This window comes from Netta rufina, assembly GCF_964035555.1.
Source record: "Netta rufina genome assembly, chromosome: 8".
NCBI lineage: Eukaryota > Metazoa > Chordata > Aves > Anseriformes > Anatidae > Netta > Netta rufina.
This window is the reverse complement of record NC_140131.1, coordinates 16476092-16620270: the sequence shown is the minus strand read 5'-3', so window position 1 is coordinate 16620270 and position 144179 is coordinate 16476092. Positions and strand designations below refer to the sequence as shown.

At 43.8% G+C, this 144179-nt stretch overlaps 3 protein-coding genes across 4 annotated transcripts in view; 1 reads left to right on the top strand and 2 right to left on the bottom strand.

Annotated features, from left to right (window-relative positions):
• TSEN15 (tRNA splicing endonuclease subunit 15) overlaps positions 1-2413 on the bottom strand; it is a 15522-nt gene extending 13109 nt beyond the window's left edge. For both annotated transcript variants that reach the window (XM_084290926.1, XM_084290927.1), the window contains exons 1-2: positions 2256-2413; positions 784-865 (exon numbers count right to left, since the gene is read on the bottom strand). In XM_084290926.1, coding sequence (XP_084147052.1) covers positions 784-865; positions 2256-2408 — 235 coding nt within the window. In that variant the 5' untranslated portion in view covers positions 2409-2413. The remainder of the gene's footprint in view (positions 1-783; positions 866-2255) is intronic.
• Positions 2414-7660: 5247 nt separating this feature from the next.
• COLGALT2 (collagen beta(1-O)galactosyltransferase 2) lies at positions 7661-59806 on the top strand (the record flags this gene model as incomplete). Its single annotated transcript, XM_084290742.1, has 12 exons — positions 7661-7911; positions 40832-40942; positions 42440-42557; positions 43335-43469; positions 47199-47403; positions 53371-53490; positions 53962-54038; positions 55641-55747; positions 56564-56696; positions 58013-58140; positions 58787-58993; positions 59446-59806. The coding sequence occupies 12 exons, from the start codon at positions 7661-7663 to the stop codon at positions 59720-59722; spliced, it is 1869 nt and encodes a 622-aa protein (XP_084146868.1). The 3' UTR covers positions 59723-59806.
• Positions 59807-65106: 5300 nt separating this feature from the next.
• RGL1 (ral guanine nucleotide dissociation stimulator like 1) lies at positions 65107-141433 on the bottom strand. Its single transcript, XM_084291607.1, has 18 exons — positions 141305-141433; positions 140393-140503; positions 113802-114010; positions 102021-102098; positions 91824-92008; positions 88690-88814; positions 87826-88041; positions 83426-83529; positions 82186-82270; positions 79669-79758; positions 76496-76582; positions 75371-75403; positions 73759-73880; positions 72732-72821; positions 70556-70742; positions 69068-69322; positions 67822-67936; positions 65107-67215 (listed from the first exon to the last, which is right to left on the bottom strand). Exons 1-18 carry the CDS (start codon positions 141329-141331, stop codon positions 67028-67030), a joined length of 2307 nt encoding a protein of 768 aa, XP_084147733.1. The 5' UTR covers positions 141332-141433; the 3' UTR covers positions 65107-67027.
• Positions 141434-144179: the final 2746 nt, after the last annotated feature.

Here is a 144179-nt window from a genome sequence, read left to right as displayed (position 1 = left end):
TTAAGACATTTTCTTTAAGGGGTTTAACAATAATTACAACAGATGTGGTGCTTTCTGGCCTGTAATATTCCTCCATACCCTGACATTGAGAATCACCAGCCTCCAAGAGAAACTCATTATTGTTACTGGGCTGGCTGCCTGCCTATGTGCAGTCCCTTCTCAATGGAGCCCATCTAGGAGAATTGCAAGCAGAGGTTTATCATCACATAACACTATTCCAATCTTGTAAGGCATCAGAAGACTATGCTAAGTTTGGCGTAATTACTGCCACCAGATTTCTAAGCGGTCTTCTTTCCTACAGGAATCCTTGCCCCTTCCAGAAACCAGCATCCTAATCAGACTGGCACACTTCAGGCATTTTCTAAACTGTAATCTTAGGAAGATGCTATGATTTAGTAGCTTTGACATTAACCTACAAAAGAGGATTCTATTACCAGTACAACCACGGAACTTGTAACTTTGCCCTTCCATATCCCCTTTTCTTCCCCTACTCCTCTTCTTCTTTTTTCCATGCCAAGTGTCTTTGCTCTGGAAGGTCTGCACCTGTAACTGTGACTGCTGGCCGAAATGGGCCTTAATCTTTGTAAAGGCTCTGGGTAGGCACACGATAGAAATCTTTGGTTCTAAAATACCATGTTTCTTAGGTAACCATCACTGCATGAAGTTTCAAAGCAAATGGCAAGGATTTCTGCAGGAAAGGCTCTGATAGTGCACAAACCTTAGTTAATGCCTAACATGTTAATACATTTTTGGTACATCTGTCCAGTCACTTAATTGAATTACCTTCTAAGAGGTCCAGGTATACCAGAAACGCAGCATAGATTTGACTACTGTCAGATATATCAAGGGACATCATTTCTGTGAACTGAAACCAAAAAGACAACATTGGTCAAAGGAAGATGAAGTTGCATTAAAAACATAAAGACCAGACCCAGAATCTATACAGCTGTCTAACCTGTTGAGTCTGAAACCAGTTTTAAGGACTAACAGGGAATTAAAAGACAGGAACAGTTTTCTGACAATATCTTCAGAGTTTTTTTCCACATCCCCACTATTTCAGCCATTAAGAAAGCAAGCCAAATAAATAAGCAACAGAGGAAATGCAACTATATCTGGAACAGAACTGGCTTTGTGGACATCTATGAATTTTACCTATTTTTGCTGCAGTACATCAACACAAGATGGCGGCCAAATTAAATACCTCTGTGTTTTCAGCATACTAAAAATTCAGATGGATTTAAAAGTTTACATTTGCATTTTCCAGCTACAGTTTCAGCATCTAAAACTTCACCCTCTGCTAAAGCCAGCATTCCCCCACAACCCCACTGGCTTTCATCACAGGCCAGGAGATAAGCTCCCCCTACAGACCCAAACTCCACAAAACATGTTAGACTAAAACCCCCTCCCTGAACACCAATTCTTGGTGAGGGAAGGGTGACCTGGCACCTTCACTGGCCCCGGAGCCATGAAGATGTACCCAAGGTGCTCCTCAGAGCAACAGTGGCCCAAGGTAGCAGAAAATGCCATCAAGAGGAACCTGGACAAGCTTGAGAAGTGGGCCCATGTGAATCTAATGAGGTTCAACAAATCCAAGTGCAAGGTGCTGCATCTGGGTTGGGACAATCCCAGACACGAGCTGGACATGAGCCAGCAGTGTGCGCTTCCAGCCCAGAAGGGCAACTGCATCCTGGGCTGCACCAACAGAGCTGTGACCAGCAGGCCGAGGGAGGTGACTGTGCCCCTCTGCTCTGCCTGTGCGAGGCCCCACCTGGAGTCCTGCATCAAGGTCTGGGGCCCCCAGCACCAGAAGGACGTGGGGCTGTTAGAGTGGGTACAGAGGAGGCCACAAGGATGCTCAGAGGCTGGAGCAGCTCTCTTGGGGAAAAAAGGTTGAGAGAGCTGGGCATGTTTGGCCTGGAGAAAAGGCTCCAGGGTGATCTCATTGTAGCTTTTCAATACTTAAAGGGGGCTTATCAAAAGATGGAGCGACTTTTTGCTTGGGCAGATGACAGTAGGACAAGGGGTAGCGGCTTTAAACTATACGAGGGGAGATTTAGATGAGGCGTTAGGAGGAAATCCTTCACTCAGCGGGAGGTGAGGGGCAGGAACCCGCTGCCCGGAGAAGCCGTGGCTGCCCCATCCCGGGGGGGCTCCAGCCGGGCTGGATGGGGCTGGGAGCGGCCCGGCACGGCCGCAGGGCAGGGGCTGGAGCCCACCCCCACCCCGCCCCGGGCCCCCCCGGCCGCGGGCCCTACCACGGGGTGCGCCGCCATCCAGTTGCCGCCGGCCCCTCCCGCCCAGCGCCGGCCGTCGGCAGAAGAGCCCCCCGGCGGGCCGCGGCCCCCCTCCGCCCGGCCGGGCTCGGGCTCGGGCTCGAGCTGCAGCTCGGGCTCCGGCTCCGGCTCCATGCTTCCCCCGGTGCAACGCCACTCGGCTCCGGGCGGCGCCGCAGCTCCGCCCTCTCCCCGGCAGCCGCCGCAGTTCCGCCGCCGCCGCGTTCCGCCGGGGCCGGGGGAGGCCGCGGGGATGTGGTGCCCGGGGAGGTGTGAGGGGAGCGAGACAGGGAGCAAGACAGAAACAAAAGCAAATATGTTATTATTAATGTATGGCGTCCGAAGTTTTTATGGGCTGGTTAAGACGTTTAGATTCAAGGTATTGTTATTGAAAGCATCTCAGACCACTTTATTAAGGAATGTCTCAGACTGCTGGTGCAAGTATACCTGCATGTATACAGCTACTGGTCTGGCTTATCAGCTCTATCTGTCTTGGTGCCTCTTTTGATAAATTCAGACACTGGTTTAAATGAAGTCAGGTCTGTGTCTTACAGCATTGTGAATAGCTTCGAGCTGGTGTCCATGCACAAAAAAAGCTATGCACTATTTAACAGATACCTAGAGCATATTGTTGTAACAGCAGATGAGCGACTGCAAAATCCTTCCTAGTGCACTGTGATTGTTCTTAATCGGGCTACACCAAGGAAAATCTGGCTGACATTGAAAACAGGCTGACAACTACACTGATGAGAGGAAACTTTGAGTATAATCTTGAGATGATCAAATCGATACAGGGCCTAGCAAAAAATCAACAGTCTTCAACCCATCTTCACAGAATCACAGAATTGTCTAGGTTGGAAGAGACCTCAAGATCATTGAGTCCAACCCTGACCTAACAGTAACAAGTCCTCCACTAAACTATATTGTTAAGTTCAACATCTAAACGTCTTTTAAAGACCTCCAGGGATGGTGACTCCACCACTTCCCTGGGCAGCCCATTCCAATGCCTCACAACCCTCTCAGTAAAGAAGTTCTTCCTCATATCCAACCTAAAACACCCCTGGCGCAACTTTACCCTGTTCCCCCTCATCCTGTCACCAGGCACATGGGAGAATAGACCAACCCCCAACTCTCTACAGCCTCCTTTAATGTATTTATAAAGAGCGATAAGGTTGTCACTGAGCCTTCTTTTCTCCAGGCTGAACAATCCCAGCTCCCTCAGCTGCTCCTCGTAGGACTTGTTCTCCAGACCCCTCACCAGCTTTGTCACCCTTCTCTGGACTCTTTTGAGCACCTCGATGTCCTTCTTGTAGTGAGGGGCCCAAAACTGAACACAGTACTCGAGGTGTGGCCTCACCAGAGCTGAGTACAGGGGGACAATCTAGACCTGCTGGCCACACTGCTTCTTATGCAAGCCAGGATGCCATTGGCCTTCTTGGCCACCTGAGCACACTGCTGGCTCATATTCAGCCAACTATCCACCAATACTCCCAGGTCCTTCTCTGCCTGGCAGCTTTCCAACCACTCTTCTCCCAGCCTGTAGCTCTGCTTGGGGTTGTTGTGCCCCAGGTGCAGGACCCGGCACTTGGCCTTGTTGAACTTCATGCAGTTGACCTCAGCCCATCGGTGCAGCCTATCCAGATCCTCCTGCAGAGCCTTCCTACCCTCGAGCAGATCGACACACGCACCTAACTTGGTGTCATCTGCGAACTTACTGAGGGTACACTTGATCCCCTCATCCAGATCATCGATAAAGATATTAAAGAGGACTGTCCCCAGTACCAAGCCCTGGGGGACGCCACTAGTGACCGGCCTCCAGCTGGATTTGACTCCGGTCACCACAACTCTTTCGGCCTGGCTATCCAGCCAGTTTCTAACCCAACAAAGCGTGCGCCAGTCCAAGCCACGAGCAGACAGTTTCTTGAGGAGAATGCTGTGGGAAATGGTGTCAAAAGCCTTGCTGAAGTCAAGGTAGACCACATCCACAGCCTTTCCCTTGTCCACCAAGCGTGTCACTTTGTCATAGAAGGAGATCAGGTTCGTCAAGCAGGACCTGCCTTTCATAAACCCATGCTGACTGGGCCTGATCGCCTGGTTGCCCTGTAAGTGCCGCGTGATGACACTCACAATAATCTGCTTCATGAGTTTCTCTGGCACTGAGGTCAAACTGACAGGCCCATAGTTTCCCAGATCTACCCTCCAGCCCTTCTTGTAGATGAGTGTCACGTTTGCTAGCCACCAGTCGACTGGAACCTCCCCCGATAGCCAGGACTGTTGATAAATGAAGGTATGCAGCTTGGCCAGCTCCTCCGCCAGTTCTCTCAGTATCCTCAGGTGGATCCCATCTGGCCCCATCGACTTGCGTACATCCAAGTGCCGTAGCAGGTCACCAACCATTTCTTCATGGATAGTGAGGGCCATATTCTGCTCCCTATCCCCTTCCACCAGTTCAGGGTGCTAGGTATCCAGAGAGCAACTGGTCTTGCTGCTAAAGACTGAGGTGAAGAAGGCATTAAGCACCTCTGCCTTTTCCTCATCTTTTGTAACTAAGTTCCCCCCTGCATCCAGTAAAGGCCGGAAATTCTCCTTAGTCCTCCATTTTGCATTAATGTATTTGTAAAAACATTTTTGGTGTCTTTGATGGCAGCAGCCAGATGGAGCTCCAGATGAGCTTTGGCCTTTCTAATTATGTCCCAGCACTGCCTCACAACATCCTTATAGTCCTCCTGAGTGGCCTGCCCTCTTTTCCAAAGATTGTAAACCCTCTTTTTCCTCCTAAGCTCAAGCCACAACTCTCTGTTCAGCCAGGCCAGTTTTCTTCCCTGCCAGCTTGTCTTTGGGCACGTGGGGACAGACCGCTCCTTCGCCATTAAGATTTCCCTCTTGAAGAGCGCCCAGCCTTCCTGGACTCCTCTGCCCTTCAGAACCGCCTCCCAAGGGACTCTACCAACCAGTGTCCTGAACAGTTCAAAGCCGGCCCTCCAGAAGTCCAATACAGTGGACTGGTCCCCTTCCTGGTCCCCTTCCTGGTCCCCTGGACCCCTTACTGGTCCCCTTCCTGGCTTCTCCGAGAACGGAGAACTCTACCATTTCATTTTCACTCTGCCCAAGACAGTTTCCAACCACCACATCTCCCACCAGTCCTTCTGTGTTCGTGAAGAGAGCGCACTGTGCCTGGTGGAGACCATTGCAGCTTAGCTAGCCGTAGACCACCGTTAGAGGAGGTGTTCGTATGGGCGGGGGGGAATGCGCTGCCCTGCCTGCACGAACTGCCACGCCCTCCTTTCTGCCGCGCCACGCCCTGTTTGCCCGTCCTGGTCGCTCGCGCTCCCTAGGGGCAGCTTTTGAACGGCCGGGGCGGGGGCGCTGCCGGTTACGCCTCGCCTCGTTCTCGCCCCGTTCACCTCCCTCGCGAGGGCTGCCGGGTCCTGGCGGCTCCCTCGACTGGACTCGGTGCCGGGAAAATTAGCCGTGCCTGTCCGATACCCTGCTCCGCTGCAGAACGCGTCTGCCCTGGAGCCGATCGCCTCGGCAAGTTATCTTAGTACATTTTAATCATTAATTCTAGAAGCAAAGCATCAATGAAAAGAAATCAGTATGTATCAAGAACATGAATTGGTTTGTGGCTCGTAGCCACACAAAGACATATTGGAACCAATCTTACTCAAGAAGTTTGGAGGAGGTTGGCCTCTCCAAAAAGCATAGGTTTACCCAACATTCAGTTCCCTGGGCACAAAATTCAAAGTAGAAATTCCAGACTCTGAGGCTTTCATGGAAGAGTTGGCAATGGTGGGCTTAGTTGTCTGCTTGGAAAAGAATTGGATGGGTTTGAGACCTCTGAGGTGACAACGCAAGTGAAAGAAAAACTTGTCTGTAGATTCTTCTAGGCGTGTATACATGCTGTGCTTTGTTAGAAATATCTTTTTAGTGCTGGGTTGGAAAAAAAGTCTGAATCAGAAGAAAGTTGCCTCAGAGAATTTGTTACCTGCCTCGCTGAGGGAGTATGCTGCTGCTGGAGACAGTTCCCACTGCTGGACTGTTCTTGTTTGGTCTGGATATTTAGAGGAGACTGAGACAAATGTCCTAAAAAGTATTTATGTGAGGCTTCTAGAAAAAGCTGTTTCTTCTCCAGAAGCTAGAATAGTTCACCACAGGGCGGTAATTGTTCTGTCACAGCAAGACTGGGTCTTGGTTTATAAAAAAAAACCACAGGATACAACTTTGGCTACTAATAACTTAAAAGTGTATACATATGTATACAGTGTGGAATCGCCTGGCTCCTGAAAAGCCCTAATCACTTTGTGCAGACTACAGCACTGACTCTTCTATTTGATTAATGAATCTGAGCATAAAAGCAACATGTGGCAAATGAGCCATGAAAGCCTCATTAATGTATTGCTCTAGAAGGACAATTATAAAGGTGTTGTGAAGGGCAAGCAGGTAGAATAGATTCTCCTTAATTGTTCAGGAGGACACTTACAAATTGCAGAAGCTTCCTGAATTTTAGTGCTGCTGTTGTGACCTCTGGAGATTCTTGATTAAAGTTCAGCTTTCCTAGAGTGATCCTTTCTGCGTGTGGGTGATGAAAAACGTTCTATAAACCAAGAGCAGTGCAGACATGAGTTAGCCGTATGCTACCTGGGCAGCAGACCTTTCACAACGAGGCAATGGATAATTAATGGACAGTTATTTGTTTGCTGGATGTTTCCTGCCGTTTGAGTCTTGTGGGCACACTTGCAGCAGCGCTGCCCGCCCGGGTTGGCTCTGTTCGGCTCAGGAGCACTGGCTGCGCACAGCAGGGCCCAGAGCCACCGCGCTGGGGCCCTTAGAGTTAACGAAGGATTTCATCTCAAAAAGGGTTTAACATGCCCAAATCCTATTAACTTCTAAGAGCGCTGTGATTATTATGCCTCTTTTAAGACGACGGCGAAATGATTTTAATTACCGTAACGTGTTTTATATATGTTGAAGCGTCACCTGCCCCTTAGCAGCAACGCTCTCCCCGTGCGCGGGAGCGGCTGCGTGGCGGGCGTCCATGCGCTCCGGGGCGCACCTTCACCCTCCCCACTGCAGCCCGGGCGGCCGCGCTCCTGCCCCTCCTGCAGCTGGTGGGCGCCGGCCAGAGCCCCGGGCACCTCAGGGACGGCGGGGAGAGACCCGGCCGGGCGCTGCTTTCGCGTTTCTTTCAGCTCCAGCCCAGGCTCCCCGCCGAGCCCCCGCTGCCCGATACCGGCGCCTTTCGCCGCTCCGCCCGGCGGCCGGCCGGGGGCGTGCCGAGCCGTGCCGAGCCGCTCGGAGCCGTGCCGAGCCGTGCTGCCCACAAAGGCCGGCTTTGGGGGCGCCGGGCCGGCAGCGCTCCTCCCCGCGGCTCTGCTCTGGCACCCATCATGGCTCCGTGCGCCCCCCGTCCTCTCCTCCTCGTCCTCCTGCTGCTGCCGGGCGGCTGCGGGGCCGGCCTGCCCCCGGAGCCGCCGCCGCCGCCGAGCCCGCAGCTGCAGCCCCAGCCCCTGCCCGAGTCGGCTCCGCAGAAGCCCACCGTGCTGCTGGCCATCATCGCCCGCAACGCGGCGCACGCGCTGCCCCACTTCCTCGGCTGCATCGAGAGGCTGCGCTACCCCAAGAGCAGGATCGCCCTCTGGTAAGGGGCTGCGAGCGGCCCCCCCGCTGGGATGCGGGGCGAGAGGGGCTCGAGGGGCTGGCGGCGAGGCCGTGCCTGGGAAAGGGCAGGGGACTCGGCTCAGCCCCCACCGGCCGCCCTGCCGAGCCCCCGGGGCTTGGGGACGAAGGTGGCCTGAAGCCGGGGAGCTTTCAGGTTGCCTCAAGTTATGCCAGGGGAGGTTTAGGTTGGAAATGAGGAGAAGTTTCTTCTCAGAAAGAGTGGAACGGGTTGCCCGGGGAAGTAGTGGAGTCACTGTCCCTGAGGGTGTTCAAGGAAAGGTTTGACCTGGCACTTAGGGATACGGTTTAGCGGGTGACATTGGTGGTAGGGTGCTGGTTGGACCGGATGATCTTGGAGGTCTTTTCCAACTGTAATGATCCTGTGTTTCTTTCCGTGCTTAGCTTTTGTCCAAACCTGCAGACACCAAGTACTCGCGGCTTAGTACGGAGAGCTGGGCTGCTGTTCTGCTTGCTGGCTGCTAAATGCCAGGCTATCTGGGAAGGCTGCTGGGGTCTGCCAGGGCTGCGGGGTGGATGTGTGGAGTAGGTGCTGGGGGGCATTGAAAAGAAGCATTGTTGCGAGGCTGTCCTCTGAAAGACGCATTCAAAGATGTATTCAGAAATCACAGCATGGGGGCAGCTGTGGCAATGAAGCGTGTGTTGAGATGGAGGAATTGGACCAATTTAGAAATTGGTCAGTCAGTCATTATCTGTAGGGATTAAAAAAAAAATCTTTCCCTCTTGACTTGGCATAAATGAAGGGAGCAACAGGACCTGCCTGGATGGGTCCAAAATAGTCTCATTATTTTAGGCATGGAAAGCGTGGAAATTGTGTAAAAATAAGAAATGCTGATGTAGGGCTTGATCACAAATCACCAAAATCAGTGGGGAGACTCCTGTTAACTTAGAGTAGATAAAGTGTACCTTTGCATAAAGAGATATAGGGAGCATACATACCCTCCATACACCCCCTGGTCATTCACTGACTCTGAAGTAGCATTAAGTCCGCCATTAAGTCTGCAGGACTAGATGTTTCTGCCTGTATTCCAGGAACATGCTTGTTACTTGTCCTCAGGTCCTCTATGGGTCTTTACAGAGAATTAGCGGCAGCTTTATTTATTTATTTTAAGTTTAGTGTGCACAAAAAAATGTCATGATAGTGGCACAAACATGGTGTGCTGCACAGACAAGATGGCTGTGAGTTATGAGTGGATGATTAGTAGTGGGTGAATGCAAGACTCACCTGTGTGTAGGTATGTGACCTGCTTTCATTTCTATCAGTAGGAGTTTTGCTGGTTTGGATTTCATCATATCAGATGAGGGGCAATGGAGCTGGTGAAGGGTCTAGAGGACAAGTCTTATGGGGAACTTGGGTTGTTTATCCCAGAGAAAAGGAGGCTTGGGGAGGTCTCATCACGCTTCAAAACTACCTTAAAGGAGGTGATGGTGAGATGTGGGTCGGTTTCTTCTCCCAAGCACTAAGTGCTAAGAAAAGAGGAGATGGCCTTAAGTTGCGCCAGGGGAGGTTTAGGTTGAATATTAGGAAAAATTTCTTCACTGAAAGGGTTGTGAGGCATTGATGCAGGCTGCCCAGGGAAGTGGCTGAGTCACCATTCCTGGAGGTCTTCAAAAAATGTGTAGATGTGGTGCTTAGGGATATGGTCTAGTGGTGAACATGAAAATCTTGAACTAAAGGTTGGACTGGATGATCTTGGAAGTCTTTTCCAACCTAAATGATTTCTGTGCTTCTGTAAAATATGTATGAGTAGGTATTTTCAGACCCTACATATATAGCCTGTGATTGAGCAAAGTATGCTTGCCTGATGTCTGTAAGCGTAGACCTGTTCACTAAAGCAAGGCAGATCCTGGAATGCTTCTCACTGTAGAAGTGCAGAAGTGTTTGTTTTCTTGTTTTCTTTGATTTCTTATTGACGTCTGGAAAAACATTAGCTGCCTCTACAGCTTTTAAAAGGGAGTCGTATGCCTAGGAGGACTGTGTGCAAACACAAGGAGTGGATAAACTAGAAAAACTGCTGTTGAACATGGCAGGCTTTTGAAGATCAGAATGGCTAAAATGTCATGGCACCTGAAAAGGGACTTCTGTAGGCCCTGTGAGTTGCATCAGAGGGAGAGGGAGCAGCACATGCCAGGCAGCACCAGTTCCTGGGTGAACTTTAGTCATGGTCACTTCAGCTCCCCAGTGACAGGCTTTTTCAGACCTGCTGACATTTGGGACCCACCAAGAGATAAGGCTTACAGATAATATCTGTCAAATCTCTTGAGAACAAAGGAAACAATGAAATCAACTTCTGGAAGCATATTGTGTTTCAGCCTCCGTACCTGACAGTGCTTTCAATAGCTGAATTCCAGATTTACCTGTGTCCACATGCCACAGCTTGTGGGGCTACTTAAGTTGGAGTGGCAGTGAAGTGGTGGCTGTCAAAGAGCTGCATTCCTTCACCACCACTTGTATTCCACTTAACAGTTTCTTGAGTAAGTCAGCATTTAAAAATGCCCAAATGCAGGTCTTGAGAATGAAAATTAAAAACATATATAATCTCTTTAAATTCCATATGGTCTCCGTATTGCTTGAGGGCTTAAATTCTACAGTGGATTTCTCAGACAGATCTCTTGGAGGAAGTTTTATTACTGACAGCAAAGATGGGTCAAGAGACAGTGAATGAGTTTGAAGCAGACACTGAATTTTCTGTAAGCATCCTGTGTCAGTAAGTCTCAATCCTTGTTAGCCTGATACCAAATGAGGGGCGCATGCTGAACAGTCCTGTACTCCCTTCTTCCCTTCGGTCTTAATTCTGACTTGTTCAGTGTCTGCAGTTGTGAGGAAGAACTTGCTGGCCACATGCATCCTAATGCATTGAGCAGGCCATTTGGTCTGGGGCCAACTGGCATGTTGTGTCACTGGTCCGCTCAGTTAAATGCTTCCTTCCTTCCCCCTCTCAGAGTCAGAAGGTCTGTTGGGAATGGTCCCTAGTCTGCCTTAACCCCAGCAGACCCTGTCTTGTGGAGACTGGTTGACACCAGCCAGGGCTGTCTTAGTGCCTCAGTGGTGGGGACCTCTGTGAAGTGCTCAGGTCTTTGATCAGGCCTCGCTTAGTCTGCACTGCCCACAGCCTGTCTGGAGTCCTGGTGCTGACCACCCGGGCTGGGACCTGCCCAGTCCCCGCCTTGGCAGCAGCAGCCCGCTCCCCAGACAGGCCAAATCCCGGAGGCTGCCTCAGGCTCACCCTGGGGGTGGCAGCGGGGGCCTCCTGCAGCCCTCCCGTCAGGTGCCTGCCAAAAGCCCAGGCAGTGCTGGGCTCCCCAGTGCGTGGCACCACAAGAAGCAGGCCAGAGACCTGTGGCACTGGAGAGTGCTCAGGAAAACAAGGCTCTTGGATCCAAATCAGTCTGTTTTTTTTGGCTGGGGGGTGTTCTAATATGCTCCCGGTGTGCGTGCAGTTGGCATGTTTACTGGGGTGGGCCAAGTCAGCGACGTTGTGCTCAATCCAGCCTAGCCGCGTAGGAGACTGGGGCATGTTCTGGAGACTTGCTGCAATCTTGCACTGGGGTCAGAGGAGAGCTGCAGAGGGAGGGAAGAGTGTTTCTCTGTCTTGGACAAGAATGACCAAGAAGCTACACAGTGGGCATGCCACAACCCCTCTTTTAGGTGGTTTGGGGTGTTTTTCCTGTTTTGAACAGTAGCAGTGCAGAGATTTGTTTAATTATTGAGCTCCACTTAGTTAAGGAGCACCCTGGCTGTAGTAAGCAAATTAAAAGTGTGTGTATTCAGCAGTTTATCATGTCAGTTTACACTTTTCCTTACCCCCAGATTAGGTGACAGTGTAGCAAAGAAAATTGTCTGTAATTCCATCTTTAAATACTTGTTCATTTTGGGCCTTCTGCCGTCTCATCTTTCACTAACCTGGGGATTAAGTACCTACCTAAATGAGTTAGTTCTTAGAAGCAATAATTAGGTTCTTTTGTGCTTGAAAATCTGTGCCTGCCTTGCTGATTAGAACATGCTTATACTTCAGAAATGAAAACAAGAGCCATAGTTCAGATGGTGGGAGCTGGGAGAGAGCCTGGATGATAGAGTGATGGATGTTCTGTAACTGTTCCCAGTGAGCGAATGGTTTAGACTTAAAGGAGCTAGTTGTAGCCAAATATAGAAACTGATGAGATCACTACAGTAATGATAACTTTCATAATTATACATCATTAGTCTACAACTAGCTCATGATACTATAGCTAAGTATTTTCTTGTTCTTCAACAAGTTACTTTTAACTGTGAGGAGTTCTATGTGAAGCCACTTTCTGGTGAGAGGCAGAGATCATTGGAGACCTTAATGGTGTTATTACTCACTGGAAAGCATTGGCTTTCAAATGTGCTGTGTTTTCTGTGCTTGTGTCTGTTTGTGCAACAAGGCCACACTTACCTTTACGGCCAGTATCAATCCCTCAGGAATGCTGAAGTTTTGGTCCCTGGCTCTGTGTGCATTTCTTCTGTCCACCCGTCTGGTACCTAGTTACAAATAGCTCACCTGTGCTGTGCCTTGCACATCACAATATTAAAACTGAAGTTTTAGAAATCAAATTGACTTTTCACTTGGTTTGCAATTTAAACCTACTGGATTTAGTTTCCCATTCATGTTTGTAGATTTTTTTTTTTTTTAATAGATAGCTTTAATAGCATAGTCATAGGGGGTGATTATTGTGTTGTGCAGGATGTCATGTCGAGTTTTTCCCCCAAAAAGCTTGCACTTAAGTTGCAACATCAAAAGAAAAACTGGGAGTAAAATGCTTTTAATTCCTAGCTGGGGAAATGAGGGAAGAAAGGTTAGGTAACCTGTACAAGATTCTTGGATCTGTGAGGACCAGAGACAGTATTCAAAGTTGACATTTCTTGAAACTTCTTTCTTAGTGAGGTCATTTTTATACTTCAGTCCTGTAAATTTATGTAAGAAATGGAAAATCAGGGAAGACTGAAGAAATGATCCTATCCCAATATCCACAGAAACTTTTTTTGTCCTTTGGGTCTGCCTCCCTCGTATAAGTCTTGGCAAGCTTACACAAATGACATCATAAAATCCTTCAATGGAAGCATGTGAAGGGAAGCTGAAAATGACTGCTGTGCCTAACCGAGGTCTGCACAGCAAGACTTTGCTACTCTTCAGCAAAATACTTTGCAGTGCTGCAGAGAAATGTTACAATAAGCATCAGCTGTGTGATGGCAAACATTTGCTGGATAGCAGCAGTTTCTGTATTATTTTTTTCCCACTGTGCTCTTAAATTGCCAGATCATGATGCCTCTGATTGTGTTAAAGAACATTGTGAACCACATCTTTTATTGGGGTCTACTAGACGTGAATTTGAATACTGGGATCTTACATAAAATTAATAACGAGCCCTCTTGGGAAAGAGGGAGGGAATTGTAACACAAAAATGACATCTTGAAATGCATAAACATTCTGTGAAACTAGTTAATACAGTGTGTTTGTGTTTATTTTTGGTTTTGGTCTAAATTCTGCATACTTTGTGTCTTTGAAAATGAGAGTTTGTTATCAGCTGTTGCTTTTTATTATAAGCTTTTCCGTGCTTTCAAAGGTCAGGGATTTATTTATTTATTTATTTTAAATGTACAAAGTAGGAATGAAAAGACCTCAAAGAGTCATCTAGTTGATTGCTGCCCAGGGCAGGATCTCACATTATGCCTTGTCTGTCAAGCTGGCTCTGAAGTTCCCTGTAATGGGGATTTTTTGTCTAGGAAGGCTGCAGACTGTCAGGGTTTTGTACTGTCATGTCTTCTGAAGTCTGTGCAGTGTGGGAGAAGTGGGAGGCAGCTGTGGGAGTGTTGGTGAACCAGCTGCAACCAATGTTGGCTGTAAAGTGCTGGAGTTAATTCTTTCTTTAGAAAAAAAGAAAAATTTCATTTGTGCACTTCCGCCATACAAGCTATTTCACCTCCTTAACTTCTGGTGAATCTGAAAGTATGGATCAGTTAGGAACGATCTGGATGAAGTCTGCCCAGTTCCTGCTGTCCTCCTCCAACTATGAGGACAAACACCTCTTCCCTTTTGCATTGCTCCACCAGCTGGAGCCGGGTCCCTAGGCTGATGTGCAGTTAAGGTTGGAAGGTGCCTGTGGAGGTAGGTCATCTAGTCCCAACTCCTGCTCAAAGCAGGCTCACCTGGAGCAGGCTGCCTAGTAGCATTTCATTTCAAGTGCTGAGTATCTCCAGGGATGGAGACTCCACAATCTCTGGGCAACCTGTTCCAGAGAGCTAAGCACTAGCAAGAAGCGTCTTGGAAATTTTTATCAGGTGAGAGTGGGTCTAGGAGGGTAGCAGACCTTGGGAGGAAAGACAAACTTGCATGTAGACTGTTGCTCCAGTAGATTTTTTTTCCCCCTTTTGCTTGTTCTTTCTGCTCCATTAAGCATGGCTACTTTTCAGAATGGTGCCAGATCTCTTCTTCAGAAGTCTGAAAGAGGGCAGCAGGGCAGCTACCCTGTTCCTCATCAGGATGAATCCCTGAGGCATATCTAAGGCATTTTTTAACTTTTATGTAAAGTACCACAGCACCTGCAGTTATTTATCTGAATCCCCTGAGACTGAAAGCCTTCATGTACTGGGTCAGGATTTTCTAAAAATAGATCAGAGATACACATGGTGTGCAGAGCACTGGGAGCTGCACTCGCTGTCATTCCTCAGTTGCTTGGGACACCCAGAAAGGCCATCTGGGCTATGGGAGCAAGGCAGGACCAAGATGGGTGAGTGCAGGGTACTGTGTCTGTCAGAACCTGGTATTTCCTTCCTGTGGGACGATGGCTCAGACTTAGTGTTATTTCAACCTATTTGCGTGCATTTCATTTCCTTTATTTTAATGATGCATAGCTCATGCTGCTTATGTTTTTAGCTTCATCTTCAAAGGTGGATTAGGGCTAATGGGGCCCACATGCATCAAAATTTCAGGCTGAAGAAAAGAGAAAAAAATTGTTAGTATTTTCCACATCTGCCAAAATGCCCAGCTTCTCCAGACAATCATGTGGCACTGCTAACAGGCCCATCAGTAAAGAAAAAGGACATTTTTAAAAATGGAAATGCACTGTTTGCTTCATATAGCACAATAATCCAGTTTCTAAACACTGAAATAATTGCTTTTGGAGTTTGTGTGTTCGTTTATGTATATAAATAAAATAAAAGTTCCCAAGCTTGAAGTAATGGGACCAGAGTACCACTGTTACTGTAGAATGACTCTAGTTTTCTTCTTGGGAAGTTAGCAGGGGCCCTAGCATGTAAGTGGCAATTTGAACTTCTGCTGGCTGACTAGAATTGATACGTGCTTTCATATGGGGTTTAGTTGCCCCTGTTTTCTGAGTACCACTTTGGTTGTGATAATGTTTGATAATGTAATGTAACATGTTGATCTCCATCTAGGCAGATGTGGCACTGCTAAGTAAGTGGCTTAATGAGACTGCAGTAGGAGTTTCACTGCAGAGGGCCTGAGTTGTGCTCAGGCACTTTCTTTGAGAGGGGATTCAGGAATGAAAGCTGGTATGTCACCAGTTATTTACATGATCAGTATGTCTTCCCCACTTAACTAATACGTTACTCTGCCATCAGGTAAAATGGCATAAAAAATGAGAATGTTATTTTGGGATTGGAATATGTTTTTGCCAAAATCTGTCCATGCTCTTTTGCAGGGACTTTTCAAATGCTAGAAGTGCTGAAGGTGTCTGCTTCAGTGTTGTTCCTATTGCCCATGTGGATGTGGTACATGAAATCGAACAGGTTTCTAACTTCATTTTTTGTTTTGCCTATATGTGCTGGTAGGAATAATATATCTCGTCATAAGCATAAGCAGATCCTGAACTGGACCAGAAAATACATTAAACTTGGAACTGTCCTACATGGTCGCTAGGACTTACAAGGATCTAAACTCATGCTTAAGCAGAAGACAGGGAGTCCATGGAAACCGAAATGCCCTGGCAGGGCTCACAAGAACTCTTTCACGTTGAAAGACTTTAGTTCCAAAAGAAATTGATTTTCCAATCTCCCTTCTTTCTTAAAGGATTGTTTACTTATTTTTGCTCTTTGATCCCTCTGCAGGGAGAAAGTTATGCATGGCTGCAGAACGGTTTGAATTTTTCCCACTGGCAAACTAGGTTGCATTAACTGTGATGTGTTGGTTTGCCTTGAAGCTGATAGCAGGTGGCTCTCTTTTGTTAGCAGATCAGAATCTTCTTGTGGCCGCTGGCTCAACAGCTGCTCCTGAGAGAGAGAACTGCACTGAGCCTTTGGGAGTAGCCTAGGAATTTAGAGCTGTCGTTTGCGTTATTTCCTCAGTGTTTTCAATCGTTCCTGTCCTTAAAAGGTACTTAACAAAATTGGAGGAAAAGGCTGGTTTCCAGCACTTATACTTTGAACTGCTAATAATGACATGGATGTTAAACTCTGCCAAATGCAAGCACTGATTTTTTTTTTCCCGTTTATTAGTTTGAAGCCATGAATTATTCCCCACCAGACTTCAGCCAAACAAACTTAAGTTCCTGTAGTCAGACAAGTAAGTGTTGTTAGTCAAAACAAAAACAAAATTGTGTTGTTAGTCAAAAGCCACCTTGTAGCAGTCCTAGAAAGAGATTAACTCGGAAGCTTGAGTTTTAGGCAACCAGAAGGGGTAGTGAGAAATTTTTTGTTCCTCTAGTTGCTCTGAGAAACATGAAATAGGAAGTCTTGCTAAGGTTAACGATAGCAGCAGGGCTCTTCTCTCTCCTTTAATTATCGGCACTTAAACAGTTTATGGAAGGATGTAGGGATATTAAGTCAGCCTTGCATCTAAAATAAATCAATGTGTTTAAGTGAGATTAAAAACTCTTTGGAGAGGAGCCAATGTGGGTTTTTTGGTTCTTTTTCTTTTTTTTTAATGTTTGCTGCAAAGAAGAGCACAGGTGCAGAGTGTTGACCTCAGCTGCACTGAGTTGGGCTGCTGTAGCTAGTTAGCTGTTTTCCCTGATGAGTGCTGGAGTGTGGTCCTTGGCTGCCTCATCTCGCGTCCTGCCAGCAGGGAAGTGACTGTTTGGGGGAGTTATGCCTCCCAGCTGCAGCTCTGTGTGAGAAGATAAATAAATTCTTCAGCAACAACACAGCCCCTGGAGAGGCATGGTGGAGGCACAGGCAGGTGTACTGATACAGTAATACACTGGGGTGCCTGCTTTCAGAGCTGTTTCAGGTGTGAAATCCCACCATCCTGTCATTTAGCTGCAGATTAGCTACTCAGGGGAGTTTCAGCATTGGGATGCATATTAATGCTTTTAACTCCCCAAGAGGTTTAATGAGGAATGTGTGTTTGCTCTCAAAAATTCGTCTGAAATTATTAGTGTCCATTCCTGTAGTCTAACAAGAATTTGTAACTGATGCCATAATCCGTAAAGGCAGTGACAAAAAATGATCTGAAGAGAAGTGAGAAGCACAGCAGTTATGTGTACAAGTCACTGCAGGGATCCTAAAAAAAAAAGGGGAATAGTGAAGGATGAAGAGTCAGGGTAGGAACTATGTGTCTAGGGCAAAGGCTTACGTTTGTGGTTTGGAAAACAACAGAAGTCGTACTATTGCTCTTTTCTGCACACTGTGAGGTTAAAAAGAGTACTGGTGTCTTCAGGAACTGATGGCCCATGTTTTATTTTCCATTAATTCTTGTCTAGGATTGTCTGGAAAGATGACATGAAAGGCTGTGGTTGTTCCATCATTTTAGATCAACCACAGTGATCAGAAGGGGTTAGAGCTGAGGCTGCAGTTAGCACTTGGGAGAAAAAGTTCCAAGCACTCACTGTTTTAGAAAACTGCTGCTGTTAAGGACCAAAGTATTTGCCTTATGTTAATATAGTATTGATTCCCTATGCAGAACTGGAAAAGTCACAAAAACAGAGGGGGGTAAAGTTGAGATTTTATGCAGAAATCTCTGCTGCTAATGAGCAGTGGGGTGAGGAGCTTGAATTCTCTTACTGTGAGATGGAATGGGACCTGTGTTTAGACTTTTTTTTTTTTTTTTTTTTTTTTTTTTTTTTACTTCAGAAGCATGTTTATTGCTAATTGTGCCAGGCCCACAGTTTTCAGGAGGAGGCAGTTGCCTTGTGGGCATGGTACCTTACTCTCTATTTTACTTGAGAGATTGGTCTCCTCTGTACGAGTAGGATTGGGAGTAGGTCTGGGGATTAGATTTATGACTGAGGAGTGTAGAGTTTTAAGGTTGTTCCAGGCCTTGTCTATGGTCAGCAAGAGGGTACCTTATTCTCTTTTGTGATGTAGTTCATAGTATGGCTGAGAAATTTGGAAGTTCAGACACTCAGGTCACTGCTGGATTCTCCTGCTTCTGCAAAATTGAGAGCTTTGTTGTCTGGGAAAACCAAAGCTGTATGCTGTTCTTTTATAGTTTGGTGGGGTTTTCTATTTCTAGAATATTTCTATTACAAGCTCCAAACATATCCTAGTTGAAAAGCCTTGTCTTGCTGCTGGATTTCTACTTATTTTAGCTCCTTCTTTGTCAGTCCCATGTGTTCTTTTTGTTTCGAATGGATCTACTAATTATAATTGAGGCTAGTCTTTGATATGAGCACAGATCCTGCAAAACCCGGCAGGAAGAGATGGGAAGAGAGTTGGTGTCAGTGGGCAGCAGTGTTTTATGGTTTGATATATACAAGGGACCTCTGTGTGCCACAGCTGGAATAGACTGGAGGTTAGCTTTCAGGTTTTGAAATCTGAATATTCAAGGGCCTGCTTTATTGATCGGTTGCACAGGCTTAATAAGTCAAGGAGTTGTCAGTGAGGGGCCAATGTCTGATAGATAATCTTTTTCGTTGTTGTTGTGGATATCATCCCTTACTTGGTTAGGGTTAGAGCTGAGTTTGTCTTGGGACTTTGAACTCCAGTTACTTCTGACCTGTGCAGAACCTACAGATGTAGAGAAGGAGCTTGTATTGGTGGATTACTTGCATTATGATCTTACGTTCCTGAGTGAACTGAGATTTGGGGAGGGGCAGTATGGTTAGGGGTAAGACTTGGAAATTGTAATTTACTGCTGGATTTTTGTGTGGCCAGTAGAGTTAGGGAGAAGGTTGGCATTGGCTGTGTACGTGCCTGGAACTCTTTAGCTTCTATGATTTGTCTCAGTTGCGTTACTTAGTGCTGTCAGGTGGGATGTTGAAAGAGGTGAGTTCCTTCTATTTTCATTTGCTACATGGAACAGCTTGGGTCAGGATTGGGTTCTGGGAGTTCCAGGCTGCTGCAGGCTGAGGTACCTGCAGATATTCACATCCCAAAGGTTCAGAAAGAGGCCTGTTGCTCATAGCACAGACAAGCATGATGCACTCAGCTCCTGATGTGTACGTACCCTGTTTGTGATCTGCTTTCAGAGCAAGGCTGGGGAGCCCAGAGCTTCCAGGCCCCAGAAAGTTGTAGAGCTGACAAAATTAGGAAGAGGCTGGTGTGGGCTGAGGGCTGATGTTCTCTTGACAAAACAAGAGAAATTTTTTTGGACCTGAAATGAAACAGGCAGTTCTAGTGACTGCTGGGAAGAGGCACCAGCATAGCCAGTTCTTGTAACTAAGCAAGGAACAGCAGGGTGGTAGACCAGAACCATGCTTCTTTTTCCCAGTAATGTGCCATTAGATTTACTTGACTCGCTAACATAAATCAGTTTCTGGATACTGCTGGTGTGCTCTAAATGATGCATGAGTCGTCAGTAGGAAGTTCTGGATGAAGTTTCCACTTAGTTGTCATCTATGACTGGCCTCAGGGCTCTGGAGGAGCCTACCCAGACTCTTCTAAATAGGTTAGCAGAGAATAATAATTGCTTTTGGGTCTTTTGCCTCTTCAAATATTTTTTTCCTCCAGCTCTGGCTGTTGGAGGCATTGGTTACACTATTTTTCAAAACACTAATCTGAAATGAGTTCAGTGTGTGTAAATGGAATTTGAAAATGTCACTGCTGCTAAATATCTTATTTTATTATTTTCTGAATGTAAAGCAGGATTTAAATACAAATTATCATCGTCAAACCATGGAGTGGGCTTATGTTACACATTTAATCCCTCCTAGCACTGATGCACTCACCCCTTCGCCTCCCTCCATCCTTATTTCTCTCACAAACAAGTGAGTTGTGTCCACAAAAAGTCTTGTCAATGAGTTATTTCAGACTAGTGAGCTCATAGCTGTCTGCTGGCAGAATGCTGCTCTGACTTCTTCATACAAGCTACAGCTGTTGCCAGGATTTTTTGTTGAATACCTGGGCCTTGAAGGAAGCTCTGTTTTACAGAACAAGAATCAAACTGCTATTGGTGGGATTTCCTCATGTTGTGACTACAAACATCACACCTGTCTTTTTGGACCAGACAGTCTTCATAAATATAGATACAGGTTTAAAGGATAAAGAAGGTGTGTTCAGAGCTAGGCTAGAGCTAAGTAAAGCAGCCACTTCTTTTCTACACTCAGCCAGTTGCAAACCTGGTGCAACCACACTGGTAGCAAAGATCACATACTCAATGTGCGGATAGCTTCACTCACCTTCGGGTTTGCTGTATTGTCTGTTGCAAGGTGGGTGCTGCGTGGACTGTCATCTGTTGCTGCACTCACTCGGGCTGCAGACTGCATCTTTGCTTGAATGCAGACTGCCCAGCCCCTGCAGAGCAGGCGGATCTAAATCTCAAATGCTAGCAAGCATAAATTCAGTGTACCGTGGAGGAGAATTGCAGAGGGGAAACCTGGTTCAAGTCTTTCTCAGTTATTTTTTTTATGTCTCCAGTTGACTGAGAACTCTGAGGGAAAGCAATTACATATTACAGCAGTTATCGCCCGCCTGACAAATCTGACCAGCTCCTGTTGCTGCTGCGGAGTGCGTGGCCAAGTTGGTTACTACACATATGCTTTGGGACAGCCTGCACATAAAGAAAAACATCTGGTTATAACAGCTTGGGCACATAGCTGTTCAACCACACAGCACAGGGACCAAAACTCCAGCATTTTCTGCTCTTGTAGGCGTATTCCTTCCAGATCTACTCGACCAACAAAGATATGTTTCCTGCAGATCTTCTGAAGGGACAGCACAGATGGAGCAATAAAGCAGCGCTAACTCTGGCATGGAAGTTATGAATACACTTGGAAGAAACCAACTAAGGAGCCAAAGAAACTGAGTTTTCAGCTTGTTAGATCTTATATCAGGTTACTCAATCTGAATGGGCTAATGAAACACTTTAGCACAAACGGTCTACTTAATCGTGACAGGGCAGAAACAGTTTATGCTGAAATGGTCTTGCAAGGTTTGAAGCATGAGGAAAAAAAGGCTACAGACTGGAGACATCCTCAGCAGACTGATAGCTCGGAAACCTGTTATCTGTTCTTTGGGTTCCCCCAGACAGAGACTGAGTGAGAAACTTGGCAGATGTTTAGGAGAGACCAAATGATTTTTCAACTGAGACAGAACTTGTCTCAGTTTTTCCATGAAGAAATTAACTGATTACTTCTATTTCATTTATTGAAGAAATCCCTCTAGTGGCCACTTACTTACATGACATAGGCCGTTTGCAGATCATGGGATATACATGTATCAGTTGCTGCTGTTGCATGGATTTCAAGTGAAACTCTTGATGGCTTATATGCAAGCCTTCAGAAAAAGAGCCTGAAGTGGTTTCAGATGCAAACCTTTTTTTTTTTCGAGTGGCAAGCAGGTGGTGCTAAAACTTTTGAATTACTTAGGTGACACTAAGTGATGCTTTGCCAGTGGTATATAGCAGGTTAAATGTTCTGTGGGAACAGAACACTTAAGAATTTTTAAGAAACTTGGTAAAGAAAAGCTAAATAAGGAATTAGATTTCAATTTGTGTGTCTCCTTATATATCACATTGCTATTTTAAATCCAAAGCCTTCAAAAGCACCCTGTGTTATTTTAAGTGGATACTTGATTTATTTGTTTTTACTGTTCTATTGTTTTATGCTATCTGCCATTCTGATTGTACTACTGGAATCACTGTGTGGATGGTACTTTTCACTAAAAGGGCAAGCTTGGGATTGGCTTCCTACACACTCAGCTGACGCTTCTCCTTGTTTTCATCCCAACCGTAGCAGTGCCTTGTGATCAACTTGTCAGATGTTCCAAAAATTTAGATTTCTAGCCTTTGAAATTGCCTCAGAGCCCTAGGGAACTCAAATGTCCAGGCATAAGGATGCTGCTGAACAAGTACTGTGATACAAGCAAGGGCTATTTGGGTCAGTGGATGTCCCTGTTGGATTTAATGCCTGCAGATGTGCGTGGGAATCTCTCCACTGATGGTAGAAAGCTCTGTCTTTGACCTTATCTTGTACAGTTCATTCCCTGGCTACAGCTATTTTAATGCTGTGAATGTCTCACACTGGTGGCAGCACAGATGGAAAGCACACTCGGCAAAATAAAGGTAAATTTGTATTTTATGGAGCTTCCAATTATCCAATAAATCCAGTAATAAGTGGCTGCTGAGATTAAGTGCTCATTTCCTTTCTTTATTTACAACCCCACAATGAAGGGAAAAAAAAATTATTCTCAGACTGTGTCTTTGTGGTCCGGATTAAGCCGTAAGTCAAACTAAATGGGGCATGCATATTATTCTACTCTCAAACCTGCACAGAGAGGGCAGACCAGCAGAGTGAGAATGGCCGCATGGCGTAAGGTCCTGTAGTATAATGGGAACAATCCCATGTTTTGTTTAAATGCCACTTAATTTAAACAATCCCATTTCCGTATTGGGAATGAGAAATACACAGCTTTTCTCATATTAGTCTGCATTCCTTTTTATGTATGAGACTAGAGAAATGCCATGAACTTGTTTGTGTTTCTTTCACTCTTTAGAGTTAAGTTAGCCATCAGTGTAGCATCACTTCCCATCAGTTTGAGTGCAGAATTGGACCTTTCATATGAGATGACAAATAAAAGAGATTCAGACTCAGTTTTAGCTACCCTGAAGTATTTGGTATTTAAAAGTAGAAATGCTTTTCTTGCACACTGTTCTGTTTCATGATGAGGTTGTGGATTATATAGCTGTAGTTCGGAGGACCTGCTCTTGGAGCATTCTCTATGCTGCGGTGTATGTCTAAGGTGACGAACATTCCTGCCCAGCTGGGCACTCAAATGCCAAAACTAAAAACAGGTTTCGCTGCCCACTTGGACAGCTTGCTTAGAGACGAGACCTTCAAAGTACAAAAAGATGTGAGGCACTTAATGAACCACACTGCACCTTTTCAGCCTGTGGGGATGGAATCAGGGCCAGATCACAAGGTCGGCAAAGGGAGCGGTCTTGTGACCAAGGAACTCAGCAGATATGAGTGTCCTGCTGAGATGCTAAAGGAGCGGTAAGTCATGTGGAGTAATGCCACTGTGGAGGCTGGACTCTAAGTGCAAGTGCTTCACTGCTTTAAAAAATAAATCTAGAAGTACATCTTCAAAAACCTAGAGCTCTTTTCAGTGATGAAGGCAAAATACTTGAGCAGGAAGGGAGGCTTTGCCTTAGAGCTTTTGTGAGATTCTTGAAAGCTACATGGAGGAAAATTTGCTCTTGAGATTGCCATGGCTGCAAATTTACCACTAGAATGACAAATACTCTGTGAATGTGTTAAGTAAACAGCCCTACAAAAGCTGAATGTTTGTAATTTATTTGTGTATGTACCAGAATGGAGGGTAGGCTCGGTTTACCATTCCCAGCCCTGACACCCACTCATCTTTTGTGACTTATAAAAATCCATTAATCTCTTTGCTTTTGTTTCCCTCTCTGCAAAATGGAGCTCTAATGCTGCCTCAGTGCAGTGCGCATGGAGGCTGTGACCTTTGCTGGAGGTTTCAGGGGCCTCTGGGCATGCCCTCTAACCCACCTGATTCATGTTGCCTAATTCCCAGAGGCACCTAGAAGATGAGTATACCCAACTATCAAAGTGAGAAACTGTAAAAATCTGTCTCTGGTAGAAATTCAGAAAATTTTGAATTAATACATTGGCTATTTCTTGCTCACAGTGTGCTGTGCCTTTTTTTATATTCATAACCCTCTCAGTATAGAAGGTGCCACCTTTCCAGCTGTTTCTTCATCTAAAATGTGATGGACAAAATTACAGATGACATCCACCAAAACTCTTTCATATACAAGCGTTGAATATTTTTTTCCAGCTTGGCAGAAGTGGTTATTTTTCTAATCTCTTAAGTATATATATAAATAATTTTCAGCCACTTGCCAGCAAATATGACATCATTCATTCATTTTGTAGCCCTGTACCATTCCATGTAGTTCAGAAAAGTTCTGTTTTCCAGTCTAACTGGCTACTTAAAGGTTAGGCCAAAATTAAGAAGTCCCAAGTTCCATGCTGGCTTCTGCAAAGTGCAACTCTAAAATAATTTAGTCATGACTGGTTAATGTTGGTGAAACCAAAATTTGTAGTAAAGTACTTTTTACCAAATGAAACCTGTGCCAGTGAGAGGATAACAAAGCCCACTATGATCCAGGAAGAGACAGAGACCTGCTCCTCCATCTGGAATGTCACAAGTCCATTGGACCAGACAAGCTCCACCCTAGACTGCTGAGGGAGCTGGCAGAGGTAATTACCAGGCCACTTTCCACCAACTATCAGCATTCATGATTGCCTGGAGAGGTCCCAGAGGATTAGAGGCTTGCTGATGTGATTCCCATCTACAAGAAAGGCCGTAAGGAGGACCAGGGGAACTACAGGCCTGCCAGCCTGACCTTGGTTCCAGGGAAAGTTATGGAGCAAATCATCTTGGGTGAGATCACACGGCACTTGCGTGGCATCCAGGGGATCAGGCGTAACCAGCATGGGTTCACGAAAGGCAGGTCATGCTTGTCCAGCCTCATCTCCTTCTATGATCAGAATGGTAGATGAGGGAAGGGCTGTTGATGTAGTCTACTTAGACTTCAGCAAAGCCTTTGACACGGTCTCCCACAGTATTCTCCTGGGGAAACTGGACAGGTACACTCTTCTTTGGGTAAAGAACTGGCTGGAGGGCCGTGCCCAGTGGTTATTGGTTAATGGAGTTAAGTCCAGCTGGTGTGCCGTTACAAGTGGTGTCCCCCAGGGACCGAGTCAGGCCCAGATTGGCGGTCTTACTGTGTTGATAGCACACGAAGCTGTTGTACGGCAGAGACTGAGCTTCCTGGAGCCAGTGGAGTGCCTCAAAGCAGAGTAAAGCCCATGAAGGGGAGTGTGAATGGGGAGTGCAATATAACATAAGGTGCAGGCTTATCCACGGGTGGGTACTGAGAAATAGCTAAAGAGCAAACCTGCCCTTCTGGGGCTGCTCTGCTGACCGGGAAAACCTCTTCCCTGTTGCAGAGAGGGCAGCCCTGTAGCCATTCTCTGTCTTACCCTTTGGAGACAGTAACTAATGAGTTGGAGTTCTGCTGAATGCTTGCATTATTTTTAATTTTCTTGTACTACCTTCACTGTATGGCCCTTTATAATGTTCATGCAAGCAGTAAAGGCAGTGCACATGCCTTGCTTTAAAGACAGATTGCCTTGGCCTGCACATGTTGGGCCCTTTTCATTTCCTCACCACGTGGCAGGCAGTGACATCTTAGGAGTAGCAGCCTAGGAGCAGCCTCGTGCTATGGCTGACCTCCTGGTTGTGTTTTCTGCCTTCTCCAGCAGCAGCAGCTGTCATGGACACCTTGGATGTCTTTGGAAGTAGCTGGAGATGGTGGTGGGTGGATTTCATGCTTCAGTCTTCCCTTCCTACTGTGAAGGGGCATCCAGTATGCCGCTAATAGTTTTCTATTTTGTTTTGAAGCTCATTTTTGATGTTGTAAGTCAGATTCAGACCTGTTGTAAAAAGCAGAAACTCTTTTTCCTTTGGTGGAGGGAGGTGTTAGCTCTGTGATTTTACAGCTGGCTGTTGTGTTTCCCACTAGCCAGGTACCTGAATGGCTAAGAATGCACCTCAGCACTCAGCAATGCCCGATGTTCCCACGTAATGGATAAACAACACGAATCCTATATCAGCTCTGATGCATGGGGCCTACAAAGCTCTTGGCTGAGCTGTGAAGCAGTGCTTTGTCCAGTATTAAGCTGGCACCAGGAGCTTCTAGACCCGTGTGGCAAGTTCCCTGGCAGTTCTGCTCTGTGGGAGGGCGATAAGGCCAGCTGCTGATGGTTCTGCTTCTGGTTCTCTGTGGATGGGGCACTGTGCAGGTGAGAGCCTTCAACGGCTGTGTCTGGGCCTCATGTGAAGGGAAGACAAAGCTGTGGCAATTTTCCTTCCTGCCAGGAGTTTGTTAGAGCCCTCTGCTTGACTTTTACTTGCTGTACCTCCATTTTAAAAGCATCTTCTCTGACAACACTTACCATCCCACAGGATGCTGACTTGTTAGTACAGGGGAAACAGCCAAGAAATTTATTTCTGTCTTTATTCCTGTGTACTAAATGTTATAAGCACCTGAGGTTTTATCTTCCTTCTGCTTGCCTAGATTGCCTGTAGGCAGACAGTAATTCCCTGACCTCCCAGGAAAGCAGGAGTGTTTACTACGTGCCCATGCCAGCATTAATCCAGTTATCTGGCACTGTAAGAATAAACTTGCATTTCTGGTAGTGACAGAAGTTATATGAGTTTCTAGGTACACTGATTCATTTTGCTGCCTGTTTAGGTTACACTGTGGATCACAAAATGAAGATTAAATAAAGGCATTGATTCTGATGGGGGTCTTGATCCTGATTCTTCTAGAGCAAGTGAAAGAGGAATGGTAGTTTGTGGGCTGAGTGCAAACCCAATGCATTTTTCCTGTGGGATTGCAGACCCCAGCAGAGCAAGCTTTGACTTATGTACACTAGACATGCTTTTCTCTTATGTTACCTTTCACAAACACATAAGAAATAATTTCCAGGTGTCTGCTGATCACAGTCTGAAAACTGCTGCTCTGGAGCAATAGTGAAGATGTATTCCTTTGAAAAAAATCTTCCTGACTTTGGCTGTTTCTGTAAGTCTAATGCCTGGTATAGTACAGCCAGGTACCTCCTACTGATCTGCTCCAAGAATCAGGAAGGAATTACCCTTCCTGACTGGGTTCAAGTTTGTATTTTTATTCCACTCCTGGTCCATTGCAGATCATCGGAGTGGAAAGAGACTCCTGTGCATAAATAATGAGAGGAAATTTATGTTAATTTAATTGTTGGGTGTGCTTTTGCCTGTGCAAAGCAATCTGGAGCTCTACATCAAGGTCTAAACTTGTAAACTTGGCAAAATTATCCGTGGGAGAGCACGGCAAAAAGAGAGCTTTGCCTTTGACAACAATACTTTGCACTCTGACAGCAGGGCTAAGATTTCTCTGTGACTCTAGCGATCGGTTCAACTGGTGCATGCTCCTACCACAAGCGGCTCCCTCCCCAAACAGTGCGTCCTTTCACGAAGGAGAAATGCAGAGTCATATTTCTGAGCGTAAATTGGCCAGGGGGTGTATTTGTAGTGCAGGCTCTGCCAAGCTCCTTCCTTTCAACAGCTACAGAGTGAGAGAGCTGTGTGGAGCTGGAAGGGGGAGAGCCGGTGAGCAGCTGTGTGTGCATGGCTGGTGGGCAGAGCAGCCCAGGGCTGCTCCTCACCTCCTGGAGCCTGTCCTCCTGGAGCCTGTCCTTCTTCAGCCAAACGCTGTCTTCTGCTTTGTCTCGGCATCTGTCTTGATCAGATGCTACACAGTACGGTGCAACTGAATTCAAATACTTTTCTTCATCAGCCTGCATGCCCCAGGAACAGGATGTTCCGTAAGGAACATCCCACTCCTCAGGAGCTAGAAGGGATACTTCTCTGGTGTATTCATTGCTGCTGGGCGACTGCTCGCTCAGGGTGCTGCTCTTGGCCAGTCCTGAACTTGGTGTGGTGACCAAGTCCAGACTTCCTGCCTGCCTGTCTCTGCCCTATTCCAAGCCTCTGTAGGCAAAGCTGGATGGCTGTGCCTGGCGGAATGTGTGTGCCCCCATGGGGCATGTGTCTCTCAGCTTCTTCCAGCTCTGTGTGGCTGCCGACCAAGGAAGCCTCAGCATGTGGGGCTGCTTGCAGAACAGGTCCTCTAGTCAGCTGTGCAGGTTTAGTACAGAGCAACATGACTGCTGTCCAAAGACTAAAGAGGTGATATTTTGCAGGCTGTAGCACAGCGAGTGTGTACGTGAATCCACGAAGTTCTCCAAACCTGCTGTACTGGAACATTTCTCTTAGTACTTGTGCCACGTTTTCCAGAAATCACTGTGCAGACACAAAAGGCTTACTGTTGAGATTTTCTTTGTCATGTCTCTGCACCTGAGTATGTAGGCAGGTAGCAGCTTGCTGGAGATAAGGCCCGGAGGGCTTGGTGCTGTTTTCCTATTGACAGTACTATTCTGTCTGCAGCAACAGCGAAGGATTTCCTGGGTCTGCCAGAGAGGTGCAGGGTCTGGCTGGTGTTCTAGCTTCAGGCACATATGTTGGGGTGATGGTTACTGTTGCTTCATCTGCATTAGGATTGTTGAAAGACAGCTAAGACCAAGTAGCTGCTTTGCTGCAAAGCAGGCCTTGTTTATTTAAACAAGGCTAGAAGGTGACCAAGTGGCATGTCCCTCCAATTCAAGAGCATCAGGGATTCTCATCATCCTGTTTGCCTGGTGTCTCTTTCAGTTGTTACTGCTGGGATATGTTCCTTGCCCTCCAACTGACTGTAGCCTGTGTGGAAGGAAGCCTGCATGTTGCTCACAGAGTCTGCAGGGTGCTGAGCATGCCAAGAGCATGTTATGCGCAGCACAGATCAGCTTTGTCCCAGCAGCTGGGTTGCACTGTGTTTATGCTTGTGCTTTCAATAGGAAGAAGTCTGATATGGAAATGAATGTAGGCAGACTTTCTGACGTGTAGAAGTGGCTTGCCTTTATTACTTTTGCACCACGCTTGGAGGGAAAGATGACAGCTTTGGAAAGACAAATGAAAAACGTAAACTACTGAATGACCTCCCTGAAGCATCAGAAGGCCAAGCAAGCTGTAATCTGAAGCTCACTGGAGGTGAAAGAAATCTCCTGTGTATTTCAGCAATGCTTGCATCAGGCTGTGCGTAAAGGTTGGAAGTTGCAGGGAGTCTCCTACTGATGTGAAAATATGAAATGCCATTGATCTTCAGTGACTGAGTAACTCTGAGCATCTCCTCAGCTTTTTTTTTTCCTCCTTCCAGGGCAAAATCTTTCTTGATAGTCAAGCCTTCTTTGCTACTTTGCTTGTAGAAAGAACAGTTTATGGCCTGTTCTTACATTTCTCTTACAGTTCTTTCATACTTTGAAGCAGATTTCCCCTCCAAATGCTAAATCTGTGTTTCATCTTGGAGACCATTCTTACTAGCACTCATCAAATTCTTTCACTATCTTGGTCTGGCTTGAGATGCAAATCATTGTATTCCTATTTTATGTTTCCCACGGCCTAGAAGAAAATTTCACTGAAAACCTTTGAGAGCCATGTCTTTATTGATGTGTATCTAAAAAGTTGTCACATAAAAGGGTCAATTATTGCGTAAGACACTTCTAGTGTCCCAAAACATCCTGCCAGTTTCCAGATCACAGAGCAGATTCTCAATCAGTAAAAACTGGATTTGCCTCTGCTCCAGAATTAGCTTGGTGTGTTTCTTTTTTACTGTTATAATTCCTCCTAATTAGTAGCCTGATACAGAATATTTAGTTTGTTTCCCATTGTTTTACATTGTTTAGTGCAGGCTGACTGGAATGAATGACTAAAATAATTTTTATTTGCAGCCACATAATTTTCCAGTATTTGGATTGTGAGAAAAACTATTTCTGTGTGTGTTAAAATGACCCTACTGGATGATTACGTCTTGTAGGATATAAATAGAATGAAAATCAATTCATAATGGAAAGAAATGCATACCAAATGTTTTAAGTCAAGAGTTCCTTAATGTCTTGTCTAAAAAGGTATATTCTTGAAAACACTTCAGTGGAAGAATGGAGCACACCTGTCTCAACCACATAACAGTTTTGTTCAGCTAACCCTCTTCTCTTCAGACTGCCTATACAATAAATATTGTATTATCCTTTGCCTGTTTCAAAGGAAGGTAAGTCAGTCGAGGCATGCCATTACAGCATGGACAATGGCTTCATCCTCAAGTGAGCAAAAGAAAAGATACTGGTTTGCAGTAGTAACAGCACGCTTGTGATCTTTGATGTAAAGCTCTCTTGCATGGGAGGTGAGGTTCAGAGAAAGGCAGGAAGGTAAAGGAAGATCATAGAATCAAGGAATCATAGAATGGTTTGGGTTGGAAGGGACCTTAAAGACCAACTCCAACCTTGAGGTTCGCACAGGCCCACCTCTCAAGCCTGCCCAGGTCCCTCTGGATGGCATCCATTCCCTCCAGCGTCGACCACACCACACACCTTGGTGGAGAGGGATGCTTGTTTTTTTTTCCTGGCACACTGCAAAACCCACTTTTACATTTTTTAAGTCTGAATATTGTATATGTAGGATTATAAAGAGTGTAAGACGTACCTCCAGATGAAAGCTCTAATGGGTTTATACAGGAGCTGGGGGCAGGCACTGCATAATTTATCCTATATGTAGGACCAGCTTATAACTTGTGGATGGTAAGGGGGAAAAATATGAAAGTAAATTGCTGAGTGCAATGACTTGGGTCTGCCTCTCCCTCCTGTTCTAGGCACCTGGTGGTGCCTGATCTGAGGCTTTTTGCTGGAGTCAGGGCAGGCAGTGGGAGCCTAGCAGCCGTTCTTAAGCAAGCTTGGTACAGGGACTGAGGACTTTTCAGATATTCCTGTTTTGGGGAACCCTTGATAATGGGGTATGGGCTCAACGTGCTTATTGAAAAATCAGTACTGGGCATCTAAATTTGAGCAGATTCTGGCCTTCAAAATCTATCTTGTTGTTGTTACCAGAACCAAAATATTTCTAAATATCAGCGTTCCTTCCCAGGTGTTCACACACTTTCATTAATCTTGGGTTACCTGGGGCCTCAACTAGCATTGGTGGGAACAAGCAATCCCTTCAGAAGTTACAGAACTGTTGCAGTTAGTTCCTTATTTGAGCAAATTGATTTCAGAGGCCAGTTACAGCCCTGATCCTGTGCATATGGGATTTCCTGGGCTTTCTTCATGGGAATTGTTCCTTTGAAGCCAGGTCTCCTTGGTTTAAATGCTTGCAAGGCCGGATGCAGATATTCTTTTTTGTATGCTTGAAAGATCTGTCCATGCTGGAGCTATCATGGGGAGAAGTAAAGCAAGACAAAGAAGGGACTTGGGAATGAAGTGGCAGGAACTTCTGTTGCACTGCAGAAGAATCCCTTGCGTATGGATTTCAGAGAAGCCATCACACATGGATTTCTGACTATGTTTGAGGCAGCTGTGAGCAGCCCTAGTCTGATGTCTTTTCTATGGAGATGTTGATTCCCCTCATGTGCTTTCTAGAGGCTCTTGTCTGTGTCCTCTGGGCTTAAGCATGTATCTGTCATAGCACTGTGCTATTAGCAGCAACCCCAGAATCTGGGGGAGTGAGACACTACTTCTATCTCCTACAGTGTGACTACATTAGTGTGACTGGGAAACTGCACTTCAGAGGTCAGTCTCCACGTACTTAATCTCTTCTTTATATGCTAAATCCAGCCATAGAGCTGTGTCGTGCCTCTCCGCGGTTGTATTGCCCTGGGTTGAGAGCCGAGAATGTCTGGGAGATTTATTGAGGTAGTGTGAAAAGAGCAAAGACCCTGGTGCGTTTTCATATGCATACATTTATACACATCTGCGAATCATTCTCTCACTTAGGCTTGGAACATCACTGAAGGAATCACTGCTGCTGCCAGCAAAATCTGTTATCCACAAGCTGCTGAGGGGCAAGGAGAATGAGTTAGAGGGGAGACACATTTGTTGCATTCTTGCACTGTGAGGTCCTGTTCTTGTACAGCTGCCCAGCCTGGAGAGCCTCACTGCTCTTGTGACTGGCTTTACTCTCCCACCGTTCCCTGCCACTGCTCCAGGCCCCAGCTGCCTCTCCACTGGGAACTCACATCTGAGGACCCAGTTTGAATGAGAGAAAAAAAACAAAAAAAAAACCAAACACAAAACACAAGGCAAACAAGAAGAATATAAACCATAAACAAAACAACAAAAAATCCAAGATCAAAAAACAAGGTATGCCAAAAAGCCTGCCTTTAATTAAGGAAAACCCTAGAACGTATGGTGATTCCCTGTAGAGCCAAAAAGTCTTATGGACACAGTTGAATTTTTAGCAACCTGATTAAATGCTTAAACAGTTCTTTGAATGTGAGCCTGAATGCTGAGTCCTTATTAATGAAGTTTTGTGAGCATAATTGTTCAAAATTAAGCAGTGGCAAGAAAAGTTTACATCTGTTCAGTCTCTGAACTGCATTGTTGTGAGCTGGCTTGGCTGGGTCCCAGGCTGTGTTATTATCTGATCCCATTGGTGTCAGAGGGACTTGAGGTATCTGTTGCAGATTAATGGCTACAAGGTAGAGCTGGCAGTCGACCGAGCAGCGCCAATGTCTACAAAGCAATGGAACATTTCTAATGAAACAAAAATTAGCCGAGTCCCCTCGATGCTGAGTGAATGAGAGCCACACTTTTCTGTTAATGGGGCAGTATCTGAAAGGTGTAGTGAGTCCTGTTTGGCTTGCTGTGCTGTTGGGAAGATCCTGCACAGGAGGCCATCGAAGTAGTTGATAATAACAACTCCACTTTCTTCTCTTTGGTAGATAAAGATGTTTTCACAGCTGAAATGAAGCATTAGAGTTGCCTAACTGGATGTTGAACAGCTCTTTCCCTACACATGAAGTTTTACAAGAGGCAGTGGAAGTCACCTGCACTGGGGTGGGAGGGAGACTGCTTTTTCACTGGGTTTCCAAAGTGTTTTGCCTCAGTCTTGTTTTGAACGTTTTTTTCCTCCCCTTTAGGATCCATACCTTCTCTTCTGGTCTCTCTCAGCTGCACTGCCTCCTAGTCAAGGTAATTCTGGTTCACAGTGGAAATTGCCAGTTCAGTGGTTTTTGTGTTTTTGAATTAATTTTCTAAGTCTGGCAGTGTTCAAAAAGACAGGGAGAAATGACTCTTCTGTTACTTTATTTACCATTTGTTTTGGGAAATCTGTGTTCGTATTTGACTCACATTAGGACTCTACTGCTGGATTTTATTTCTTCAGTTACTTTTGGCAGGGCTGAATTCCCACCCAAAATAAGCTCCGTTGTCAGTCAGGGTAGCCTCTTTGACGCTGAGCTCCATTCTCTGCTCAGACCAGGGAGCTCTTTCTGAGCTGCCAAAGGTGACTGGAAGCTGCAGTGGGCTTTTGCTGCAAGATCCAAACAAGTCAGAGACTTAACAAGTCTTACAAACTCAAGGACCTTGCTGTCTTCCCTAGCTCTGCTTTGCTTTTAGTTCAGCTTAAGCTGTTAAATTCATGCCCCCTGCTCCGTTCTTCTTGTGTGAACCATTGTAGCACGTCATTAGCAATGGCTAGGGCTGGGTGAAGTTGCCTTTCTAATTCTGCAGGGTTTGAATTACAGGGTATTTCCCTGGGCAGAAACTGTCATGAGCACGCAGAACCCTGCTGCAAGGGCTGTGCATTAAGGCCCTCTCAGAGCATCTCCTAGGCAGCTTTGGCCACAGCCTTTGGGCCTGTTGGCACATGGCTCTGCTGGCTTGGAGCAAGCCATTCACCAATGGCACTTCGGTCTCTCAGGCTTCTTCAGAGACTAGCCAGATTACTGATGAGGGTTTGTGGTGGTGGGAGGTGGCTTCATTATGGATGACCATAGAATTCCACATTTCTTAATATGCTGGAAGGTGGCAGGCTAAGTGGCCATGCCAGTCTTTAATCTAAGCAGAAAGAGAGTCATGCCTGAGTTGCCACATTCCTCGTGGGTGTGTAATTGCCTGCGATGAAAAAGAAGTAGGGGACCATGCCTCAAGACTTCCTCCAACAAGAAGGAAAGAAGAGTAATGGTCATAGGTGACTCACTTCTGAAGGGAACAGAGGGCCCCGTATGGAAGTCTGCTGCCTACCTGAGGCCCGGGTCAGGGATGTTACCAGGAAACTTTCTGACCTTGTTGGCTGAACGTGGCACTTTTGCTGTGTATTTGGGAGAAAACTAGAGTTTATGATAGGTGGAAGAAGGGGCAGGCAACTCAAGGAGGATACAGGGAAGTTGCCCGCACATGCAGAGAAAAACTCAGGAAGGCCAAAGCCCAGCACAAGCTCAACCTGGCCACTATGATCAAGGATAACAAAAAATGTTTTTATGAATATAATAATGGCAAGAGGAGGGCCAGAGAGAATCTCTATTCTTTACTGGATGCAGAGGGGAACATGACCACTAATGATAAGGAAAAGGCTGAGGTTCTTAATGCGTTCTTTGCATCTGTCTTTACTAGCCAGACCATTTACCCTTGGGGTACTAAGCCTCCCAACCTGGAAGTCTGGGATGAGGAGCAGGAGAACCCCCCCCACAGTTCAGGTGGAAACAGTCAGAGACCTGCTGCTCCACCTGGACTGTCACAAGTGCATAGGGGCAGATGGGATCCAGCCGAGGGTACAGAGGGAATTGGTGGATGTGATTGCTGGGCCACTTTACATCATCTATCAGTAGTCTTTATCATCCGGAGAGGTCTCAGATGACTGGAGACCAGCTAATGTGAAGTCCATCTGTAAGACGGGTTGTAAGGAGGACCTGGGGAACTACAGACCTGTCAGCCTGACCTCAGTGCCAGGAAAGGTGATGGAACGGGTCATCTTGAATGTAATTATGCAATGCATGTGGGACTACCGGGGGATCAGGCCCAGTCGGCATGGGTTCATGAAAGGCAAGTCCTGCCTGACCAACCTCGTCTCCTTCTATGACTGGGTGACCCGTCTGGTAAATGAGGGAAAGCCTGTTGATGTAGTTTACCTAGACTTCAGCAAGGTCTTTGACAGGTTTCCCCGACATTATCATCCTGGAGAAGCTGGCATCCCATGGCTTGGACAAGTACACTCTTTGCTGAGTTAAAAACTGGCTGAACGGCCAGGCCTAGAGAGTGGTAGTGAATGGAGTGATATCCAGCTGGAGACCTGTATCAGGAATAGTGCAGCCAGGAGGACCATTGAGGCAATGGTGCCCCTGTACTCATCTCTGGTTGGGCTGCACCTCGAGTGCTGTGTTCAGGTTTGGGCCCTTCACTACAAGAAGGACATTGAGGCCCTGGAACTTGTCCAGAGAAGGGCCTGGAGCACAAGTCCTGTGAGGAGCAGCTGAGGGAACTGGGGTTGTTCAGTCAGGAGAAGAGGAGGCTTGGGGGAGACCTCATTGCTCTCTACAAGTACCTGAAAGGAAGGTGTGGTGAGCTGGGGGTCAGCTTCTTCTCACAGTTATCTAGTGATAGGACTAGATGGAATGGCTTCAATTTGTGCCAGGGGAGGAAATGAGGAGACATTTCTTCTCAGAAAGAGCAGTCAGGCATTGGGATGGGTTGCCTGGGGAAGTAGTGGAGTCACCATCCTTGGGGGTGTTTAAGGAAAGGTTGGATGTAGTGCTTAGGGACATGATTTAGTGGGTGACACTGGTAGTAGGGTGATGGTTGCACCAGATGATCTTGGAGGTCTTCCAACCCCTATGATTCTATGACCACAGTGAACCTCCTTCCCATCATGTTTCACTGCTTCAGGTGTGAGAGGGGAGTGGCTTTGCAGCTGACAGAAGGGAACTTCCATCGCTGTTTGTTCTGCTGTGTAACCTCTCTCTGAATTCTTGATTGCTTCTCTCTTCTGTATTACTTCACACTGGGATGGGTGGAGAACCCCATACCCTCAAGTCCTGCAGTTCTCAAAGCACTGAGGGGAAGGAGGGGGATCCTCATAGCTTCGATGTTTGCAAACCAGCTGCCTCCAGTCTTAACTCAACTTTCTGGTGTGCAGATTTTGAACATGAAATACTTACCAATGTTCAAAGTGCTTCTCCTCTAGCTGTTTGCCAAAAGGCAGAGTTGTTAATGTTAAACTCAGTAGGAAAATTACTGCAAGCCTCTGGCTATGGAGTTTCCCAAAACTTGTGTCACAATGTGACCCGTACTCTTGAGCCAGGGGCACAGAGTTGTTTTTGTCCTGTAGTACTTTTCCTCTAGTGATGGTGAAAGTTAAAAATTTCTGACCCATTGCCTGTGGTGTAAATAAACTGTAAATAGCTTGGGAGGGCACACTGGGATGTGAAGAAGTGAAAAAATGATTCTTTTTTTTTCTTTTGGGGATGAAAGGAGGAGAACCATCAGAGCCTAAATTAACTCCCTCTTGCAAACATACAGTTTGAGGAGACATATCAGGCTAAAAATACTAGTGATCTGTAAAAGGCACATTTTTCCTCATATGCTGCCACTCAGATTTTACGTAATTAAAACAGTAGGTGCTTAATGCTGCGCTTACTTTTCCACTCTTTATGGTACTTGAGTTTTTTTGAGAGGGGCTACCTTGCTGCATGTGGACAATGAGGGCTTGTGTCCATGGTAAGACTACTTTTAAAAGCCAAAATAAATATTGAAGTGGTTATAGTTATGCCGACATATCCCCCTATATGAAAATTCTTCCTCAAACTTTTTTTTTTAATTTAACTTTTTATTGGAAATGGGTTTAAATCTGAGTGGAAAACCTGCCATGTTACTTGAATAGAAGTGTTCATCAGGAGGTCTACTCTACTTTTACTACTCTTTTCTTGTTCTGAAAAGTGTGGCAGGAGATTTTAATTTTTCTTCTTGTTATTCTGCCAGATTTTCCTGTTTACATCACACAGGCTTTAGGTTGTAAATCCTACAGGAGGCCTTTTTTAAATCAAATTTGACTTATTTTTAATCAGTTCTTGAACATGAAGTTGCCTCTCTGTTAGTGCAAAGCTCACTGATGTAACCTGTCCATCTTTACTGAAATTCACTTTTTAAATCTTTAATAGTTGCAGGCAGAGTGCATTGGCTTTCAATTGAGTAGCCTGCAGGGAATCTTGAAAGTCATCAAGTCTAGTTCCTGGGATGAAAGAACCATTTGCAACAATGTGAGCTGGGGGCTAGCTCTGCTGGGAGGCCTTGGGCTCTGTGGGCTATGGTGTACCCCTGAACATGTTCCAGTTGTGTGCCCTGGAGGCAAAGACCAGCTGCAGCTTGGGTGGGCTGAACAGAAGCACAGCCAGGAGGTCAAGGGGAAGGATTGCTCCCCTTTTGCTAGATGTGATTGTTTGACCACATGACACTGTGTCTGGCTTCAAGCCCCCCTTGATGCAAAAAAGGTGTTGACGGGTGTGAACAAGTCCAGCAGAGAGCCATGAAGATGGTGAGGGATTGGAGGATGATTGGTAAAGATCATACTCCTCCTTCATTGCCAGCCAGCTCTGTGTCTTCTCTTCTTCTAACTCTTGTAGCTCCTGCTTGGTCTCAACTGCACAGATGTTTCAAACACTTGAGCACAGCTGTGCGATGCTTTCTTACCATTGATTTTTCACAAGAACAGACCCATCATGTGGCCCTGTCTTGCTGTACTAGACACAGCAAAGTGTTGGCTGCTTTCTCTATATCTCAGTCCTTCCTGACTGTCATCACCCATGGAAAGGGCAGCCAGTTTTCCAGAACTGGGGAGGTATGCACCATGGACAATAGGCCACTGGTGCTAGTGATACCTACACCAGAGATGGCCTTAGTGTCTTCAAAAGAGTTTAAGAATGAGCAGAATCCAACTGGTCTGTCCAACTAAGCCAGAGCGCTGAAGCTTTAACTGCGATTCTCAGCCACTTCAAGTCCTACGGATCATCCATTACAGAAGTGTTTATTGACAGAATATCCTGTCAGATTGAGAAGCTGTTGCTGCCAGTGGGAAGTCCTGCTCATATTTTTATTTGCCTGTTTTCCTCATGTGGAGGTTGTCATTAAAAAATAAATAAAAAATATATATAATATATATGCTTGTTTTTCCCCATGCAGTGGTATTGCAAGCACCATAGTAGCTACTTTTTCTGGGGGAGTAGGTGAACTATAGTGGCTCAGGTATTCCAATAGCAGCAAGTGCTGATTTCTTTAAGTTATATGTGAATAGTCTTGAAACTAATAGTAATAATTGCCTTTTTGAATGTGGGTGGGTTTTCTTTTCTTCCTTAAAGCTGGAAAAACAAACATTTGCCAAATTGCTAGTCATAGGGCATGTTTTATCTAGGGTGTGACAGACTTTATTGCCTTTGAGAACTCTGCGCTTAGAAATGCTACTGGGTGGATAGCCCTGAAAGCAACAGTCCTTTATTTGTGTCAGAGCTTTTTTCTCGTCTGTTTCTTTGTAAAGGTCTGCTAGGCTGGGAATTTACCTTCTAGTTAACACCACCATTATGGCCTGGGCAGTGAAATGCCATATTCCTTCTAGCAGTTCCCTCATGGGCAGCTCTAGAGATTCCTCTGGGTTGCCATTCACATGTCTCACTTCGTGCTGGAGGCTATGCACACTGCCCCACTGGGGGCAGGATGGAGAGTCCCAGCTGCATATACAGCACTGAACAGAGACTAATCTCCAGGTCAAGATAGAGAAGCAGCCAGCACAATGCCAGGACTAACATGACTCACCCATCCACCCACCTTCTACTTTTCCTCTCCAGGCTTTAGCAAACCCCTCCACATCTCCTACCTCATCTTCTGTGAGCTAGAGACTGGGATGAGGCTTGCTGAGGGAAATGTGCACATGCTGAGCTGTGTGATTATTTTAAGGGACTAGCCTGGACATGGCAAAAAGCCTGGAGTGAGCTGGGCTCCATTATTCTTCAGGACAGCCCCTGTCATCTTCACTTGATTTGCATGATGCCCGGTTGCTGTGTGGTCCCGCTGTACAGCAGGAGCTTCTTGATGTACTGCAGCTCCCATGATAGCCATGAACAAAAAGCCCTTTTCTCAGTTTTGTGGCATCTGAGGAATTTTGGAGCTGTTGTTCAGTGCCTGTGCAGCTGGAGTGTGGAAGGAAAGCAGAATAAGATGAATGAAGTGGCTGGGACACCCAAGCAAGTGTCCTCAGCCAGGGGTCTGAGTCAGTGATCTGAAATCCATACAATACATGGGACAAGTTTGGGTAGTCTGTTCTACCCAGTCAGCAGTGACTGGCAGTTTTCACCTGGTTAAACATCCATGAAAACTAGATTTGCAGTGGGGTCTAAAGATTTTGGTCAAAAGCAAATCCCACAGTTATAACTGAACCCAGCCTCAGGTGAGAACAGTTGATAGGAGCAAGAAACCAACATCCATTCAGTTGCTGAACTTTCCTTATTTATTGTTTTAATAAACAGGAATCAATGTTCAGTAAATAAGCTTCCTGTCCTTAAGTTATTGTGTTCTTCTGATTATAAATAAGCTTTAAATCTGAGTTCTTGGTCGTGTTTTTGAATTTAAACGAGTATTTGTACTCCCAAAGGAATATAATGGGACTGTGAATTCCCCATGGAGTTTGCAGAGCTGTGGCTGCACTGGCTGTATCCTGCCATGGATCTGTGCTTTCCTGCCTCCCGGCCAGGAAAAACGAGCAGCCCTTCAGCTAAAGGGAGTTTGCTGTGGGAGTGGCTGTGCCCGTGGGAGTAGCTGGATGTCCTGTGGCAGAGGTCCCAGTCCCCGGGAAGCGCATACTGGGAGGGGGCAGCTGGGAAGTGACTAGGCGTGCCCCCCCGGTAAACCTGAGGCTCGCAGGCAGAGATGAGCCTGTGGCTTCCAGGGCTCCTTTCCATGCAATGGCCCTTAGGGATGTGTCTCTGAGCATCCTGTTTGGTTTGTGCAGCTGTGCTACCCAACCCCTCAGGAAAAACATCCTTTGGATGCTGATTTCTGGGAGGATGCAGAGGCTGGAGGGTAAGCAGGCAGGTTTCTCCTGTCCCATAGTTTGAGGTGGAGTGCTGTTACTGGCTTTTAACATGGTGTCTGCACAAAGCTCCTCCGGGTGTTTTGTACAAACTCATGACCTCTGTGTCTCAGTAAGAAAGCAAGATATCTCTCTGTGCCTCAGTGTTGCTGCTTGCTGGCTATAGCTGGGGGTGAAGGTCCTGATCCTGCTGTACATCAGATCAGGCATTCCTGCCTTTCCCCACCACCTCTGTGTCAGCTTGACCATCCGGGGGACAGCTGTGAGGGGCTGGGCAGGTTGCAGACTGGAGGCAAATGGATTTCTAGGCCATCATTCCCTGTGCTGCTGAGCAGCAGGTAAGGCGTTCCTTCTCCTCGCTAGCTGTGTGTCTTAGCAGGGGCTCCTCCTGGTGTTTCAGCAGAGCCTCCACATTGACGAGAGTGATCCCTGGAGTGGGAGGCAGCAGAGCATGCCGTGCAGCTTAAGTGGTGTACTTGCGGGGCAGTACAGCATGCGGAGTAAAATCCTGGGGCTTCCAAAGTTGGGACTCACCATGGGCCATTCATTCATCATGTGATGCCATCCTGTCTATTCCAGAGGATGAACTGAATGCAGTTGAAGGGATGCGATCCTGACGGTCAGCAAGGGGAGTTCAGCACGTGGGCGTTAACAGCAGAGTTCAGACCTGTGCCAGCTTAATGACAAAGCTTCTGGGTTTCAGGGAGGCAGGGGACCAGTGAAAGCGAAGTGGTGTGCAAGGTTGCCTTCATCAAGGGAGTGTTTTTGCGGGAGTGGGGCTCTGCTGTGTGCCTTAACATCTGTGGAGCTGCAGTGAGTTTTACCAGGAGCTGGATGTGCTTGTAAGAAATTGGTTCTTCCTCATTTACTCATTGGTTCAACTCATTTACCACCTGGGAAAAGGTTTTGAGCATAACCTTCCTCATACCATCCTAGCCTACTGCAAATAGGCAGACTCAGGGATTTAACTACTCTTCTTGCCTAAATCTTGTATGAACAGTGGTATTTGTGTTTTTTATTTTTCTAGGGCAGCCACTGATCACAATGCTGATAACACCACAGCAATCCTTAGAGAGTGGCTGAAGAACGTGCAGAACCTCTACCATGATGTGGAGTGGAGGCCAATGGAAGACCCGCAGTGAGTACTGCAGGGAGGGGCTGGCTGAAGCTGTTCAAACTATATATCAAATTTTGTATTTTTTTTAATATATTTTTATTTTTTTCCTTTTTTCTTTTTGGTGGGGTCTGTTCTATTGAAACTGTGTTCTGGTGGAACACATAAAAAGGTCTTTGATTTCAGTGAAGCAATTCATGCAGAACTTTGGAGAAAAAAGCATTTTCCATTCAGTTATACAGCATCTGCAGTTGCTCTCTTTGCATGGTAAAAAAATCACATCAAAAGCTACAGGGATTAAAAACTGCTATTCTTTATCTGCAAGGGAGCAGAGAAATCATAGCCTGTTCCCATAGTTTCTGTGAAAGTTCTGTCCCTGGCATCAAATACTCAATAAATTCTGAGCCAGGGAACTATGTTTAATTCAGCATATTATGCCTTTGCATATGATTTGCAGGATTATTCCTTTGAAATATACTGTTAGGTTTAAAGACAATCCTCTTTCAGGGAATTAAGGACTACACCTACTGAAATACATGATTTTGAAGTAGAAGAAACATGTTTAGGTTTTTATTATTAAGATCAGCTGTTCCTTCATCTTGTTCTATTTTCTATTTCTTCTATTTATAATATTATTTATTATACTTTCCCTTTGGTTTAAGCTTGCTTATGCTTTTGAGGTCTTTAGTGTGGTGGTGTGACATTCGTTGTGCAAACCTACCAGGACTGGTTGTTTTATTGATTTATTTATTTATTTTTAATCCTTGCATTGCAATTGATGTTTCCTAATCTTGTCAAACTTTTTTTTTTTTTCTTTTTAAGTTCTGTAAAAAAAAATTCTGAAATTCTTAGCTCCTTCAGTGGCTTATGCTGGCACTGTTTCACAGCCATGAATTATATCTCACATAAGGATCTGTCCCAAAGTTTCCTACCATCTCTGTTGCAAAGATCTGATCCTGAAAACAGAGACATGCACATAACTTTGTTCCCATGACTGGGCCCCTGGGCTTGGGTGTTGGGTGTTTGTTGGTTTAAGAGGTGTTACCAGAATGTGTTAACAGTTACTAATAATACACAGAGCCTGGGGGAATCTAAAATGCTCTTCATATTCACATCCTCAGCTGTGTTGATTCTGCTGTCTTTATAGACTTAAAGCCTAGCAGAGGACTTTCTACCAGAGGGTCAGATGAGGTAAATTAGCTTCAGTTCATTTTAGGAGGGTAACCTCTGCTTTCCTCAGGTGAGGGCCTGCCTGCTGCAGAAGAAACTGTTGGTTTTGACAGTGCAATTTTGCTTGTGGCCACTTGGTCAGCAGGAAATGCTGTAATGCTACCTGTTTTCTGCTGTCTTGTGTACACATGCCAGTGTGAAACGTGGAATCCTTTTCCCTCAGAACCACTTTTTTTTTGTTTGTTTTTGTTTTTACCTCTCCTGAGTTACCTGAGGTGACTCTGATGCTGCTTTCCTTTTTCACAGAAGGCAGCAGGGGAACTAGACTTTTTTGATTGCTTTCCTTGCTAGGTCTTACCCAGAAGAAATTGGGCCAAAGCATTGGCCAAGCTCCCGGTTCACCCATGTGATGAAACTCCGACAGGCTGCCCTGCGTGCGGCGCGAGAGAAGTGGTCAGACTACATCCTGGTAAATACAGTGCTTGATTTATTAACTGTCCTCAGGCAAAAGCTTTTCAGGTAGTCAGTCACTCTGATAGTTGGGGCTGTCTGAAGGTTTCCTCTCCACATAAAGTAAAAGCTCTATGCAGTGAGATGCATTGTATCATTTCATGTTCTGATGAGCAAGACTTTGCAGTTAGGGGGACTAGTCCCTGGGTAAGCCAAAGGCTTTATCCACAGGGTTAGAGGTTCTGGCTAAGCTGTTTTTATCAGGATTGAATATAGTCTGGGTGGTGGGTAAGTACCTGCAAAGAGTCCCACAGACTGAAACATTGCCTGCTTCTGGTGAAATGTAAGGGGAATAGATGAGCAGGACAGCTGTGGAAAGATGTGTGCCTTTTGGTCACTGCAGCAGCAGTTAATAGTGGTGTTTCTGCAGCCTCTGAAGAAGATGAGAGTGTGGGGCCTGTTTTTTCAAGAGTTCTTCCTGATCCTCTTCACAGAATAGACCAACCTGACTTTTCAGCATTGTTATTTGGCCTTGCATCTCCCTTGCTCTCTGGTGGAGTAGTTCTGTGGAGTCCTCTGAAAGCTCCACATCTTTCCCCAGCCCATATTTCTGTCACAGGGGCAGCTACTCCTGTGTTCACCTATAACAGACATGTACTGTGGTATCAAAACCACCAGCTCAGTGGTTCTTGCTGGTACCTCATGTCTCTGGTCACCTAATTCCCGAGATAATGTCATGGGAAGCATATTGTTTCATCTAATAACAAATTTCTTTTTCTCTTCCCCTCTTCTTTAGTTTGTTGATACGGATAACTTACTGACCAACCCACAAACCCTGAACCTGATGATAGCAGAGAACAAGACATTGGTGGCACCAATGCTCGAGTCTCGCTCTCTCTATTCTAACTTCTGGTGTGGCATCACCCCCCAGGCAAGTGACCTCATGAATGGTGACAGGTGACAGTGTAAGCTGTGCTTTCAGAGACTCCTGTGCTGTGTCTGTGAAGCAGTGGGCGTAGTTTCTCTTTTGTAGACTTTACCACCTGTGTTTGTAATACAGACTGCTCCCTCTTCTGAAAAATAGCTGCTGTTGCTATGAGGCATGTCATGAGGATAGTGGTGTCACACAGTCATCTAAGCTTGCACCTCTCTCACTGGTGGGATCTAAACCCTGGGTGTGCGTATCTTTGGGAAAGGACCGTACGTTTATGGGGAGTCTGGGAATACAGGTAGAGGGGACGCTGCAGTCTATAACAGTTTTTCACGCTTTGTTTTCTAACATATACGTATGAGCAAAGCAATGTATGTTCTGCATTGGGTGTGCAGACAAGTTTGCCTCCTCGTCTGAGATTCCTCACTTTTAAAAAGCTGTATCTGGAGGAAGCTGAGCTTGATTTGAGTGATGTTATTCCTAACCAAAAGTCTGGGGATGTGATACAATCACACTAATGATGTTAAAAAAAAAAAAAAAGCCACAATACCCACAATCACACCAATATTTATTTGAGGTGGTTCCATATGTTTGTATAATAGCCTTAAAATTCGTGGTCTTAAAACTCTTGGTACATAATTTTAGACCAGCTTTCCTGTATATTGATGCTAATCTGAGAGGAATATGCTTTTCTCACTACAGCTCTCTGTTTTATATAGGCTATTTTTCTCACATGTGAACAAGATTTATGTGGTAGACAAACACCCTTTGCCTTGAATGAAGTGTGTATGTGCTGAAGTGCATATGTAAAGGACAGAAGTGCATTGCTTAGAGTTTTGTGTTACCTTTTCAAATCACATGTACTACATTACATGAAGAATAAGATAAAAAATGTGTTAGTAGAAATAGCATTCTTTCTTTAAAGACAGAATGAGGTGAAGCTGTCACCTGTAACTTGTTTGTGCAGCGTTGTGGTGGGCTGACTCCAGCTGGCAGGAAAGTCCCCCTCCAGTCACTCCCCCTCAAGGCAGGATGGAGGAGAGAACTGGAAGGGCAAAAGTGAGGGGAATAAAACATGGGTTGAGATACAGACAGTTTTATAAGTGGCAAAGGAAATAAAACAAACAATGCACAAACATTAACTCACCACCAGCAAAACAGTGCCCAGCCAGTCCCTGAGCAATTCTGGATAAACTTTGGAAAATCTCCCTGGGAGATTTTTTCCAAAGCACACGTCGGTGCACTGTCAGCATTGATGCACTGTCAATGTTGGTTTGGTCACCAGTCTAAAACATAGCAGCATATGGACTTCTGTGGAGAAAATAATCTGCATCTCAGTCAAACCCAGTACAGTCACCTTGTTTATAAAAGGATTTTAGTAAGAGAATCAGTTATACAAAGGGGCAGATCTATCACCACAGTCATTTGAACTTTTTTTTTCCCTACTGTTTTCATTTCCAATGTTTTTGACTAAGCTCTAGATGGGCCTTCCAAGACATTGAAGCTGAGATAAGGAATGTAGTTAGTGCTTTTTTTTCTCTCAGCCCACAGGTAAACCTCAATAACGAGATGATTTCTTTGATCTGTTCTCCAGTCAGCTGCCATCATATATTTTGTTATGTTCTGGGGAGATGGGATCTGTGTATCTCCTAACCTAGCGAGAATTTTTTCTGCTCATGTTTGCCCTGGAAAGTTTCAGGATTTGCATTTTCCTTCCATCCCCAGATTTTGTCTTTCTTTCATTGTAAATACAATAGACAAATGTGCTTAAGCCTGAGCTGCAGATATGTCTTTCAACATCCCTGGGGCATATGAATATGAGTACTTCAGAGGGGCTCCACAGTCCTAACCTTCCCTTCCCTCTTGCTTTATTCCGGAGAGCTAACTGGATACTAATTGTCATTATTGATGGAATGAAGCACACTCCCCTCTTGCAGTTACCTGATGTAAAACATAATTGTTTCTGGTGTTACAAGCAAAGTGAAAACAGAGCAACTGTTCTGTAAATCAGAAAATGGGTTGCTTGTATTGCTTGTACAATACGTAAATCAGCTTTGCTTCACAGACTGAAGTGGATCCCTGCCTGTGTACACCAGCCTCAGCCCTGGCCCCCAGTGTTACCTGTTCAGTAGTAATTTTCCATCAATTAGCATTAGCTAATTGAATTAGCTGCAAAGAGAAGAAAAAAGTAGCAGCAAAAGCATCTTCCAGAATTTGAGGAGAAAAAAGCTGCTCAAATGAAAAGGGAAGTTCCCACTTTCATTCTTATTCTTATTCTTTTAGTTGCTGCTGGCTTGTTTCTGTGCTTGTAGTCCCACATCTTTGCTCTTCTCTCTCAGCCTTGCTCTCCCTGGGGAGCTGGGGAGGGAATAACAGCTGGAACACGCCCTGCAACATAGCCTGCAGCACTGAGCAACAAGCCAAACCCAGCTCCGGACAGCTTGATGTTTAGTTGTCATGAAGCTAGCCTTAAGAAAGCACAGCAACAGTGCTGACAAGTTGGAGTCTTTCTTGATTACACATGATTTACAATCAGTAAAAAGCCCTAAAACCCTGTAGAGAGTGATTGGAGGAAGAGAGGTCAGTTTCCAGCATCTTTTACCAGTGGACAGTCTCCAATGTCTGTTAAAGGTTAAGTGTCTTAACCCTTCCTTCGGTGAGAATGCTAGTAAGGTCTGTACCTGCTCAATTTTCAAATCAGGCTGGTTGTGTTTGAGACATCTGGTCCTCACAATGTGGTCAGAAGGCTTTTGAAGGGGATACAGGGGACCACAGATGCATAAACAAACAGATGCACCACTCTCCTACACAATACTAGGGTAAAGTGGTTTTGCAGTGATCTGCTTGGCTGCTGTTTCTAGAATCCTCATGGAAAATGTAACGTAGAAATAACATCAACTTACTTTAGTGACTCATCATTTCTGTAAAGACCAGTGTCTACTCTGGATTCAACAGTCAGTTGTGTTCAGATGTCTAATTGGTGCCTTAGGACTTTCTTTCTGAAGGAATTCTGTGTATTTATTTCCGAAACTGATAGCTTTAGAGGTATTGCACCTGCAAAGCCAGCTGTGAGCTGCACACTATGGGTGATGCACCCATCGGGCTGGAAGGCTAGCAGAGCTTGTGGGTACAGAGAAAGGAGCTGACTGAAGTGCCTCCCCCAGAATGACTCTGTGGGGAGAGCTCAGGAATTGGTTTTAAACCTGTTTGCCTTGGGATGGAGCAAGCAGGGATTGTTGCACAGCTGATGGAGACACAGGTGTTGTCTTCCCAGAAGTCAAGTAAATATTTTTTGAAGTCATGGTCAGAAATAATTTGTAGGTCCTATTTTGAGAGACTGTGAATGCCCTTTGTGTGTGTTGAACATGGGGGATGCCACACATGCTCAGCAGCCTCCAGGATCAGACCTGAGAGTCTGAGTGCAAAAAAAGGTTTTTGGAGAGCTGGGGTAGAATAGTCACGGGTTTGAAGCTCTATTGCAAGATGATTTTGCAGTGGAAAGGCTTGGATTTCCATTAACTTCTAAAAGACAGGGTCAAGCTTTACCTTCTGAGATGGGAATTGTTTATAAATACTTGACTAAGCCCTTTTCAAATGGGGTATACTTCAAAATCTGAGAATTGGGCACTGATTCATCCCTGCTGGGAGGGCGTAGGGTGAGAGCTTTTCCTAGGGAGCATCTATGAAACAAATCTCTTGTAACAAGCAGCTTGCTCGTTGTGTTTGCAGGGCTATTATAAAAGGACCCTGGATTATCCCCTGATTCGGGAATGGAAGAGGACAGGCTGTTTTGCTGTCCCAATGATTCATTCCACATTCCTCATTGACTTGAGGAAAGAGGCCTCTACCAAGTTGATGTTCTATCCGCCCCACCAGGACTACACCTGGAGCTTTGATGATATCATGGTCTTTGCCTTCTCCAGTCGCCAAGCAGGTATGTCTGGAACCTTTGCTGGGGAGGGTTCACTAGTAGACATGCAGATCTCTGCTTGGAGTTTAGAGGCTAAAAGCCATGTGTTGACTTCAGTGGTGAGTTTGTACCCTGTTCCTTTGCTCTTTTGAATCTACTCAAGGATAACCAACAAGTGATTGGCGATGCAGTGTCAAGCCACAGCTAGTTTCAGAGGCCATGGGAGTAACTCTTGGGATGGCGACAATGTTTCAGAGTCTAAATATGTGGCATCTGTCCTTGATTTGTGTTGCAGCAAGGCAGTAGTGAACACAGGTGAATGCTGTGAAAGTGGAAGTCTGTTCGTAAGGTATCTAAAGTCACCACTTCAGGAGACTCCTGGACTCTCTTTAGATGTAGCAGTCATTGTGGAAAACAAACTAACAAAAAAACGTAGTTGCTTACCAAGTGCTCATGAGGCCTTGGTTCATGGCAGCTCAGCAGTTGTACATGAGTTGTTGTATTTTTTGTCTTAAAGCAAAGCCAGTGCAACTTTCAGGCTGTGTTGAGAGGAAATCATAGCCAGGCAAGGGTGGGTTAGAGCTGATTTGTGAGTAGTAAAATCTTCGCATAGTTGGCACTGTTCCATCGGTATATGAGGAGAACCAGTCAAGTGCTGAGCTGTCTTGAAACCCTTGAAGCACAGTGGAGAGAGAATGTGCACCACTCTGGCTGATACTGGGGTCTTTGATGGTGGGAGGATGTCAGCTGGACCTGAAATACAGAAGTCCTTTTAGGCTAAGCCACAACCTTGGTGTCCTCATCCCTGTTCAGGAATGGCTGTTGGTGTTAGCAAAGAGCTCCAGGTGTCTCAGAGGAAATGTCTCTCTAAAATGCAAGATGCTACTGCTGCTTGTACTTGTGGTGAGAATGTTAAGTCCCATTTATTCTCGGAGAATGGATCTGATGAGTATTCTGCCTCCAGCAATGTCCTGGGTAGCAGCAGGCCTATATGAAGCAGTGCCAGAGCTGAGGGTTGCTTCTGGAAAGCCTATGTCTTTAAAAGCTATTTGTATTTTTCTTTGCCCTGTTGTGTTGGACGGAAAAAGTTTAAGACTTTATAAGATAAAAGGGGATGAAGAAACTTCAGCAGCACCAGTGAAATGCACTTTGATCCGGAGCTTCATGACTAGTTTTGCTGGCTTGCTGAGGTGAAATAGTATTGTCAGCCCTCTCCCTCATCACAGCATGGGGCTTTAAAGAAGAGAAAAGTTGTTTGAGAGTCAGGACTTCAGTACCTTGGCTTCAGAGAAGTCTGAATAGCAAAGTGGGCTCCTTCAGATCTACCTGCCCTACTTGTTCCCTCTGACAGGTTTCCCAGAGATGTACCATCCAATGAGAGTGGTAACTGCATTGCAGTAGCTCCAGCTGTTTAAGAAATATTTCAGGGATTCAAACCCATCATTTTTTCCTTTGATTCTAGAACATCTTAATTTTTTCCAGTACTGACCCATGACATGAAAGCCAGTGCTTTGGCATTCTGGCCCGTCAGTCTGTTGGCTTTTGTCCTTGGCTGAGTTTTGCACCCTGGATAAAAGGATAACATCCAAGTTCAGAAATGTGCAAAATGTATGGACTGTGAGGCAAATTTCTCTTTGGAGGAATTTCACTTACTTGACTAAAGTCACAGGGATGTTGGGTTTTGTCCAGCCCAACTACTACACTTAACACCACATATCAAAACAGCAGTTTTCAGCAGTGAGTCTATTGCTTGACACAGCTGTTCCGTGATGCTCCAGAGAGACTGTCCCACTTTTGCTGAGAGGACGTGGCTCCTAATGGGACTACTGACTTGCAACAAAGCTCAGTGAAGGTGTTTTGTTGAGTGATGGGCCTGCATACTGAGAATAGGAGAGAATAAGAGATCTTTCTCTTCTTCCTGCAAAGGTGTGAGGGGCACAGCCGAGAACAGAGGGAGTTGACACTGTAGAGCTGCTTGCACTTGCAAGATAGCATTTTGTCAGCCATATCTCCTGAGCTTCCTTTCAGCCTCAGGCTCTGAAGACCTAAAGCCAGCCAGCAGGAAGGTCCAGTTACAGGGGTGGGGGGGGAAATTTAGGTTGCCTGACTATGGCTGTGGGTTTGGTCACTGCCTCACAAAGGATAATACAAGTATCTGTAGCTTTTCTGTCCCTTGTAGCAGTAGTTATTTTTATTAGAAAAACAGAGCTGGAGAGTGAGTCCTGCTCCCTGTTTTAAGGCAGTTTTACTATTTTGAAGTAGCCTTTATCCCAGAAGGAACAGAAATATTGGTATGAGTCTACACAGATTAACTGTGTTTAAGCCAGCGGAAGATAAGAACAGAGATCAGTGAGCCAGATAAGATTAGTTGATTAGATCAGTGCCAAATCCATTAATGTCAGCAGGTCATACTTTTTTATTCTGCCATTTACCTAAACTACAGCTGACAGCTGAATGTGTTTTGGCAAGTAGTGCAGCCAACGATTTACTTGCAGAACTTAAAATGGTGTAAACATTGGAGTTGTAATGCAGACAGTTCTGCTCTGCTAAAAATACCAGGGATTAAGGGGACCAATACATGAAAGCATCAACACACCAGGTAGTGTCTGCTTTTCATTTATTTTCTAGAGAGAAGGGAGTTTTTGTGCTTGCTTCATTAAATAGGGAAAAAAATGCAGAAAAGCTTCCAGGTTTGAATTTATTTATTTATTTTAAATCTGTTTGTCCAGTTGAATGGACTTTAGCAGCTTTAAGATGGTGGTTAATTAATAAAGGACCTTGCCAGAGCTCAATTCTGATCATGCATTGCTGGGGCATTCCCGATGAAGAAGCTCAGCAGTGAGTGTGTCTCTCCCTTGCAAAGGGCTCTGTTCTAAGAATCATAGAATCGCTAAGGTTAGAAAAGACCTCCAAGATCATCAGCACCATGTCCAACCTTTCCTTAAACACCCCCAGGGACGATGACTCCACCACCTCCCTGGGCAACCCGTCCCAATGCCTGACTGCTCTTTCTGAGAAGAAATGTCTCCTCATTGCCAACCTGAACCTCCCCTGGCACAACTTGAGGCCATTCCCTCTAGTCCAATCACTAGATAACTGTGAGAAGAGGCCGACCCCCAGCTCCCTACACCTTCCTTTCAGGTACTTGTAGAGAGCAATGAGGTCTTCCCTGAGCCTCCACTTTCCCAGACTGAACAACCCCAGTTCCCTCAGCTGCTCCTCACAGGACTTGTGTTCCAGGCCCTTCTCTGGACACATTCCAGGGCCTCGATGTCCTTCTTGTAGTGAAGGGCCCAAACCTGAACACAGCACTCAAGGTGCGGCCCAACCAGAGATGAGTACAGGGGGACCATTGCCTCAATAGTCCTCCTGGCTGCACTATTCCTGATCCAAGACAGGATGCTGTTGGCCTTCTTGGCCACCTGGGCACACTGCTGGCTCATGTTCAGGCAAGCATGAACCAGCACCCCCAGATCCCTTTCCTGTGCACAGCTTTCCAGCCACTCTGCTCCAAGCCTGTAGCACTGCACAGGGTTATTGTGGCCAAAGTGCAGGACTTGGCACTTAGCCATGTTGAACTTCATCCCCTTGACCTCTGCCCATTGAGCCAACCTGTCCAGGTCCCTCTGCAGGGCCTTCCTACCCTCTGGCAGATCAACATTTAACCCTCAACCTGGCGTCATCTGCAAACTAACTGAGGGTGCACTCAATTCCCTCATCCAAGTCATCAATAAGGATATTAAAGAGGATGGGCCCCAACACTGACAGCTGGGGAACACCACTGGTGACCAGTCATCATTTGGATTTCACTCTCTTTGTTGGATATCTTCAGATTCAGCTCCTTGAGCAAGCATTTGTGAAAGCTTTCAAGTAGAAGGAAGTGACATTATCACTTTTTTGAAAGTATCTTTCCTCCTCACTTGTAACCTCTCTGTAGGATTTTCCTCTCATCTTCAGGCCACTTTAAAAAGTATTCCTGGAGAGGAGAGTACTATTGTGGCAGACTTGACATTTCCAAGATGGTTATCACAGAATCACAGAATCGTCTAGGTTGGAAGAGACCTCCGAGATCACCCAGTCCAACCTCTGACCTAACACTAACCAGTCCTCCACTAACCCACATCACTGAGCTCTACATCTAAATGTCAAACACATTCCTCAAAGTTCTTCGCCAACACAGGTGAAAGTATCTTGGTTTTATATTCTAGCCAAAGCAAGCAGAAGCAGGAAGATATTTGAATGCAAAGCTCAGACTGAAATCCTTGCTAACCTAGTAACAAACCCTGTAGCTATACTGATACCTTGGGCTTGGGCTTTGCAACTTCATCCTGTATGACTCCAGGCAGGGCCTCCTCTCACCACAGAGGGATGGGGTGTCCAATAGGACTACTTCCCTTTCACCTGAGCCCCTTCACCCTGTGCAGGTTTCTAACAAATGCAGCCCTCCTGTATTTCAACGGGGAGTCTTGCCCACTCATGAGTGGAAATGCCTCCATCCTGAGCTTTGAGGCCTGCATGTTTTCCCTGTCTTTGAGACCTATTTTTGCACTCCTTGTTTGGAGGCTGTTGCTGAGCCCTGGATCTGTACAGGGAGAGAGGCTCCATGCCATGTGTTCGCTGCTGCTTCTCCGTTAGCACATCTGTAGTCGGAAGCCCATTTGACTTCTGTGCCAGCCATTTTATCACTTGAGGCTGGCTTGCTCAGAGGTTGAAAGCCTGTTCCAGTACTCTGCTTCTGGCTCTGGGTCTGTGAGGCAATTGAGTTAGGTGAGGTACCAGGTGTGAGCAGTGCAGTTGTAGTTTTGGGAATGGGGGTTTCTGTGGTACTCTCCAATTTTCTACAGTAGCCCTACAGAGTTTATCAGTCACTGCTGTTGCTAAAGGCCAGTTCTGCCCTCTGCTGTAGAACTGCTTTTATACTGTGAAGGCGACAGCCAGAGGAGACCCTTTCTCTGATCTAAGATGTGGGTTCCCAGTCTCTCCTAGGAGAAAACTGATTGCAGTTAAAAGCCCTTGCTGTTAGGGAGCAAGTAGAAATTGTTTACATAGGAGAGGCCAGTTGCTGTTATCCGGTACAACAGAAAATGGCACAGTGATTTTTATTGACTCATGAAATATCCCGAGTTGGAAGGGACACATAAGGGTTGTTGAGTCCAACTCCTGGCTCCATGCAGGACCACCCAAAAAACAGACCCTGTGTCTGAGAGCATTGTCCAAACACTCTTTGAACTCCAGCAGGCTCAGTGCCATGACCACTGCCCTGGGGAGCCTGTCCCAGTGCCTGACCGCCCTCTGGGTGCAGAACCTTTCCCTAACTCCCAGCCTGACCCTCCCCTGTCCCAGCTCCATGCTGTTCCCTCGGGTCCTGTCGCTGTCCCCAGAGAGCAGAGCTCAGCGCCTGCCCCTCCGCTCCCCTCGTGAGGGAGCTGCAGGCCGCCATGAGGCCTCCCCTCAACCTGCTCTACTTTGGGCTGAACAAACCAAGGGGCCTCAGCCGCTCCTCACATGTCTTCCCCTCTAGACCCTTCACCATCTTCATAGACCTCCTTTGGACACTAATAGCTCTATGTGCTTGTTATGTTGTGCCGCCCAAAGCTGCACCCAGTGCTTGAGGTGAGGCTGCCCCAGGCAGAGCAGAGCAGAGCACCCCTCCCTCAGCCAGATGGCAGGGCCGTGCCTGAGGCACTCCAGGGCACAGTCAGCCCTTTGGCTGCCAGGGCCCACTGCTGGCTCATGATCAGCTCGACACCGACCAGAAACCCCAGATCCCCTTCTGTAGGGCTGCTTTCCTGCCTCGCATCCCCCATCTGTACGTACAGCTGGGGCTGCCCCATCCCAGGTGCAGAATGTTTTTGAATTGTTTGCTGATGAAGCAGAACCTCTTGAGATTGTAGTCCAGGTATAAGTTTGATTATGGCTATATATCAACAGAGCAGTGAAATCTGCTGACAAAAGACCTGACTTTATTTTCTGTTTTTCTGTGACCCTCAGGAATTCAGATGTACATCTGCAACCGTGAGCACTATGGTTTCCTTCCCATGCCCCTGAAATCACATCAGATGCTGCAAGAAGAAGCTGAGAACTTTGTGCACACGTTAATTGAAGCTATGAGTAAGTTGCTGTGCTCTGCTGTGATGGAGCTCCCCAGTTAATGATGGTAGAGCTCTGCTGCCAGTTCCCAGGTCTTCCCCTTGCGAGTCTGGGAGAATTTGTATCCTTACTGTTCTCACACAGTTTTGATATACACGTTTTCCAATTTCCACGGCTTTTCTACATAGAGGTGTAATCATGGCTGAGTCAACTCTGTTCACAAAACCCCTCAACTTCCCCATCAATTGCAAAATTGCATCTTTAATGGGGAAAGGATGCTGCAGAACCTCATCTTTATCATGAGATCTGTTTGGCACATAGGTGCTCCCTTCTGCTATGCAGTGTGGATGCTTTTTGCTGCACCCACTGCTGCCCTGACTGCACATCCCAGCTCCCGGGGCTTTAGGCCCAGTGATGAAGACATATGCAGATACATTATATCAACTAAGCGCGTGCATCAAGGTGATGGTTGGGATTTCTCCTCTCTTACAGTTGATCGTCCTCCCATTGAACCTTCTCAGTATGTCTCTGTTCCTCCAAAGCACCCTGACAAGATGGGATTTGATGAAGTAAGAATCTTAATTTGCTGTCCTTGTCTTCCCATTCATTACTCAGAGGGCTTGGGTTCTCCAGGTAGCTGAGCTTCCAGATGTTTCTCTTGGAATATATTCTCTCTTCACACAGTTAGTTCTTTCCCAATTATTCATTTCTTTTCCCGTTTCTTCTAAATCTGACTCTACAGAGCAGCTTGGCAGTCCCTTCATTCTGTGATAAAAAATGGTCCTTTAGGAAAGCTCTCCTGCTCTGAAGTGACGGAGGAGAATGATTTCTGTAACCTGAGAAACACATTATAGAGCCCAGAGCAGCTGAGGGAGACAGGCCTTGAGCAAGGCTCTAGCCCAAGCTGGGTATGTCCTTGAGAGATGAAGATCACTCATGTGGCCACCTTACTGTGGCAGCTGTCCCCCTGTCCTGTTTGATTGCCACATTTTTCTGCTTAAGTAAAAAATATCTAGAAAGATCATTGCTGATGCTGGTAGCACCCCAAGACCTTGCAGAAATTCCTCTCACATCTCTTTCTCACAATGTGGAGAGAGTAGGCATTGAGGGGAGAGGGCTGGAGAGGGATCTGCTGTGCTAGTGATTAGCTAGTGTCCATGTTTTTCACAGAGCCATAACCCCCTTGTGTATACAGCTGCCAGGGTTGCAGTGGCACCGTGACTGAGGGAGCTGTGGTGATCAGGGGAGCCTTTGTTTTCATGCTTGTTTTGCTACATCTGTTTATATGACTTGTATAGTAAAGTCTGAACTTGATTTGGCTATGTGTGTTTGAGTGCTGTGTTTAGAACACAGCTGGCATAGGTTTTTTCCATGTTGTCCTTTGTGGCTGCACTTTATTTATCCAATTTATTATTTTTGCATTTGTACTGGGCTGGAATTTGATCTGCTTCTTACTGGGATGAGGTTTTGCTCCACAACCTACAAGGCTTCAATTGTACTTGTCTGTCTGTGACTGAAAAATATCCCTGACCCTCTGCAGTTTACCTGCAAGTGAGGCTTCAGTCTTCAGCCCTTCACCAAGGAGTCTGTTTCTTCCAGGCTTGGACTGAGCTCTACCCAGACATCTCTGTTCCAGGTCTTGGCTTTTTGCTAGGCTTTCTACTCTGGCAAGGATAACAGCATTTTCAATGCCTGAAGTAATTACAAAAATGTTCTCTTTACTGTGTCTTTGTACTTCTATAGTGACCCCACTGATAATCCTAAATATGGGCAATTGCATCTTCGTGGAGAGACACGTGGGTCAACATTCTTCTTGAACTGGAGCTGGCAAACAAAATTTTTTTTTGTATTTAATAAAAATCAAAACATCCTTTATCTGTGGAAAATAAAGGCTTGGCTCTAGCTGTCCTTCTCTCATCTTTATTCATCATTGAAGACCAACTTTCACTTGTTTCATAAATGGAAGTTGTTGGACAAAGAACAAGCCTCTAACCTTTCAGCTCAAAACCAAACCTATTTTTTGACAAATTCTAAACAATCTCAAATGAAAACACACCTGTATTTTAATAACATCTGCTTTTCTTATGGGGCTGCTAGAAAAGAGTGGATCAGGACTTCCTGTTCTTACTCCCTACCATACCCGGATGCTGATGTCTTTCTCTTCAACCTAGATTTTCATGATCAATCTGAAGCGTCGGAAAGACAGGCGGGATCGGATGCTGCGGACTCTCTATGAACAGGAGATTGCAGTCAAGATAGTGGAGGCTGTGGATGGAAAGTGAGTTTCAGCTGGGGTTGCTGAAGTTTGCAAAACGTGGATTGTGCTTAAGTGCTTTGCACCATCTCCTCAGATACCCTGACCTTCCTTCTGGTGAGGAAGGGTGGGCTGAGGGGGGAGGTGAATGTCACTTTTTATTCACGGGTCTACTGGTCTAAGTGGGGCAGTTCTGCTATTTCTTCCTTCTCTTGACCTCAGTCATTTTACATGAGAGAACCAGAACAGTGTGGTTCAGGTGCAGTTAGGAACCGACATACCATTTACTGGCCTTGAGTCTTGGGTACCCATCTAGACCTCTTAGAAAAATATTCTAAGCCAAGCAACTAACAAGTAAATGGTCCCACAAGAAGTTACTGGCAACATTAAGGGTATGACTTGTCTGTCCTCAGGACGTGCTCTGCCTTGTGGATTTCTCTAACACAGTGTATTAGGGAAACAGTCTGTAAGCAAAAGTGGTTGTGACTTGTCTGATTTCAGCTTCAGCACTGGTAGTCTCAAAGAAGTCAGGTCACAGAAAGTGAGGGTGGCTGGGGTGAAGGTATTCATGGCGGTAGGCATGCTTGAAAGGGAATGCTGCTGGAAGGCTGCAGCTTTCTGTAGACATTTGTCTTCAGACATTTCCAGTGTTCAGTTAGATTTAGAAATGTAAATTAAGATTTTTTTTTTCTTCAGGTTTTTGAGCAAAACAAATACAAGAATTCCTCGACAAACGGCTTTTCCCTGAACATCAGCAGCATTTCCTGTGCTGCTTCTGTGTCTGACTTGTAATTGACTTTTTTTTTTTTTTTAAATGGTGATAGATACTCTCTTTCCCAGAGCACTGAACACGAGTCAGCTCAAAGCTCTCAGCATTGATATGCTTCCGGGTTACCGTGACCCATATTCCTCCAGGCCACTAACCAGGGGAGAGATCGGCTGCTTCCTTAGTCACTATTACATCTGGAAGGAGGTAAGAAGTTTTTGGGTGCTCAGGGTTGCTGCAGGACAGCACTGTGGGCAGACATAATAGGAAAGTACACAGCTAGTCGTAAGGCAGAGCATCAAATATGGTATAGGTTTCTGGAAGCATAGCATGGAAATGTTTTCCTCAGTTTATAGAGGATCATATACAAAGTTTTTCTTGAATGCAGTGCTCAGCTTTCCCTTCTCTGTATTCTATTTGCCAACAGCTTTGAAGAATTTTATCAAAATACAGACCAAAATGCAAATTGCAGACCATCCAATAGCATGCTTGAAGCAAATTTGTTTAGGAGAAAGGCTGGAAGGTTTTGAAGAACAAATGATACTAAAAAACTCCTCTCTTTTTTGTTGTTGTCGTCGTTGTTGTTGTCTTTGCTTCTATATTTGTGCTGAAGCAAGTTCCAATGACTGCTGATTGGCTTTTTCAAGTTGATGTGTTACAATTATTCTTACCAGCAGGGCCCTCTGTTACTTGAGCTAGGAGAATCTTCTTTGGGTAGTAAAAGGTGTGTCTTTTGGCTGTCCCTGGTCATCTGGGGAGTGATGTGCGAGAAAACTGGGCTGCACTGGTCAGAGATGCTGCAATTACGTGCCCTGACATCAACAGGGGGCGCTGTGTCAATGAGATGTAGTGGAGGCAGGAAGAAAGGCTTGATAGTAAAAGAAGAATTGGGAGTGGCAGTGGTTGTCCAGATTTGACAGTGCGGATTGCACCTACTGGTGCAGGGTCCTATATGGATGTATAAGGAGACAACCCTCTGCACGCACGTCTCTGTTTTAGATATAGCACATCTCCACAGGGCAGGGCATTGATCTGAAAAGCCTAGGGCCAGCAGGAGTCATCCTGCCTTGACCTTAGTCGAGCAGGCTGAGCTTTTGGGCTTGAGACTTTCAAATCACCAACAGTCAGATAATAACGGGAGCTTGTACACAGGATGCATTGCATCTATATTCTCTAAGTGGTCAGGGTCAGACTTAGGGTATGCTGGATTGTCCCCCTTCCCGGGCAGCAGGAGGTGGTGGCTCTGGTTGTGCTAGTTGGTAGCTTGTGGTGCAACATCAGATGGAGGGTTTCTCTAGGGGCACCATGTTACTGGTGCTCAGCCTGAAGGATATTTTCAGGCCTGTTTTCACTGGCTCTTGCAGTCTCTCCTGGCTGAGCTATGAATTTGCGAGTGGTTCTCGTGCCTCCCTGCCGGCATGGTCTAGAAGGTACTGCCAGGTCAAGATGGCCCCAGCAATTTCAGGGTGCAAGGAGTGGCCCAAATGGGTTGCTGTGATCACTTCAGTACCCTCTTGTTTCAGGTGGTGAACAGAGAACTGGAGAAGACGCTTGTTATCGAGGATGATGTGCGCTTTGAGCATCAGTTTAAAAGGAAGCTCATGAAGTTGATGGATGACATTGAAGAAGCACAGCTAGATTGGGAGCTTATGTAAGTAACTGGCCCTCAGCCACCTGGGAACTCCTGGGCGCACATACTGTGTCGTGGTAGAGATGCGGGTTAGTGCCAGCCAGAGTTGCTTCTCAGTGGGCTCTTCCCATTAGGAGAGATTTGCCTCCTGGGGTAGGCAGGAGTGACCAAACTGTAATGGGTACTGTCACTGCCCTCTGTGGGCAGTCTGGAGATGCTGCTGGGACAGAGGAGCTGCCACAGCCCTGTCCTGGGGTTTGGGCAGTGGCACCCTAACTCTCTGAGTCTTTCACAGCTGTGCTGCCGACTGGGTTAAGGCACAGCTATGAAAGACTCAGAGAGTCTTTCAAATTCACTCTCAAATTCACAGCTCAGCTGGGAGAGACTGCAAGAGTCAGTGAGAACAGGCCTGAAAATATCCTTCAGGCTGAGCACCAGTAATGCGGTGCCCCTGGAGAAACCCTCCATCTGATGTTGCACCACAAGCTACCAACTAGCACAACCACAGCAACCCAGTCTGACAGTGATGCAGGACAGAAATCTGTGAGCAGGGATTACTTCTTGGATTGATTCTTTGCCCTGTCCTGGTCAAAATAAACAGTTGTGTGGTCGTATTTGTTTCAGATTCACTTCAGCTCAAAATTCTGTTTTCTTTTCACCCTTTCAGATACATTGGACGGAAAAGGATGCAGGTGCAGCAGCCTGAGAAAGCAGTTCCCAATGTCATGAACCTCGTGGAAGCTGATTACTCTTACTGGACCCTGGGGTATGCAATCTCTTTCCAAGGTGCTCAGAAACTAATTGGAGCTGAGCCTTTCAGCAAGATGCTGCCAGTAGATGAGTTTCTGCCGGTCATGTACAACAAGCACCCTGTGTAAGTAGGATGCCTTTGTTGCTCAGTTTGACACGAGCTGGGTCTTGCTGGGTAATCTCAAACCAGTTGGTGATGTGTCTCGCTTCTGTAGCCTGGGTGGTTGGGAACAGGGCTAAGCCTTGTACTTTTTGGTTGTTTGCAGCAGAGCTGACGCAGGTCAAAAGAGGTAACAGACCTGCAGCAGAGGGGTTATTTTGCCCACCCAGTGCAGGGCTTGCAGGCTGGTTCTGAGACATATGACTGAGAGAGACTTTGACTGCAAGAGAGGCTTTGTGTAGGTTGTTTGTGGTTGTAAGGCTGTAGAGTGTCAGACCTGCTTTAGACCCACCCCAGCAACTACCTCCCTGCCCTGGGACCTGTTTGCTCAGTGGATTGACTTGCATCTCAAAGTTATAACCAGTGGCACTGATGAACATTCACTCTGTTTCTGATGATTTTTCTTCCCCATTTAGAGCAAAGTACATGGAATACTATGAGTCCAGAGACTTGAAAGCCTTTTCAGCAGAACCACTGCTTGTTTACCCCACTCACTACACAGGGCAGCCAGGCTACCTCAGCGACACAGAGACCTCTACGATCTGGGACAATGAGACCGTGTCAACTGACTGGGACCGAACACACTCCTGGAAGTCCCGGCAGCAGGGCAAGATCCATAGCGATGCCCAGAACAAGGATGCCCTGCCTCCTCAGTCATCTCTCAACACGCCATCCTCCAGGGATGAGCTATGACTGCCTGCTTCCCCTGGGCTCTGTTGACAGCTGAACCTGCCTCACACCTGCTTTGCACCCTTGAAAGTTGTAGAGCAGCTGTTCATGTGGTCTCCTTCCTGCTACCTGGAATGGCAAAGCAAGGTGGTTGGACCTGGTTGTGTTACAGCTTACCAGGCTGCTTTTCCAGGACTGCGGGGAGAGGAAGGAGGAAAAAGTGTTCCAAACTGGCTGAAAAAAGGCAGAGATCTGAACAAAAGCCTTTGCAAGCTTTTGTAAACAAACAAACAAAACAAAAACCTTGAATGACGTCTTTCTACAGTACATTGTGTAGAATACTGTATTTATGAAGATTAATATATAGAGGTGTACAAGTGTTAATACCTTTCTGGATAGCTGTAACTGGGCTGCTGTGTAACTGTTACTTCTTGTAGGTTTGTAGGCTTTTGTAACCCTGTTTGCTGAGAGAAACTGCAGGCAAGTGTTCAGGTTATTTGGTTTTGTTTTTCAAAGGGATCCCTGTCAAAGGGTTTCCAAAAATGTTTGATGCACTGGAGCGGTGCTCCAGTGTAGTGTCTTCTCCTTCATCGTGCTTCTGCAGAATAACATTTCTGGCTCCCATCTAGATTTAAAGACTTCCTAGATCCCATCCCAGTAGGTCTGCCAGTCTGGAACTAATATCTTGGCATGTCTAGAATCTTGGAAACTAGCAGATAAAGTGGTGGTTGCCCCGTCTGTTTTTCTCTGCACTATCTGAAGGGAACATGCCTTGCTTTCTCCCTGCCTCAATTTATTCCTTCAGGAAAAGAAAGCCTGACAACCTTTTTGCAGGCCTGTTTAAGTAGGCCACAAAACCAAGCATAGGACTTCTAGGAAATTTGATTTTTACAGTTCTGGTTACAAATTTCTTATGCTATCCTAATAGAACGACTGACCAAAATGTCAGTGCTGTCAACTGTACTGTTCTCAACAGCCTTGATAGAATTGTGTTACAGGACGGAAAGGCAACTTGTCTTGATATTTTTTCAAGTGAGGAGCAAACTGACTTGTCATTGGCTAGCATGTCAGCAGAGTGTGATATTGTTGTTTTTTTGTTTTTTGTTTTTGTTTTTATTAAAGGTTTCTTAGAGGCCAGGTGATTGTGGACTACACTGCTTAGGTTTAGCTGGCACAGGTCTCAACCTGCAGGCTCTTGTTGCAGGGGGTAATGTTCTCCTGCACTCACAACCTGGAGACTCGCCTGCTGGCTAATCTGTACAGTTGAGTATGTGTGGTTGTGTGTTTTTTATTGTTGTTTGTTTTAATAATTACTGATCAAAATTGTGCTTTCGGCTAAAGAAGATATGTTATTATTACCTGTCAGCGGGTCTGATAATACATAGAACCTGGTGCAAGACAAGCAGCTGTGTGTACTCTTCATTGGGTGGGAGCCGGCCCCAGCTGGGGAGGCCAGTTCTCCGCCTCTGGGCTGGCTCACGCGCAGCTGTGTTGAAGTGAAGTATTTTCCAACAAGCCTACTCTGGCTCTGGGAAGACATTGAAGCCCAAGCTAGTGGAGTCAAGAGTGTTTTCAGCTATGTTACTGTACCACGGAGTTGTTGGCCATTTGTTTGTACTGCAGCTATTGCCTTGAAGCCATGTTCCTGCTGCTGTTCAGGATGGAGCAGGTGGCCCTGTGACATGGTGAGTACAGAGGGTAGATCTGCCATGTGCCACTGTGCACAGCCTGGACTATTCCTCTTTGACAAGCCCTCCTGCCTCTTCCTTGCTTTACCAGCAGCAGTGCTGACCCATTTCAAGCGTTGTTGACCATGGCGATCCCAGAGACTTTGGTAAGAAGCTTAATGTGGCCTTCAGAAGTAGATATCTGCGCTGGTGAGCATCCAGCGTATTGTCACGTGCCGCGATGTGTAAGAGTACGGTGTTGTGAAGCTTTTCAGTTATGTTGTGCTTCCCTGGGGACTGGGACTGATTCCTTCAGGCTTTGGTGGTGCTGTTTGAGAGCTGGGTAGCTGCTGGAGCCGTGTTGGGAAGGGTGCACGAGAGAAGCAGGGCCCCAGCTTGGTGTCACTCCCTGTGGGCCTGCAGCCTTGCTAACCAACGTGCGTGCATACCTGAGACTGGCAGAACAGTGGGGGTGAGCCAGTGTGGGATGGGTGAGTGGCATCAAGACCAAGGCGTTTCCCTAATCTAACAGTGTGGCTGCCTCAGAGGTTTGTTAGAGTTATGCTGCGTGTCTCCTCCAGCCTCGTGTGCTTTTCTGGTCAGTGTTGGACCCATCTGTGTCTGAGCAAGGCCTGACTTCCCCTAGCCATGGGAATGACGTACCCGTGTGAGCACTGCTTTGGCCAGCCCTTCTTCTCCTGCCCTTTCATGATTATATTGAAGCAGTTCCTCCACAAACATCTTGGCTGAAAACACACCTTGTGCTGCTCACGGTACTCTCTGCTTCGTGGTGGGGGCTGGAGCGGGCTGAATATGGGGGCACGTGCAGCATCCCAGCTCCCAGACCCGCTTGCTGGGCTGGGGTCCTGCTGGGCCCGAGGGTGGGTAGACAGCAGGGCCTGGCAGCGCGCTTTCCTTCTGCCCCTTCCCTGGGTGCCAGGCTCAGGGCCACGCAGCAGGAGCATCACTGTGTGTTGGGGGAGAGGATGGTTTCTTGCCTCCGTGGGGGCTTGATCCTGTAGCCCATAGTGAGGGGGAGTTTTGTCTGAGGGAGGCCTGCACAAGCAGGCAGCTAGTGAAGCCACTGCTGCACTGGCCAGGCAGGAAATGTATCATGGACTAAAAGATGGAGGTTGGGTCCCGCTGCTTTCTTTAACCTTACTGTAGCTCATTCAAATGATAAATAGTAATAATAATAATAATAATAATAATAATAATAATAATAATAATAATAATAATAATAATAAATCAATCTCTCTGCATCACCAATACAGCCTTTTGTGTTGGAGCACCGGGTGCTCCACAGCGAGCCCCGCTGATGTGCAGAGGTTGAGGCCGTGCGACTGGGTGAGGCTGCCTGTGCTCAGCGGTGGGTGCTGCGTGGCTGCCAGAGCATGGCTGCCTCTCGGCGACCGAGCTGGAAGCATGGCGTGTGCTGTCTGGAAGCAGTGCTGCTAGCGGAGGTGTTTTGGAAGCTCAGGTAAGCTTAGTTTTATTTAGTTTTGATTTCCTGGAGCCGAGCGGTAGCAGTTTATTGAAAAACGACAGCTGGGTTGGGTTTGTTTTTGTATTTCTTGTGTGTATTTTCTTTTAGTTGACTCTGTAAGTGCATGTACAGGAGTTTGGTGTTTTTGAGGGGGAGTGAAACAAATTAAGAATGAAAATTATAATGAATGAATGAAGTGAATGCATACATTTTAGAGCAGACCTGGCCTCAGTCTCGCTCAATATTATTTCACATATAGACCCCTGCGTGTGTGTGTACATGCACAATTTTTTATTTCTGCATGTACATGCCAGATGTGGTAGATGGCAGTGGTTCTGCCTGCTATGACAAGTGCTGTTTTTCCTTGCCTCAGTTCCTTGGCAGGTGGTGCTCAGGCTTTGCCCTACTCAGAATGAGCTGTGTTTTGGAGACACAGGAGCCACTTGAAACACTTCTGCTGTTTTTCCACTTTTCACGTACTTAGTTTTTTGCCTAATGTCATGAGCTTCAAAACGAGTGGAAGCAGGAGCCAGCTTGAAGCAGCCTCCTGTCTGGCTGAGACCCTAGTTTGCTGTGGGCAGTGCAGGACACTGGGGCGCAGTGCAAGCGTGAAAGGGGTGTCCCTGCTGTGTCTTGCATGGGCAAGGGGGTACCTTGTGCTGCAGCCCTGCGCTTGGGAGGCCTGGCTCAGCGCAGGCAGGCAGATGTGGTCAGGCTTGGGATTCAGCACATGAAGTTGCAGGGTGAGGAAAGCACAGCCCCTGTTGTCTGTATGCCCATTATGCAGCTTGCAACTGGGTTTCTGTTAGCAGAACTTAAGTGGCAGGAATTTGCCAGGCAGCTTGGGGAAGCAAGGAAGGATTTTTTTTTCCTTCTCTCCCTTCCTCACATCAGGTTTTTGCTCTGCTGTGGAACATCTGTGCTAAGCCCCAGGAGGCGCCAGCTGATGAAAACCACCCAGCAAGTACCTACTGTGCTGAGGCTGGTGACAGAGCAGAGGAAGCTAGAAACAAGTTTGACAAAGAACAAGTAGCATGACAGCTGAAAAAAGCAGCTTGTTTGCAAAAAAGGTTACAATGACAGGCCCTAAAAATGATTATCTGCAGTAAGACAGCTTATAACCTAACAACTCTGTCTTTGCTTTTGTTTAAGAAGTGCTGTTTATAGTGAAAAATAGGGCGATACGAAATTCGTAGTTCACAAATATATTGTGTTTATCCTGAAGGAAGCCAAACAGGCTTTGCTGTTGGTTCCTAACCCTGCATCCATCTCCCCTTTCCCCCCACCCCTAGGTAGTTTAAAGAGAAAAAGAAAGAAGTACAGCATAAATTGGGAGTATTCCTTCTTTTGCCTTTGCTTTGCAACATGTGGGTGGCTCTTCAGTGACAAAGGACTTCCGCACCTCATAGCCTGTGGCAGATGGCTGCCGGTAGTTTTACACATCCTGCCCGATGAGAATGGCAGGTCAGCTGCAGGAGAGCCAAGAGGGTAAGAGGCAAAGCAGCTGTGATACAAACACCCCCTTTTTGTACTGTTGTGCAGGCGGCAACAGCAAAGGGTTGTGAGGCCAGGAGAAAACATGGCATGGTGGTGAAAAAGGGGCCAAGATGGACCAGTCAAAACATTTTTTTTTTCCTTTTTTTTAGTAGCTTGCTGCAGAAATCATTCAGTGACCCAAAAGAGAATGTGGTCATGAAAAAGTAAAATTTGTGTGTAGTCAATGTTCCCCAGTTAGTTGCAACAGAAACATTAAACAGAAAGCTCAGGAAACAGTATAAAATATTCCATAGAAAGCAACAGATTGGTGTGTTTGTGGTGGATCTGCTGGGAAGGCTTTTGCTTTGCTAACATTTACCTCTGGCCCTCAGCAAGTTCCTTGCATTCCTGCAGCGTGACCATGGAGGGCTCATGTGCAGCTGCTGCCACTCAGTGGGCAATGCGGGTGAGAGAGAGGTGACTCAGAAGCTGTCATTGTAAGATTATTTTTTTTTAAAGCACTACTGTGATCCTGGTGGCGGTCTCAAACAATACAGAACTGCTGCTTAGGGGGATGTCAAAAAGTGGAACAACGCTGCAGGAAGATTGTAGCTAAAAAGTTACATCTAAAGGTAAGAACAAGCTGAAACCCTCTCTTTCTAGGTCGTGAATGGCAGATGGGTTGTGGGAGCTGGAGGAAGCTGAGAACAGTTAAAACAATAAATGTGATTATGTTAAAGATGGGACAGTGATGGAAGGTGGTGTGAAACATTAAAAAAAAAAAGTTTTAAATGCAGGAGTCAAAATAGAAGAAAGTAGATTAACTTCAGACAACTATTAGTGAAAAAATGTTTATATACTTACTGTATAAAGATTACAGATAAGCAGTTAATTTTTAAAAAATATATAACCTTTTTTTTGGGCAGGGGGCTGTCATTTAAAAATCATTTTCAGCATAATATGGGCATGCACCCTCAGAGTTAGCAACGCTGTAATTTACAAAGGATACAGTACAGACATCAATGCACGCTTACACAATAATGTGAAGAAAAACAATTTCTGTTGTAAAATTGTGCTAACTGAGCAAATGTTAAGGCTCAGTTATAAATTCACTCTCTCACCAGAAATAGTTTGAGTTTTTGAACTACTCAGGCTATGCCTGTACGGTGCTACTTGTGCCTAGAGGTCACAATCACGTAGTCACATCTTTGTGTAGTGGAGAACATAGCACAACCCACTGCTGCTTGTATCGTGAGTTTATCACTGATTGTTAAAGTAATCTGAGCCCAGTTTTGAAAATGGCAGCTACAGAACTGGTGGAAAAAAAGCCTTAGGCATGTGTAAAATTCAGTATTTGAGTTTATTTTAACTAATGCTAATGTATCTCAAAGACAGTCTGTTCTGTGAGGGCTGTTTACAATCCAATGTCTCAATTATGGCTTTTTAAAATCAAACCTCTGTCCTTTCAAGGAAGCCTGTGTTCTGGGAAGAGAGTCTAGAAAGATGTTACTTAAAGTTTCACAGAGAGTAGATGCTTAAATTCTTTATTCCAGCTGAAAGAATGTACCATGTCAGGAAATCCATTTAATAGATGTATATAAAGAGCAAGAGAGGTGGCTGGAGATTATGCATAATAATGCTACAACTATATAAAATCTCTGTTTGGTTGGGGTAATGCTAAAAACCTGGCTATTTCCTCTCAATATCCACTTTTAAAATAAAAGGGTTGTAGTTGCCTCTCGTGGAATGACACTTGGATTAATGCAGGCAAAATTTTGCTCCCGAAGAGTGATTGCACATTACAAAGAGGTACATCAGTCAGTTCAGAGTACATGCAAAAGGCATCAGGTTCTGTTGGAGGGGTTAGCAAAGCAAAAGGAAAACCGCACTGTAGTGGCATTATGACAAGCCCCAGATCCATACATGTAGTGTCTGTTGCCTTGGTCATTAACAAATCATGACATTCATCTGCAAGCAAGTGCGGTCCATTCTCTTAATGTTCTTTGGGGAAAAAAAAAAATAAAAAGGGGGTAATTTTCTGGCTTTGAACAAGTGCAAAAAAGAAGGGTGCCAGCAGTGTGACAGCAATATGCACACTTGCAGTTACTTCTTCCTTCTCCAGAGATGAGTGTTTTGGGGACATACCCACGTTGCTTTTTCATGAATGCAAATGCCTCCGGAGGCAGCAGTGGCTGGTGGCACCCAGTTCACCCACACATTCCGCAAACCAGGGCTCCCCTCAGGCAGCTGGAGGCTGGCCGGGATCTCCTGCTTGGTTCTGGCAGAACTGCATTGTGGCTTTTCTTCTCCAGTTTTATAAAAATAAATTTAGGCATTCTTGTTCTTTGTAATACTGGCAAAACAAAAATGTTTTTTCACAAGAAAAGTTAGGCGTATGTGGTGTTCTGAAGACAAATGTTGCAGTCCTGTTTTCCCCTCTAAATGGGGCTCTCACCTTCCTAGACTAATGTGCAAAACAAAACAAAATTCTTAGTCTGGACTGTCTCGTAAATCCAAGTCTGTCCAGCTCCAGGGGAGGCACATTTCTGGCTGTAGGTCTACCAAACGCTCACTTTGCATTTGTCTCAAACATTTTCAAAGTTGAATACTGACACATTCATCTGCTGCAATTCTGTAATACTGGATGGTAGCAAAGGTACAGTCCTCATTCAGTTCGCCTTGGTGTGGCCTTGCTCCCCCTCAGAGCGTAATTTTGCTGTTCCTGTTACTCCAGCACCCCCGTTTGGCAGTTCTGGGGAGGGTCAGGCTTGACCGACTCCTCATTTTCACCTGCTCATCGACTGAAGCTTTTTTCCGCAGGATGAAATCGAAGTTCACCTGGCTGTTCATGGCGTAGAACACGTTGGCGCTGTCTGGTATCACCAGCTCTGCAAAAAAGGGACAAGAGCGCGTGTGAAGGTGTGGTGTGCAAACTGCAGGAGAAAAGGCAGGGAAGAAAGGGAAGCCGGTGAGTAGATGCGCACACTGACATCTGGGGCAGTGCTGCCCCCTCTCCTTATTCTGCTGCCCCTCTTCAGCTGTCCCACAAGAAAAGCAGGTGAAGAGTTATGGAGGACAAGAGACGGAGGCCAGGCCCAGACCAAGTCCAGCTGGACAGAGGCCCTGGCAGCCACTCCCAGAGGAGGCTGTGCCAAAAACTACCTGCTTGCAGGGCCAGCCAGTGCCACAGGGCCCTGGGCTGCCCTGACTCTGCCAGCAGCCCCCTGGGCCAGACTGTGCTCAGGGAGTGCGAGCAGCTGCACTTCCATAGGGCGCACTGCCATTGTGGCACACACACAGAGGGCTGCCTGTCGCAAGTGGTGTGCTGACACGGGCTGTGCTAAACCACCCCCACACATCAGTTATCTGGGGTTTATTCTCACTGGCAGCTATAATAACACGTCTGTGGCATTTCCACAGTTGCTTCACATTTCACCCCTTCCTTCAAAATGAAGCATAATTTTTCAAGCAGCACCAGAGTTCTGCTTCCCTACCTTTATCCTCGGAGATGACCTGTACGAGCTCATACTCCTCAGCTGCATCAGATTCCAGGTTGTGCTTCAACATAGCTCTCTGGATGACAGCAGGAGTTTTGTCTTGGCTAGTTAGCTGGAAAAATAGATTTGTAATGAGAAATTCTGCTTACTTGCTTATTATAGAATGATTTAATGATTACTAAAGGCCTGTCCTTTTGTAGCCCACTTGGTCTTGCAAAAGATTTTAGGGAACTGATAAATTACACTGGATCAGTAGTGAAGGAGTAGATACTAAGACATGATATGTGTGACGTTTGGTGGTGGTGTTTTTTTCTAATTCAAGGAGACAGATAATGTACTGGCAGACACAGCACTAAATCAGTGGCTGCTCCTCTGAGCAACCGCTCTGAGATGTTTTTTTTTCTTACCAGCCATAAACTTCCACATAAATAACTGTCCCATCTGTTGTTTGCAGACATCAATTAATCTGGAGTGTCATGTGCTAAATACCTTCTCTGACATTCTGCAGAGAATTTTGGCCTTGTAACTTAGTGTACTGTCTGCTGTGGAGGTGCATTGTGTGCAGAGCAGACTTTCTGGCTTGCTCCAGAAAGTTAAGATTTGTCTCTTGGTGGCAGAATGTGTCAGGCCCCCAGGGAACTGCTCTTTGCCATTTGGAGAGGTCAAGCCACTAAAATTGCGAAATAGCTGAATGTGGAAAAAAAAGGTTTTTTTTGTTTTTTTTTGTTTTTTTTTTTTTTGCTTGGCAGCCTGGAGAGATCAGTAGTGGGCAAGTCACATCACCCCAGGCCCTGCAGTCTCTCTGCTCTTGGCCTGGCCCTGCCGGTGTCCATCTGTGGAACCGCACCAAGGGAAAGGTGGGAACTGGTGCATTTTGTGCCCACAGCTGCAGCCTTTCAGCCACTCCTTACAGCTGCATGCAGCATTGCCTCCCTCTCACAGCAGGGAGTAGTGAAGGTGTCAGTCAATAGGGGCAGAGGGGCATCCTGGGCCAGAAAGAGCCCTAATTTAAAGATTAGAAAGTACCACAATACTATATATTCAAACCTCTTGCTTATACCATGCTCGACATACTTTGATTTTTAACATTTGTTGTTTTTACTTTCAAGACAGTTCTGATTAGCTGGCTCAGCAAACAGGTGTTTTCAAAACAAAAAAAAAAAAACACTTTGTGTTTTAGCAATCACCCAGAATGAAAAACTTCACTAATGATAAGAGTAGTTTGCTGTTCCACACTGCTCACCATGATGCTCTTGTACATATTGCCATTGTTGTCTTCCACACTGATTCGGATGATGCACGTATCTTCGTTCTGCTGGTTGTAAACAGGAGGCAGTACTGTTGAGGTAATGGATGTCACAGAGATAGAGCGCTTGTGGATCTTGGGGTTGGAGGACAAGAAGGGAGGGGATGAAATTACGTTGGTTAAAGATGACACCCCTGAGGAAGACGTGTCCATGGAGTGGATGGAAGAACAGGAAGAGGAGGATTCTGAGAGCTGTACAACAGAAAGAAAGAAAAAACACTGAAACTTTACATTTTGCATATGTGCAGGGCGTCATTCTAGAGGAAGAAGCTGAGAAAGCAGGAGGTGCGTACAGAACCTCAGTGATCTGCACTTTTTCCAGGCTGGCAGGGGTATTCAACATCTCCAAAAAATTAACTTGATTAATTTTACTGTTTTAATGCAAACCTGCTTCCAGGTTTACGTACTGGACACTGTGTGCTGCTTGCTTTCCCACCGCTCTCAGGAAGAGCAGGCCAGGAGGTGGCAGCAGAAACAACGAATGAAATGAAGTTTTGGGCTCACAGCTGGGGACAGATGTGGGAAGAGCAGAGTGCCGTGCCACCACTACTTTGCAGCAGGTCCCAGCCTTTACATGGGGAACTGGACTCAAAATTGGTATGAAACACCGTCCCACCTCCCTGTCCCCTCTTCCCACCACCACTGTTTTTTGAATATTCTTTCTGACTCCTTTTTCCCTTACTGCTCAGGGTTTCACCTTTCCCTTCATCTGCCTTTTCAAAACCTGCTGACAGGACCTGCTGCCTCTCCAACTTGCTCATCAAATCCACTGTAACAACTAATCAGCTAAACTGTTTGAATAGTTTAGGTGTATGCCAATGTCTGGAACCTCAACTTCCATTTGGTTTAAGAACATTAAGTGCAATTTAATTTAAAATATCCATCAGCTAAAACCCAATATACCAATATACAACATCCTTACCAAAATATCCCTAAAAAGGTCTTCAAAGCATTTTTGTACAAAAAAGGAAGTGTCTGCTGGTAGGAAAGACCTTGTTGTGGATCACCTCCATCAGATCCTGTCTGCTGTTTTCCTGCCTTTATAATTTGGTCCAAGTTAGAAATGCTGCTAGTCTGCCCCCATCCCTCTCAAACAGTGTGGTGGGGGACTAAGAGAAAAATTAACCTCATGCTCTTCCAGGGCCTCATCTAAAACAAAAAAAACATCGTCAGGCACCATAAAAAAATATGGTTTTAGGGAAGGAAAACTGTAATCTGCCTTGTATCCTGGCAACACAAAAGGGATTATACAAAAACTGACTGGACTGCTTCCATTTTTACACATTTATTTTTAGACTCTCTCTTCTCACTGAAAGCAACACGCTAGTCAGGACTAACAGGCCTGGGAAAACATCTAGTTCCTCCCCGCAGTATGGACAGTCTGTCTTGGTGTAATTTATGCCAGCAATGAGTCCCGGACTGTACCTTTTTCTGAGGCTCATCAGGAGTGTCTATGGGTGTGATGCAAGCTTCCTCAGACTCGGAGTGATTGGACTCGCACGATGAAACACTGACAGAGTCCATGCTTTCACCAGAGCTCCCACTTGGAGTAGACTTGGGTTGCTCTTTGGTGGGTGTACTATTGGTGATCACCTCGGATCCTAAGAACAGTCTAGTATAGAAGACAAAGCATAACAGTCAGTGAGTAGAAGTGGAACAGAGCTGGGTTGAGCACAGCTGTCCTTTGGTTCACAATCTTTTGTACCATTTTGTTTTTCTGTCTTGAGTGGCCTATTGTTTTCATTTCCTCTACATTGTTTATATGATTTGTCAAGAGAGCTTGTTTAACACAATACTTTCTTGGCCATAAGTTCCAGCTGCAGGACCAAAAGCAGAGCTAATGCCGTAATATTGTAAGTGAGGCTTCTTTTCAGTCTTTTTATATTTTGGACTCACTTGCCAGAAAATGATTGATTGTAAATCGTACATTTACAAACCTAGTTAAGAGGCTTGGCAGCTTGCTCTGCCTTACTGACTTGTGCATGCTGCTGTCACAGCCCTGTTCCTCTGACACAGGTCAGCTCCAGATATGCTCAGTCGCTGCAAGTAAGTGAAAATGCGTGTGACAGGTAATGTAGGCCATACAGTGGGGAAAGGTCTTCAAAAGACAGGTTCATCTCTGCTGCAAATTTTTTTCCCTCAATTAAGGTGCCACAGATACCAGTTTCTCTCTAAGAGTCTAAACAGACATGTACACAATGAGGAGATCACAGGAAAGTGTAAATTACAGGCTCCCGCTCCGAAACTCATTTCTAAATGCGGGTCAAGTAATTTTAAAGGAGTGTCAAAGGAAACAAGTTTGTATAATATATAAGGCAGAGAAACAAGGTGACTTGGATATTATGTCAGCAAGCAGTTAATTATTTAAAACAATTTAGAGTAGTGTCACTTGGTCGTTCCAGGATAAATTATGGCAGTCTTTTCTGCAGTATTTATTTGCAAAATACATTCAGACTGCAGATGAAACAGTTCTTTAGACAAAGACTGCACAGTGCAAAGTTGATAGTACGGTAAATTAAAATATTAGAGCCCTGACACACAGTCAGAAATGAGAGCCTACTCAACAGTGATGATTGTTACGCACAATTTAGGCATGCACCAAAAGAGAGACTTGTGCAAGGCCACTGAGAGTTGAGGCACTGCTTTCAAAACTCATGGTCTTATCACAACCTACTTGCATGGACTAAACAAAACACTTTCCAAACAGCTGCCATGTTTCATTTTTATTGTTTTGCAGATCAGAACACAAAACTCTTGATTGAAAAGTCTTTTTTCTTTCAGAGCCTAACCTGCAGTAGTGCTACTCTGAAATGAATGGCTGCTCATTCTAATGAGGAAGCCAGGTACAAGAACCAAGTGCTCTTAAATTCATTTTCTCCCTCATTTTGATGATGCCACTGATACATGGGAGTCTCTTCATATCTCCTCTCACATCAGGTTCAAAATTCTCTCTTTTAAGGTATTTTTCCTTTGGCTCTTGATCTCTGCTTTCGTTGCCTGTAGCTTTCCCTGAATTCCTGCTAGTCTGTTGTTTCCTGTGTCTGCTTAGCTGCCTGCCCCTGTTCTTTACCCACCTCCTGTCTGAATCTTTAAGGTATTAGACTAAATTGGACCATGGCCCTATGATTATTTCCTTCTGTAACCTGAAGGCAGTTAGGCTGATTGTTTCTATTATCAATGCCTTTTTGCCAACTTTAATTATCACATTAAAATCCTGCAAGAAGTTTTTGCATGTGTGTAGTAAATCAGACTAATGATAGGCCAAACTTTATCCTCATTTACTCTGTTTTGCTTCTGCATTCAGGGAATTTATTACACAATAGATACTGAATTTATAATCCACCACTAAAACTGTTCCTTCTTTTGACACTTTAAAAAAAAGTCTTATTTGTTTCTAATCTCTTTCATCATTAATAAGCCTTATGATTAGTTATAACAATAGAAAAGCACAACTTCAGACAGAACTATAAGTTTATAGCTGATGGTGTCTCCTTAAAGTGATGCAGTGACCAGGTATTTCAGCTGGTGAAATAAGTACTGCTTGTTTAATTTATTCTGGTTTGTATTAACACACCAAAGCCACTAGCCCAGTCATACTCACAGGCTGAGCCTCTTCACCATGCTTTTCCGAGGTTTTGGTGACGTGGTGCTGGTGTCAACAGCTGCTTCAATCTCACATGAAAGGCTGTAACTGCAGAACAGAGGCCACTGGGTTAATTTTTACAGCTAATACCATTAGTTATGTATGTCAAAGTAGCAATATTCAAGAAATCTGAGAAGTCTTCAGTTATTTCCACTTCACAGAAGGTTGCAACACCACAAAGAAGAACATAGCTCTGTCCACATTTTACCACAGTAAAGGGATTATTTCAATCCTTTAAAAATAGTTTTAAAGACTAAAAAACTACTTTTTTGAGTGACTTTCACCACTTTATTAAAAAAAAAAACGCACAACACAAAACACAAAAACAAAACTTACAAACAAACAAACAAATATTTAACATGAATCTAGGACAAGCTGACCTGGTTTTTGACCATAACTCTTAGTACAATACAGTATGTGTAAGACTGTGCTTATTCTCTAAGACAGTGCAGCAGCGTGGTATTCAAATATCTAATGGAGATATTAAAATGCTGTAAATAAGTTGTATTAGGTTCATCTAGCAGTGTGTGCAATAGCACAGAACTGGCAGGACTGCAAAAGCAAGCCCAAATGCCCAGGATCCATTATCCATGTCTCTGGTGAGTGCCCAGTGAGGTCTGTGTTGCTGTGGCTACCTGCTATCTATCTGCATCCACCAGCCCAGCGCCTGGGGACTGCATCTCAACATCCCTTGGGATCATCTTCTGAGTGTGCATCTGGGTGTACAGACAGGCCAGACACAACAGACTCTCATATTTCAAAGTCAGAAACCACATTTCCAGTCTCAAAACTAAACCCTGCTAAGTGTTGGACAGGTTTTCTACAGCTGTTTAGCAGCCAGCAGATGTATTTTCCGTATTTCCACTATTTGGGAGCAGTAGTATATTTAAGTTCCTGTAAGAGGATATCTAAAAACTGACGTAACTCATCCGGGTGGACATGGGGTAAGAAAAGCCTGCTTCACCAGCTGGATTGGAAACCTTACCTCTCCTCCTCGGTTAAAAGCTGCTGTCTCCTGAACCACTGTATGAATTTTTGGTCTGGTGTCATGCAATAACTGTTACATGCAGATTGCAAGAGCTTAATTTGGGCAATTACTTCAAATTCCTACAAAATAAACAAAGGAGAATGCTATTTAGAAAACAAGATAAAAACAGACTCATTCATATACTAAACACATGCAACAACAGATCCAGGAGAAACTTAGTATGAGCTCAGGTTCAGTTTCAGCTAAGTAACTATTTCAACAATCAGTTTACAAACAATGAAATCTGCCTTTTTTTTTTTTCCCCCCCCAGCATCCTTAACATGCATTGAAATATGAACATTTTATCAAAGACACACAAATTAGAAGACAAACACAAGGAATCATACTTCACCACTGAGCTTTTCCCAAGTACTAACCCAAGTGCAGCATCAGTGCAAACAGGCCAAACAGCAGCACTGCAGTTTGTCCTCCAGGAGCAAGGGTAGCACAGGTCACAAGTTCTTCAAATTACCCCACCTGCTCGTATCAGGCCTGCACTGGCTGGACCAGGGCTGAGAGAAGAGCTCTGTACTTGGGTGGTTCTCAGCCAGGGAGCAGGGATAAGAGTTAGGGTGCCTGTGATGAAAGTCAAGTCCGACTCTCCTTGGCTTTGAACTTGAGAACACACACTTGCACCAGGTAAAGACAAAATGCTACCCTTGATGTGTGCGAATGGAATGTCACTCATGTAACTCCATTTGTACACACACTTTGCCAAAATAATTCTTAAAAACTTTTCATGTCAGAGTGGATTATAGGATTGGGATACAGCAATGGAGCTGAGCACTCAGCATGGTTCAGAGGGCAGCTTTGCTGCTGGTTTGTACGAAGCTGAACTGATGACCAAAGAGAAGCTCATGTATCTCATCATTGATATCCTGAGCTGTGCAGTCATACATAAAAGACAAGTCCAAGAAGTGGTCTATAGATCTGGGAATCCTTTAAGGAAGGAAATAACTCCATCATAGCCAAATCCAAGTCTGCTTTCAGGCCCCAGAACGGAGATGTGGCACAACTTTATTCAGACAGATGTGACCCTAGTACCTCTGCTCCTACATAGCATTACTTGTATCTGACCAACAGGGATCAGGCTGAAAGAAAAGACTAATACCATGCATTTCCCAGTCCCATGCACCTAGTTCACTCTCTGCAGCCTTTTACCTACAAAACAGTTTATTGCAGTAAACAGAAGATTTTTACAAACTGTATTGTCTGAAAAGCAAAGGTCTCATGCTACGAGACACATAGGGCGTAGGCATACACATAGAACATAATCCCATAAACATCAAACTGAGGGAATGTGTATGCCCCAGATGTAAAACCATGGAAGTGGCCTGCAGCTCTTCCTTTTACTGTGCACATCTGAAAACAAGGTTCTCTTTCTGCACCACCTGTCACAGCCTGGTGTGGGCTCACAGCATTTCAGGGATCTATTCTTTCCTCACATACAATAACTTACATTGAAATTGGTAGCTGTTGTATATACCTGAGCAAAGACAACAGGCCTCACCAGAAGAATTCTCTAGATGAGGGCATCAGTAAACTAAAAATCACAGAACATTCAACTTACCCTTCGTCTCTTCTCAAAATTAATCAGGCCACCCTGTTGGAAGCAAAGAGAAAGGATCAGAGTAGAAGAGCACGTGCTCAGCTGAATTTAATCACAAACAGGATGAAGTAGCTACACTAACATAAAGCACAGACCTGCCCTGAGGAAGGACCTTCTAAAAATACCTGTTTTCCAATCAGGTAAAAACCACAGCACTCATATATATATGAGTCTCCAAACAATATCTGTTCTCATGGCCTAAAATGCATGCAAAAAACAAACTGGGCTTTTGCCTATACTGTAAGTTTAGCAGTGTTCCAGCAGGCTTGAGGAACACCAGCTCAACACAAAGCATAGACAAATGGGAAAGTGCCAGAAAGAAAATGGATATATAGCAGCTCTACTCAGGCCTGCCTTACTGCAGTTTGCAAAACAAACTACAAACAAATCATCAACAGTTACCAGCTCAGACTGAAGTGTATTTGCTCATTCCTATCATAACTATCAGCACCAGCAAAATGAAGGCTGAGTGCCTGCAACATGGCTCCTCAAGTATCTGTGTTAATTGGGGCCCAGTTTTCAAAGGTGTCTAAAAACCTTTGAAACAAACACTTGAAAATTGGGCCCATCCTCAGTTAAATGACCAGACTCCCTTGCAATCCTTTTTTCCTTCCTGTGCTCAGTTGGTGTCCCCCTGCTTGTTCAGCTAAAGAGAAATGAGAAGTCCTTAACCACTTTAGGGCTCAAATACCTCTGAGTAAATACTGAAACACTTCAGCAATCCCTCCAAAGTACCGAAGTTGTGATTCTGTATGCTTTACCAATTCTTCACAGACATTTTTATACCTAAAACCTTGTTTTAGAAAAATAGAATAATGGAATGCCACCTTCCTTCTTTCTTCAAATTTTCTTTCTAAGTTGATAAGACAAAATGCAATGCTGAGCTTGTCTGTTGAAATAAATGGCATTCTTAAATTCACGCACGGTTCACAGTGCTAATAAAAATGCATATTCCCTCCTCTTTTTGGAACCAGATTCTTCCAGTTTTGAGAAACACACAAGAACACAGTAAAAGATACAGGAACACATGCAGACAGCACTGTAGAAGATACACAAATACATGCAGTAAAAATTGCCCCAAAATACCTCAATATAGTCCTGAAGGGCTGTGTCCAGCATGGTGAGATCAGTGAGAAAGGTACCCAGGTAAGGCACTGTGCCTTGCATTACTCCCTGGAAATGATCAGAGCAATGTTGGATTGACTGAGAAATGGTAACAATTAGAATGCTAGAATATTACTGTATTAAAAAAAAAAAAAAAAAGAAATAAAGGTAGTTTGCTTAACAAAACAGTGGTCTTATATAAATGAAGTTTTCTTTCATTGTAATTCCCTTGGTATCAAACCTAGAATTTAAATGAAATCCTTATGAGAAGCAGGATGCTCTCATTAGTGCCTTTCTATTGCAATATTGTCACCATACATTGATTTTTAATGATCACGAGGAAACCCAACTTGCGGAAGGAGCAGTGAGCACTGGTGGAAGCATTCCTCAGTTACCTGCTACATGAGAGAGGGACAGGGAATGGTCCTGGCTAGCTTGTATGTAGGGTTTCTCTTTTTGCTTCATCCAATAGGTTTGGGTTTTTAATGATGTTGCTTTAGCATAGGACAGTCCAGTCACATGGACTGACAGATTCTTTTTGTCCAAGAAAAACTAACTTCTTTCCCTGCCATTCCCTGCATTTTATTTACTTAGCATTCACATTTTAACTTTCTAGTCTACTACCAATTGTAGCGTTCAGGCTGTTTCTACAGTTGTGAAGGGAATGCTTGTTCCTACCATCCAAAAGAATCTGTATTTTTTCCAGTCAAACTAAAAGACAAATAAAAAATCATATTCAGCAGTTTTGCCTCCCTATCCCAGATTTCTCTTCCCTGTCCTTTAAAATCTTTGCCAACTTTGAGACAAAAGCCATTTTCACCAGCAGACTGGAAACCAGATTTTACAAAGCAATCTCTGTAATACAAAGTCCATATAATTTTCAAGCTATCATGTCAGAAGCTTCCTGAGTCTGTTTAAAAGTAAACGAGATTTCTGCTCTAGCCAGAGCTGATTCTCTTTATCGCAAGGATTCCATTATTTACAGTACATCTTTTACTAAATGAAATCTGTAGCTTTCCCCCTTGTTACTATCTAAAGGATAACAGGAGTAGTTGAAAGGCTTGTAGGAGAGAAACAAGACAGTTGAAAGTGATGAGTACATGTTTATATTCATCAATCATTTGTTACTCTTTTTTATGACAAGGTTAGTAAATCTCAGGGAGACCTGAAATTAAGCCAACCCTTGGCTCAGCATCTGTCCTGAACAGCTGGTTTGGATGTGAAACAAATGCAAGCGGGACAGGAGTAGCACCCATTTATCCCCTGTCAGGGAACAGGAGAAGCTTAGTGCCAGGGAACATACTGTGGCACCCAGATACATCCAACAAATCCTGAAATTTTGGAGTTTAGGAAGTTGAAGTCCCCCACCAGGACAAGAGCTGACGATTTCACAATTTTTGCCAGCTGCCTGTAGAATTCCTCATCCGTCTCCTCATCCTGGTTTGGCGGTGTGTAACAGACCCTCACCAGGATGCTTGCCTTGTTGGCCTTCCTGCCGATCCTAACCCATAGGGACTCAACCTTATCATTCCCAGACTCAGTCTCGAGTTCCACAACATCAAAACTCTCTCTGATATAGAGAGAGCACCCCTTCTGTGCTGCCTGTCCGTTCTGAAGAGCCTGTAGTCAGACACTGCAGCACTGCAGTGGTCCCACCACGTTTCAGTGATGGCAACCAAGTCATAGCCTGCCTGCCGGACAATGGCTTCCAGCTCCTCCTGTTTGTTACCCATGCTGCGTGCATTAGTGTAGATGCACTTCAGCTGGGCCACTGTCTGCACCCCAAACCCTGACATTGTTACCCCTGGCACAGCTCTAACAAACCTTGTTTCAGCCCCATCCCCCTTTTTACCTAGTTTAAAGCCCTTTCAATGAGCCCTGCCAGCTCCTGCACTACTGTCTGTTTTCCCCTTAGAGACAGGTGGGACCCCTCTGCAGTTAGCAGGCCAGGTGCAGAGTAAAGTGCACCGTGGTCAAAAAAAACAAAATTTCTGTGTTGGCAGCAGCCTCTGAGCCATGTGTTTATCAGGTGAGCATTCCATGTCCTCTCTGTACCCCTCCCTGCCACTGTAGGGATGGAGGAAAGCATGACCTGTACTCCCACTCCATCTACTACTTGTTCCAGTCCCCTGAAGTCCCATTTGATAGCCTTCAGGCTTCTCTCTTCAATATCATCTCTGCCAGCCTGGACTATCAAAAGAGGACAATAGTCAGAGAGGCTAACCAGACTCAGAAGCTTTCTGGCAGCGTCCCTGACCCTGGCCCCAGGAAGGCAGCAGACTTCCCTACGGGTAGGGTCAGGCTGACAAATAGGTCTCTCTGTTCCCCTGAGAAGGGAGTTGCCCACAACAATCACCCTTCTTCCTGTCCTGGTGGAGGCACTCCTGAGGCGTGGAGTCAACTTCCTCACCCTAGGCATCCTCCTAGGTGGACTTTTCACCTCATCCTCACCCACCCATCTCTCAAGCTCCAGGGCCTCAAACCTGTTGCATAAGGGCACCTGGGAAGGTGGGGCTGGTAGGGATGGGGGTTGCCTGTGATGTCGAGCAGGGACCTGTTTCCATTCCTCCTCCTCTCCTAGGTCCCCTCCCTCTGCCCGACAGGTCAGGGGGTCCACCCCCATTTGAGGTGTCTCACTCTGGTGCCTTTCCTTCAAGCCTTGCAGGGAGTTGCTCCGACAGTCTATCTCCCACTCTCACTCCCTGATGGCCCTCAACCTCTCCACCTCCTCCTTGAGCTCTGCCACCAGGCTGAGCAGGTTGTCCACCTGCTCACACCTCACACACACAACATAGTATGTATTACTTGCTTACTATGATCCATGGCATAAGGGAAATACAGCTTTGGGCATATATTTACAGGGACAAACATTTTGACTGCGTTTTCAGTCTAAACTTTTCAGTTCACTTGCTTAGTCTCAGTTAGTCAATAGTACTGATGTTTTAGCAATTGTTTTGCACAACAGAAGGCATATTCAAAAACATTACCTAGTGCCCACTTGTTTTCTTAAATTTTCTAGATCTTCTTTCTCAATTTTGCTTTTCATATATTTAGATTTTTGCTTCTCTCATATCTGTCTAGATTTTGCTTCTCTCATATCACCTAATAATCACATTACCAGTTCAGAAACGGGAGGAAAAGGACACCGGACGCACCATATCTTTTTGAAGTTGAAGTCGCCTCTGAGTTCTTTTCTGATTTTCTTTCACACTGCTGTCCAGATTTGCAAATTTGGATGTTCCTTCCTGTAAGGGAAGTAAAAGACGATTAATGGAGGAGCAAAGTGGTAAGCTGGCAACTACATTCATGCAAAATAATTGGAAATACATTTAACCAGGCAAGCTAGATTAGCAAAACTATTTGCTATGCAAGTAAATGTGTGTATATGTGCATGTGATGATTTTCTGGGTCTCAAGCACTGCTTGGGAATCTTGGAAAAACCCCACAGGATGACCATAGGGGAACTTTTCTGCAAAATACTTCTACTCTGACCAAATCTAAATGCTATTGCAAACCTCCTAAGAGTTTAAATCAGAGAAGCTTAGGTATACTTCAGTTGTCCAGATGCTTCTCTGAACTCCATCCTGACACTCAAGCTCAAGATTTCTGTTTAATTTCCTAATCAGGACTGCTACAAGTAAACATCTCTGTCTTATGTAATGCTTTGTTGTTTTTCTTATGCCGCAACACAGAGATCCAGCAACTAACCTCTGTTGCTTATTGACTAATCCAAAAACATGCCGGAAATGGAAGTAATAGGTTTTGATCTCCACAATTCCTATGAATGGATGAGCTATTTCACAATAGATCTGCACCCTTTATTTCCCTGGATCCATATGGGATGCTGCAAGTTACTGTTATTTTTTTCCAGTGGCCAGATAGATGTCGCATGAATCATCAATGTCTTTTTAAGCTTGCAAAAAACAACAGCCTGCACTTGTAAAGAGCCTCTCATTATGCTTACTTCTCTCAGTCACAGTTAATGAACAGATCAATTAAACTCTGCCTTTCCTTCCTCGGCTGAAAAACAGAAGCAAATGAAGAAGGAATATCAATGTCCTGAAGATACTGACAGGTAAATGAGATTCTCTAGCAGCAGCAAATGGCAGGCAGGCCCAGAAGCAGCTGCAGCTCGCAGCAGAGACGTTGTTTGGGGAGAAGAGAACAGAGCTCTCCCTCTGTGTCGGACAACCCATTTCATATGGTGCTTTGTCTGCTCTGCACTTTAATTTGCAGGTTGGATAGGCAAGATCAAATACAGCTTCCCTGCAGAGACTATTTATAGTGAAACAAAACAAAGACTTTAAGGATACAGTGGACATTAATCCTCCAATCATTATAAATTGATCCAAGATGAGAACTAGGAGAGGGGTGCGAGCTAATTCCTTGGAATTTTCCTCCTCTGCTTTCAAAATGTTTGGCAAATCTACTTACAGCAGCTGAAGAGAGTGACTTGGGAGTCAGAAGGTCCGGGCTTGGATTGGGCTGTTATTCTCTCTTTTTAATATTTAGTTCTATAAGCTGTTCCAAATGCACATTTTTTAAATTGAGCTACAGGTCGATCATAAGTGGATGATAAACAACAGACTGACAGGTTTGAATGCGCTCGCCCACCATTCCTGAGCAAAATACAGTGTTTCAGATATCAAGGCAACGGGGTAAGACACAAATGCCAAATAGACTGGATAGAACTGCCAAAAAGTAAACTAGTTAACTGGTTTATAGAAATTTTTTATGTAAAAATAAAACTTTGCCACTGACGCATTCCCTAGTTTCCAGACAATGTAACCTTTCCTTGCTATTATTTCTCACTCCTTTCAAGCTCCTGAGCTTGTTGGGGTTTGCCCAGGATAGCATAGAAGTCACACTGTTTCAGACAGAGCCTGCTTTGTTGGCCATCTGGCCACACACAGAGCAGGAAGCCTGTTCCTTCGAGATTCCCAGCCCTCTTTTCTAGTTCCAAGAAAGGTATGGGATAGTTGGATAAACATCTTAGTATAACTACTCAGTGGCATTGTTCCAGTGAAGTAAAAGGCACTACAGTGGTGCAACCCAGTTGAGTTGTTTGGAGCTGTTTTCTACTCATCAGTGCAAATTTGAGCCTTTCCAGAACTGCTCAGAGGGTGCATAAGCTAGCAGCTTGTCTCTCTGTACAGAGCACTACAAAGCCAACATGCTAATTTGTAGCTCATCTCAATAAAATTACACTGTGCAGCACCTGTTACCTCTGGTTCTGGCTCCAGTGCTATCCAGAGGTACGATGTGGCACACACAGGTGTCCTTGAGCTAGACATTGCTGTGCCCAAGGGAGCATAACCCACCACTGAACCACAGCAGCCTGACATTCAGTCTGGGGGGCTCCGAGAGTGATGACAGTCCTGACCCACTTTATTGTGAACAAATCAATACAGGATCTGTGCAGCTGCAGCCTGCTGTTTGTGGGTATCCAAGTTCAACAGGCTAATGCCAGTATAGCATTATTTCAGAGACAATGAAATCACTTCTCACCCGAGCAGAAAACCCCAAACTTACAAGCTACCGACCAATCTTCCCTGAAGTACTGCATACAGTAGCTCAGGAAGAGATGAGCTTTGGCAGCTGGCTGGAACAGTGGCTAACTTCAGCTTTGAGATTACAAACCTTTGCGATTAGCAACTCAAGCTAATTCTCACCTTCATTAGCAGCTCCCTACTTGTCAAATAATTGTCATGATCTGAGAAGATATCAGACAGCTCTTCGAACATCAGCATTCTGTCCCTGTACGGGAAAAGAGTTGAATCGTTCAGATTATTAGTATTTTAAATCAGATCACATTACTGTGCAGCTCTTTTTCTTCATGAACTGGTAATAGCAAAGCATGTAAAAATACCAACACCATGATGCATTCAAGGAGATGCTGCACATCTCCTAGGAACCCTTCTGAGACCTGGTGCTCTCAGTAAAGCCTGAACTCTATTTGACAGTGTCATAAAACCTATAGGTACTCAAACTCTGAGCAGGGTTTTCAATCACGCTAGGATACAAAATTCTTGCAAGAAAGTGGATAAATGGATACATAAAGGAACAGAATGCTAGCTGAGATCTGTATTCCAAGTACTTCATTTTTGCCTTGTTTCATGCCTGCAGTAAAGCTGTAAGAAATTAATATATAAGTTCCTTTCCATTGCCCAACACTGCAAACTCACAAACAGCACTATTTTGAACATTTCAGTGGAACATTTTGAACATCCAGTGGAAGGAAAAAACAGCTCTTTTTCGGGGAAATGCAGAAGCACACTTCATGGCAGGGTGACAGTTTTCTTTGTTTATTGAATAAAAAGGAGAGAAATCTATTCTTCCCAACAGAACAAGTAGAACAACATCTTTCCTACACAGGGATTTCTGGTAGCATGCAGTAAATACTCCAATTGCACCAAAAGGTATTCCACTGTAAGAAATAGTATTTTAAATACAGATCTGAATTTTGTAGTTTGGGGATATATTTTAAGGAAATCTCAGGATAAGGAGAGAGTTCGTAGGAACCTGGACCTCCTCCAACTTCATGGGAGAGAAAACAACAGGCAGCTATCGTGGTGCCGTTCTGCTGACCTGAGAGCAGTGTGCATGAGCTGGGAAAGCAGCTAGTCCCATATTTTTCAAAATAGGCTGTGGAAGATCCAGTATGCTATATAGTGGCTATATGCCACTGTCCCTGAAGGCAGGGTGCTCTCTCAATACCAAAGAGGAGCTCACAGCATTCAGACCCAAAAAAGGGTTCTGCACCTCACAGGTTCTTCTGAAAGAGAACAGATGTTCATGAAGGAGAATGGGAAGACTGAGAAGAACATGATGAAAAGAAAGAGCCCTGAACTTTTTGTCTTTGTCTGGGGTTAGCCACAGGAGCAGACAGTAAGGGGAGAGGGGGAGGCTTACTTTGGAACAGACGCCCAGGTCTTCTTTAGCCGATAGATGGAGTTGGACTGCAGTGCTGAAACGATGGCCCTCAAGGAGGAAAAATTCTTCAGGATCCTACATTCCTGTGAAAGGAGTGGTTAGAAGTACAGGAGCGTTAAATATCAGCATTATGTCTAGGTTAGTGCTCTTCTGCTTGACTGGTGTCATGCTTGCTACATATTCTTACTCCAAAGCAGGCAGCTGCACAAATACTGAGCATCAAAAATATCACCCCCCTTCCATTCACTGAACACTTTATGGGCTTTGACACTTATTTCTTGTTTTCCTCACTTTCATGTATTTGTGGTGATGTTGCAGTGTTACGGGTTCCAGTTCTATAAAAAAATAAAAGTTGAAATGAGCCCATGAAGCCAGGCTAAAGAGCACAAATGTTATACTTCTCAAAAAGCCCTTTATAATTACCAATCCCTTTTACCCTTTAGGGGGAAAAAACAAGCTTTGCCTCTTTGTTTGTTGCATTTAAAATCTAAACCTTCAATCATCTAAATGTCAATTTAAAAAAAAAGACATGCAAAGGAATAACCTGTTATTCAAGTATGTGCACCTTGTTAAAGAGAAAACCTTCCAAGTTTTTCCAGAGTTTCAAATCCTGACAGAGATTGGTTCATAGACATTTCTTATAGAGCTTCTCTATGGCAAAAGTTCCTGTGGAAAAAGACACAGAAAAACCTCGTCCTCCAAAAGAAGAGCACATTAAAACAGATGGAAGCAAGGATAGGGGAAGTCTGGCCTGTGACTCTTCAAGGGACTCCTGTAAATCCATCGGTGGTTCACAAACCACAGCATGGGTGCCACAGATGTAAGACAACTCTTGCAAATATAAGCTCTCACAAACAGGTGTCTGTACATGCAAATTAAGCAGACAAAACACATGCCAACTTGCCTGCTGCACGTAAATGACTGTATTCAAACTACAGTTCTGATTTAGCAAATTTTTATGGGCCTGATTATTTGCACTAATAAGACTAATTATGTCAAGTGTCCTTACAGTGAAAATAGACATAATTTATTCCCTTTAGAGCAATTTCTGCACAGGACTGAAAAAATGTAGAGCAAACTTTATATAAACTGAAGTCAGACCTTAATGTACAGTAACTCTGCTCGTGAGTTGCACTAAAATTGACAGAACTAAGGGAAGTATTTTTACTCTCATATATTTACTTAATACGTATATATATTTAAGACTCAGCAACTTAGGAGGTTACATTTAACAAAATAATGCTTAGAAGATGACTGACTAGGCAGACTTGACCTGAAGCAGGTTGGCAGTTAGGCTAGATAAAGACCAGCTTAAAGAGCATGTGGCAGGACACCCAAGACCTGAAAGCTGCTCTTGCATGGTCCCGAGCCAAAAAAGCCACATAACAGTTCTTGCTGGGTGACAGACACATTTGAGAAGGAGACCCTTCTTTCTTCATGTTCAACTTGTAATTCAGGCTGGGGAGAATAATGGATTCTGAGACAAATTCTTTTTTTTTTTTTTTTTTTTTTTTTTTTTTAAGTATGACAGGCGTTTGGACTAAAAGCTCCAAGTTGGATCCACTGACTTAAAATGCATGTAAAATTAAAACCTCATTAGGAATTCAATATTGGACTTCATGTTCTCAATGTTTTAACTGACTGCTAAACTTCACCTCATTTCCACTCATATATGTTTTTTTTAAACTGCCTTGAACAACTTTGTTTCATGCTGCGTCTTTCACAAGGGGAAAACCAGAAAGAATCCTACACAGTGCTCAAAAAGAACTTTGATTTTAAAAGTTAAGCATAACAGGATATTAATGATTTTTACTTTTTATTTTTAAAGAAAATATTGCGTGCATAAAATTGGCTGCTTCTGCTCAGGAACCTTAGAGGTAGGTGGAACAGGGAGAGCTAGCAGTTTACTCAGTTTTCCTTGTAATCTAAGAAACTCAATCCAGAAGTCACAGATAAGTAATATAGAACTCCATGCTGCTAAGTTACAGTCAGTTGTCAGTGAATAACTGCACTTTAATGAGGGGATAATTTTCTAATTTGGGCATCTAACCAAAACACTCATTTGCATGCACAAAGCAAGCAACTTTATTCAGAAGTGGGCGGCTAAGTCTATTTGCAAGTAGCTATTCTACATATGTAATTATTTTGTATAGCATGCACATGCATTTTTCACGTGCTTAGCTAAGATGGAGAATTTAATTATGTGTGTGAACTAAGTAAAGGGAGAAGTGTTGTCTTAACAGAGGTGGAGAACAAGGTTCTCCATTCACAGAACAAAGATCACGAGCATGATGCCTGGCCTGGCTTCCCTGGGCCTTCCTAACGTCCCATGATGAGCAAGAAGCTGCTCCATGCTTGCTCACCCAGACTGCAGCCCAGTGTGCCCCCAAAAGCCCGCTGTAGCTGGTACCTCTGCAAGCCGGAGATCTGCACACAGAAAGTAGGAACCAAACTCCCTAATCCATTCACGTGGGCTATAAAGCAGGCATCAGATGATAACAAAAACGAGCCAACTTGAGTGTCAAAACAGAGGTGAAAGACTACTTCCCCATACCAGTTTCCTGAACCATGCAGTTGCCAGAGCTTAGGTGCCAGTACTAACAATGCTGCCTCTGGAAGGATAGAAGCACATTGTCAAGGTTGGAAGGCCTCTGTCTGGCTTGAGCTTTTTATGACTGCTTATTTTGTATAGCTTTGAAAGAATCCATGTGATTCTTAAAACGAAGTCAACACATACCCATATTAAAGTGCTTTGATGTTCTTTTCATAAAGGAGACCTAGTTTAGTGCCAGCTGCCCAGTGATTTGAAGGGGAGTTAAAAAGGTTACAGGGAAATATAAGAGAGAAAATCTAAGAAATTAGCAAACTGGAGTTATGTAAAGGTGTGCTAAACTCTTTTGTGCAAAGATTACGAAACACAGAATCTCTTATAAAACAAAGGAATTGAAGCAAAAAGTAATAACTTGTTAAAGAGAAATACAAGACAATGACAAAGCAGAAAAGCAAGAAGATGAGACTGGTGCCATAGTATACCTCTACTTGTTCCTTCTGGTCGCTGTTTCCACCTCTTTCTGTGCCCTCCCTTCCCCCTCCCCCCATTCATTTGTATATACAATGTAAACAGTGAGTAAGTCAGTAAGCAAATGACTTTTTGAACTTTTTTGTTCTGGAAACTTCTTCAGGCCAAACAATATTTCATTTTTCCCCTGTTAAAAAGGTTACTATTTCTTTGAAGTTAGTTTTGTCTGCACTTACTTCAAATCTAGTATTTATTTTACTTTCACATGAACATACACACATATATAAAGGTGTGTGTATGAAAACACAAACAGTTGTGCTATCTCCCACCATTCTGATTCAGCTCCAACAGGGCTCACAGATGCAGGGGAGGGAGCATGATGCTCACTCACTAAATATTAATGGCCAAAGGCTGAAAAAAATGCAAAGCTCATTCTGACTGCCTACTGCCTGCACCATTGCCAGTTCTTCATTCTTGTCCAACCTTCCTCCAACATCTGGGTAATATCATAAAATCACAGACTGGTTTGGGTTAGAAGGGACTTTAAAGACCATCTGGTTCCAACCCCCTGGCATGGGCAATGACACCTCCCACCAGCCCAGGTTGCCCAAAGCCCCATCCAGCCTGGCCTTATGCACTTCCAGGGATGGGGCATCCACAGCTTCTCTAGGCAACCCGTGCCAGTGCCTCATTTCCCTCACAGTAAAGAATGTCTTCCTAATATCTAAATCTACTCTCTTTCAATTTAAAGCCATCACTGCTCATCCTATCACTTCACTCCCTGACAAAGGGTCCCTCCTCAGCTCTCCTGTAGCTCCCTTTAGGCATTAGAAGGCTACTAAAGGTCTCCCTGGAGCCATCTCTTCTCCAGGCTGAACAATCCTGTTTAAACGATGGTTTAAAACCATTACCTCTTGTGCTGTCACTACACTGTCTGATAAAGTGAGTGTAACAGTGATCAAACACCACGTCACTTCATTCACTAATACACACAGTATTTTCTTCCTAGGGAATTGAACTGATTGAATTTATACCCATCTCACCATCAATGTTATATTATCAAGTATATGGCACTCTCCATCTCCAGGGCACAGTATCTGTCTCATCAGTTAATTAGCACTCACAACCCTGCAGAGACCAGCATCAATGCCATTTCCACAGAGGGGGAGGAACTATGGAAAGGGGTGGCAATGTTTCATCTCCTATTACCAAGAAAGCTGGTCCAAACCAGAAAGAATTGGAGCTAAATGTTCACTGGCCTGGTACCAATGCATACAACCCCTTCCTCCCCTCCCAACAAATTCCCTCACTCCAAAGCACTTGCACAAGGAACATCAACAATCTAGAATAAATGCTTTACGTGTGCAATATGAATCCACTTCTCAATGATCTTGGCTCTCTGCTGTGTTTTGAGTTCCTTGCTCTTCAGGATAGTGCTGACAACGCATTTGGTAACTGCATTGAACTGAGCAATGGTGGCTCTGATGGTAGGTGCCAGGTGCTTGTTTTCTTTCTTATCCCTTCGAGACCAGATGCATCCCAAACAGTGGTGGGGCACAACTTTCTTGAAGAGCTTCTAGAGTGAAATAGAGGTATCTAAGTCAGCAGGATTCTCCTAGATCTCTATTGTCCACGAGAAACACATGTTCACAGTACAAATTAGATCTAATGCTGTATTACAATGTAAATATTTGCTTTCTCTAAGATTAAAATATACACTGTGGCATGCTCTTCATAAGCTTGATGCCCTAGAAGAATTGCCAGCTAAGTAGTCCTAGGAAAATAAGAGACATCTTTATACAAGTTGCATGACAAAGGGGCAAAAAAATTATATAGTGATATTTTGAAGCAAAATGATACAGACAAACCAAATCAGAGTACTACAATTAGAGTACCTCTACATCTTTAGGCCAGGCAGCGATATAGGCAAAATGTGGTATTTTTCAGTGTCAAATGTTGAACTTTGAAAAAAAAACTACATAGTATACATTCAAAACTTTTTTTTTTCCTTTCTTTTCTTTTTTTTTTTTTTAACCTGCAGAATGACTGAAGGAAAAAGCCCTGTGAATAAAGCAAATTTGGATAACCAAGCAGAGCTGTGTTCTCTGGCCCAAAAACAGACCTGTTCTGGACCACTATACTTATATTGAGATCATTTAGAAAAAAATTAGAAGCCCAGCAGTATTTCCCCTAGCATTTCAAGTAGTACATATACTCTACATACTGCATCCATGTATGTCAGCTGCTCTGCCACAAGGTCTTCTCGGAAAAAAGAGAATTCTTCTGGACTGCTAATCTCCATTTCCTCTTCATCATAGAGGTTACAGGGGGAAGTGCTATGGATCCCATCTGTTCAGGATGGAAAATATGGTTTAGTAAATTTACAAAGCAAACAGTAAATCAAAGCAACTGTTAACTTATTTCAAAGTTATTTTGTTATTCTTTTTCAGTATTTATGCAGATTTTTAATAATATGAAAAAAATCAATTGGCAAAGGGACTAGAACTTGATTATATACTCAAAATATTACATTAGGAATGTTCTTATATCCGGATTACTTCTCCCATTCACAGAAGGAAAGGGAGACACCAGATTTTACTGGCACCATTTACACTTTCACAGGACTACACAGACAATATTAAAGAGAGGCTGTTCCAGCTTTGCATATCGTCCCTCTCTGGGAATTTTTCCCACCAAAGGGAATACACCGAGCATCTACAGCATTTAGCTGAGTTTCTTTCAGTTTTCACTGAGCAGCAGCAAAAAGTGCAAGAGGACAGCTCTCCTCACTAAGGGACCAGATCCTGTGTCAAAGGGAAGGGATTTCACAGGTGTTCCCATGTTACCTTTTGACTCCCACATGGAACAAAGCTACATTAAAAAATAAATAAATAAGCTCTTATTTCCCATGGTACAGGAGGAAGTCAAACAGAAAATCCTTAAAACAAATCCTCTTCTTAATCCCTTTTGCTGGAGAGCAACAGTAAGCACCACAGACCTAAAAAAATGGGACTTTCCCTCTTGTTGAAGATGAACAACAAAAGTACTGAGTTTACTACCAGTGAAATTTCATTAAGGAAAACAAGCAGTGCATGTCAGAGTATGCTATGCAATACTTCCTATCCAATTAAAGCAGAACAAACATGAAAGCAATAAAAGTAGATAGTGGTACTTCATCATTGTTTTCCAAAATACTTGTTTTTCCTTTCTTCATTCATTTGCAAAACCTGAGCATCAAAACCTGCTACAGTTCTGATACAGCAAGTTATAACTACTGGCTGTGTCCAGATTTCCATTCCAGCTGTACAATTTATTGACAGAGGTAAATGTGATAAACAGAGACCTCTGTTTCACTCTGATTTTTCTGTGGGTGTTTCATAACAATATGAATAGCTAAATGGACTTCTCCACAGCTGTTACAAGAGTTACACATTTTGGCCATGTAACTCCTCATTCTCCTTTCAGCTCATGCAATTCATCTGAAAATCCTCACCACTGAGTTGCAATCCTATTCAGAAACTCACTGCTGTCTTTAAATTAGGTCCTTGAGTGCAACCCAAGATTTTCCTTTTTTTTTTCCATGCCTGTTTCTCCTTTCACCTTCATGTTCATAAATATGTAACCAGTCTTCTCCCTACTTCCTAGAAAGCTGGGACCCCTCTTGTACCAGAGTATCTCCACTTCTTCAGATGTCTTTGATCCAGTCAGTCCTCTCAAAGGCCCACTGCGCTCTTGACTTCACAGAAAGGGACGATGCACCCTGTCAGAACTGCAGACTCTGGCTCACCTTGCTTTGTATTGCTCAGGCTGGAAGCACCGAGGCTGGAAATAGCTTTTATCGATGCATCTGGGACTGCAATCTAATCTACTGGGATGGACAATGGCAGCAATGAATGGGGGTTTGATTATTTGATTATACAAACCAAACTGTAGGATTAGGACCACATCTGTAAGTTTACAGTACAATAGGAGTGCTTTAGAACAATAATCATCAACTAATCTTCAAATCTGATTGCAGGCAACACATAAAGAGTTTTGCAAGAAATCTCTGAAATGAACAAAGATGGAGCATCAATAAAATCAGTGACTACTCTAAAACTCTTCTCTGTAGAACCCTCAGGTTAATTGCATTCCCCTCCTCTTCTTTTATTCTAAATAACAGACTCTGTTCTGCCACAAATTGGAAAATGTTATCATTCAAATTGACCTGTCCATAACTCAGAAAAGAGCCTTTTCAACTGTTACTTCTGGAAACAAGTGCAGAAGCAGGGCTGCTGGGAACTTGTGCTCACTTTGAACAACAGATGAATCTAAATATAGCTCTTTTAGGCTCTCTTTGTTTGACCTGTGGGAACCAAACCCAGGAAATAACATCAGTAGACACACATCATCAACCCTGTCCACTTACCTGTGTTCAGTAAGGAGACCACTTGAGCTCTGTGCAGTACTCCTTTTTATGTTCTTTTTGATGGCAGTGTTAATTTGGCAATTCACCATAATTATGCATTGACATGGTATTTCTGGAACATCCGGCAGATGAGATTTTATGCCGGGGATGAAATGTTTCTTTTCTGTCATTTCCTTTATCCTTTATTTCATGAATTACTCCCTCTTGCCCCTCTGCCAAACCTTGAAGTTGTTTTTAGTTCTCATTCATACACTGTACGAGTTCCTAGGACTTTTCAGCTTATGCCACAGGAAACTTTCTGACCAGGATAAGGGTATGTGTCAGGCTTGACACTGCACACAGTGTATTTGTGTTACTACAGTTCACTATTGTTTCAGTAGACTGTGACCCCCCATAACGTAAGCTTTTCCTCTGTCCTTGGATACCAGCAGCCAGCCACTCAGATAGGAAAAAACAGCCACAGACACTTCCTTTGACATGATGGTAACTAGGAAGAAAAGCTTCATAGCAACACAGCTTGTGACTCAAGATTTATTTTGTTGCAGCCCAGTAAGATGACCTTTTTTTTTTTAATTGATTTGTTTGTTTATTTTGGGGATGGGTTTTAAGTGAGAAAACCTGAGGAGCAGCTGTGTGTTTTAAGTCAATGACACAGGGAGTATGTTGACAGTTAACTACTTGACTGCTGTAACAACCTTGAGACTTTGGCTGAATATTAGAAGCACTGGAACTCCCAGTCCTCCTTTGAATGAGCAGGAAAAGGCACCTACACTGCACTGTTCACACAGAACCTGCAGTCTCATTCAGAGATTAAATAAATAATAATTGGTGAGCCTCATAATATTGCTTACAATTAGGATGAGTGCACTGATATGAAATGCACTCCACATAAATCCCTGTGGTACCACACAGCCTGGGAAAACAGAAAGAAAGAAGGAAAGGAAGCTTACTATCGTTTTCCACTTCTTGCTTCTGGAACTGCTCCAAAAGGTTCTGCGCCCTTCTCTCCGGGTCAGAGCCAGGCATGCTCCTCTTCAGGTAATCCAGCAACTTCAGCAAGCACAGGTAGTTGGGTGGCTCTCTGAAATCCTCAGAGCACTGGTCGAGCCACGCTCGTAAGATTGATGCTATCGCACTGAAAACAAATACACAGAGAACACGCTGGTTGCATACCGTTTGTATCAATACAACTGCATGTATCCTTAAAATAAAAACACTGAGACCTTCGCACTCCTCATCAAGGCAGTATGAAGAAGCTTATGAGCATGGAATTGCATTTGTTCTTTTTTTTATGCATGCAATCTTATTAAGATACCACTCAGATTTTGCCAGTGACCTCAGTGAAGTTGCTGCTGATTCACGCTACTACAAGTGGATCCAATTACAGCCTCAAAATGCATAGCAATGAAGAATCAAATCCACTTAAGCTATATGGAGTCCCTTCTATTAAATTCAGGATATCAAGTAATGATAGATAAAGCAATTAAGATAACTAATAGAAATAACTCTCTACCAAGCATATAAAGTCAGTACCTCGAATAAAACAAAATCATTTTCCATCACTGGCATTCATTATTTGCCTTTGTCAAGCAAGCAAGACTTGCAAATTATCTTGGAGTTATGCTTTTTTTTTAAATAGCTGAAGTATCTTCGCTTAGCTGTACTATGTCCATGTTTGACTAGTACTAGACATTATGCACACAATCAAAAACAGAACATAATTTCTTAATTCACTGTTGTGCCAGTGGGAAAAGCTGTGGCCTGGTGCGGCTGCAATGTGTGCTCGGTTACTGCTCCCTGAGATGCTGTGGAAAAATATAAGGGAGGAAGCAAGGTATTTGTGGTTCCTTCAGGGCAGCAGCTTCCCAGTGGAAGTGCTAAATCAAACACTTCCTCCAGTGCCCTTCCTCTCATCTATCACCACCGCCCAGCCTGGGGACTCGATCCTAAGCTGTGTAGTCCCACAGCCCGTATTACTCAGACGTGTCTGCTCTCTTAGTAGAGAGACTGCCCACTGATCGAGTCTTGGGGTTTATGTATGCAAAAAAGCAGCCTAAGCCTGATCCTAAGCCCCAAGAGCACAGACTGTTAATGAGGTTACCATGTCTGTGAAGATAAAACCCTAGTCGTGGCATGTGTAGCCTGGGCAGCGCTACGTTGCCAGTGCTCCATGCCAGGCTTGAAGAGCAGAGAGAGCTGAACCCAGAAGATGGATTGTTTTTGTATGAACTGTCTGAACTGCAAAGCAAAAACACATCAGCAGAATTTGGATTTTACCCTTAGCCCAAAGAGAAGGAGGTGCTGTCAGATTACAGCACACAAAACTGTATATCTCTCTTGCGCAAGGAAAGAATACTTGAAAGTGATAGGAGTGGTTTAAGAGAGACAAGAGTCTGAGATCTTGGATTCTTCATAGCACTGTGTCAATAGATCAGCTATCAGGATATTTTGCTGCACCAATTAGACTGACCAGAGCACAAATCACAAGCTGGGGAGTCACAGATGGCATATGAAAATACTTCTTAAAGAGAATTTAGTTTAGCTGAACTGACAGAGGGATTAAGGGACCATAACCGCTGGGTGCAGTCACATAACGCGATGCACCAGCCAAGGCCACTGTTTTATGATCGCCTACTGCAGTACTGAGAACAGGACATAACACGAGAGAAGAATACCATGGTCCAGAAGAAAACGTGCAATTAACATCAAGCTTCCAGAGAAAAGGAAGCCCTGAAGATTTTCTCAAGGACACTGAAACTATCCCTGTATTTCAAACCTCTTCTAGCCAGCAGCCATAATGGCTGCAGCAGGGAAGAGAGGTGAGCAGTTCCTGCTTTCATGGAAATTAGGTGAAGATGCTTAGGAGAGAATAAATGCCATTTTTTAGGGAAGCAGCCCTCACGAGCTCCACTGGGCTATGCTTTCAGCAAAACCCCCCTGTCTCAGGGTATCCAGTCTGAGCCAGCACTGTGTCAGCCCAACAAGCACCTGGGCTCTGGGCTCATGAGTCAGGCACTTGGCTTCTGAAGTTCAAATTCTCAAAACACAGAACACCAAAGCAGTGGCTTGGGGTCTATCATGTTAACAGCTGCAAAATACCCAGGGACAAGCCTGCCAGGAGGACCAATCTCTCCTCAATTTATGAGCCTGTAAGAAGAGCTCAGTAGGAAAATGGATTACACATTCAGACTCCTGTGCAACGAAGAACCCAAAAGCCAGCCAAGAAAGCTGTCGCAGCAGAGCCGCAGACAGATGCTGGTACATTTGTTCTGCAGACAGAGAACTACAACAACATCTGGTTAAGTCAGCTGCTCAGTGACACTCAGAATAAGCTAATAGTTAAGGAAGAGTAAAGATCACCTCTCCCGGTCTCATCTCAAGCATATCGTTCCTTCCTCAAAACTCAGTTTAACTTTTAATCCCGTAGAGATGTCATTTTCCAAGTCCCATCCAGTTTAGTCTGTTGTTTTTTTCTATTTCCTTCTCTGGTATTGTGGCAACTTCAAACTTCTAATTATTGAGAGTATTTGGAAAGCTGTCAGTAATACTGTTTGGTTAGGCTAGCTGACAGGAGAAACTCTGCAATTACAGTTTTAGAGCTACAAAGAGTACTTACAACCAAAAATTAACATGCAAACAGCCTGGGTTTCAGGTTTCACTGCAAACATGGAACAGATGGTGCAGCTCTGAAGACTCTTCACATTTTAAAGCCATTTCGGACTGGGTTTTCATGACTCCACTCAGCCAAGCTTCCACTGCGCATGCAACTAGTCAGGGCTTTGCTATTCAGGCCAGTGGGTGCAAAACTTTCTGCCTGGGGCTCCAGGTCCGCTCCTCTCAGCTGGGACAGGTGTCACGCTCCAGTTCCCAAGGTGGGAGCACAGCCACAACAGAGACATCCGCAAGCACTTGCTCTACTCTCCTGCCTGCCCACGCTTTTCCATTGTCCTCTCCCGCCCTGCACAAGCCCATGACAAACACCACTGCCCTATGCCTGCAGTAACTTCATTTCTTTTCTGCCGCAGGCAGGGAAACACTCTACCTCATTGCAGGCCCTATCTGTGTGCTTTCTCCTGCTGCATACCGCTTTTCCCCACGTCACAAACTCACTCTCACCCCTACTAGCTCCACTGCCAAAAACACGTTGGGAATTCTTTTCTTATGAGCATTTACCAGTTCAGCAACGATTTCATAGGAGGAGCCTCTCCACAGGACACTTTCTCGTACTGATATCGTTCACATACTAAGCTCAATTTCCAGAGGCTTGGTTGCTGGCCACTTTCATAAGCCAAAGAATAAACAGAGTTTAACACAGATCCAGTCTCCCAGAGCAGGGTGAAGAGTTCACAGCCATTACAGATGCTGATTTTTGGCAGCAAAATAATTTCAGGCAAGAGGGGAAAGAGTAAAAAGGTACACTATGGCCTACTGACCTCCTATCGCCTGACTTCCTACTTGGTGTGTCAGTGGGAGGAAGCTTTCTGAAAACAGGCTGGAAAATGGCCCCTATCTTGCAGTAGCTTTACATTTGCTGCCCTTGAGAAGAAACGCCCTGTACTCAATAGCCCCAGAGACAGATAACAATGGGAGCCTTCCGAGATCTCAGACAGAAAAGAAACATCACAGACTACATTTTTCATGGTTCGATTATGAGATACACGTTTTTCCTTTCTGATATTTGCAGCACAAAAAAAAAAGAAAAAAAAAGTTTAACTCCTCTCCTGCCAACCATGGGCTCTGGGCTCTGTTCAGTGATACTTTCAAATTTTGCACCTGTCAGAAAGTCTTCCAGTTTCCGTATCAGTTTTGCTTAGAATCCATCTCTGAACATTTCAGCCTTTAAAACCTATCTACTGAGGTTGGAAGATGCGTATGTGATTCTGTCGCTTTATGAACTGGAAACACAGAACTACTCACCCACTGACATTTGCCCACAAGCTGCCATGAAATGGGATGAGATTGTAGCAGCTCCAGGTCTAACATCGCTTAAGCTGAGCCAGGAGGGCATGGAGGAGGTGGAGAATGAGCCCTTCTTATCACACAGCCACAAGGGATGCAATAGGTTACACGGAAAGTGGGCATAGCCCTTTCTCGGATGGGAAGACAGCTGTATCCCTAGGCCTGAAGAGGTCTGCATCAGAATTAAACAGAACACTTTTTGGCAAGAAGGGAACACCAGTGCTTTCTGTTCCACCACAATTATTTCTAGAGAATGAGTACAAGGGAATCCCAATGACTAAGGAGAACACAGAGAACCTCAGCTGCAGAAGAGATTAAATGAGTGCCTTATGAAGTTAGTCAGACAGGAACACGGACAACGCTTCCCCTGATCTGCCAAATGTACAGCAAAGCCCAGCAGTGGAATCATCCTCACAGAGGGTGATTTCCTCCCCTTGCCGCACAATGGCTTTCAGGCTTGCTCATAGAAATTAAATTAAGCCACCTGTATTTTCTCAGTTTTGCTTGTTAAACAATAACACAAGGAATTAAGTTTCAGCTCTGAATAAGGGGTCAAATGTACATAAGCTCTGTGCAAAGGCTGCTGTAATGGTAGCTTCTCACCCCCAGCCTGTTTACAAATAACTTGCTAGTGGCTTGGAGCAAATTCTCTGCTCTTCTCTTGACTTGAGAACATCTGGCTGCACAGCGTGCCGGGGTCTGTCTGTGGGACGCATGAAGTCACTAAGGGAACAGCTCTGTAGTTACTCTGTTTTAACTGAGATGCCAATCAGTATTTTTCTTTGCTCTTTTAATTATTCTTTTTGCTTGGTTCTGGTTGTTTTCATAACTCTCCCCCTCTTCCACTGCTTATACTGCCCTGTGTTTGACTGCTTCTCATGTAACTGCATTGGTTTCTGCTGTTGTTTTAGCTTAATTGGCTTTACTGGAATGAATGCTGATTGGTGCTCTCACAAATGAGTCTTAACTGCTTCCCACCCTGGATTTCCCAAGGCATCAGAAACTTCCAGCAATTTTTATTCCATTTGTCTCACATTCCTTTGGTGTCTGTTCTCCTGGAGCACAAAGTTTCAGTCCCATTTTTATTCCTGCAGGATTTTAACTGCGCGTTCTGCCTTCCAACAGGGCTGCTAACCTCAGTAGGTAGCAACAGACGAGCTTTCTGTCAGAACAGTCTAAATGCACAAGAAGCCCTGGGACAGTATTTGTTTATCCCTCTGACAAACTCCAAATATTGCAGTATGACATTATAAGTTTTGGTATTCGCTATGTTAATGAAGAAGCAGAAGGGTAAACATGCAAGACATGCCATGTGGTAACTGAGTAGTTCCTTAATTTTTTTTTTATTTGAACTGTTTTGTCCAATTGCTGTGGAATAAAACAAGGAGATTTCAGTTCAGCTTCAAGTTGCTTTGTCTGTAGTTTCCAATCACATGCCACATTCCAAGTTTTAATAACAAATAAATCCCACATTTTGATAATAAAGCAGATGCAACTAGGAGATGACATTCAAGACAAAAAAGCCCCAAGTATTCTGATTAATTTCTGTGGCCTGTCATTCACAACCAGTGCACTCCAGATAAGCCAAGTGAAGCCAGTAGCAAACGGAAACCACAACCTTATGCTTCAAGAGGAGGCTTGAAAGGACTTTTACTGTTACTTGAGCTCATTCAGGATTTAAAAGCCTCAGGACCCAGCCACCTCAGGACTGGGACTGTAGAAGAAAGAGAGGTTGAGGGCTTAAATCTTTTACTGTTCCTGCTTCCCAGTCAGCTGTTCTGAGTTCTTTAAGAATCCTCCCCTTTAAATTGTATAATGTTGCACAGGCAAGCCCCCAGAGGTACAGGCTGCTACAGTATATTATACTTCAAAGGCTTTAGGGTTCTTTCTCTGCCCTCCTCCAGCTCCAGCCAGGTCTTAGTACCTATCTTATGGGAAAGAAGTGTTCTGCTCCTGTAGTACATCAGCTCTTTGAATTTTTATTGTCTGCCAGTGCTGATTGCCCAGAAATCAAATTTAACACCATCTTTTAGTATGGGGATGGAAACAAGGCACAACTTTTTCATAGAACACTTTGCATAGAAAACTCAACCTTTTGGCAGTGAGTTAAAAGTTAACTGAGGAGCTCCCCTACTACAGGGAATAGAGATTACAGTGATCAGGCCATATCACCAAAAGCATTGTTTCTGACTATCTCACATGCAACACACACAACAGTTTCATGAAGACTGAGGTCCTCAAACAGCCTTAATTGCTTGCCTAGCTGATTCCCTTCCCAGAGTACGTCAAGGGGCTTGAAATCTTTCAGACTAGATTATCTCATTTAAATTTCCCATCAGTATGATACTGATAAATTTTCATTTATACTTAGCACACGTATGATTTAATTCTGAATGTGTTATATCTAGGTATTAGATCTGTGTTGTGATTTGTTAAACCTATTTATTTTTTGAAAGTTGGCAGGAGTCCTCAGCTAAAAAACAAGCAATGAAGACAGAGAACTCCGAAGAGAGGGACCACCCAACAAAGACGAGGAAGCCACTCCGTCCTACCTTGACACAAAGGTACCCTGATCTGAGAATCAGCCCCAGGAGGTTTTGTTTACGTGATGCAAGGAAGAGTAACAACAAGGATTGCTAATAACAGGAGACAGAGGGTCAAGTAAGTTACTCCTCCCGACTACCTTATCAGACAATTAAGAGAGGCATAGCATCGGATTTCTGGGAACACGAGCTGAAGTCCATCTAACTCATACACTGCACTGGAGTATGTGACCTTTCTGAACTGTATTCTTTCATACTGAGATCATAAACTTTCAGGCTGACTAAGAGCAGTGAGAACTGCGGAAAGCAAGCTCCGGAACATGAAATCTACACTGGGACTCGATCCTAAAAAAAAATACATGCAAGGCAGTTTTATTAAGGTCACAAAATATTTCACTGGTCAAAGCTTGATCATCATCCTAACATTGCTTAGATCTTTTTAAAGTTACAGAATTACTGTACCTTTGTTTTAACTGCATACTACTGAATACAGTTTTAAAGAAAATGGCAATAATAATAAAAATCCCAAAAGACATTTTGTGTTAAACATAATTAAGTCAGATCTCCATTGAACAAAAAAATAAATCTTTGAGCACTCCTGTGGCCCAAAAATGATAGGAATGATGCTTATGTGTGCAGGAGAAAATCCGCGTGGCAGAAAGGATCCTTAGAAGGCAGGTTTCAAGCCTAGCGGAAGTCATCTCAGGTCAGTAACAACTCTGCGTCACTGAAACAAGTGTGAGAAGTAACTGCTGGCTCAGACCCAGAATTTGGAAACGCAAGGGTAGGTTTATAGCTCCCACAAGCCTCTCAAATGGTACTGTGCCACAAGTGTGCTCAAGCCATAGTGTAGGGCTTGCAGGTTTTTAGCTATATTAGCACTGGATGGAATAATAAAATGGTAAAACGAATTCACGTACATCAGACACTTTCCTTCTCAAAATATGTCATAACTCTGTGCCACAAGTACAAAACGAACAGGGAGTTTCAACACAGAAAGTAGTAAACAGTGGACTTGCAGTATACCAAATATGACAAAAATCCTCTCATACATACCTAAGATTTTGCAGAAACCTCTATAGTTTTTTAAAGCTCCATGAGATATTTAGTCATGAATTCTCTTCCCAGCATTGTTTTTTCATTTCTGTAGCTTTTGTGTGTGTGTGTGTGTGTGTGTGGAAACTTTTAGGTCAGGAAAGTGAATTCACATTTATTCAGGATCTGTTAAAATGTGCACATGACATGTAAATTACTTTGTCAATAACTTCATTGAGCTTTCTATAAACAAGTAGTTGGGTAACGGGTATCAAAATTAGACATAAAAGATACAGATTTTTCATGAGGACCAAAGGATTCATCAGCCGTGCTGAATATATTAATGAAAATTGGGTCAGATAAACTCATCAGAAGTTGTGCTACTGTGAGAACTGGAAGACATACCCCATGCTTTTGTCATTTGCTGACTGCATGAAGATGGTGCATGACAAAGGGAAGGCACCAGGGATGCAGCAGGAAGCAGCTAGGCCCAGGGTGAACAACAAACTATGTGCATGTCAGTAGAAAAACAATTTTGCTTGAAAAATATAAAAGCACAAAAAAAACCAAAAAAACACAGACAATATGTTCTTACTAAATGGTATTTCAGTTGCACCCTCACCTTCAGACACAACATTGAATTGACGTGTTTTGCCCACAGGCTGAGCGACACTAGCATCAAGACTACTCCCATCTATTTTCTCTCCATCTCATAATCAAGCTCCTTCAAGTTTGTGGAAAGGTGGGGGGATTAATCCTGACATGGTTTATATTGGCGAAAGCATCTTCCACATCTTCAGTATAAATCCTTCATCTATTTTGCAAGAAAGGTACTGCTTTAGCTCATTTAATGGTTGGACTGGCTGAAATATGGGGAAGTCAAATGGCCTGCCCAAAGTAGGAAGAGTTCTTAAGAGTTTATTTTGGATGACAGTGTAGGAACTTGCTGGCTGGCTATTATTTCCTTCACCTACAGCACTATTCTGCCTTCTTGGTGCTTGTGACCAAGATTCAACTATCAGCTGTTCTTTGATGGGTTCTTCATGGCAAAATGTGAGGAAAGTGTTAACAGCTCTCTCTTATGCCAACCAGGAAACAATCAGGGAATTGGGCTCTGGTGTTGAGTCTCATGGGGCAAGAGGAGCAGCCCAAACCATTAGAGCTTGTAGCTTTGTGTCTGCAGTGTTAAAAATACTAAATAAATAAATATAAATAAAGTAACAGGCACTAATACTTTGCATTAAACTAACTAAAGCCTTTTTTGAGATTCCTTTATTGTTTATAAACATTAATTAAGCTCTATATTTCTTCTGCAGTCAAGCAAGCATAATTACTTGTGTTTTCAGAGAAAGTTATTGAAACACTCACAGACAAGGGGGCTTTCACCAATTTATTCATGGTGGTTAAACAAAACAATTTCTACATGGGTGACAGAAGGCAAAGCAACCCTACTATCTGACCACTGCATTCAGACAGTGAAGGACAGGAAGGTGTTGGGTATGTTAAAGGAAAATTTCTGGACTGGGGACATTGGAACCATTTTACACCAGACTCAAAACTCCCTGTCCAAAACACATATGCCATCAGAAATGCAGAGAGGTAAGCAGTGTGAAGGGCAGGCTCAGTATTTTAGGAAAGGATGTGATTTCAATCAACAATCTGCCTGAATCGTAGAAATGAAAATACTACACTGTATTTCTCAGTCTTGACAGGACTGTGTATTTCACATGATTAAAAAAAAAAAAAAAAAAATCAACATTTTCTTCAAGATCAGAAGAAACAGAAAATAAACTTGAGGCCTCTTCAATTACTCCTTGCCAAGTCAGTACACTGAGAAAAGACTAAGTTTTTTTAAACCGATAGAAGATGAGACAGAATTATAGAAAAACAGTCATGAGCAATGCTGACAAGAATCAAGCTTCTCCACATACTGTAATCAAACATAACCACTTAGATACTTTTTATTGCCATAGCGCATGCAAACCACACATCATACAGACGTCAAAGTAAAAATTTAACACCCAATGTCTTAAGATAAAATGCAGTTTTATATGATGCTAGGAGGATAATAACCAAACCACCTTTTTCCATTTAAACTACATTTCAAAAGAGCTTTGGTATTTTTCTTGCAACATAGGGTGACATCAGAATTTAAATTTCACTCAAAAAGCAACCCTGTAAATCATAGGGGAGCTAATGAAGAAGACGCATGCATACACACGTTGCCTGAAACAACCTCAGCTTTGGTCTGCAGATGCAGACTATTGCGATGTAATGCACAATAAAATCAGTCATAAGCGATAGCCATTTACTGCTATAGATAAGGCAGGGAAAACAAATACTCCTTGTTTGTTTAATCAACAAAACGTTGGCCTAGATGCGTTCCTCTCTTGTTCAAATACAAGACAATTTCCCTGACTGACAAATCTCTGGGTTATACCACTGGATATGTCTCAATATGACTCTGGATATTTGGCTTTTAAACAAGCTTGTTTAAGCAAACAAACAGTGCTGTGAATTTTCAAATGAGACAACAGCTATGCTGCCCACATCCTCCTCCAATACTGACTTCTGACTGAGGCTTGCTGTACAGTGCAAAACCACACTTACTTCCTGACTACTGTTTTGGATCCGGAGGAATTCTGGCTCCCAACTTCTTCACAGCTTAAGGTCTCCAGGTTTCCATACCTGAAAAAATGAGATAGGTGTTTAGAGGAACTTCTACTGAATAAAAACAAAGCCCAAGTAATATAGTTCTTACACAATTATCACAAACAACTAGAAAGTGTTTCTAGCTTGAACTACAAACATGCGATATAACAGTTGGCAAACTCATGGAGCTTGTTTCATTAAGGAGCAGAAATTTCCTAAAGAGACGACCAATATCTTCAAACCTAACTTACTAATTTGTATGAAGTAGCCTGTACATGGGAGGAAGCAAACGAAACAATTTGCTCAAAGCTCCAAGACCCTCTCTGTCAGTTTTCATACCATCCTTTCCCATAGTGATATGCCAGTGTGCAATAAGGCTGTACAAACCACTTCTTCTGACTCAATTTCTGTTTCTCTAGTATTTGCCATTCCTTCCAACTCTATGTGGGATTTCCCGCAAGTTTTTCTAGGTGGCAATTGCCTACTTGTGCCAAAAATCTTGACACAGTTGCCATGAGGGGGAATGGCCCAGAGCTCTGTGCAAATGCCACTGGAAAAGAAAAAAACAGAGGTGCAGCTCCAACAGCATAAAGCAAAATCTCCTCTTCTGTACATACGTAATGCGTGTGCCTTGTGGGCAGGATTATGCACTCCATTTTCAATGGGAGTACCGACTGCTTCAGATATACAGCACCATAAAGAATTTAATGACTCCTTACAGCCAGCTTTACCGGAGGCACAATTACTCCCAGTTCAGAATAAGACAAGCTGATTTTAAACATCCTGTGCTTGAATAACTGTTAGTCAGGCACCTACAATTAATCTGAATAGTTAGGAGAACAAGTGCATCTTTAACTGTTTGTGCTACAACGTTCTAGGAGCATCAGACAAAGAAAATATAGGGGACTGTTAGTTTGTATAGGGAAGGTTCATGGCAGAACTGCGATGAATTCATCCAAGGTGTTTTGTCTTGAAGGACAGAAATAAGAGATGGTAGTTTTATGCTCTCTGAAGTATCAGTCTAAGGCTTCCCATGTAAGAGCTGCAGCTCAGTACAGGAAGATTGTGAAGAACATGTTTTTGCATCCCCATCTCCCACCCTCACTGATATTCTGCCCTGTCATGGCTCTCAATCTCAAAACTTCACAATACTTTAAAATAATTAGTAAAGTTTCAACAATCTTCTGACAAAGGTTTAAGGCTGGAGTATTCCACTATGGCTGGAAAGCTGAGGCAGAGATCACTGGTCTGAATACAGTGCTCACTCCAGCGTGTCACAAAGTAAACCCAAACTAATGAACGTAAACAAGTAACCCCCCAGATAGCAGCAGCATGGCCACAGTTGTAAGAAGGTCAACCTGGGCTTACTTCACCTTGAGGGTATTGCGGTAAGGCAACTCGCATCATTATAACATATCGCACCATAACAGAAAAGGATTTGCTCAAGTTGTTAACTATGCATGTTACCATGCGAAGCTGAGAACAAGACCATGGCTGCTTGTCCCCAGTAGCTTCCTCTGACCACTACACCGTCCCTCACGCAGTGCAAGATCCTACACCAGAGGTGAAGACTTCAGTTATCACAGCATTTTTCTGCCCAGGTAAAAAAGCATACTACACACATAAAAACTTGCAAATCTTAGGTTCTGAAGGGCATAAATTCTTCCCAGTATAAAGAAACAATCCTGCTGATCCTACAGGACTGCAGCAGCATGAGAAAAGGCTTTAAGAACTTCAAAAATTGAAAGGGTCCTTGGCCATGGAGGTACACACAGGACAAGCCATTTCACCATTGTGATTTCACATATCTAATCCAAACATCTGAAGAAAAATAGGCTTAGCCAAACTGACAATGGAGTAAGAATCCACTTCTAAACATGTTGACTAACCCCTTGATCTCCTCAGGATCACAGTGAATCCTAGCAGGAGCATTCACAGAGGAATCACTACTTGGTGGAAAAACAAATGTCAATTTTGTTCTGATTTTTTTTGGTGCATTAATGTCCTCTCTGTTTTCTTCCGTGTTTCCCAAGCATTATCATACCCTATCCATGCTCTTTCTATTGAGATCAGCACTTTTGAAGAGGTGAAATTGTACAGACCACTTCTTTCTGACTCTACTGTGCCCAAATTCACCACTAAATCATACCTGGCCTCTCCCAGGTCCCAGTCACATCTTTTTCCAATTCAAAGTGAATGCAATTCACTGCTTGAAGTACTACTGCTTTACTGCAAGGACAAAATAAATCAGAGAAGCCTTAGAACAATATTGCTAAACACCTCCATGAAGTCCATTAATTCACTATGCTGAAGTGTAAAGTTCAGCCTATTTTTATTTGATTTAACTATTGACTTCAATATTTGCACTTTTAGGCCTGTAGATTGCCCTGCATTTCTAAATATTTTAACACTGGGTGACCTATCTTAACAAAAAGGTACAAAAAGATGGGGGCTAAGGGGCAGGGGACATTTAGAGAACTCTGCTGACACCTTCTCAGTGATGACTGCCTAGACAGAACCGAGACTTGCTGCTGATACCACGTGCATCACACGCTGCGGCAGCTGCTCTTTCCTGTTGCTCAGTGGAGAGGATTTCTCTCCCCACTACCGTCTGCTAGGTAAAATGACCAAAATAGATCTTATCCAATACAAAAGACATTTTTCCCCCCTACTGAGCAAGGAAAGCTCCAGTTCTTGAATAGCAATTACATTTTTATATTCTCTTTTCAAAACTTGTCATTAGTTCTTTGAGCAAACTTTATTGAGACGACTCAGAGTATCACCGTCCTAACATTGTGTCAAATATTAAGTATGTATCTGCAGAACATTAGGCATTTGCATTTAAATCCCACTAGAGATACCCATGCTGATTTTTGCAACACAAATTTATAACACTGCAAGAGAAAGCATGCAATTTTCTGTGCAAAATCTGAGAAGTATATAACACCTTGTCACTTTGCCAAATGCAAACCTCTGCTTATCTATGGGCAAAAGGGCTTTGCATGAACAACAGGCCATTAAATATGGCTTAGGAGGAGTTAATGATACATCTGATGCAAAGAACAGTATTTCTGCAGACTTCCACTGCCGCATTCTCACCAGCTCCTGGACAAAGAGCTATTCACTACCCAGTCTTGTATGAATGCTTTGCATACAAAAAGAGACATGAGAAACAAAAGGATCCTGTAGCCTACAGAACTTTTCAGCCTTGCTTGGTGTTCGGGAAGTTATAGTCTCCACTCAAAAGAACTGACTAAACAAATGAGACCAGAATGTAATGGGCAGTACTGAATATTTAAGTACTGGAAAATAAAGTAGAAAACACACCCCTGTATCTCTGCTAAGAAGGAAAGGGAACAAGAGGGAGGAAAATGCTCTTTGAGCGACTAGGAAATAAGAAGAAAAGGTGATTCTCTGCAGAAGTGCCCAACAAAGCCCTAAATAATGCTTGTAAGCATCAAAGCAAGCAGCAAATAACCAGAAGCATAGATATTCAGCAAGAGTTGTAAAGTGTTTTGAATTATACATGCAGAATCGTGGAAATGAGGTCACTTCTTTAGCTGGTACAAACCACCTGGTATACAGGAAAACAATAGGGGAAAGAATAAAAGCTACAACAACAGCAGTGAGTCTGATGCCATATGAAACGACTGTCCTAAAATATCTGGATCTGCTACTGAAGGACCTGTTCCCGCGTGCCTCCTCACCCATGGTGGATGTGAGGTGACTGTGAGGAGGGAAGCAGCTCTGGACGTAGCCAGAGACCACTGTGCTGGAGGAAGGAATGGAAAGGCGAGCTGCTCAGACCGTTCCTCCTTGGGAGAGTCGTGCAGGAGACATGGCACAGACACCTCAGGGAAAGCTGGGCACAGTGGATCAGTTCAACCTACCTGTGACCAGGGGCTGGGGGGTACAAACTGGAAAGTAACCACCCAGAGACGTCAGAGCCTGGAAAAACAAACAGCAAAAGCAGGTGCTTTGGGAGAGTTCTCTTTTTCATACTTTCTTGACTGACCATTTCCGCCCTCCTTGTGCAGAGTGGCCTAAGGACTCTCCCCAGCCTGTGCAGTTCCCTCAGTTTACACTTGCCTCCTTATTCCGTCCTAGCCAACCAGGTCCTCCTCAAGCCCATCTCCTCCATGTCCACTCTCCACCTTCACCTTCTTTATTTACCCTCTCATTAAGCCATCCTCTAGCAAAAGAACTGAACTGAAAACGTAAAACTAACTTCTTATTGCCATTGCACTGCTGGGCTTACCCAGCTCCAGCTCCCCACCAAACAAACTTGATTCCCTTCTCTGCCAACCCCTCGAGACAGGGACCGATGGCTACTTGATATGCTACTGTGCAAGCACAGTGCAGCCCTGCTTCTAAGCACTGCTGCAAAGGAACACTATTACCATGACAAAATTAAATACGCAAGGGAGGAACTTGGCTTGCATCTGCTCTCATCTGGACAGCAAAATCCCTTTGGCGTTCACCACACTTGTGAGCACTGGATTCCACAGTCCAGCCAGTAGCAGGGGGGGGACTGAAGGCTGGGGCAAGGGCACCCGGCCATATTCCTACACCCGGTACCTGGAGGAGCTCATCTTCTCCTGGCTCAGCCTCCCCAGTCCCTTTGTCTCTTTCCAGGAACTTCCATCCTGCATTTCCACATCCAAATGCTGACAAGACGTATTTATTTTTTTTTAAACTTTACTGCCAACTCCTACCAAAGAGACCATATCAGAATGCATAGTGTTAAACACTTGGCAGGTTTTCAAAGCTGTCTAGTGTGTTTAGATGCCAAACCTCCATGCATACTAAAGGGATGGGGATGTCCAATTACTCCTAAATAGGTCTGAAAATACATTCAACACTTTTCAACATTCCAGCCAATGACCAAGATTTTGTGTAGTTTGACCTCTATTCTATGTTAAAAAAACACACCTTTATAGACTGAATACAGCCAAAATAATGAAGAGAGCTCCAGTTTCTAATAAAAAGCAAAAACTTAATTTGAAGCCATCTGGAGGGGGAAAGAAAAAAAAAAAAAAAAGAACAGATTTATTCAAATTGCACATCTCTGGTTATATTAAAGAACAGAAATTACCGAAGAGCACAACCTAAAGGCCACTACCACAAGCTCTGAGAATCCAGTAAGTCCCTTCTGAGCGATACAGAGGGAACTGTATCTGTCTTAAAAACACTGCGAACTTTCTCTTAATGATTTTAAACCTTTCCATATGCCTTGCTTGACATTTTCTGTGACTCCACTCACTGCACTGGATGCGTTGCCTTTAGAAATGTTTCTCTCTGCCCAGGTGGTTTGTGCATTTCTGTGATGACATGAGCAGCACAGGATGTGAGAGCCCAAGACACTGCAAGCAGGAGCACCATGCAACTGTGTGACCCCTGCCACACACTAACTGAACCCATGTGTTTTTGGCTTTGGGAGGGCTTCCTGCTGGCCCCCCGTGTCATGTGAAGAGGACTGAAGAAGTGGAAGCAACATGCATGTCCCTTTACCTCACCCTGCTGTACTGGGAGGGAGATAATCGCCAGGTCCTTCACAGCCAGGCCAGCAATGAAGCCAGCAGTGTGCAGCCCAGAAAGGTTCCTGAGCATGAATGGCTGCAGAGCCTCACATACTTACAAGCTGACCACTGCTTACTTTAGCACAGAAAGGCCCAAGCTGGATAAAAGGTTTTGCCCAGATTTCACAAAACATCACCACAGTGCAAACCTATTTAATGAAAGCACATCATTCTGAATTATTCACTCCTATAAGGAACTTTTTTTTTTTTTTTTCCTGTCCTAATACTTAAGTTTCTCTAAAATATAGCATGGTTTCTTATTCACCTCTATCACTCAGACAAGAGAATTTCAGCTTTATGGGACAGAATAATGTTTCATGCCCCAAATTCAGTTAACGCTTGCACTGCTTGGACAGGACACTCTGCAGACTGCGTCAAAAGGTTAACGAGTATTTTTCCCCACACTTAGGGTATAAAACATCCAGCCTTCCCAGGACACCTGTCCAAGAGCCCCAGGACTCTGTTTAATCAGAATTGGTGCAGACACCCCTGCGGCACTCGCAGCAAGGGGTTCATCTGTAGCACATCCAAAGGGAGCTGACTGCACTGAGAGCTACCCAGCTTCCACAGCGATTTCTGGGCAAGTCTGTCAATGCAAATATTCCCATGGACGGTACACCCTCAGCTGGGAGATGCAGGTGCTGCTCCCTCCCACGCTATGTCACAGAGCTGCTCCCCTGTAGAAAGCTGGCTGGGCCTTTTTGGAGTTGGCCACATTGTTGTTTGTTGGCATTAGGAAGAACAGCAAGGGCTCAGCACTGCCATCCACAGTTGTTCCCTTACACCACAAGCCTGCTCTATCACCAGGAATAAGAAATGAGGCTCAAACTCTCCACGTGAAGCTCGAATTGACAGCTAATGCCAAAAATATTACTTGCTTTTGCTGAGAGCCTTTGTTATCTCTTTTGACTTCACTGGAAAAGAAAATACAAATATTTATAGAACAAAGATTATGCACTGACACCCAACTTTGTCTCTGTACTGTTGTTAAGAGTATTACTAACAAGAAAGTTGCAAAAATGTAAACTCTTTGATATTTATTCTACGCTAACATAAAGATGAAAACTGAGCTGGTTAAATTCAGTGACTATCCATTTCTCTTTTTATTTTTCCTTTTAACATCTGTTTTTCTTCGCAGGTTCATATTCCACAGCTGCATGTAAATCATTCTAACTTTCATAGTTTAAATTGAATCTATCTTTTGTCCCAGCCCATAAAAGTCTGGATTATCCATGATATTTGAAAAACCAAGGGAAACATCCATGGACTCTTAAACACTATACCCCTGAGATTTGTGAGAGGGGAAGGAAGTGGTGACCTCCTAGGATTTCCTGAGGATTCTTTCATTTATTACAAAAAGCTGGGGATAACATTGACAAGGTCAAGCAGGCTACGTGCCCTTCCTCTGATGGCTACATTATGATTTGCTCTGAGAGGTATATAAGCCAGAGAGAGATCAGAATAGGGCTCAGAAAAGTAAGTTCTGTGGATAATTTTTTCCCTGTTTTCTTTCCCTCTTATGACATTTTCATCTCTTCAAATCCACATTGGAAGAGGAGGGCAGACACCTATCCTCCTGACTTGCTGCTGCTCTAAACAACCTGACTGCCCAAACAACCTGAACTTACCCTATTCTCCCTTCATACCCTCAAAGCCAACCCCACAGGGTTGTTCTTCTCTTAAAGCAGAGCTGCTGCCACAGCAGTGCGTTACCAAAAACTCTAAAGGGACAGGAGCTCAATCTCTTCAAATCCAGAAGACCGTGAGGACACAGAAGTGCACAGCATCGAGTCTGGATCTTTCCTTTCAATCAACAGCCAAGAAGGCTATGAATAGTGAAGCCTCGTATTTAGAAGCAGTCTCCTATTTTCCTGTTTCTCTGCTTGAACACCCAAATTACATCCAATACAGAATAGCCATGCACAGATTTCAAAGCTAAGAATTCTGTTGAAGAAGTTAGTCCTGTCTGCTCAACTTCTTTCCCAACCAGTGCTGGTTTTCTTGCTCCTCTGATGCCTGCCTGAGAACATGAAAGAAAGGCTCTTAAGTTACACATGCCACTTCTTTTGTGCTGCAATCTAACTGTAACGTTACAGATGTAATGCCCAGATATGAAAATATTAAGAACTTAATTGCAGAGTTAACTGAGCTAAATTGCACCAACTACACAATTTACAGCTACCTTCACTACATTTCACAGGAGCCCAAAGAGTTTAGGTGTTTCATGACCAGTGATTCTCAGAGAATGAGTAAGTACTTTCTTCAGGCTGCTTTTAAAACCCTATCATTAATGCCTACATTTAAGAACAAAACCAAAAAAACTACATAGAAGTAGAAACTAAAGCACATGATGCATGAACTTCATAACGATCGTGACTTCTTTTCTTGCTCAAATTCCTGATATTTGAGTATCTGATTTTATGGCTTCGGTGTTTTACTAATTCAGTACATTCCTATTTTTAGTTTGCTATGATCCTTTTCTCTAGGGGAAAAAATAGAAAGAAAACAGAGCCATTTATCTAGAGGACTTACTAATGTCAGTACAAAAGCAGGATTCCCAAAAGACTTTTTCATCATCCTTACAGCAGTGCAGCCTAGCAGATTTTGAACATTTCAATGGCTAGTGATGAAATACCACAAAACAACCAAAAGCATAACAAGACTAACTGACTGTAGGATGGACTGTTGTTTCAGTGCCCCCCCTTTGTCCCCAATCCCAAATTTAAAATTCTTTAATCCTCAATTACAGAGAGATTATTTAATTATTTCAGTATTCTTTGAAGGGCTGAATCAACAGTTCTGGAGAGTGATGCTTCCTATTAAACATCAAAGGCAGAGAAGCTCGAGGAGAGGCACCACAGCTGATAGCCACTTCCCGTGCCTTGGAATCACAAAATCGTTAAGGTTGTAAAAGACCTCCAAGATCATTTGGTCCAGTCATCCTCCTACCACTATCACCCACCCTTCCTTAAACACCCCCAGGGACGGTGACTCCACCACCTCCCTGGGCAACCCATTCCAGCGCCTGACTGCTCTTTCTGAGAAGAAATGTCTCCTCATCTCCAACCTGAACCTCTCCTGGCACAACTTGAGGCCATTCCCTCTAGTCCTATCACTAGATAATTGCGAGAAGAGGCCGACCCCCAGCTCCCCACACCTTCCTTTCAGGTACTTGTAGAGAGCAATGAGGTCTCCCCTGAGCCTCCACTTCCCCAGACTGAACAACCCCAGTTCCCCCAGCCGCTCCTCACAGGACTTGTGCTCCAGGCCCTTCTCTGGACACATTCCAGGGCCTCAATGTCCTTCTTGTAGTGAGGGGTCCAAAGCTGAACACAGCACTCGAGGTGCAGCCTCACCAGAGCTGAGCAGAAGGGGACGATCACCTCCCTGCTCCTGCTGGCCGCACTATTCCCAATACAAGCCAGGTCCCTCTGCAGGGCCTTCCTACCCTCTGCCAGATTGATACTTCCCCACAACTTGGTGTTGTCCGCAAACTTACTGAGGGTGCACTCAATTCCCTCATCCAAGTCATTAATAAGGATATTACAGAGGATGGACCCAACACCGACCCCTTAGCCCAGCTCTCCAGCAGCTTGGCCTTTGGCAGAGCCACCCAGAATGCCCACCGACCCCAGCAGGGTCAGGCCTCCAGCAGAGAAACAACACTTGTGCACGAAACAACCACCTGTCCCGTAAGAGAGCTACCCACACCAAGTCCTCTGCCAAGCAGCACACTGAGCAGGGCCAGCACCTGTGAGACCCCTTTCCTAGTCGTGTGCAAGGGCTCCGCAGACCAAGAACGTTTCCCTGAACCCATCACTTCGGTGGTCATCCAGCTTAACTGACTTGATGAAAGATTCCGAATTTGCTTGTCTGATACTTGGGGCCTTTTATAATTTATGCCAAGTAAGTAAGAACCATACTTGTACTGCTCTTTGTGTAACAGGCTGCTGCCTCCAGAACAGAGTGAAAAATATCCAGAATAACCAAGCTCAAACTCCAAAACTGTCATGTGGGGTACAACCCTTCTTCCCTCTTTGCCTCAGTATGCTCCTAAACATCTGCCTGACAGTCTACTCCTCTCCCTCTTTGTCTCTATAATCTTTTGACAGCAGAGGGGCTTCAGGGCAGGGCTGTTGCAAACACTTTTAGGCGTGTTTGTAGAGTGATTTGGAAAATGAAGTCACAGTCTCAGGTGGGATATTTATTTGCCTTACCAAAATACCTCACAGAGAAGTAAGAAAATCACTAAAAAAAAACAAACAAAACACACCTTTATTGAACTGGATGGCAAAAAGCACATACAAAGATGCTTTCTGAGCACTTGAACATGATATATGAACACACTTCTAAAACAAAATAAGTTAATTGAGTTTTACACAAGAGACTTTAATTGAAAAGATAAGTGTTCATCTTCGGGTTTAAAGCCACCTTTGCTGACTAATTCACAGTATATAAACTGCTTGCAAATTCTCACTGATTACAGAAAGAAAATTTCCCCAGATGCGTATCAATCAATACGTAAGAACCCCAAAAGAGCTGTATGACAATCCACCAACACAGAGAAAAAAAAAGCATCGTTAGGGGAATGGTATTTAAAATAGCCATTTTGGGCAATGCATAATTGCAAAGGCTATTATTTTATTTATTCAAAATTTTAAAAAGTATCTTCTGTCAAAAACATATCTTTAAAAAATAATTCACTTAAATTATATAGGAAACATTACTGGTTGAAAGTGACAATGTAGATGCATACAGCTATTGGTTTCTCTGACAAATCTGAGACTCCTTGGTAATTAACATTCTTATGGAGTAAGAGATTCTCATGACACATTGTCATTCAGCTGTCCAGCTCTGCTTTAATGTTACTGGAATTGCACAACCTCAGTGCCTTTCACACGCTATTCTTCAAAAGATGCGTATGTCCAAAACATAAAATCCAAAACTGAGGGCATAGAAAGAATTACACATTCAAAAGAAGGAATCCCTCAGCATCTCTTTATTTCTGCATATATGCATAATCAATTTTTGTTGCCTTTTATGTTCTACAACACAATTTGTATGGACTGAGAAGTAAAGCTGACTGTAGTGAATCTAACTGTAGAGTTAGCCTTCCACAGATGGCTTCTCTTTCCTCATCTGACTTCTCACCTGGCTGTGAAGTTGCTGCATTTGAGCAAACACAGTTATTATTACAATCGCAGCAGGCCTGGCAGTTAGGCACTTCAATAACATTATTAATTGAGCTATATAACATTCCTACGAAACAAGTGGTATTATGCTCCTTTTCAGACATAAAGGAAAAGCACAACTTATCCGTGCTTTGTTCCTTATCTGCCTAGTGGGAGAGAGAAAATTAAAACCTAGGAACTCTAATGCCAGTCCTCCAACTGCTATATGTCAAAATAACTGTTTCTGTACATCATTCAGTTTTGAAAATGAACTAAATATGATACTTTCAAAAAATAAAAATAAAAAAAAAAATCACCCCTGACCTAGCCACATCTCAATTACAATTTCAGGTGAGAAGAATAACGTTAAATGTTCTAAGCTTTTATACACATGTAGCAGACGCGATTTAACAGCCTTGTCATAAAAGCTATCGAGGCATCAAGGAGTTCCTTTTTGGAACAAGGAGTTCCAAAACATTATGACTGCATGTTCATCTAAAGTAGCAGAAGTGAATGGTGCATTTTTGCCTACATTTGTACAATCCCTGTTTCAAATCAGTAGCCCTCAAAAAAATTAGAGTTATTTATGAAAACGCTAGTGCTCAACAAAACATAGCAATCTATGCTAGGTATGACTTTGCAGCCCACTTTTTTTTTTTTTTTTTTGGGGGGTGGGGGGGGGGTGGGGGGTGGTAAATCTAGGTTAACTTTCTGGTGCTGGTCCCAGTTTGGTTCCCTAGCAGCCAGACATGGCACATTTTCCTGACATGGGAATATTTTCCTACTAGGCTTTGATGAGAATTAGAATATAAGCAGCATACATTTACACATTTTATATCTACAGTGGAATTCTGAATCTTGCAGTATTCTTGACATCTGTGCATTGGGTTATTCAGTTCATGTCCAATGAAAATAATGGAAGAAATTTCTGACAATGTCTCCCTGTCACATAAATGACAGCTCAGATTCCACCATCCACTGGCTCTTACCTGTCAAGGAGAAGCTCTAGTACTTCCTTAGTAGAAGCAAAGCCCCTGTATGTTGAGAGAAAGATACTGATGTAGGTAAAATCATTATCCCCAAAAGCTGTCAGAAGGTTCTCCACAAGTTTCTCCAAAGTTCCAGCTTTTATTGTCCTGATCTTACATGTTTCGTACTGGCTGACAGTATGTCCTGGAGGTAACTGGTCCCCTTCAACCTACAAAGTTAAAGCGAAGACAAAACACAAAAATCAGACAGAAGCCAAATCCCTCACATAGTCATCACACTAAAACAGATTAAGTTTCATCTTTTCACAGGAACAGTTATTTGGTAACCCATCTTAGTTACTATTTTTTGTAGATTTAGTTACTGTATTTTGTAGATTTGGGCTCACCAAACACTGTATCAAATAACAGAGGTTATTTAGTAAGTTGATTGACAGAGAAATATTTACATATTTACAGCATATTTAATATTTTGACAGCTATCAAGTTATCTTGTGATCCCACCATATATATTATGTAAAAGAAAGTTCATTATCCCACAAAGAGATTAATATTGCTAGAGGAAACAATAGCGGTGATTCACAGTCTCACTTAACTTCTGAATAAGCACTAAAACTGACCACAGTTAAACCAGCGTCAGAACTTGTGATTCCTTTGCTGCAAATACCAGTTTGGGGCTTATACAAAACCTAAGGTCATGAGCGCATTCAGACACAAAGCCTTTCACGACAGCAAAGAAAGTATCAAAGACATCTTGCAAACATGCCATTATAACACTTCAGTTATCTCCTACAGTTCTTGTTTGTCACAGTACTTGTCAACTAATCACATGTTTGGGCTTTTTGGTTTGGTTGCTTGTTGCAGGGGGTGGGTGGATTTTTTATTTATTTATTTATTTTAAGTCAGCATTTACTTTTACTGCTTACAGCCTGCTTCACGTCTGAAAGAACAAGAAACACACCCTTAAAATTCCTACTTAGAGAACAATTCAAAAAATTATGTTTGTGACTAGTTTAAATACTTATCTGTGATGAAAAGTCTTAAAAGCAGGATTATAAATTATACAAGCAAACAAAACAAACAAACAAAAAACCAAGAGCAATCTAATGTGAAATTTCTCTTTACTGGTTGAATAAGCTACCTGTGGGAAGGAATGTGCAACAAGACCACTGATCTGTAAGCCCTGAGCCTTACAGAGGCAGCATCAGGAACAGTACAGCTTCCCTTCTACTTCTGTTATTTAACAGGAACCAAACTGCCCTCAGCTTGAGAGCATGCTGTGACGCACCTGCTCTGCTACCTTGATCGCAATTACATGCATAATGACTGCTTAATCACTGTAATCACACAGCACCAACACTGGAACAAAAAAAGCTGTTTCTCTTTAGAGAAAGATGGCCTCATCCTACCTGAGGGTTTGCAATCACAAACAAAAAGAAAAACCCTGTAAAAGATCCCCAGACATCACCATGATTTTTGTACATGAACTTGTTCACATTCACTGAGCTCAGAAAACGTTGTGTTCAAAGCAAATACATACGTATCTAGGATTAACAGGAGTATAAAAAAGGAAAAATCATATAATCATGAAATATTTTAAGATTGTGAAAACCTATTCTTAAATCTGTTTAGGTTAGATTTATTATGTCAGTTGAAAAATACTACAACACAACCTTTTACTTGGCAAGAACAGACAAGAGCCGAGCTTAGTCTTTGTGTCATCAGTTCTCCTTCAGTCTCAGAACAAAAACCAAAGAGTTCAACCCACTTTCAGCATAGCATGATTGCTCTGCAGATTTCCTTCTCATACTTGCTGTGAGTGCATGCTTTCAGCCAGGACTGCTGTGATGATACTTTTCTGAATCACAGCCTTCCTTACCTAGGTAACAGCTCCTTCTGCATCCTGACATGGCATATCACCATGCCAGATTTCCCAGAGAAGCTTCACAGTAACATTTTAAAATTTAACAGCTCTTCTGGGTTCTGAATATCGAGTCCGTGTTCAAATGGGAGCAGACTGATCAATGCCGAATATTCCCCCAAGTAACAATTTAAGCCATATTTTGTGTTTCTATGTGACTCCTTGACAACACGTCTCAAATTCACCCTGAAGAATTGCCTCCCAGACTAAATATGAGGTCCGGGCACAAGGCCATTTTGACCAGAGATTGTGCTTCAGAAATTATCTAATAAGGGATGAGTTAGAAATGAGGCTAACTGGTAGAACAACACCTTGGTACTAGACTAAAGACTTGAGGATACCACATTAATGACATACAGGTGCTAAAGACTCTGGATTGGTATACTGGCAAAACAAAAAGGAGTAATTAGGTATGGATAGCCTGTCTATTTCACATTAATAGCACTAACTTCCATTGCTTTTCAACTGTTTATCATAGATAACCCTTCTTCTCTTTGGCAATAGACATCCTTAATGAGGCTAAAGCTCTGCTGAAGAAAGCAGAGAAGCACAGAAGAAGCACAGCTGAAAGCACAGAAGAAAGCCTGCACCACAGCACTTAGGCATTAGTTTTTCACCCAGCAGATTTCCCCACTCCATGACAGGCTGAACGAAGGCAGTCTCCTCCTCCCCTCTTGTTCACTGATGCGAATGTGTTTCGAGCAAGGACAGAATCTGCTTCCAAGATTGATACATGCTCCTTTAAATTCTCCTTTAATTGCAACACTGCAACTTTCCCAAGACATCATGTTAGGAGAAGCTTGTTATTTCTTTTACATATATATATACACACGCACACAAAACAACAAAACACCCTCCAAATCCTAAAAATCTAAAACTAAGTTTGTCAGCAAGACACAAAACTGCTAGAAATCATTTTAAGACGCTTTTAGGGATTGTTTGTATTCGTATTACTTTAGTAAGCTTGCCTGTAAGTTTAAAAGGAAAAAGGACTTGGCAGACTTTCAGAATAAGACATTGTGGGCTGAGCTAGCATGCTAACAGGAAACTGCTCAGTCTGGATTTAATCAAGAGGCCATCTCTTCACTGACATAAGCAGGCTACCCGAAGGCAAGAGTTTTTGTGTTTGCTTTTGCACTGACTGCCTGCTCAGAGGCATACTGTAACTATTGCTATTAAAAGATTTTCCTAAAGCCCTTTGCAAGTTTTGACAGTGGCAAACAGTGATCACTGTGATGTGGTACCACTTGAAGCCACCAGAAGGTTTGCTCTGTTTCCCTCTCCTTCCTTTTGTCTCCATCAACAACACATCCAGCAGCCTAACACAGGTCCTAGACCCCAACATCTCACAGATTCAGCAAGTTTTCTTGGCTGAAAATCAACAAACAAATATAAAATGCCACATATATATTTAAATAGTCTCACTTTGACTTTTCAGGCAAAGAATTACAGCCTCGATAATCTGCAAGAGTAGCTGATGAGCAGATAACTTCCCACCACATAGAGGACATCTTTCAAGAGCAAGCACAGAGAGGTTGAACTAAGGTATGTCCTTTCACCTCCTCATTCTTCAGACTGTGTGGGTACTGACCTAGCATCACTGCAAGACTTCCACTGACCCTCTGCAGCACTGTGCCTTCAGAGGGCTTTGAAGCTCTCTGCTAAGGGCACTGTCCTACAGCTGTAGGGCAGGAAACCTAACGCGTGCTTACAGTTCCTGCTCAAACAGGAGAGCTCTGCACAAACTGAAAGCCACTTTAGGCTAAAAAGGTCCTCCAAAGGCAGCTGCAGAGGCCTGGTGCTGAAGGAGCTGCCTCTTGGTTCCAAGCTGGCCACAGTTCCAGCCCTGCCCTTGCCCCTTCAGGCTGGCTCCTGAACCCGCCCTCAGTCCTACTCACCAAGGCTTTGTGAAGGTGCAGGGCAGCTGCACACAGAGTTGCAGGATGAGGAAGAGATGCACAGCATCTTAACAGCCAACAGATGTGGTCTCTCTGTTGCAGGCCCCAATACAGGGCTTGAGTAAGCAGATCGGAGGTTGTGACATCCTGTAATCAACACGGCTCACAACCAGGTGTGTACAAACAAGGGCCCTTCCTGAACGCAGTGACACACTGGGAGCAGCCTTTCCAACTGCCTGTCTTTCCCGTCAGGCCTTCTTTGCAAGGACTGACTGTGATACACCAATTCCTTGCCATTTTGTCTACCGGGGGCAGAAAAATAAAGCAACACCTCCCCACACTCCAAAGTCACCAGGTATTTCATTCAGCTTAACAGACAAAATGCAGCTCTTGGTGCCGCAGCCTCATGTGTCACAGGTACAGATGCTGTTAATCTCCAATGGAATTATAAATTAAATTCCTCCAACTCCTCAATTAATAAAATTTCCTGTCAATAGGAACAACAAGGTAAAGAACAGTTAAAAATCTGAACAGTGCAAAAATAAGCTGTGGCCCAAATAGACATAGAGACTGCTAGTCATGGTCTCAGAAGTGTCATTGGAAACAAATCTGTTTTACCCAAAACTCACAATCTGCAGGTTTTTTCAACTCAAGTGTTGTCTGCTACGATTCTGAAAGTGAGAATCATGGAATGAAATCAATGTAATCCCTTTTCATTAAGCAGACTAAAAAAATACCGAAGAAAACAAATGACATGAACAGTAAATACATCAGATACCAAATACTAGGTTTAGTCATTTAAAACATTACCACTTTACTAAAGACTTGTTTTATTTAAAAATTCTGCAAAAATGATTTTCAAGAGCACGTAACAAACTACTGCCTCCTAAATTCCATTTTTATTGATTTTGACAGTTAGATTTTTATATGCCTTCGACTTTGTATGAAGCGTACAGCTTTTCCAGATGGGTAGTTTTCCATCCTAGTTAGTATTATTAACTTACTGGACAGACACCCTACACTGGACAAATAACTGCAGTTATTTGTATGTTAGGCAAAAATAAGTCTCTAATCTAAAGAATGACTCTTTCATTTCAGTGTTTGCCTAAATATAAATCTTCTGAAACCTTCTGAAAGGAGGAATAAAATGCTTTTTGTAATTTGAACCTTAATTTTTTTGATAATGCTTCTTACACACAGCCTAAGCCTACAATATCCATACTCATCCTTATTTTTTTTTTTTTAAATCATGGAATGATTAAGCTTCAGAAGTTCCAGAACTACAATCATCCATAGCACCAGTCTGACAGCAGAAAATACTGAGGCATCCTTCGTTTAACGGGCAATCACACATTACTTAGCTAAAACAGAGTTGTTTGAAGAACAACCATATTCCTTGGCCAAAAAGTCCCACAGAAACTAAGCAGCAATAAGGCTTCAAGATGCTATGTAGAACTTCTGTTCACTTTGGCCAAGTATTTTCATAAAAGACAACTTCAAAGATATTAACAACTTATTTGAACTTATTTGGTGCTAATGAACTTTAATGGAAGCTGCTCCCCTGAAAAGGAAGGAAGCCAGACTCTCCCACGTGTGCATTGAGATAAAATCCACAGCAGCTGACAATCATGCTGAACTGACTCAAACCTGCGCACATTATGCTTACTGCCCCTGTCCAGACCACATGATCATTAAAAAAACCTATGAAAAATGGCATTTTTGCACTAACAGTACCACGTAGCAGTGTGCATTACAAAGATCAGTGACTGGACTAAGGTTATCAAATGAGGCCCGAGGCTTCACACACTGTCAGGATAGGCCCCTGGGTGTAACATCTGTGCTTCCTCCTGCGACCAATTCTGTGGGTCGGGCAGCATGTAGGAGCCTTGTATCCCACCACTGTCCTCATTGCCCTTGGCGTCTGCACTGCAGAACCATCAGCCTGGAAAATAGCTCACATGAGATAAGACTCTGAATTTGAAGCTGAATTTCCACTCTAGGAAACCACGGCTAGTTATGCAGGAGTGGGGAGGCCAGAGGTAGGATCTCCTGCAGCCTGCACGCTCCAGGCAGCACGGTGCTTTCCTTTGCAAGCGTGGCTGCTTTTACCATGCCGCACAGTTGGAAATAAAATGAATGCAGAGCTCCCTCCCTTTGCTAACTCCCATTTCCTCATTCTAGATGCTGCTGAAAATCAGAATTGTGTGTGTTGACTGCACCAAACTCAGAAGCCAAAATAACTTCGAGCTCTTTCCGATGATCTGACAGCTAGGGGTATTCCTGGATTTCCAAAGCTCCACCCTTTTCCCTTCCTTTCTTACCACATAAATAACCTTTCTTGGCAGCAAACCCAAGTTTCCAGGACCAATTAATTCCATGATCATTGTTCAAAAGGCATTCTCATTTTCTCATATCCTTAAAGCTCAGAGTCTGGCACGTATCTGTCTGAAGATCTGGCAAACAGTAACAAAAGCTGTGGGTCATATTCAGAGGTTAAAAAAAAAAAAAAAAAAGCCTTACACAAATGCTGTTGCTCAGTTAGAACCCTTTCACTCAAGCACCTTGCGGCTACTTAAAGCCACTCAGGGGAAAATAATAAACGACGTGCATACCAAGGCAGTGAGCAGTGCTTCTCACACCTTCTGAAGTTATGCAAATTTAGACTCATTTGGTTATCAAGAATGATGCAGAACTGGCTCTAAATAAATCAAAGCAAAAGTACAGAAACCTAATTTACGTATCACCTCTTGCTGCATGCATATAAAGGAATTTAAGCAAGCCCATAAAGCAGTTGAATCTTCAAAGAGATCTATATTAAAATGGTATTGTCCAACAACAGCATAAAAAAAATCTCTGCGAAGGGAAGATATAAATTCCTCCTCTCGATTTGGTCCACTTCTTAGAGGTGCTTACACAAAGGAATGCGGCTTCATTATTCAGTGAGAATCAAGTCCTCTGACAGGTTCACTACATAGTACACATGCTTTTTAAAGAGTTTAAAAATTGGCCCAATAGCGTAGAATCCCAATCCTCATCTCCAGCTATCTTGTATGCTTTACACACTCACCTTCTCACTGCTTCCTACACTCACAAAACTCCTTCTCATTCTGGCTCTCAGCCACCTTGCCAAGCCTTTTAACAAAATCAATACAAGCCCTCCCACCCTCATATCTGTCTTCATTGAGTTAAATGAACCTGACATATCAGACTAGTTCAACTCTTTATTTTTATTTATTTTTCCTTCTTTTGACACATTTCACAGACCTGCAGTTCGCCACAGTCAGGTTCTCTCAAAATATGTTAGAATGCACAAGTATTCCTTGTGATGGTTTTGATTGGACATAGAAGTTGATAAGTTCCTACTTTACAATAGGAAACCAAGAAAAAGAAACCAGTAAGTCAGGTAAGCACTCTTAGTCACGTGCGTTTCATACTGTTTGAGATGTAGCTGTCATCAAGTGACATTTGCTAGAAATATTTTTCTAACCCAACAAACAAATCTGTCCCATATTATGAGGAGCATTACTTCTATAAAATCTGTCATCCTCCTCTCCTCAGTGCATAGGAACACCAAAACATCCAGTCACCGAACTGAGCAATAAATACTAGAAATAACGGATGGCTAAGTGAACAGGGCACCAGAACGAAGGTGAGGAAATAGGATTTATTCCTCATTTTGGCAGTAAACTTGGGCCATTCTGTAAAATATTTTTACTTCTGTAGATGAAGGAAATGCTACATAGTGTATCCACAAAGGAAAAACTCTGCACAGTCTTTGGACTTGTGTAAAACTGTCAGAACTAATAAAAGTTTTCACAGGCATGGGTTATAGGGAGTCCATGAGAGAGGGAAACAGGCAGCTGGGGCAGTTCACCTGCACCCCAGGAGCAGTAAGTATTTTTTCTGCTAACATCCCCTGTCTTCACTCCTCTTCCTCCCCTTCCCTCTCCACGCGCACTGCTCCCAACCTGTACTGGAAGTCTGTAGGTGCCAAAGCCTGCTTACAGATGCCAGGCTGAGTTGCTTACCAGTGTGCATAAAAGAGAAAGGAAGGGATGTTGAGCAGGGAAAAAAAAGTACAAGAGGTGGCAGCCAACTCAGATACTTTACCTGGCTCTGACTCGGAAATGGCTTCCAATAATCCTGACTACAGATTGCAGTGCCAGGGACACCGTGCCTTCCACTTCAAGGGTGCTGGTACCTGCCAGACGCTGCAGTGCTTCCAGCCACAGACGGGCACATCAACACTGACCTGCTCTGGGATGTACTTTGAAGCCCGTGGGTGGCACACTCTGTGGAGCTAAGCAGTATCATTTCTATGCAGAGGCCACACAACTGGTGTAGCAGACCACCAATCCCACCTCACGCTGTTGCAGTGAGTAGACGGCAGAAGCTAGGAACAACTGAAAATGTGACAGACCCATACGCTCAGCTCAGCTCAACTCAATTCCAGCTCACTTCTTCGTAAGGTTTCCTTGAGAGCAAACTGACTCTTGCTGTAAGGAAAACTACTCCCCAGTAGCTCCTCGGCCATTTTCCTGGCTTTGGAGGAATCTCCTGTCAGTGCCATGCAATGCCAGTCGGTCTGGATCTTAATGTAGGGCTGAGACACCCAAGTGCTCAATCAAAGAGACCTTTGTAAGGCCGTAACCCTTGCACTGTTACAGAGCGATTGCAGAACACCATCCCAAGCTGGCAACTAAGGGCACAGCAAGCAGACCAGTACAAACCCAGGTATGGACAAACACTTTGAAAAAAGAACACTGTAAAAAAAATTGCAATGCTTCTATCAAACTACATGACACACCGATACACATTATAAGCTGTCAGGTCAGATACAGTTGCAGCATGTGGCAAGGACAGTCATTTCTTAGTGGGTAAATCTCCTACAGAGGAGCTAAATAATCTCTGAAATGTCATTTCAAAGCTCATCTAGTCCAACTGCAAAAGTGTTGCATAAATGGTTACGAACCACTATGTCGACTTCCCAACTCTAAGAGCATTTCTAACAACCATGCACAGATAATAACCCACCTTTAATTTAACAAGTCTAGCAGCTTAGGCTGAATTTCCAAGTTAAAAGCTAAAGTCCCTTTTGGTTCTTCCAGGACTTCTTTCGTATGCAAATATTAAGAATTTTGTATGTGGCAGGCTGCATAAACTAGAAGTCAGGTTGCATTATTCAGTGACATGCCACAACAACATGGCCTCTACACAAAATACTTTCTGCTAGTTTAAACTAATCTAGATTTAAAAGGCCTACACCATTGGATCTTTTTCCCCATACCACCCACACCAACACACTTCCTTTTATATATATATATATATATATATAAAAAAGGTACTGCTGCTAACATCATCTTCCAAGCCCGTAAATAGCTGATAGCCTGCCTCGAGATTGAGAGCTTCGTGTGCCCTTCCAGTCTGTGCACGTAACTCTGTCTCCACAAACTTGGCTCCTGGTCTTGTCCAGCTCAGTGCCTGTGCTCTACCGCATAAGTGCACTGTCAAAGCCGTGTCCCCTCCCAGGTCCCCACTTCCCTATTTTAGTGTTTTATGACCCCTGACTACTTTGGCACAAGGCTAGGCAGCACAGTATTATTTCCAGTACAACTGCATTTTGACGCCACTTAATGTTGCTACAGAGTCAGCCCAAGTACATCACCACCAACATCAACTGAAAATTCTCAATTATCCCCTTATTTATACACTGCCTGGATGTTAAAGATGACAACAACTTTAAATTTACCCTAAGAAAATCTATTATACAAATTCTGTTTGTGAAATACTTGTCGGTGAAGCAATTTGCCGCAATTCTTTCATGCTGTGATTTTTTTAATAAACACCAAATATAGCAAAGGGAAGGAATGTTTCACATTGCTGCTTACACAGTCAGACATTTAATATGGCAAAAGTCATGTCATTTGATGAAAACTACAGGTCAACATGAAAATTCAGTAAAACTGAATTTTGACTACTCAGAAATGTAAAGCTCATTTTTCATCAGTGCCTACATTGTTGGTAGTCAGACTGTGATGCTTTTCCTGTGAAAAGTTGCACCATTTTTTTTTCATCCAGGAATGTAATTTAATTTAATTGTGGAGCTCATCATTGCTTTCTGCTGACTCAGTAGAAACAAAGAAAGTCTTGTATGAGACAGCAGGCAACACTGATGAACTCAAAATGGATTTAAGGATGCCAGAAGTAATAATTCTGTTGCATAATAATAACATGAATAAACATTACATAACCCCAAATGGTTTTATTCATCCTGATTGTATCATTGGCTTTCCTTTCACACTATAAAGCTTGCTCAAACAGCGTGCAGAAATTAAAATTATACTGTCTCGGGAAATAAATGTGAACTGCTACTGCACTCTGTAAAAAATAAGGCAAGAGTGATAGATTTTAACAGTATGATGGAAAATAAAACTCTAGGTGTGGGAAGATTAAGTGCATCCTGACAGAGGAGAAAGCATTTAGCAAAAGAGTGATTCAGATTTTAAAATAAATTGAACTGGAAACATACAGTATTTTTGTGGAAGAAAAAAAAAAATCAAGGAAATGTTGTTACATGTTTCATAATAATTACTATGTGCAATCTTGATTGCCAAGCTTTTTTAATATTTTAAAACAGGAATAGGTTAGCAGTAAACCATTTTTATGGTCACAGCATGAATACATACCTAAACTGTATGATAAATTTCATTTCAATGGCTGTGCTTTTTACTACCCTTTGTTTTGAAACTAAGGGATCTCTTCAGGGTGGGGCCTGAGCAGAAAAAGCAGTAATAGTAAGATAACATTACCTAATACTGAAAGTTACTAGCTTCAACTTTTATTGAAGTACTAACAGAGCCCAAAAATATTAGTTCAATCAGTAGTTCAGGCCAAACTGCATTTTTGCTACATTATCTAGATATCCCAGGGGATGTGATTATGGAGTCTGTTAAGCTTCTTCTTTTGCACGCACACTTTTATGAGTACTCATATGTATTTGTACCACACCTGTGACAGCAACATCCTTGTGCCACTTCTATAGCTCTATTCTCTATGACAAATTGTGCACTTTGTAGGTAAACAGCATAAGCTTACGGTAAAGAAGCATATTATGCATAAATGACTGCATTCTTGTAGCTACAACATCTGCCTCTTAACCCACCTCTTCTGACATAGCAGGAGGCAGCACTGGTTGCGTGAGCTGGCGCGGAACCTGCTGCAGCCGTTTGTACTTTGTTTGTAGAATGCTGCTGCAACGGACACAAACCAACACACGCACAAGATTATGTGGAAGTATTGAGTCAGAACCAAATAAGCATAGCTTACAAGTAAAGGAGAAAGAGCAAGCAAAAAACAGCAGGCTGTAAGATAAAACAGAAGTCCCCCACGTTATTGTCTGTCTTTTGTGTGTGTTGTTCAATTACGCATCAGGAGTTAATAGCACCTCTCTCTTCTTCTCTGTCCTATTCTAACTCTACGACCACCTCAAGTTTTCTGAACAAGACTATTTTTCCATGAAGAAGAATGCAAGCTTCGTGGTTCAAGTAAGTGTGCAAGAGTTCAAGTATGTTTCATCTGCTACAGGGAGCAGCCAGCAGGCTGATCGCGCAGCCAGAATCAATCTGTGGCACTCAACAGGAGGAATGCAGAAGTGTTAGAGCTGACCTCCAAATGAAATACATTGATGTTACTTATGAAACATTTCCAGCAGCACCACAGCGGCTGCCATGTCAAAATGTAAGTCACCATTCCTGCCCTAAAGGGACTCAACTCTAAAAAATACAAAGTGCACTGCAGGCAAAGCCAGAGATTACTACAAACCAACCAAACAAAAAAAAATAAGGATGTGTAGATATATCTTCCTAATCATTTTCTTGTTCTGTTTGCTTGTAATGTATGAGCTGGCTTCCAAGCACACCTCAGGAGCATTTGGTTAAGTAATCTCTTTTGCACTGAAGACTACGGTTAATCCCGAAGGGTGCAGTGCCTTGCTACTTGCATCCAACACCACTGAAACTTTGAAATGTTACCAACCTCATCTAGTGAATTCAATCCACATGAGTATTGTAAACAGCTGAAGGACATTCTGCACTTAAAGATTTGAGTCAAAACAGTAACTCAGTGTGATTCAACGCACACAAGCCAAGATGTGGGGCATAAACTGTTTTCCCCTGTGTCTAGGGGTAAATAACCCCTTCCACCACTCTTTAATATGGGATGGTCTATTTCTACTTTTGGATATATAGATACTTGGAAGTTTAACCCACTGACTTCTTCAGCGTCAGAAGAAGCTACTGAGGTCAGGAACAACATAGTGTATCCACAAAGGATACACTATGAGCCTAAGCTAATACATAACATATACAACAGGTCTCCAGTTTGAAGCTATGACAATTTGACCATGTCACAACACATTCAGCCCTTCCTATTGCTAAACCATTCCAAGGCCTTTGAATAGAAAATGCCACTTTATAATAAAAATTATGTTGTTCTACCTGCACAAAGACCCTGTGGACTCCCCAAGAAAGAAGGAAACAGCTATTGACCGGGATAAAGCTCGAACCTCTGCAAGGAACAAGGCAACTATAAAAAGCAGCTGAAGGGGTGGGAGGGGAAAGGAAAATAATCCTTTAAATTGCTTTCAGAACAAAAAAGGGGGGAAGAACATAAGAGGAAAACAAATGAAAGAACAGAATATAATAACAGGATCACTCAGACAAAGCAGTTTAAGTGCCTACACCTTATTAGCATTATTGCTGCCCGTGGCAGCGCTGCCAGCTGCAGCCCATGGGCACAAGCTGGGGACCCGTGCAGCACGGAAAGCTTCTGCAGACAGCAACAAGCTGCCCACCCCTCCACGTGCTGCACTGCTGGGGTCCTGTGGGAAGGCTTCAGGGAGGAGGAGAAGCACAGGGGGCTCAGCCACCGCCCCTTGTCTGCACAGGAAGGTCCAAGGAGTCAGGCCTCCGATCTGTAGGCAGCAGAGTACACGTACAGCTCTCCAAATTTCAAGGGAAAAGCAGCACGGCAGGGCGCTTTTCCTTGAAATGTGGCTCCAGAGCGCACATCAGGAGGACCATGCAGGGCTACGGACTCTGGACCCGTGGTATCTTTTTAAATCCACTATCACACTTGTCCTTAATTATGTATGGTGCAGATAACTTACTAATCATTAATGTGCTCAATATAATAGGCAGCAGTAAGTTCATTCTGTAACGATTTCTTGTTACTCTTAAGTAATGGGAGCCAAGTGAAGCAACAGCAGCTCCGGGAACACCACGAATTTCACTGGTGTTTGAAGAACACAACAATTTCTGCACTAATGCAGGGCTCAGCTACACAAAGGTGGTTGCAAAAATCCAGACACAAGCTGGTATTTGGACATAAGCTGGTGGCAAACAGGAACAAGTCAAAACTCCATCAGGCTGCAACCCAGTAGTGTGACAGAGGAAAAGGCTGGAAACTGCTACCATACAAAGGGGCAGAAAGCTTCACACCTAAGGTGGAGGCTGCCAGATTTCGTTTTGGTTGCCAGAGCTGTCTAAGGGCAGCTACACTCCGATGGGCAACAGATGGCTTGTGCAACTAAACAGACAGAAACGTAAGAACCCAGCAAAAAAAGTCTGTTGAAAGTACTACCCTCAAAGGTCACACTGTGACACCCAGATCAGAGAAAAGATCTGAAGGGCTGGAGTAGGCAGAACATTAAATCTTTCAGCACAACACTTGGAAGCAGCAACAAAAAGCAAACAATTCTGCAAAGTATATATAAAGGGTACTGAACTAAGTCGAGGGACATTATTCTTCCACTGCATAAAAGGTCTGATGAGACCACATGTAGAGTACTATGCTCTGTTCTGGCTGCCTTATTTTTAATAGCTTAATACCTTATTTTTAAGGCAGCTATTATGAAGTTGAATGGGGTAAAGCAAAGGGCAACCCACACGATTCCTACCTTCACAGAGTTTAAAACACTGAGGATGCGGACACTTGTTTTATGCACACAAAAAAAGGCAGAATCTGAGCACCCAAAGTTCTTGTTGACCAGAACGAAACTGTAGGAGTGCTGGAAAACAGGCACAGATTATGTTGCAATATGGCCCTGACATCTTCTCTTCTGGACATTAAAGTTCTCATGATTCTTTTTATGAGTGCCTGTGTTCAATTTTATTCTGCCTCGTTAAATATTTGCTGCAAACAAATTGAAAGCAGAACTTTATAAACAGCAACACATAATAATTGTCATTTTAAACTAAACTAGAGTATATTCCTTCTGACAACGACCAATGCTACAGAGAAAGGTAAAGAAATAACACCCACAACATAAAGAACAACCAATCCAAAAGGAAACACTCTGCTCGACTGCTGGAAGTGTTTGTTTTAAACCTAAATCGCAACAAGTTACTTGTCTTCTATTTTAAATTTCATGCATTTGTTCTCGTTGTTTACATAAATGTCAAATCCTTTCTGAAGGGCCTTTCCAGGCCACTGGACTCTGTTACTACCAGCAGTGTCCTTCAGGTTAATTACATACAATTAAAAGGAAGTTTCTTTTTCCCCCTCGTTTTCAACACGCTGCTTTTCTATCCCACCAAACACTCCTTGGAGATGAAGTGTTCCTACTCCACTCACTATTTGAAACGTCTTTGCTATATCCTCCTATTCATTTCCAGTATCAAGTCCCAAGCCTGTAAACATTTAACAAACACACTTACTGTTAAACCTGCATGTCAGCCTGAGTTGCAACAAGACTCAAATTTAACAGCCCTCACCTTCCCAGTGTCTCCAAATGCCTCCAGTCGTGTCCCATCTGTGGATCCCTTTTCTATTTCCCACAGCTTAGAGATAAGGGAACAAGAATAAAGGACAGCAGAGATACTACTGTAATCTCTCCAGCAGTAATTTCTAAGCTCCACTCCATTCCCTCCTTGCCTGCTACAGCCAAAGATCTGAGGTTGCTTTCACAGCTGGTGGGGGGCGAATGCTTCCACAGATCTCTGGACTCTCAAAGGGCCAGGTCTTCTCCCCAAGTGGTTCTAATTAATTCCCTTCTGGGCATGAATTGTTTCAGTGTGCTGCTGTGCATCGTTAGCCAGCTGCTCCTTGCTGCATATATACCACATGTGGAGAAGATATCCAACTGATAAAGCTATGAAGCCACTAAATAAATATTACCATGCAACTTTGACAGTTAATGCTTCAAACTCTTCAACCTTACAAAAACAAAACAAAACAACAACAAAAAAAAACAAAAACAAAAACAAACAAAAAAACCCCACAACTTTTAAAAGTTTTAAGTCAGATCATCCCAGTAATGCTTCTTTTCTCCTCTCTTCCCCACCTCCCAAAATAAAGGAGAACCATACCACATCCAAACAACAGCACTGCTGCTGAGTTGTATGCCCCACCCAGACACACAGTTCTGTACTGTGTTACGCTGCAACATACTTCACATTGCCTGTCTGGCGAAAATCTGTGGCTGTGCTTTGAAAGTCATTTGTGTGAAAGATGCTGTAAGAATGCGGCATTATCATTTCATGAGGATACGTTTTTACTTTCCTTCTGGTGAATTATCAGTGGCATGGTACTGAACTCCAAAGCAGCTGTGTTCAGGTACTAGCATGAATTCATTTTGGTCCAAAACAGAATGATTTCCATAAAAAAAATCCACTCACACTTCAAGAAAATTCTTATTCCAGGTGTAAAAACCTGGAAAAAAGATAACAAGACTTTATATTTCAGCCCTAAATGTAGTGCTACCTGTTGGTGCAGCACTTATGGAAAACTACAGGTCACATCTCAAGAGCTCATATGGCCACTTGAGCATGAAAAAAAATGAATTTTGGTGAGAATCAAGGCAGAAGTTCTGGTAGAACACAGGTGGGAATACTGACAGCTCCCTGGAGATAACTGCCGTTCAACCGCTGGATCCTTTACGGATGAGGTCTAGACGCATCCATGATAAGTGTACAGAAAAACTTGTAAGTGGCACGTATGGAAGTACCGTTCCATCATACAAAGAACAGCCTGTCAGCCTGGCCAACATCCACTGGGCAAGAGCAGCTTTACTGCTGGCTGAGCAACTCACAAAGGATGTACGTCTTGCACTGAATGGTATATTCTGTTTTTCTGGTGTAAACAAACCACAACACCAAAATTTATGCATAAAGATGTTTTACAAGCTCTGATACTATCTTGTTGGGGTAATAAACAACACTAAGACATCACACTTATTTTGCCTCTGGTCTGCAAGATAGCATACACCAGCTGCACAAAGCCCAGCAAGAATACAAATCCCACTGCATCAGCATTCAGTTACCCATTTCCCCCCAGGTGAGCCCATTTTTCTTTTAGGAGCTAGGCCATGAGCTGATTGCTTTGTGATCATTTCTGTACACAGCTGCACCCCCTTACAACACTGGCTACAGGAAGCAATATATTCAGAAAACAGATTCCTACAGCAGTAGTAAAAGATGCAAGTTCAAAGCATGCATATACACACTGTCATTTAACATATTTTTAATTAGCTTTACCAAGGCTAAATTTAAATCCAAGCGTGACTAACATGCTTGCAATGCTTCAGCCTGTTTCTTAAACGAAAACATCAAAACGCAAACTGTAAAACTAATGGTTTCTCCAGGGCTATTCTCTTTACAGCATCTCAGTCCAGCTCATATGCTATTTCTCCCAGGCTTTCCGATGACACATAGCCACATTCGTTGCCAACACTTCTTTAACTCAACAAGTGACCTAGATCTTCCAACATTCAGAAAGAAAATGCCAGTTTCTTTTCAGAGCAAGCTGATTTTTTGTTATTCCTTTCACTTATTTCTTCTTGGAGAAGCAAGGAAAGTAAAATTCAACAAAGTCAACAGCAGGACAGTTAAGATCAGCAGGACAGTTAAGATCCTATTTAAGGGAGAATCTTTACCATCCAAGAAGCACAGTTTAAAAAGACATGGATCCTGGCCATCAAAGGAATTCCCAGTGAAGGGAAATAAAGTATGGGGTGTTGTTACATTCTACATGTCACAGTAAACTGAAACATGCCAAAAGCAAATTTTCATACATAAGCAGACTGGCTGAAAGATTTCCGAAATGCAGTCACATACAACCAGTGCAAAAGAGCCAGAAGAGTGCAGTCTACAGCAACATCTGCTCTTCTGAGACCTCTCATTATTCCACTTAATAGAACAATCATTAGCAGGGGATGCACTCTGCACAGCCCTGTAGGAAGAGAGGCTTCTTGTGTGTCTCTCCCTAGTTCTCTGTGGCCAAGCAAGTGTCCCGTGGCCTCACTCAGTGTTAATAACATGCAAGATTAAAGCACTGCAAGCCTGTCACCCTTTGACAGTTTGGAATGTGAGGTTTTAAACTCAACTGAGAGCATGACATCATGCTGTAAAGCTAGTTACCCTTCTAATTCATGCATCTTGTATTTGGGATTGGGAAAGTAAAAGATGGTAATTTTTCAGACTTCAATTTTAAAACTCATAAACAGCTCAAGTTTCATTTTCAATTGTCTGTTCCAAAGACAGCACCTATTACCCAGCTGATGACTGCATCTAAGAATTCTACCTGGAATATCCCTACAGCACAGAAGTGTGCCCAAACCAGGAATTAAAGAATGAAAAATCTGTAAGCAGTCATTAATAAGGGCCATGATGCTATGGTACGATTATGCCCACAACTGAAGGAAAGGGCAGGAGGAAAGAGCCTACTCAGAACCAAAAAGCAAGCTGAAGAAGATTCCAGGGTTTTCTTTTGAAAACTATGTAGCTGTCTACAGGTAAAATCACTTGATTCTGAAGTCTCCTATACGTCTTCCCTGTGGGTCTCCAGCAGTTGGCAGGTATCTTACACCACAAAATCACCATGAGTAGTGCCCATTTTTCTTCATTCACCATCTCCAAGATAGTTCCTCAGAATACAGCATTTGGAGTGGGACAATAGAGCAATCTGGTTTCTGCAGGGTGCCTGTCAGCTCCTTGGGAACTACTCTTCTGCCTCCACCAAGCATGTGGCCAGAAGTGAACCTTGGCCTTGGTCTGGGTAGTCAGGACAGGCTGCAGGAACCTGGTTCCAAAGAGTCCGATTTAGCCAAAAGGGACCAACATATGCTATAAATCAAGAGACAAAACACCAAGCTGCAGCAAGGACAAAGATCGGTAAGTCCTTGCCTACTGGCTGCGCAGGAAACTACACATGACAAGAACATCTGGGACCTAAGGGTCCTGATAAAAAGAATAAAAAGAGGGAAAAAAAAAAAAAAAAAGATAAAAAGAAATCACTGAGCTGGCTCAGAAGGGCATACAGGAGGGCAGGAGGAGGCTTAGAGAAAATGTTAGGTTTTGCATGTTCCTAAAACGTTGATGGTTCAAGGCACCATTTAAATCACAACCTGTATTTAGGAGGTCAGTGTTGGAAAGAAAAGAAATCCAAGCTAAAAGTTCTGACATAGCCTTCTCTTTGACTTGAAAAATATGCCCTAGGTCCTAACTGGGAAACATATTAGTTAGAAGTTCTTGAACTAACTTTTTGACTGAACTCTCCAAAAGCAGCTTCCTGCCAATGTATGTGACTGCAGAGGTGTTTAGAAGCCAAACATGTGGTCATATGCAGTGTGCTACATGAGACAATTATGCAAAAGTCAGTTTTGAAACAACATGCAGTTCTCAGAAAAGGTTATTATCCAATACTGTCAGTGCAAAGAAAACATTAAAATACTTAGTGACAGAATCGGTACTTCTCACCTCTCCCCGTCTCAGAATTGTGAAAGCATTTAAAGCATCCTTTCACAGAAGTTCATTTGTAGTTTTTGAAGAACATGTTCAGCTGTACACCCAATGCTATAGCATTAAAGACACTTTGAGACGTAATCTTTTGAATCAATCTCTGACTGAATAAGCCCCAGAGCCAGAACTCCAGCTGTGGCCAAAAAAAATAAGCAGAAAAATAAATAAATAAATAAATAAATGCATATATAAAGTCTGCTCTAGAAATATAATGAAGGGCTACCTAAATCAGGTGGCACTGGTACGAGGGAGCTTATTATTTCACCTTTATCCAGATATTTAAGACACAAAAGAAGAGCAGTCTGCAGCATCCATTAGCACAGCAAGTAACTTAAGACTTGAGGACTGGCTCACAAAGCTTGGCAGCCATTTAAGATGTGGAGATACAGGCTCTGTATGGCTCCTCCAGCACAGGAGGCTCAGGGGAACTCCAGTTCCTGGCTGCATTTCCTGTGACCTGCCCCAGTAAAAACTCCAGAGGCAGAGCGCAGGTCTCCTCCTCTCTCCTTTCCCGGTAACACACTCCGGCAGGAAAAACACTTGCAAGCATTGGGGAGCCCCTCCTGTCCCAAACTCATTCCTCTCTGCTCCCCTCAGATTCCTTGAGTGCTGGACACAGTTCACCCACCCCTCCCTAACCTCTGGAAGGGTGAGATAAAGCACTCCAGCTGCCTGACAGGGAGGTCTACAAAAGTGAGCTCCCAGGACTTCAAAAACTGGTTGTTTTCGTTTTGTAATCTTGTCCATCTGCCCATGCCGCACCCACGCCTTTCACCGCTCATTTTCTGCAGCAGTGCATCCACTCTATCCTTCTTATACCACCAATCCCACTCCTGCAGTTCCACACCAGTATTTTCCAACATTTTCTATCATCCCTCTGATACTTTTCTGCTTCTGCTTCTCCATATTCTGCTTGCCAAAGTACATTCAGACATCTGCACCAACAAGGCACCCTCCATCCATTTCACTGCTGTCCCCTCCTGCCTTCCCCACCAGTATTCCTCTCACACTGCTTCCAGAACAACCTCAAAAGTATAATTGTGTTGGTGTTTTGTAAATGTAAAACCTCCTCTTCTCATCTCAGTCTCTCCAGCACCAGGACAGCCTAGCACCACTGCCTGCCGTGAATTAAGAAAGGCTTTACAACCCTGGCTTTTCTTCACCAGTCTGAATAAGACAACGGGGACTTCTACCACAAGGCAGATGTACCAGTTTTTCTCCTCTGCAGTCTCTCTTCTCTGGACTCTCCTCTAGCCTTCATCTTCTACACATAACCTGGATCTCCTTTCTTCCCTTTTCATGAACTCCCACACTTCTGCCCCCAAAATTTCCATAGCAATGATCTACCCTAATCTTCCCCTTAGCTGCACACCTTCTTGTTCTTACATTTCCCCTTGGAAACATACAATTGGAGGATGTCGTGTTCTTCTGCTACCAAAGGAAATTACCTTATAATCCTTTTCATCAACTAATCCAAATCCAATGTTGATGCTGCTGGGTTCTTTACTTCCTTCACTCTTCCTGGAGTGCCACTCCACTATCTCATTGCTATGATGAATTGAAACTTTCTTCTAATTTCTAGCAAGGTCTATGCCAGTGGAAATTTATACCTGGTGTGAATGGTTCTTTTCCCTCCCTTGTGCTTATTTCATGATTTTTATAGGTATTAATCACTGTCTTCACTTTGTTAATCTAACAATGCTGCACTGCTCAGATAATAATCAGACACATTTATCATTTTCTTGATGATCTCAAAAGTTCTCTACTGTCTCCCAGTTTAAATCAACTTTTCTTGAAAACAACCTGAATTATACAGTGACCCATAACACCATACAAAGGGGCTTACATTTCCCACCTCTACTGGCAATAATCTAAAACATTTAAGCATCTCATTTGCCTTTTCTGTTTTACGTTATGCTGGCGGGTCTTATGTCCTTTGATTAAAACACCCCAAGTTGGAAGGGATAAAAAACGAGGAAAGAATCAGCCTATAACAGAAGTTCTTTGAATTCTTTCACAAATATGCCTTTGCATTCTGTGCTGCTTAATCTCAACCCACTTCTGTTGCACTAATCCCAAATGTCAGCCTTGTAGGATATTTCCATCCTCCAGGTGTTTTCTTCCTCTGCCAGACCACCAGATTTCATCAGCATGTTTCTGCTTTCATGTCACTGACCTTAATGAACACACACCAGCTCGGTCACAGGACTGACTCGCAGAACTCCCGTAGGCACCTGTCTCCAGACCAACAGTTCCTCCTTCAGCTTGAGCTGCAACACCTCCTCTTCAACAGCTCCTTTACTGACCTTATAATTCCTTAGTCTCTCCTGAGACTTTTTTTTTGAGCCATTTCAATACTAGATTTTCAAACAAAAAACAGATTAAACCCAGAACCTTTTCTGAATCCAGAAGATCGGTTTGTGAGACAAATATCTTCTGCCTACCCATCACATCTCCCCCATCCCACTCCAAATACAGCTACCACATTTCCTATTCTCCAGTCATACAATGTTATTTATGACTTGACAAATGAATTCAAACTCCTTACTGCTCAGCTATTATTTTGTGTGTCAGTTCCTTTCTAGTTCTGGGCTGGAAACCAGAAGCTGCCCAGTGCAGGCATATCAAGCTCTTAGGCAAAGAGAAAACTTAAAGACATGTGAAAGGCTCATGTGCCATTATTACCGTCAACCTTTGGGTTCACCTTTGGCATACTTGCAGAAAATATGCAAAAACAAAAACAAAACAAACAAACAAACAAAAAACACATTTAGTTTTTTGAGTTATATGTAGATTAATTGTAATTCCCATCTCATTCTCTCTGTGAAGATGACTTTCGTTATTGCTGCTGGTTTTATATGCCTGTTTGTTTTCATTTGCCTTGCAAGGCTTGACTTTGGCAACTCTGATTTTAACCCTTAGATAACACTTTCTCAGCTTATGAGCTTTTCTCTGTTTGTCCAAACCTAATTCCTTAATTAAAAAAACAAAACAAACAAAAAAAAACTTTTGGATGATTATTTTTACATATTTCTCTGAAAGGCTTCCCCCTGCCATTGAAACTCGAAGTCAGCATAGCATTTGCAATTTTGCCTGTCAAACTTCCAAGCTCACACATTCAGTTCCCTGAACTTCCTACCTGATTTCTCTGAATACTTCCCCTACTTTCTAAGCATGCCACTGCAAAACCAAGCATCTCATAGACCTACCTCCTCTACTTACCTTCCTGTTGAATCTAAGAATTACCTGAAAACTGATGCAAGGTAAGCCCTTTGACACAGCATCATCTCTTACTGGATCACTCATATTTCATGAAGGAATCAGGTAGTAATAATATGTACTGCTTTGTTTCAATTCTTGTCAGGTGCCAAGAATGTTCATTCACTGAGGTAGCCTTAAATCACCCTGTCTTTGTTATTTACATAGTCATTCATTTTCTTCCTGCCTTACTGTCCTACATCATTCATTCCTTTCTCTTTCCATCACTGTAGGTCCATTCTGCTCTCGTTTAGCCCTCGTGCATCTTCAGTGTGTGCATCCCCTGGCCTCTGGCACAAACAAAACCACCAGGCCTATTATCTTCACTAGAAAAGCCTTTCTTCCTCTCCCTTTTCTTCAATTTTGTCCAATCCATAGTCAAGCAACTTCAATATTTCAATCTCATCTGCAGTGCCTGCAGTCCTGGGCCCTCAAATTCTCCAGCCCTCTTTGCAAAGGACCACTTGAACGACTCCCATGTCTGCTGTGTGAAAAGCATGGAAGTTTCTTGCCTCTGCTCCTCCTCTGATCCTGTCACTTTTCTGACAGATCCCATCCTACTCCCTTGTACCTCTCTCTCTCTCATACCTTTTGCCTCCTGTATTCCCTCCCCCTCCTCTTCCAGTCCAAATCTCTTACAGACTCTCACCTCTTAAAAATTCCCTCACTCTCTTCACTTACTTCTTTCCCTGCTGCTTTTTCCTTTCTTTTCAACTCCCTGTTTACATTTCTGTTTGTGATTTACAGGAACTCGTTGACTGGAGTTCACCTCTTCCAACACCATTCATACTCAGCATACTGCACTTGGCAACAGAAATTCAGGTGTTCAGTAGCCGATCTACTTTTAGACCGCTACAGAGCCAGGGCTCTGATCAGTAGAGCCACTGCTCTACTCCTCTTATCTGCTACTGGCTACAGTATGACTCAGCTGGTCTCTGAGACTTGTTTCACAGGCACATCGCTGCCAGTTCAAGATCAAAAAGCCCTACACAATTTGAAACTTTTCACCTGTCTTTTCTGCTTTCTTGCCTTTTCTTCACGGACAAGAGCACCATTCTGTTTGACATGCACAGTGCTAGCCTCCCTGTGAGCTGTCTTTACAACCTCAGACATCAGCCGGATCTCATGCTTTGGGTTCTTTCTGTGTCATGGTTTTAAAATACAACCTTCTCTTTCTAGCCATATCATTAAGATTCTTTACTGCACTCTCAAACCTTCTAATCCAGTTACTGATACGCCTTATTCTCTAGTCTGATGTAATCCCATTCAAAACAATGCTGAACACCAACTCAAAAGGCTGCTGCAGAAAGCATTCGCATCCTGCCCTGACCATGCTGTCCACCTATGTAACTCTCTACTTCCCCTTCTCTTCCCTTTCCTCTTCTACTTCCTTCTCTTGCACACACACACACACAAAAAAAATTTTAAAAAAATCGATCTGATTGCACAGCCTTCATGCACTGCTCCCAGTCTCCACGCCATCTTGCTGAAGACCCTGCCTCCTACCACAGGTCTATTCTGGAGACACCTACACCCACTTCATTTTCAAAACAATGTCCTTGTCCTTTCTTTTGTTGAACTTTTCATGCTTCGGAGGGATTCTCTTTAAACATCTCCACATTTGGCTTTGGAAATTTTCTTATGGCTCTGTGTTGCCTTGATGTTTACAAATAACTTGAAAAACATCATCAGACTGCTGGGAAATTCATAGCTCTGCCTTGGATACCAACCATCAGATGACATAACATATGTGTACAGACAAGCCTCATTTGATACTTACTAAGTAAGTTCTTTTGGGTCAGGTTACCACTTTTGGGCAGCATCTATCACAGCCCTGAGCTATTACTACGGCTTCCAATCTCTTTTAATACTGTAGTGCCTAAAATCCTAACCTTCACTAACTGTTTAGTGACTCGGTATTTAGTGACAAAAATAGTAGTTATTGGCATCCTTTGATGTCTAGTATTAAATTTAAAGCTAAGAAATTTGGTGTTTATACAAAAGCTTCACAGTTTCAAAAGTTATGGAACTGCTGATGACTGTGTAAATCGCAAGCTGTTCATTTCCTCTTTTTATTAATTATAGAAGTTTGAATAGACATTTTTGCCTTTAAATAGGCAAGTGTTCACAGCACTTAAACTGTAACCTTACGCTTGGCTTTTAAGCAGACTGTTCCCTCGAAATATGGCCTGTCTTTCAAGAACCCTGGATGGTTTGTTAGGATAGAAAATTTTAGAAATTTATTAGACTTCTTGAAACATAAGAAATTTAGGGTCACTCACTTACCGGAACCTCTACAAGAATGTATTTATGGAAGATTTCAAGACTTTATGCAATTAAAGATTGGAAATAAGCACCAACACGCTTGGAAAAAATCAAGCCTTTTATATTCCCTTTAACACTTGTTGTATGAAATTTTCAGACATGTAAGGTAATTTACCATCTAATGCTTTTCAGCTGAAAACTCTCCCAAGCACTTTACAAATGCAGCACCACTACGATCAATCCACTCTGGAATCACTGGATCAAACCCCTGCTCTGATACAACACAATATTTAATATCTGCATGCAACACTGACATTTCTGAAGAACTTCAGCTTTTCAAGTCACAGGGCACTTGACCTGCTACGGTAAACCACCAGAACCTCAGCGACTCAAGAAGGTCAAAGTAAGTAGGCCTTTGCAGGATACAAACTGACACTAAGTCACTGTTTTTTGAAGTTAATCCATGCATACACATAATCAGTAACAGAGTTACTATATTCACTACTATTAAGGCTCCATACTAGACGATCTGCAAATACACTATTCCCATATTCTTCAGCTGACCTTGAATCTTCAACCTTAGCTTGACTTACAGCAACATCAAAAAGGACCGGCATTGATACATCCAACAGCTTTTTAATTAAGTGCTATGAATTCCAAACCATTGAAAAAAATTAACATCATAAAACCCTGTAAACTCCAGATTAAAAAAATAAATAAAAAAATCACCTGATGACAATTATAAAAGAGACAATTATGCTTTTCAAGGGAAAACTGCTGGAGGCAGGAAAGCCTATTCATAAATAACGTTCTGGGTTATAGGCTATTTATTGACCTCAGGATCACAGTAAAGCCATTAATAAAACAAGATCACAAAAATAGCTTAAAATATTTTATGTTCTGAAGAGCTTAGGAGAAACAAAAAGCCCATATGTTTAAAAATATTTTTAAATAATGAGCATGAGATTATTGCTCATGAAAGACGCCAGCTTAGAAGCTGAAGTCACCCATTTATGCCCAGAACAGGTGCAGACTTCTGGCACACTGCCCATTCCCCACAAAGGGGGCTCAATTCTGACCTGAAGAACCTAGCACTACACACAGAAAGTCAAAAGTCATCTCCGTGACCTTGCAGTCCCTTGTCCTCTTAGTAAGATAAGTATCATCAGCTGTGTTGGTCTGAGGAACACATACACACTCTCACTTTGTGACTATGACCAAGACTTCACAACCTCCTGCCACTCAGAAGGAACACCATCTCTGAAACAGGAAAAAATACTATTTTTCTAAAGTATGCTTATGAGACACAAGTTTACTCACAATGATCTCCGATTCTTTCAAAACCACTAGCTGGAAAATTTACAGGACTTCAAAAATACTTTCTAATATTTTCCCCCACCTCCTGGTAAAAACAGAAGGCAGAGATGGGGAATCTGCCACTCAAAGGAAGCAGATTTGAAATTATCTGTTCTGATTAGAACTCTGTGTACTTCTTGCAAATATGGAAAAGGGAAATTCTAAGCTCTATCTGTATGCGGGACAAAATCTGCTTATCTTTCTTGACCATGGTTTCAGCATCTCCGTATCACTTTATGTCATGGAACTTCACGAGCAAACTATTTGATATAAATCTCTGGGTAGTTTTAAAAGTCTTTACACAATACCAACCTGGATGCTAGCACAAACCAAGCTTTTACATTACTGCCTTTGACCCTGATGAAAATCTATTAACATAAAATAGCACCAAAGTTACAGCCACCTCTTGATGATCTGGCTCAAACTGCCACAGCCGCACTGATTCCAATGAAGTGAGGCCAGGAACTTGGCCTGACAAGGGGAAGGCACTCAGCAGCTTGCCATGTTAATTGAATGTAAGTTTATTTCACTCTCCACAAAACCTTTGTGCTTTAAAATATACCTTTGAAAACCAGCACATATCTGTACTTCTTGCAGAAATGCTGACCAGTAAAAGGAAATACAAACATCTCATCTGCCTGAAGACGCAACACTGAAATAAGACCAAAACACACATTCACTTAAATTTTGAAGAAGTTTCTGCTAATTTTTGAGAGACTTTCATTATTTAAAACACCATGACTGTTTAGGGCATTCACACCAGATTTCTAGCAGCAGAAATAAGCCACAGCCCACTATGAAATAACTGTTAAGACCAAGCCATAAGCTAAGATCCTTACTTCTGCATTAAGTATCATCTGATTCATGGTCACAACTGGTCAAATTGTTTTTATACACGTTAGTAAAAAAGGAAAAGCCAACACGAGAGAGTTCCTTCAGATAACCCCGATGGACAACTTCATCAGTGTTGTTTTTCATTTTAAATGCTGAGAACAGTCAGTGCAAAAAGTTAAAATCATAGCAATTCATGTGGAATTCAGCTCCCTGGAGCAGGCTCCAAAGTCCACGACGCCAAAATGCCACTGCGCCAGCATTACTTACCCCTAGCCATCTTGCTCCTTTGTTGGCAGCCTGCTGAATCTGCACTCTTTTCAGGGTGACATGGTAAACAGCTCCCTCTTCTACTTCTTCACCCCAGTCCTGAATTGAGCTCTGCCAGAAAAAGAAAAAGAAAAAAGGGAGTGAGAGAGAGAAAGGAAGGTTTTCTCCTCTTCTGCTAACCACAATCTATACCAGGTGCTCCGTTGCTTCACACAGAGCTCAGAGCAGCAGACAGGCTGCACAAAGTACGTACAACAATCGAAGCAGCACAGGATACTTTTAGACTGAGGGAACGCTGGAGATATTCTTGGCAGGCTGTCCTTTCCTGTGGTATCAAGATACCCTGACTTTCCATTTAGCTATTTTTCCTAGACTAGCACATATTTTAAATAGTTGTACAAAGTCTTTTCTAAGGAAATAGTTTGGTTTTGATTAGCAGTCGCTCTTCCCTCTCCCTCCCACCCCCTCTTTTCTAAAGCAATTAATCTCTTTGGCCTCTCATTTACGGCAGAAATTGCACTTTTTAAAACTGTTGAATTACTTACGCAGACAGCCTTTAAACTTTGAAGCTAACAAGCACCTAAAATATAGCAACCCTTTATTCCTTCTGACAGGAGAGATCCAAAGCGCCCGCGGTTTCCTTTCCCAAAACCTATTATTTCAAGCTACAAAAACTTTACGGAGTCGAGGCTTTAAAACTCGCAATAAATAAATAAATAAATATTAAAAAAAAAAAAGAAAGCCCAACGTCTTCCAAAGTTTACCATGCGCTGGGGTGACGGCTCGCCTCCCGGGCTACCAGCCGTACAAAGGGGCCCCGCAGCGGCCGCTCCCTCCCGGCCCCGCTCCCCCGAGCCCCGCCGCCCCCGACTGACAGCGGCGCCCCGCGGGGGGTGAAGGACTCCCGGTTACCATTTTAGCTCTCCACAGAAATCTCATTCTCAGTTTCTCGCCGGGCGCCTCGACGGGGCATGCTGCTGCTGCTGCTGCTGCCGCCGCTGCCGCCGGGCGCCAACCCCGCTCCGCCCTGTCAGCGGCCGCCGCCGCCGCGGGCCGGGCCGAGCCGTGCGGCCCCTCGGCTCCGCGGCGCGGGAGGGAGGGAGGCAGGGAGGCGGCAGCGCCAGGCCCCGCCTCAGCCCAGCCCAGCCCAGCCCCGGCCCCGCCGAGGGGCTTCCTGTTTATGGCGGGCAGCCCCGGCCCGAAAGTTGAGGCCGCTTCGCGTTCCCGGGCTGGGAGCCGCGTCCGAAGCGAGCGGGGCGGCCGCTGCCCGCCCGTCGCCGCCTGACAGGAACGGCCCGGGGCGGGGGGAGGATACAGGGGACTGCGGGCGGGGGGCACGGGGCGGCAACCGGGGGACCACGAGGGCTGAGGTCGGGCCCTGCCCATGCCTCAGTCCCCCGGGGGGATGTTGGAGCTGCTCGAGTGTTGCCCTCCGCAGCCCTCCAGCCTGCAGCCGCTCCCCGCGACAGGGAGGCCGGGGGCCATGCAGGAGGGGTGTAACGAGCGCAATAAACTGCGGGGTCGTGAGGAACACGGAGCAGATGAGGGCATTGTGGTCAGCAATGTAGGGGAGCAGGGCTGAGCTCCTGTCTGGGGAGATGAGGTTGAGGGTGATGGGAAATGAGAAGGGGGAAAGAATTCCTACCCATTGGACCTGTACGCCAGGAAGCATATCCTGACTCTTTCCACCTGTCTCACCTTAAAAAAAAAAAAAAAAAAAAAAAAAAAAAAAAAAAAAAAAACCTTTTCCTACTCCTGCAAAGTAATAACACACAGTAGCAGCCTCTCCTCGTTGCTCAGCCATGAGGCCTGCCATCACAGCAAGCCATGGCCCTCTGAGAGGCTGCTGGCTGGACATTCTCCAGGTCCGCTGGACACCAGCAGGAATATGCACAAAGGCACTGACTGGGGTGCTGCCCCGTGAGACCCAGGCCTTGGTGCTTCTATCACCTACTAGTGCAAGGAAGAGACAGCCACCTAAAACAGTTCTTTCAATTCAGCCTCCCTCCGACGTACCTGGCAGCTACTCAACAAGAAAAACTTTTGATCTTGATTCTGTAATTACAGACTACTGTCTATTTATTTCCCATCTTGATAAAGGTTAAAACCAAAACATCCTTATTTTTCTAATAGGGCATCCCTCGTTCACAAACCAGCCTGCATATACCATGACTGTCTTCCCTGTACAAGCAATAGCTGTAGACATCAGCATGGTAACAGAAGGATCTCAGAACACCTTAAGAACACTAATTTAAAATGCCTCTTGAGCTGGCATCTTTGTTTTGTTGTTGGTGGTGGTGTTGTTTGTTTGTTTTTGGTTTTTTTTGGTTTTTTGGACTTACAAATTGTACAAGTCAGTGAAAGAGGTAAGAATTGAACCAGAGAGTTCAGATTTCCTCAACATTAGCTACAACAAGCAGCAGATTAACATTTACACACAAGTGTTACTACCAGTTATCTCAGGAACTATGCTGGTTCAGAGACACTTACAGCTGCTAACATGAGGAAGCATATGAAAGTGAGAAACAGTATTTTAAGCTATGAAACTAAGCTTGAGCTGCGTTGTTACGGGTGAAAGGATCTGATTATTCTACAGGCTGTGCATTTAGTTTATTTGCCTAATACTGAAGTGATCCAGAATGTGCTGAGGCAGATACAAACTTAATAATCTAAAATTCACTGTAGCACACAAATTGAAGTCTAGATTTTCCAAAGTCCCTTGGCTTTTGTAAAACTGCACACAGCCTTTAGAATGCTTTAGACTTTGCAAATGGTTTTCCACATAATAATTTTTTAGGTGCAAAAAAGGAGTCTGCATTGAATTCATGTAGCTAGCCCAGCAGGCATGCAAGCCATTTCAGAACAAATTGCAGCTGAATAGGACAAGCATATGTTAGCATATGAAAGTGGATATCCAGCTACAAGGAATATAACAGCAAAGCCAAATAATTACCCAGTACTGAAATGAAAGTTCTTTCACGGTATGATGTTCAGGTGCCACAGTAAGTGCACTAGTGCAAAACCATAACTTTGGATGGCAATAAAAAACAAAGAAACAAACAAACAAAAAAAACAGCTACTATTTCTAACGATTTCTCTAAAAGCAAGAAAATGGCAGCAAGTTCATACACTTGGAATAAGCTCACATATTTGACCCAATTTAGCTTTTGCTGAACTAAAAATCTCAGACTGGGTCCTTATGGAACACCGTCTTATGGAGAGACAAGCTCAGCACTTTGAATTTGAGGTAGGGCATAAGCCCTCTCACGGATGATGTTTCCAAATCCTCTTGGTCACTGTCAAGTGACAGAGGCTCTTTTAGCAAGGAGCACCAGATTAACTCATCTAGTCTAGCAAGTAGCTAAAAAGCTACCCTTTTTATTAACTAGATTGCCATTAGTCATGCTTAGAGTTGACTATTTTCTAAATAATTTTTAGCAACAAGTAAGTTTTAGCAACCCAGACTCTGTAACATTAAGCACAGATACACCTTTCTAATAAATGCATAAAGAAGGCAGAGTGTTGTTATCTGGGTCTTTCCAGCATCATCCACCCTTTGCTGTCACGGACAGTGAACTCAGGCATAAAAGTAGAAACATCTTAGAAGCAGCTGTTTCCCAGCTCAACAGATTTCAGAGTGAGCCTTTAAGATAATACATATACAGTGGGATATTTGGTTCTGTCGTGTCCTCAGACAGCTGATCAGGGAGGGAAATATCGGAATTGACTTAGAGGAAAAAAAAAAAATCATTGTCTACGTTAAGAGTTACTGCTCTTTGAAGAAGAG

Bases quoted from the DNA above. Each gene is read 5' to 3' on its own strand.
- RGL1 (XM_084291607.1), bottom strand. From the start codon at position 141,331: ATGAGATTTCTGTGGAGAGCTAAAATG. The intron at 79,759-82,185 runs GTGAGAATTAGC...CTTCCCTTACAG, and splicing joins GTAGGGAGCTGCTAATGAAG to GAAGGAACATCCAAATTTGC. The intron at 70,743-72,731 runs GTGAGTATGACT...CTTCTATACTAG, and splicing joins ATGGTGAAGAGGCTCAGCCT to ACTGTTCTTAGGATCCGAGG.